The sequence below is a fragment of the Sorex araneus genome, chromosome 5, assembly GCF_027595985.1.
Source record: "Sorex araneus isolate mSorAra2 chromosome 5, mSorAra2.pri, whole genome shotgun sequence".
Classification (NCBI taxonomy): Eukaryota; Metazoa; Chordata; class Mammalia; order Eulipotyphla; family Soricidae; genus Sorex; species Sorex araneus.
In genome coordinates, this window is record NC_073306.1 from 183,336,008 (window position 1) to 183,445,964 (window position 109,957).

Here is a 109,957-nt window from a genome sequence, read left to right on the forward strand (position 1 = left end):
GGAAGCTCTGAACACTTCCAGGTGTGACTCAATCACCACAAAAAGAATAGAGAGAGAGAGAGAGAGAGAGAGAGAAGAGAGAGATTTTTCTCCTAACAAAAAGAGAAATTAAGAAGAGTTCCATTATCACCACTCCTACGCTCCTGCCAATTCCTACTCCCAGTTCTTATGGCTAAACAGTAGTGACCTGAGGACAAAAGCCAGGATCTGAGGATCAGAAGAAGGACAGTACTTGGAAGGCTCATCTGCCCTTGGGATGGACTGTTTGAAGAATTCTATTATGAGATGAGCAAAGTCTCTCTTACTTACAATTCTGTGCCATGTTCCTTGTATCTGACTGCAACCCAAACGAACTACTCTCTCATCATCTACCCCACTAAGCTCCATAAGAATCAGAAATTGACTTCATTTCTTCATGCTGCTGAATTCCCAGTTCTAAACAGAGCATGAAAAAATATTTGCTGCCTGTCTCCAAATCTTCACTGACTATGGACTACAACCCCAAAGACTAAAGTAACATCCAGTGGTTTTTTATTTATTTATTTAAATTTATTTTATTGAATCACCATGTGGAAAGTTACAAAGTTCTCAGACATATGTCTCAGTTATACAATGCTCAAACACCCGTCCTTTCACCAGTGCCCATTCCAACACCAAAAAAAAAAAAAAAAAACCCAGTATACCAAGTTCATACCTGTTTAAACGTTCTATAATATGGCAGACGCCATGCCGCTCCTTCCCAGAGGGAAGGAAAACCAAGGAAGAAGGATATTTCCCCCCTTAGCCAGCGTGGGCAAAAGCTTAGTTCACAGTCTGGAGACATGGTTGCAAGCACTTGCTGGGACCAGAAGTAATATAGCTGGCTCTGGATCCTGGTCGTTCAGCAGCAAAGTGGCTGTGCAAAGGCATGGCCACCTGGGTCGAATCTCCAACATCCAGTGTTTTTCATGGTCTGAACCCTGTCTGTCTTCACAGGAGCCACAGGAGACACCGAATCATTTCCTTTCCTGAACCAGCCTTTGGCTCACCGTGATGCGCTCCTTTCATCCACTAGGACACTTTTCTTTAATTCTTTAATTTGTTTTCAAGCTCTAGATTCTTTCATCACTTTCTCTGACATTCCCAGATACATCTTTCCCTTCTCCTTTGTGCCATTTACCATTTTTGAACATCTACGATTATTTGGTATACTCCCCTCCTTTAGATCATAAACTCCTTAAGAATAGGAAATTCACCTTCTCTGGGCACAAATATAATTATTTGGACTGGTAGATTTTTGTGTGTGTAGAGAAATAAACAACATCAAAGTTATCCTTTTAAGAAGTAAAGGACCTCTACAAAGAAAACTATAAAACACTACTCCATGAAATAAAAGAGGACATGAGGAAATGGAAACATATCCCCTGCTCATGGATAGGGAGAATCAACATTGTCAAAATGGCAATACTCCCCAAAGTATTATACAGATTCAACCCGATCCCTATAAAAATACCCATGAAATTCTTCAAAGAAATAGATCAAGCAATCCTGAAATTTATATGGAACAACAAACACCCATGGATAGCTAAAACAATTCTTGGGAAAAAGATGATGGGAGGCATCACCCTCCCCAACCTTAAACTTTACTACAAAGAAGTAACAATTAAAACAGCATGGTATTGGAACAAAGGCAGACCTGAATATCCCTACAAAACAACCTCAAATGTATGATCATCTAAACTTTGATAAGGGAGCAAGAAATGTGAAGTGGAACAAGGAAAGTCTCTTTAACATATGGTGCTGGCATAACTGGACAACCACATGCAAAAGAATGGGTTTAGACCTCGACCTAACACCATGCACAAAAGTCAGATCAAAATGGATTAAAGATCTCAACATCAGACCACAATCCATTAGGCACATCAAAGGCAAGGTTTGCAAAACCCTCCATGATATTGAAGCTACAGGTATCTTCAAAGATGACACGCAACTGACCAACCAAGTGGAAACAGAGATAAATAAATGGGACTATATTAAACTAAGAAGCTTCTGCACCGCAAAAGACACAGTGACCAAAATACAAAGGCAATCTACAGAATGGGAAAGGATATTCACCCAATACCCATCTGATAAGGGGTTGATATCAAGGGTATATAAAGCACTGGCTGAACTCTACAAGAAGAAAACATCCAACCCCAGCAGAAAATCGGGTGATGAAATGAACAGAAACTTTTCTAAGGAAGAGATACGAATGGACAAAAGGCACATGAAAAAATGCTCTGCATCACTAATAATCAGGGAGATGCAGATCAAAACAACTATGAGATACCACCTCACACCACAGAGAATGGTACACATCCAAAAGAACAAAAGCAACCGCTGTTGGAGAGGATGTGGGGAGAAAGGGACCCTTTTACACTGCTGGTGGGAATGCTGACTGGCCCAGCCCTTTTGGAGAACAATATGTACACTTCTCAAAAAATTAGAAATTGAGCTTCCATTTGATCCAGCAATACCACTTCTGGGAATATATTCTTGAGAAACAAAAAGGTATAGTCAAAATGACATCTGCACTTATATGTTCATCGCAGCACTGTTTACAATAGCCAGAATCTGGAAAAGACCCGAGTGCCCGAGAACAGATGACTGGTTAAAGAAACTTTGGTACATTTATACAATGGAATACTATGCAGCTTTTAGAAAAGACGAAGTCATGAACTTTGCATATAAGTGGATCAACATGGAAAGTATTATGCTAAATGAAATGAGTCAGATAGAGAGGGACAAGCATAGAAAGATTGCACTCATCTGTGGAATATAAAATAACAGAGTAGGAGACTAACACCCAAGAATAGTAGTATATAATAAAAGGAGGTTGGTTCCATGGCTTGAAAGCTGGCCTCACATGCTGGGGGAAAGGCAGCCTGGATAGAGAAGGGAACACCAAGTAAAATGTGGTTGGGGACCCTGCGTGAGAAGAGAGATGCGTGCTGAAACTAGAGACTGAACACCATGGCCACTCAATACCCCTGTCGCAAACCACAACACCCAAAAGGAGAGAGAACAAAATGGAAAACCCTGCCACAGAGGCAGGGGTGGGGTGGGGGATGGTATTGGAAGGTGGGAGGGATACTGGGTTCATTGGTGGTGGAGAATGGACACTGGTGGAGGGATGGGTTCTGGAACATTGTATGAGGGAAACACAAGCATGAAGATGGGTAAATTTGTAACTCTACCCTCACAGTGACTCACTTATTAAAAAATTTTAAAAAATTATTTTTAAACAAAAAAAAAAGTTGTCCCTTTAAAAAAAAAAGTTGTCCCTTTTAGGGAAAAAAGGAAAAGAAATTGAACCCAAGATTCAGTGCTGCTTGTCAGGAAGCAAAGATCTGAGAGACTTGCAGGAGGGGCAAGAAGACTTGTTGGAAGTGTCAAGAGTGTTTGCACTGATGCTTTTTCTCTTGCGGATGATAGTGAAGTTCTTAATGGAAGATGATTTCAATCAATAGCGCCAGACAGCTGATTTATATAATGGAATCAAGCAGAAGTCGTGGTCTCCATCTGCAGAGCGGAGTGGGAGGGCAAGGCTACTAGAGGAGAATAACCAGGGGACTCCACAAGTCGATTTGCTGGTGTTCAGAAACCGGTTCCCCAGCAGAGAGCCTCGGGAGGGCTTCGGCGAACAGCCTTCTGGAGCCTGGATGCTGAAAAGTGACAGTGAGGCTGGTCCTGCTGCTGCGCTCCGGCTGCGCCCGCCTCTGCCACATCAGTGAGGGGTCTGGCCGCCGCTGAGCGCTCTTGGCGGCCTGGCTCTGGCTACGACTGAGAAGTTAAGCAGGTGAGGGCTGGGAGGTGGGCAGGACTCAACCCGGAGCTGCAAAGCCCAAGCCAAAAATTTAGAGAGCAAACTGCACGAGGGGGCTTGAGTCGAGAGAGCAAGCCAAGTGGAACTGGAGGCAATGTCATCATTGGTGAAGGAGGACTTGGAGAAGAAACTGTTTAAGCCTCTCTCGCAGAATCTGTACGAGTTCATTGAAATAGAGTTCTCGGTCCAGGACAGGTACTACCTCTGTGTGTCAGGTAATCTTTCTGTTACCCTTTCCAAATGTAAACGACCTCAAGCTGCTTGGCTGAGAGAGGGATTTGGGGAATATTTATTTTTCTACCTAATAATGCACCACATTTTCTTGTGTTTGAGCATAAATACGACAAGTTTAAGAATTTGAATTCTACATCATTTTCTGTTAGATGCCAGAACGGAAGGCAGAAAAAAAAAGAACTTAAGAGTATTTCAGCTAATTGTTCAGAAGGGGAAATGGGTGTGTACTTTTCCTGATTTGATTATTTTGTCTCCCATCTTTTATTTAATTCACTTGCATGACATGCAGTTTCATAGCTGTAGAGTATATTTTAAATTTTTCAGCAAAGGCCACTAAATATTTATTTTAGTATCTTGGAGAATTGAATTATACAGGTCCATTTTAACCAGCCTGGTCATCTGGGTTACTGTCTTTTCATGCTACCAAGGATGGATTTGAGGGGAAGGGAAGGAGAGGGGGGTTGTTTCTTTATTTGTTCTTACTTTTGCAGAATTCCTGGTAGTTTATTTTTAAGAGAGCAATGATCTTTTTAAAGTTCTTTCTCTTGTGCAATGTGTGCTCATAAAGACAATGCTTCAATGGTAAAAATTAGTTCATGAAGAAGGGAGTGCAAAAATAAGACAGTATTTTCTAACTAAAATAATTTTTTCTCATGTATTACAAATTTTTTAAATTTTCTGAGGTAGGAATAGCCTTTCATGCTTAATTTTAATTTGCCTAACCTGTAATTGTTCAGTTGGGTTTATTCAGAAAAGTGCATGCCATTATTGAATTCCTTTCCCAAACAGTGTCCTTAATACTTTTCAGGAATTGAGGAAGAACTTGGAGCCTTTAAGTGTTCATTGTTAATTTTCCTTTCAAAAGCAGACCACTCAGCACTTCAGAAAACAACTTGTTACAATCCTATCTGATAATTGTCTTAGAAGGCCTTTCTGAAGGTGCCAAAAGGGAGTACATCAAGGGAAGTTGAACATCATTAAAGTACTAAAAATTTCTTTAAATTATATCGTTTCTGATAAGCATAGTAATACTCAATTACACAAGTACTAACAATTATCGACCCTTCACTAGCACAGTTTTCTCTATAAATACAAAGAGCAACTGGCATATTAGAAAGGGAAAGTGTTCAGTTGGTTCAGGAAAAAGAAAGAAATGAAATTACGGCAAAAAGTTAAGTAAATCAATTTTAGAAAATGTATCATACCCCAACTGCCAAATTAGTATGTCATAAATTATTTTAGCTTACTATCTTAGGGAAGATGCTTATTCCAAAATTAATATTTAATTTTATACTTATTGTTGATCCTACTCTATAAAGTTGATTACTCATCCCAGTCTTAGTATCCAAGTATTTTAAGTAAAAATATACAATTAAATCAAAATCATATATATATATGTATGTAGTGTATGTGTATGTGTGTGTGTGTGTGTGTGTGTGTGTATGTGTGTAATTTACCAAATGTAAACTGAGGCCTCCCTCCAATAATAGAGGTAAACCAAAATTGCACTATCTTGCTTGGAAAAATGTCTCCCAAGGGACAAAAATTAAATAGATTTTTTTTCTGGTATCTTCAATTTCTAGAAAGACACTTTGGGCAAAGACACCTGCTATCTTATTACATAGCATGAATCTTTTAAATCAGGATTTATAGTCAACATGTGGGAAGGTAAACTCTTTAGGGTCCAATGTTCTCATCTGGAAAATGACTAAATCAAGGAGATGATCACATTTAGTGATAAAATTCAATGATTCTGTAAAGTAATAAGCAAAAACAAAGCCTTTCCCAGGAGCAGGAAGAGAAGACAATATTGTGCTATACCACGTTAATGTTGACCAAAAAATGATATTCATTCTTCTCACAACTAACTTTTTCTGTCCTGTGTATCACATCCATTAGTTGGAGAGCACCTCTCCCAAGTGCAACACCATTATCCTGATAAATATTTCAAATCTATACACAACAACAATTTAAAATAAACTTGAAGATCTATGTGATAGTTTAAATCTTTGGCTGTACTATACTCAGGAATTCCCAGTGGGATGAATCAAACAGGTTTCAACAATCCTGGAGGCAGATGATCCCATGTTTAAAATGTGAGATATATAATTATGATTTCCCCTTGGTATCCTTAACAAACAGAACTCACAGGTTCAGGGTGATCAAGTTCTACCTTGCAGTTTTCAAACTAAGAAGGATATTTTTAGGTTAGATGCATTTTCTATTTATCTGCTCAAAGTTTTTTTTTTTTTTTGCTGAAGTCTCCTACCAGACGATTGTGACTTATGATCATCTTGATGCTCTACCTGAGAGATTTTTTGTTTTGCTTTTTGGGTCATACCTGACGATGCACAGGGGTTACTCCTGGCTCTGCACCCAGGAATCACCTCTGGCAGTGCTCATGGGACCATATGGGATGCTGGGAATTGAACCCATATGGATCGGTGGTCACGTGCAAGGCAAGCACCCTGCTATTGCTCCAGCCCCGAGAGATTATTTTTTTAAAGAAAAATTTCAGACATTATAAACCCAATGATAAACTTTCTGGAGTTTGCAAGGATTCACGCTGGAGTTTCTTGACACCACAGTCTCCTCTAACCTCAGGGTTTTTGTGACAAATTCCTGAAATTAGCTTTCTCTAGTTAAGACATCAGATCACTGGCATCTTCTAGAAAGAGCTATCTTCTGGGCCAGAGTGATAGTACCGTGGGAAAGGTGCTTACCTTCCATGGCTGATCCAGATTCAACACCGGTACCACATACGTTCCCCAGCCCCACCAGGAGTGATCCCTGAGCAAAGCTAGGAATAATCCCTGAGAACTGCCAGGCATGGTCCCAAAACAACAATAAAGCATCTCCTGTCCTTTTTAGAACAGTGATCTGAGGGTGCTACTGGGGTAAGATACCTTGGGGAAAGAGTGGAAGGATTCTGACAAATGTGGTGGACATGGTGTAGCAAGTATCCAACAATAATATTGGTGCTGTTTTGTTTTAATTAAAAATGAGTTTTTAATTAAAAAGGGCAGTGGTTGAGGGTCTGACTAAGTTGGTGGTGAGGGTGTAGAACTTTGTACACCAAAACCAAGGAATGTTGATATTATTGCAGCCATGTTGCCTAAACTGCAGTAAAATATTTAAATGGGGGAGAGGGAAGAAGCATTTTCTGAAAAAGAAAGAAGAAGCTCTATTATGTGATGATTCTAGAAAGGGATGTCATTTGTGCAAGTAAATTAACATTCTGGAAGGATTGAAAGAGAAGAGAAGCGCTAGCCAAAATTGAAGGGAAGTAGCAAGGCATGAGGAAGCATAGCTGGGATCTTGAAATCTGACGGACCTGGTGCAGCTGCTCTGCCCAACTGCCGGCTGTGAGATTTGAGGCAAGATAGCAAAGTCTTGATCCCCATTTTGACATCTCTGAAGTGGTGGTAATAGCACCCACCTCTGCACTCGGAGTTTTCCTATTCATTTCTATCTTGAAAATGACTATCATAGGGATTAAAGTCCATATGCAATGAGAGACAGGATTTTATAGATATAGATGTATTTGAATTGACCTCTCATTGGTCAGGGGTTTACTTCTCTCTTTGTGAAAATTTCCTTTCTTTCATCACCAACGTTTCAGTATTATCTCTACACACACACACATACACACGAACACTCCTTTGCTCACTTCTTTATGCTCTGCTCCCCTTTCCTTCTGTAGCCACCATAGTTTTCCTGAGCCTAGGAGTTAGTTTTGTAGTTTCTTGCCAATTTGCTCTAATAACTCATTCCACATATGATTCAAATCATTGAATAATTCACTTTTAAATTTATAGAAAAATGTGTTTACTGAGAAAACACCTCTTAAAATGTTTATGTGAAAATATACTATACTACAAATAGACATTTATATTAAAACATATATAGCATTAATGTAAGTGTATATTAATAAATAATTAGTAGATTTAGGAAGATAATATGCATAAATTCTCCTGTCTACATTTGATGCCAGAACAAACTTCAGTGTAAATCATATAACCTAACAATATTGTCACATAATTTACAAGAAGAATATTAATAATGAGTGTTAAATGATCTCCCATCCAAGTACTAATCGATTAGTCCCGACCTGTTTAGCTTCTGAGATCAGACGAGATCAGGTGCATTCAGGGTGGTATAGCTGTAGAACAAATGCTGTAGACTGGGTGGTCTACAATCAACAATTATGTATTCTTCATGCTTGGAGAAGCTGGGACGTGAAAGATGATGGCACCAGCCGACCTGGTGTCCGGTAAGGAGCCGTTTCATCATGGACCGTTTTCTCTCTATAGCCTGACGTGGTGCAGGGGAGTGGGGACTGGGGACAAAGGTTCTGTGGGAAATTAATAAGACCCAAATGCCACTCATGAACGCTTGTCTCTCATGACCTATGCACATCCTAGAGGCTCATCTCCAAATAGTGTCACTTTGAGACTTAAGATTTCAATATAGGAATTTGGGGAGCATAAATATTCAACCTATACTACCCAATGGATCCCTTAAATAGATTTTATTTTAAAATATACCCAGAAAAATAATATTTGAAAATTATTTTTTAATTTTAATAAAAATGTTAATGAAATAAATTTATTTTTAAATGTTCACTGAAATTCGTAATAGCAATCTTAATCACCCCAAGACATCATTAATACATTGTTATACAATGAAACATTTCTACCAAACTCTTTCATATTTGGTAATTCTTGATGGACTGAAGCGATAGCAGATAGAGTGTTTGCAGGTTCGATTCCTCCATCCCTCTCAGAGGGCCCAGCAAGCTACCAAGAGTACCCCACTCGCACAGCAGAGCCTGGCAAGCTACCGGTGGCATATTCGATATGCCAAAAACAGTAACAACAAGTCTCACAATGAAGATGTTACTGGTGCCTGCTTGAGCAAATTGATGAACAACGGGTCAACAGTGCTACAATGACGGTGGTAGTTCTTAATAAGTTTTTCCTATTATTTCATTTCGAAGATGAAAACAATTAAACAAAACAGAGGCCATAAAATAGCATTTATTTGTTTAAACCATGTCACAGCAGCTTTCTTGGGAGCTGCATTTTCCCTCCTCTTCTGTTCTGCCAGATTATATTTTCCAATTGGCCAATTATTTTTCCACTTAGTCTCATCCATGAGTAATACTGATTCTCTTTTAGCTTTTTTCTTGACGGGGAGGTGGGGTTCCTTCAGTTCTAAGTCTGGATGATGTGATACCGCTCAGGCCTTGCAGTGCCAAGAACTCTCAGGCTCCACCCAGGAATGCTAAGGGCCTTCGGAGCTCACATCAGTGATGCTTGGGGTACCATGTGATGCCAGAGATCAAGCCCAAGTAGGGGTACAGCTGCTCTAACCCCTGTTTGATCTCCCTGGCCTGATACTGGCTCTTTCACTATGGTAATGAGATTGCTATCCATTAAAATATTTATTTTGGGGAGCTGGAGTGATAGCACAGCGGGTAGGGAGTTTGCCTTGTACGTGGCCAACCCGGGTTCGATTCTCAGCATCCCATATGGGCCCCCAAGCACTGCCAGGGGTAATTTCTGAGTGCATGAGCCAGGAGTAACCCCTGTGCAACACCAGTTGTGACCCAAAAAGTAATATGTGTGTATATATATATATATGTATATATATATATATACATATATATATATATACACACACACGTATTTATTTATTTATTTATTTATTTATTTATTTATTTATTTTGGAATTAAAAGTGAAAATAAATGGTTGACATAAAGTTAAGACCATAGTTCTGAAAATGTGAACTCAGATAGCCAAACTGGAGCAGGTTTATTCTGAAATTCCCTGGGTCTGTGGATACTACTAAATGGTTTATCTAATGATGCCTCTGAAATGTTTGAAACCAACACTGACATTACAAACACATTTTGGTTTTAAGACAATGTGAGAAGTTTCTGCCTTGCCACTGCATTAATGTGGATATGGCCATTTAATTTGATCTGGCAGCTGAGCCTGAATGTGGAAATTCAGGGTTGGGTCCACTCCAGCCTGAGAAGACTTCTTTGGCTCTTGGCTGAAGGCAATTCTTGGAGCCTCTCTGGCTCCAGAGGAGGCTGTTTTGCCAAATGACAGAGACTGCACTGTCTCTGTGATGCATCTGTGGTTCCAAAGGCCACTCTTTAAAGCACACTCTTATTTTCTCTATTTAGCATTAGTGCGACAGAGACTATTAACATAACTGATAGAGCCTAACTTTCATATTGCTACTGCTATAGTTGAGGTAACATGTCATAACAGAGTGAATGTTTATGCTTTGGTGGACAAAGTTACTGAACTTCCACACACCCCCCCTTTTTTTTTTTTTGCTTTTTGCATCACACTAGGCGATGCACAGAGGTTGCTCCTGACTCTGCACTCAGGAATTACTCCTGGCGGTGCTAGGGGAACCATATGGGATGCTGGGAATCGAACTCGGGTCGGCCGAGTGCAAGGCAAATGCCCTACCCGCTGTGCTATTGCTCCAGCCTTCCACACCCCTTCTTAAATGTCTAAGATCCTACCATTTTTAACCTGATTCTCTCCTCCTTTTCTTCTTCTTCCCCCTTTTCTTCATAGAACTAACCAAGGAAACTTAAAAATTTCAAGTTCAGCCTGTGTACTTAAAGTCCTTCAATAACAACTCCCTCCTTCCTTTTCCCCCTCCCTGTCCATAACTTTCAAGATCACCTTTGAACTCTTTAACTTTTTTACGGAACCCAAATTTGGATGTTCACCCTACAAGGCCGATGACTTGAAAAGCAAGGGTGGATGGTGTGGGTGGGAAGACAGGGGTGAGGAAGAGCTTATTCAGGGACTAGCAAAATAAGAGGATGGTTGACCTCTTTTCCTCAAAACACCAAACAAATAAAATCAATGTATTCCCACACAGGGGCGAGGGATTTATATAAGGCTAGTTGGAACAGGAAGTTAGAAGCAATTAATGGTTTAGGGTCAGAAGAGAAGGGAGTTTTGTTCTGAGGTTATCTGGGTTACTGTCAGTGATTTATGGATCCTTGGAGGAAGATGATCTCTTCCTGTCGAGAGGTCAAAGAAGCATCCTTTTCCAGGGTCTGTATGATAACTGATCTTCAAGAGTCTTTCCAGAGGGCTTGTTGTCAACTCTTCTCCAAGGAAAAGAGGAGTCCTTGTGCATGATAAGTTCTAAGAGTGTTCGCAGAGGGCCTGTTGTTTTCTCTTCCTGCAACCTCTCTTCCTTCTGTTATTGAACCTGGTGCAACATTAAACACACAAACCATGAGCAAATCTCTTAGGACTGAGGGACAGGGCAAAGACCAAGAGGGAAGGAGAGGTTATAAGAAGTATACATGTGGGACTGGAGTCATAGCACAGCAGGTAGGGCGTTTGCCTTGAGTGCGGCCAACCCGGGTTCAATTTCCAGCATCCCACATGGTCCCCTGAGCACCGCCAGGAGTAATTCCTGAGTGTAGAGCCAGGAATAACCTCTGAGCATAGCCAGGTGTGACCCAAAAAAATGCAAAAAATAAAAAGAAAAAAAGAAGTATGCACATGTGAGGAGCATGATGGAGTCCCTAATGTTTGCTCACTTAGGATTTTTTTGCCTAGGATTTTTTTATTTTTCAATTTTTTTATTGAATCACCATGAGATAGAGCATTACAAAATTGTTCATGATTGTGTTTCAGTCATACAGTGTTCCAACACCCATGCCTCCACCAGTGTAATTTCCCATCACCAGTGTCCCCAGTTTCCCTCCCACCCCTTCAAGCCACTCCCCACCCCAGCCGGCCCTATAACAGGCACCTCTCTTCTCTCACTCTTTCTCTTTCTCTCTCTCATTTTAGACAGCCTAGACTTTTATGCTCTTCAGAAACTCCAGCCCCTAGTGCATGCTACCACTTATTTACCTCATAATAATGCCAACAAATCCAAATGCAAAGACACAAAAGTGTTGAGTAGTTCGTGCTTTTGTACACATATGTTCTCTAACTCTGATGACACAATTCATCATTGCACTAACTCCCACTGCCCTTTATAAATCAGGTGACCTTCAGGAATTGTTTTTGACAGATAATCGTATTCCTATTTGTCCTATCATTTACAGCACTGAGTTTTTTGCTAAAGCTCCTGCCTTCCAGTAACGTCAGTGAAGGTGTTTTGGTGCCGAATGAGAATAAATTTTTCAATTTCTATTATAGCGCTTTGTCCAAATGAGTCCCTTGAATATTTATCAAATTAATGAAACTGAATGTGTAGATCTATAATCATATTAGTTTATTATAACCTATAGATGAGGTAGTGGAATTTTCTTCAATACAGTAGTCAGTTTTTTCTCTCCATCTCCCCAACCTGATCCAATTTCACCCAATCAGTAGCAAATGAGACAGCTGGCCAAACGAAGTACAGAACCCTGGCTCTTAGGTGGAGCTTTTGTTGGACTCCTGTATCCCAAAGTGGGTGATACCTCCCCACACTGGGAGTCACTGGAGCTATGGAGAAATTTGGGGAGCACAAACAGGTAGTCTTGGGTGCAAATAGTAGCCTTGGGGTGCTTTCTGCTTGTTTACTTAAAACATAAGTTTTCTGGTAGGGTGCAGAGTAAATTTTTCATAGAAAGTGGGTGATAAACCACTTTGGGAGTTTCTGGCCTAGATGTACACAACTACTTCCTAGAAGGAAAAGTTATTCTGAGTTCTTGTCCTTACTAAGTCTGGCTGAACCAACTATGTCTCCAACTCAACACAGACTAATGACTTCTGCAGGGCAGCTCCCAGTGGATGCTCAGGCCATATGGGGGCCACTCGCAGCAATTCTAGACAACTGGACCAGAATTCAATGCTTAGGCTCAAGAATAAGGTGCTGGGACCACCAGGAACACACTCATGGGTGCTCAGGAGCCAGTAGGCTACACTTTGCTTGGAGTGGGGTATGTGGCATGCGTCCTAATCCCTGTGCTATCCCTCCAGCTCTCTGTAGTCCATTCCTCTTCCCAAAGCTGCTGCCTAAACCAGTGGGAATGGGTTTGTTTAGAATCAAAGAAGGAAACATGAGTAGACCCACCATTTTTTGCACATAATTTTAGGAGACCCATAGTTTGAGCCAGTTTGTGGGCTCTGGGGTAAGATCTTCTGCTTTAGATTCCTTCTAGAATGTCTCTCGTCGCCACCTCTGTCCCCAAAGTATTCAGTCCCTCTTCTTCCAGACTTTTAAAATGTATGGTCTAAATGATAGCCTTTATCCTCTTTTTATTTTGTTCCCTTTCTTTTCTTTTCTTTTCTTTTTTCTTTTATTTTCTTTTTTTTTTCTTTTTTCCCTCTTCTTTTTTGAAGTCCTACTAATCCAGCCAACAGTCCACTGTGTATACTCCCTCTGTACCCCAGGCATGAAAAAGTCCTCTTCTGGTTGTCTTCTGCCCTCCCTAGTTTAAAGAAAATGCTGTCAGGGAGGAAAATCGATGATCTTTTTTAAAGTGTTTCAGTGCCAGGACTGAACTGGCTTTACCCAATGAAATGAGCTCATGGAATTGTGTCCAGATCTTTGATATTCTCTTGAATTTCAGACCCGATGGTTGCGCCCTTTCAGACGCTGACTTCTCAGATGTGTTAGCCTGCTCAGACTCTTCTCCAGGAGACAGGGCTCGTCTTCAGCATCAGCTCTGAGCTTAGCGAGTTACCTTGATTTCAGTGTCTCCTGCACCTTCATGAGACAAGAATTCCATTCCCTGGGCCCTGCTCTGGAGCCCTCATTGTTCAAGTCACCCATTTCCCCTCCTTCCCACCAGAGCTGTATTCAGACTGGCCTGCAGCACTTTCTGCCGTGTTTCAAATCCAAAGTTTTTGTGTTAGAGCACTGTCTGCATGAAACCCTGTCATTAACAATAATATAAATTATGATGCCTAAAATCAAAAACTTGGGGAGGAATAAATAAAAGCAATTTTCAAAATTTAGTTTATGGGATGTACTTGCATAGTACATGGGTACATCCCGTAGTACAAGTAATAAAGTACTTGCATAGCATGTGGCTGTGACCACAATACTGGTTTAATCCCCCCCAGAACTGCATATGGACACCTCAGCCCCACCAAGTGGAGCCCCTGGGCATAGAGCCAGGAGTAGCCCCTGAGAACCTCTGGGCGTGGTCCCAAAAATGACAACATTTTTGTCAATCCTATCTTTCATCATTTGAAAATTTGACTACTCTCTTTTCTGATACTCTTTTTGCCCTTCTCATACATCTCCTTTGCACCCTTTCCATCTCTACCTCTTTACTTTCTTTGGTCTTTGTCCTATAAATTTAGTCTTAGGTATCTATCCACATCAAACAGTTCCAAATATTTATTCTTAAATTATTAATTTTCATTTTTCCATTTTTCTCTCCAGAGGTAAACTGTGGACAATTAGTATGCCTGTCAAAAGCCAACTCATCATCCCATCCAAACACCTCACCTTCTCTATTTTCTTTCCTATTTTGGCTTCTCCTGGTGAAATTGTCTGCCTGGGTTGCCAATAGCTCATTTGAAATGTTATTTAGATTTGCCTCTTCTCTTTCCACTGACCACACCCAACCCTAGATGACAAAACATCGTCTTAAAACAAAAATACTTTCTTACCTATTATAAATCGAGCACTTTCCTAAGCCGCTTCCAGACTTCATCTGCTTTAATGTTTATACCTCATGCATATGTATGACTCTACTACCCACATCACAGCATGCAGAAACTGAGGATTAGGCTCTCTGGACATGAAGTTATTCACTCTGACCACACTGTAAGAGGTGGTGCTAGAATTTAAACCCAGAATGTCTCATACAGAGTCCATGAGGTCGCCCCTCCTCTTCCAGAGGTCTTCAGTTCCTCTTTCCTTTCTTCTTCAAGGTGCAATGACATTTCCAGAAAGAGTCTCTTTCAGCAAGGCACTCCTGCTGGAGGAAGAGGGGGGTATATTAAGCACACATTACTGCTAAGCACACATTTCTGCATGGGCCTTCACAGAGCACCTGACACTGTGCTCTCTTTGTGTTCACCTGCCCAAACTCTTATTTAGAGGACAGAGCTCAGTTCCAGCATCAACTCTGAGTTCAGCTGATTGCCTTGAGTTCAGTACCTCCTGCACTTCCAGAGGGTAGCGATCCCCTTTACCAGCTAAGTCTAGATCTCTCACTGATAGAGCACCCTCAGCCTTCCCCCCAGAGAGTTGTACTCCGACACCACACATCCACAGTGGTCTCTGTCACTTTTCAAACCCACAATTCTTCAAAATCATTTGCACAACCCGTACACCTGGTTCATCCTATTGCTCACTGTGTCCTCACACCAGCCAACTCTCTGTCCACTTTCTTTAATTACACCTAATGAAGTGAAGCCTCTCGATTGTCTTTCAGTTTCCTCCTTCAAGCTTCAAAATGTCTGCTGCAACACCCTGGTTTCCTTACCAGGTTTAATTTTAAGCCCTATCTCAAATTTTGTTTCTTCCGTAATTCCTCCCTGAATGATCCTAATCCTCTCTCTTCCCAGAACTCCTCTAGAAACAATATGTTTTGTTACATATCACTTACCTTGTACTATGATTGCATTGCATGATGTTGCTTTACAGACTAAGAAGGGAATTCCTTGGGACTGGAGTGATAGCACAGCAGATAGGACGTTTGCCTTGCACACGGCTGACCCGGGTTCAATTCCCAGCATCCCCTATGGTCCCCTGAGCACCACCAGGAGTAATTCCTGGCTGCAAAGCCAGGAGTAATCGCTATGCATTGCCAGGTGTGACCCAAAAATCAAAAAAAAAAAAGAAGAAGAAGAAGGAAATTCCTAGGCAGTATTTTCCAGAACAAAGGGAAAATTTTCAGATGATAAAATTCAGTCTCGGGACCCTCTGCGGCGCTTAAAGACTTTGACTCCAAAGATGTAACACATTCGGGCATCCAGCGCAGCACCCGAGAGCAATGCATTGGGACACCAAACTGGGCTACAACTCGGTGCTGCGGGGGGTGGATTTTTTTTCCCCCCCCCACCCTGTCTTCCTGCATGGAAAGCGGCGGGCTGGCGGCACCATGTGGCAGGCGCCATCTTCTGATTCCAGACCCACAGGTATTCGGATTTTACTTTGGGGGCTCCCAGGAACTCATGGGAAGGGGGCGTAACCGGCACGCCCTCGGCCCAGATAAACCCGGAGCCGCTGAGCGCGAATCGGACCCTCTGCGCCTAAAGACTTTGAATTCAGAGACTTCTTACAGCAATGCACTGGGACTGTGAGCTGGGCTATGTAATTTCTGGCAGAATTCTCCCTGGACTTTATACAGAAATCCAAAACCGCGCGTCCGCGCGACTTAACATTTATAATTGTTCAGCAATGTGAATTGGTTCCATTTGAACAGGTCTGACTCGGGGGGGAAACTCCAAATAATAACAGTAAGTTTTTGTTGAAAATATTGAAGGTTTTTAATGTAGCAGCCACCTCTGGACTGTGAACTAAGCAAAAGCCCCACGCTGGCCGACGTGGCGTGGCGTACACCATACTATGAGGCGCAGGAAGGGGGATGAGGGGGAAAAAGAAAAAAAAAAGGGAAAAGGAAAAAGAGAAAAAAAAAGAGAGAGAGAGAGAGAGTTATGTCAACTATAGTGAGTTTTGTGTTGAATTATGGAATGTAATCAAGGTAAAGAAAAAATGAAGTGAAATTCATTAGTTATACAGTAGGGGGTAGGGGGTGGGGGCGGGGGGTATACTGGGGTTTCTGGTGGTGGAATATGGGCACTGGTGAAGGGATGGGTGTTTGAATATTGTATAACTGACATATAAACCTGAGAACTTTGTAACTTTCCACATGGTGATTTAATAAAAATTTAAAAAAAAAAAAAAGAAAAAAAAATTCAGTCTCACTCTCAGGAGACAGAGCCAGTTTGCAGTTCTCTAAGTGAATAAAGTTAAGATACTGAATAAAGTTAAGATACTCAATTCTGAGACTGGGAATATAACTCAAGTGATAGAGCATATGCTTTACATCATCATCATCATCAACATCATCAGCATTATCATCATCATCATCCTGTTGATCGTCGGATTTCTCAAGCGGTCTCAGTGATGTCTCCACTCATCCTAGACCTGAGATTTTAGAAGCCTCTCTTTACTCATCCTTCCCAAAGGTGCTGCATTGGAGGCTCTTTCAGGGTCAGGGGAATGAGACCCATCATTGTTACTGTTTTTGGCATATGAATAAACCATGGGGAGTTTGCCAGGCTCTCCCGTGTGTGTATAAATAAATAAATATATATATATTTACATGTAATATCCTTTCTCCTGAAACTCTTTCTATGCTAAAAGGAACAATATTAACATATTAATTTGCAAATATCAGTATCTGTACTAAAAACATTATATAAAAATATTCTATAGTAAAATTTAAAAGGCAATTCACATAGTAGGATGTATTTAAGTATGTGTTTATACAAGCTGCATACATCCTACTTTGTGAATTTTAAATTTTTTAATGCTTTACATATCCTTTACATACACAAGGTCCTAAGTTTGACCCTGGCACCACATGATTCCCTCAACACTACTAGGTATAGCCCCTATATATATTAAGAAAAAAACTCAGGGCTGGAGTTATAGCACAGAGGGTAGGGTACCCACCTTGCACATGGTCAACCAGGGTTCAGTCCCCAACACTTCATATAGTCCAGAGTACCACCAGGAGTGATCCCAGAGTGCAGAGTGAGGAGTAAGCCCTGAGTGCATCCAGATGTGATCCCCAACAGAAAAAAAAAACCACAAAATTTCCTCAGCTATGTAACTTCTGTATAATGTATAAAAATCTTTATAATATTTATTTTATATGACTCATAAATGATAGCCTTTCTTCTTCAACTAATGTTTCTAGAGATTTAAAAAAAAGCTTGTTGCTTACCTATATCTTTTGTGGGATATAAAATAGTTCTATCAGGCAAATAATGGTTACTCAATAAATACTTCATCATTAACTTATTGATAACTTTCAGTTCAGAATTAGATGTAATATCAGATGTTCATTTCTCCATTATTTTCATATAAGACCAAAGACAAGTGATTTTAAGCTTAAGAAATCATCTTCCTTATTTGTTCATATAAATTAAGCAATTAATTTCTTTTTTTTCTTTTTTTTTTTTTGTTTTTGCTTTTTGGGTCACACCCTGAGATGCTCAGGGCTGACTCCTGGCTCTGCACTCAGAAATCACTCCTGGCAGTGCTTGGGGGACCATATAGGATGCTGGGAATTGAACCCGGGTTGGCCGCGTGCAAGGCAAACGCCCTACCCACTGTGCTATCGTTCCAGCCCAGCAATTAATTTCTTTTTCATGCTAAAAATACAATGCTAAAACTTTTCAAAGTACAATACTAAAATTTTTTTGTTTCAGTGACACATCTGAATGCTAGTTGTTGAAGATACATTAGATCAAGAATCTAAAGCAACAACAACAAAAAAGAACTAAAGAAAACCAAACAAACCAATAGTAACTGTGATGAAAATACTTCTAGATTAAAAATCTTAAAGCAATTTAAAAGAAAGTGATTATAGTGGTATTTATCTACTCTCAACTATGTATTGCTGTGTGAATAGAATTGCTTGCTTTCCTGGCTGCACTTTCTTTTATTGTCATAAATTAAAATTCCCAAATTCTCCTAATAAACACCCAGGCACTGGTTTACTCTAACACTAAACCTTGTTTCCTGCCTAGGGTTAAGCCCTATTCTCCACTTCAAAGTTGATAGTTCAAAGTACATAATTGTACTTGGCAGATGTTACTGTAACAGAATAGTCACAACTGTAGCAAAAAAAATAAAACCATTTAAGCAAGTTTTGGGATATACTCACAAAGTTCAACTACATCAGGATTCATAAATGGGATTCAAATTACATGGTTCAAGGTCAGTATATGAAAAAATATATAAGCACTGAAAAGTACGATAATAAATAATATATTCTCTTTAAGAGTTTAAACTATTTTTTGTTCTACAGTGACCAAAAAAGAAGAAGTAAAAATAATTATGGTGAAACACTACAGGACAGGTTTAGATGAAAAATATGAAGTAACCAAAAGATGGTCTTTGAAAGATCTGCAGAAAATTGATGGAAAAGAAGCAGATACTGTAAGTTATGCCTTATAAGAGGGATATGAAATCTTTATGTGTAATAACTTACTTTTTGTATTCTTGGCACTACTAAGTGCTAAAATGTTATATTGTTCTTCAGTGATTTTTTTCCTGATCTATTGTAACAATATAATGGGGGTTTTGTTCTGTTTGTTTGCATGTTTTGGTGGGTTTGTGGGGAAAGGTGCTGCTGAGTTGCTCCCAGCAGTGCTCAGGGACTATTATTCCCACCTCTCTTCAGGAATGGCCACTGGCAATTCTCAGGGAAACATAAGCTGTGCTGGGGATACAAGCCAGGGCCAGTGGGCTGCAAATCGTGTCAACCCCTCCACCAACTCTCCAGTCACTTTGGCTCTATTTCTTATCAGTTTAAATTTTAAGTATACCTGTTTTTAAAAGAATACTTTATAAAAGCTTTCCAAGGTGCTTGTTTATTTCTTTAGAGTTTGGGGTCACACCCAGCAGTGCTTAGGAGCTACTCCTGAATCTGTACTCTCAGCAGTGCTTGGAGGACTGTACACCTTCAAGAATCGAACCTCATGCAAAGCAAGCCCCTCAACTCCTATACTATCTCTCCAGTCTTTCCAGGGGCTTCTAAACAAATTAAACACAATCTTTCAGCCAATCCCGATGCTTGAACTATATGATGTTCCTGGCATCATTTCTTGACACTCAGTTATCTCCATAAATTTTGGAATCCCAGGGTCCAAAAGATAGTATAGCAAGTAAGGTCTTGCCTTGCACAGCCAACCGAGGTTGGATCCCTGGCACTCTAGATGGTCCCCTGAGTAACACCAGGAATAACTTCTGAGTGCAAAGCCAGGATTAAGCCCTGAGCATCTCTGGGTATAGCCCAAATGTCAAAATATTGTTTAGAAGTTTGGGGATTCCTTCCCTTGTGTTCTTCAAATTTAATGTCAGCAGCACTTGGTTCTCCAAAAAGATAAATAACTCTTGGAAATTCTACAACTTTAGAGTGGAAAGGGGGGTAAGGACGGTATACTCCAATCTCCCCACACCTAACCAATTTGAAAAATAGTGTTCCCAGTCTCTTTGAGCTCCTCTACCAAAGAAGAACTCAATACCATACATGGGAGTCCATTCCATTTCTGAATTGCCATAGTTAATTTTTAAATTTCTGAATTGTGTTGAAGGATCCATAATATCTGAAGAGTAGTTCTCTTAGATATTTCTTTCCTGTGGATAGAATTAAAAGATCTTAGTCGTTCCAGTACTTTTCACTTCTCTTTTCTGTAACTGAGTCCTCAGGAGTCAGCATATATCATATTTTTCTCAATAGCAATGACACCGTTTTAAATAAAGCCATTTCAAGCCAGAAAGTTGTCAACTTTAAAATGGAATGGAATTGAAATTGAAGTCAATTTATAAAGCAGAAATCAAAATGACTGGGGATTTGAAGATTGACATGATGCAATGGGAGAGACACTCCTGTAGCAAGAATGGTATTGGATTGATTGAGATCTTCGTTCTCGTTCTGGCTCTGCCCATAATTCCATGTGTTCCCCTGAGCTCACTCTCTGGAAACTATCATCCTGGCTATATACAAAAGACTGCTAAATTCTCTGTTAGCAGAGAGCTCTCTTAGCTCTAGGGTTCTACTGAAGAAAGAAAAAGGGATGGAGAATATGGGAGAGGAAAAAAATGGGAAAGGGAAGAAAGGAGGAAATTAAGGAAAGTAAGAAAGTAGGGAAAGAGAAACTGGTCTTCTATTGAATTTGTATTCTATTGTAGTTGTATTCTATTATTTTTTTAAGAATTTTATCAGTAGGAAAAATGAAAGAAAAATAATCCTTTATGAGTATCTCAAAAGTACTAAGGTTAATTTCTGTATAATAAAAAAAGTATCTCAGTGAATAAATGACATGAGGGATATGATTAGTATCTGATGATATAATTAGTGTAATTTCCTTTTATTGAAATTCTTTGTAGAAGAGTCTTGGAATCATGAAAATATTTTCATGTGTAAACTTATATCTAAAATTTCATAACTTTTACACATTTTATTTATAAAACTTTGTTTTATAATTTTAGTGGTATGAAGCAATGTGGCATTAGCATTAATATGGGTGTTAATGGGACAGATTTGGGGAAAATAACTATTATCTATTAAGTACAAGCTAGGTGATTTATATGACTAATTCCATCTAAAATGGTATAGGAATGTTATTTAAAATGAGGAAAATGAGAGTCAGCTCAGGTAAGTATTTTGCCCCTGGCTAATCAGGGCATCAAAATGATTCTCTAACTTCAAAATTGTTAGAAGGGAATAAAAACCTACAAAACATGGAAGAAAACAAAAACTAAAGAGTAAACTAAACAAACTAGGAAAAAGTGAAAAATAAAGAACATGTTCGTTTTCTTGTCCCCTGAAAAAAAATGTTCTATTTCAAAATATAAATATATAAATATGAAAATGCACAAAGTTTTAACACATGTTTATATATGACATGATAGTGAATTTATACCTCATTTAATCCCTGATTTGGTCCCTCTTTACCTTCTTGTCAGTTAGAGCAATATTTTCTTCCTTTTCTCTTTTCTAAAGGACTGCTTCAGATCAGCTCAATGAGCATTTGTTGAGAACTTAGTAGTTGCCAGAGATAAGCATTAGGAACACAAAGATAAATAATGCAAAACCTCTATTCTTGAGGAAAGTTACAAGTTAGACAGATAACAAATATGAAAGCATTTACCATTACATAAAGGCAAAGAATCATTACTATTATTAGCAATAGTAGCAATTTATATTATTTAATCTTTAATGTATACTTTTGGGAAACATTTCCAATAGAAGTATAATGAGTCAACTAGTCCTATAAGAAATTCTATTTAGTAATTCAACACTTTCAAATGATCTATTAACATCAAAGTTAAATCCTTGTGGGGGACCAGAGTGATAGTACAGTGAATATGGTGTTTGTGTTGCATGTGGCTGGCCCATGTTCAGGACCTAACACACCATACGGTTCCCCCAGCACTGCCGGGAGTGACTTCTGAGCGCAAAGCCAAAAGTAGATCCTGAGCACCACTGGGTGTGGTACCAAAACAAACAAAATGGAGAAATGATTCCTTGCTATTAACTTCAGAATAATAAAAAATTGATAATCTATAGTTATCTTGTAATTCTCCCTTCTAACTGTTAAATAGCACATGAGACAAGTGTCTAATAGAGAAAGGCAGAAGCTTATTCTGCTGTTTAGAATCCATGAGTGGGTTTAGTTTTTTTCTCCATCCTTACCTATTCTCCCAAATTCATTGCCATAGAAAGCCAAGATAACTGCACATTATAAGGTATAGGGTTTTTTTTTCTGTATCATTGGAAAAATACAAACACTGTAATATATCCTATTTTTCTCCATTTAAAAGTACTTTGTAGCAGTAAACATGGAAAGCTCTTGTTGCAAAAACTTGTAGATTTTGAAAATGTGTCTGATATATTTATAATACAACCAATAAGCATATATAAGGGAATACAGGTAAATCTAGGATATCTAGCTATTTTCCTGTTTACAAGGAAATCATATCTCTCTTTCTCTCCTAGGACAATCCATTTTTTGATCTGCACTTCAAAAAAGTGTACCGTATGGAAGCGTATAGCTGTGCTTCTAAATATGCCTTTGCTCGAACTGTAAATAAGCTGAATCATGTGTATCTTAAGAAGGACTTACAGATTGTGAATTTCGATTCTACTTACATTAATGATGATTCCATTTGGTCCTCTAACAACAAGGATTGCTTGGTTCTTATGAGAATATGCTTTTATGCTTTCAATCTTGTATGCTTGTCTTTGTGTCCTCTACCACTCTGAAGAATTATGTTCCTTCACCAGTGTTTAGTGAAAAAAATTTCCCTAAGTAAAGGCTAAGACATGACTCTGTTTTCTCCCTGCATTGTATGACTATTATTTTTATGAAAATAAAGTAATGTGTTCTTTATGGATTACAAAGAAATGTGTTTTAAAGCAATCATTCAACACTTAAGATTTTCACCTATGTATTCCTTTGTAAAGAGGGAAGAAGTTGGAAGCGTGGCCTAAATTTGTGTTCTAGGAAATAACACCATGAAGCATCTATAAGAGGCTAGAATGGACAGACATCATCCCATGTTCTTGTTAGGAAGATTTAAAGATGTCAATACTTTTCAGAGCAGCCTACAGATTCTAGGCAACGTCTCTCAAAATTTCAATGGCATTTTTTTGGGGCAGAAGTGGAAAAGTCTTATCTTTAATCACATAAAATTATAAGGTATGCCAATTAGTGCATCTTTAAAAGAATGTACAACTTTAGAAAACTCATTTCTCCCAATTTCAAATTTTAATACAAAGCTACAGTAATCAAAAACAGTGTGGTGCTAGCTTACGGATAGAATATAAATAGATGGAATTAAGATTTAAAAATAAACTCATGCGGGGGCTGGAGCAATAGCACAGTGGGTAGGGCGTTTGCCTTGCACGCGGCCGACCCGGGTTCGATTCCCAGAATCCCATATGGTCCCCTGAGCACCGCCAGGGGTAATTCCTGAGTGCAGAGCCAGGAGTAACCCCTGTGCATCGCCAGGTGTGACCCAAAAAGCAAAAAAATAAAAATAAAAAAAATAAACTCATGCACCTATATACAATTGATTTTTGACAAGGGTGCCAAGTTTATTTAAAGAGGAAATTGTGGAGCCAAAGCAATAGTACAGTAGGTAGAGCATTCTTGCCTTGCATACAGCCAACCTAGGTTCAATCACTGGCATCCCATTTGGTCCCCTAATCATCTCCAGGAATGATTCTTGAGTGCAGAACCAGGAATAAACCCTGAGCACAGCTGGGTGTGTCTTCCAAACAAAAACCAAAAACTAATAACAATAGTAATAATAATTTTAAGAAATAATACGAAAGAGAAATTGTAATATTTTAAACAAATGGTGTTGAGACAACTGGTTATTCACATGCAAATGATTGATGCTAGATCTCTATTTTATACCATACTCAAAAATCAATTTATTTTTTTCACATGATTTCTTAAATAAAACTTTATAAGCAAGGAGAATAGTATACACACAATACTGAATGAAAATAACCTACAACCAGGAATCCTTTAACCTGCTAGATTATCATTCAGAACTGAGGAAGTAATTTTTCTTTTTCTTTTATTGAATCATCATGTGGAAAGTTACAAAGGTTTCAGGTTTAAGTCTCAGTTATACAATGCTTGAACACCCATCCCTTCACCAGTGCACATATTCCACCACCAAGAATCACAGTATAGCTCCACCCTGCCCCCCCACATCCCCAGCCCCACACCCCGCCTGTGTAACTGATAAATTTCACTTTACTTTCCCTTTACTTTGATTACATTCAATATTTCAACACAAAACTCACTATTATTGTTTGGAGTTTCTCCCCCTTAAAGTCGACAAAAATCAATTTAATGGATCAAATACCTAAGGTCTGAAATCATAAAAATTGTAGAAGAAAACATGAAAAGAAAACCTTAAGGATCTTATATTTGATCATAGATTCTAATGACATCAGAAGCATGAGAACTAAAAGAAAAAATAAATTTGGTATCAACAAAATTACATTTGTACTAAAGGATATTATCAAGAAAGTAAAAGAACCCTACAGGACAGAAGAAAATATTTGAAACTCATATGCTTGATGAGGATTTAATCACTGTACCACTGTATCACTGTCATCCCGGTGTTCATCAATTTGCTCGAGAGGGCGCCAGTGACGTCTTCATCTGACTTAGCCCTGAGATTTTAGCAGCCTCTCTTTATTCATCCTTCCCAACAGTGCCACATTGGAAGCTCTTTCAGGATCAGGGGAATGAGACCCAACATTGTTACTGTTTTTTGCATATTGAATACGCCATGGAGAGCTTGTCAGGCTCTGCTATGCAGGCAGGATACTCTTGGTAGCTTGCCGGATTCTCCGAGAGGGAGAACCAGACAAGATAAGAGGTCATCTGGGAGCTTTGTTTTATAGTCTCTGGATCTTGGCTGTTAATGGAATTACACGGCAAGGGGGCAGTTTCTGGGTGTGGCTGCCAAGCTACTGGAAAAAGGGGCATCTGGATGGAGGAGGCCCAGTCCCGTTCTGAGCAGGCTTGGAGATCTCAGCCCCGGGTCCCAAACACCTGGGTTCCTCTGCAGGTTCCTTCATGTGTGAGGCTCGTCCAAGCATGTGGAGAGTTTGTCTTGAGCATGGATGAGGATTTAATATCCAGAATAAATAAAGATATAGCACAGCAAGTAGGGAATTTGCCTTGCATGTGGCCAACCCGGGTTCAATTCCTCCGTCCCTCTTGGAAAGTTCAGCAAGCTACTGAGAGTATCCTGCCCACACGACAGAGCCTGGCAAGCTACCCATGGTGTGTTCGATATGCCAAAAACAGTAACAACAAGCCTCACAATGGAGACGTTACTGGTGCCCACTTGAGCAAATCAATAAACAACTGGATCACAGTGCTACAGTGCTACCACTCATTAACACAAAGACAATTCAGTTTGAAAATACACATAACACAAGGGGGCAGAATTTCCTGACCCCACGCCAGGATGTCTTCACCGGGACACCTCGGAGGGGGGCAGGTTGAGTTTCCGTCTCAGCCCTGGCCCAAGACCTCCAGAACCCAACCACCACCATGCTCAAGGCCACTCTCCACACACTCAGACAAGTCTCACCTAAGTGGGATCCGGCAGAAAAAACCCAGGTATGCGGGCCCCGTGACTGAGACCTCCAAGCCTCTCAGATTGGGACTGGGTCTCCCCACCCGCCCTGGCCCCCCAGTTTTCCAGTAGCTTGACAGTCACAGCCACAAACTGCCTCTGGAGCCATGTAATCTCATCAACACTCAAGATCCAGAGACTTAAACCAAAGTTCCCAGAGGAGATCACTGCAGAATTTCCTGGAGCAAGCAGGCACAAAGCATAAGACCTCTTATACTCTAGCCCACTTACGTATCAAAAGTAGCACACATTTGTTTGGTTTTAACATACTTGCCTGTATTCTCTTATATGTAGGCTTAAATGGCTCCAGAATGAAATACAACAACATACAACAACCTTCACACACTTCCCCCTTATTGTGGTGGGAAGGTGCTCAGTGGTTGGATTGGTGTTTGAAGATTGTCTGCAATGAACTATTGTGAACTACTTTATGAAAATAAAATATTTAAAAAATGCAAACAAGAAAATACACAAGGGATTTGAAAAGACATCTTTCCAAGAAGGTATATAATAAACACAAGATAGTCAGCATTAGTCAAATACAAATCAAAATGACAATGAAATGTCACCTTGTACCTACTGAGATGACTATTAAAAAGATTAAATAAAGTGTTGATTGAGTTATGGAGAAATGGAACTGTCGTTTATTGTTGGTAGTAGATAAGTGGCACTGTGAGGAACATAAAATGGGGAAATACTACTCAATGGTCATGCAATAATTGGATGAACAAAGTTCAGTAAAACTAAACTTTGGTGGTGGCAGTTGTACAACATTGTGAATGTCATTAATGCTGCTTAATTGTATATTTTTAAATGATTTGTGGGAGATTTAATCTTATATGCTTTACCATAATTAAAGAGCAATAATGTAGTCAGTGCTATCTAAATAATCGAAGTATATAGTTTTAGTGGGTAAGTTTTACGTATGTGAACTCTATCTCAATAAAGCCCTAGGGGGAAGAAAACCCAAAAGAACTATCTTGATTAAGTCTACTAGAAGAAATGGATCAATTCCTTAATAAACTTTTAAAAGATATCTAAAAGAAAACTTTTCTAGCTATCACTCAAATCATAAGCAGTAAAGAGAAAATAATTTAATTTCATAAATATAAAAATTCTTTTGTGGAGCTAGAGTGATAGTGGGCTGGAGCAATAGCACAGTGGTAAGGGCGTTTGCCTTGCACGAAGCCAACCCCAGTTCAATTCTTACGCCCCTCTTGGAGAGCATGGCAAGCTACCAAGAGTGTCTCGCCCGCACGGCAGAACCTGGCAAGCTACCTGTGGCATATTGGATATACCAAAAACAGTAACAACAAGTCTCACGATGGAGATGTTACTGGTGCCTGCTCAAGCAAATTGATGAGCAAGGAGATGACAGTGACAGTGACAGTGAAAGAGTGATAGTACAGCAGGTAGGGCGTTTGCCTTGCTCGCGACTGATCAAGGTTCAATTCCCAGCATCCCATATGGTACCCCGAGCAACGCCAGGAGTAATTCCTGAGTTCAAAGCCAGGAGTAAGCCCTTTGCATCACCGGATGTGACCCCAAAAAAGCAAAAAAAAATCTTTTTGTGACAAAAACATAAATATGAGAATTATAAATGCCAAGTTGGAAAAAATATTGCAATTCATATAACAATATACTAATATCCTTCATATATACATTGCTTCTAAAATTAAGAGGCTAAAAAAAGACCAATAACCCAACCTTGGTAAAAGTTGTGATTCAGAGTTCATTGGAGAAAAAATCATAAATGACACAAAAATATAGGAAAATGCACAACCTTGCCTATAATAAGCAAAATTCAAATAAAATTTCCAGTACAATCCCAGATCTTACCTGTAAGATTGGCAAAGATCTAAAAAAATTTTGCAATATTTGAGGGGCTTGAGCAATAGCACAGCAGGGAGGGTGTTTGCCTTGCATGCAGCAGACCCGGGTTCAATTCTCAGCATCCCATATGGCCCCCCAAGCACTGCGAGGAGTAATTCCTGAGTGCATGAGCCAGGAGTAACCCCTGTGCATCATCAGGTGTGACCCAAAAATAAAATAAATAAATACATAAATAAATAAAATAAAATTTTGGCAATATTTGATTGTATCAATTAAAGAGAGGCTGCTAAAATCTCACTAGGACGAATGGAATGATAGTGATAGTGATTTAATTGTATATAGGAAAGCAGTTTTTCTCATTATGCTAGAACTGAAAAATGATACAATTCCATAGGAAAGGCATTTGACAACATCTTCAAAACTATACATTGACTTTTTAACTTGCCCATGGAATCATGGTAGAAATAATAGAAGTAGAAATTATCATTTTGCAATCCCTAATGAAATAGTGAATTTAGACAATGATTATTGTCTAGGAAGGCTAAAATGGTCAGTGAGTGGCTATCAGACCTTATAAAAGAGGGCCCAAATTATACTACCCGAACCCAATGAGTTAGGACCAGTAGAAGTTGACGGGCCTGCCTTAAGTAAATATGATGTAGCACTGTAGCACTGTTGCCCCATTGTTCATCGATTTGCTCGAGCGGGCACCAGTAACATCTCCATTTTGACTTGTTGTTACTGTTTTTAGCATATCGAATACCCCACGGATAGCTTGCCAGGCTCTGCCGTGCAGGCAGGATACTCTTGGTAGCTTGCTGGGCTGAGAGGAACAGATGAATTGAACCCGGGTCAGCTTCATGCAAGGCAAAAGCACTACCCGCTGTACTATCACTCAAGTCCAAATATGATGTAAGAAAAATGAAATAAAAACTACAACACCCACCGTGAAGGTGTTTACAAAAAAAAGGCACAAGAATTTAACCAAATAGGCTTAAAAATATGGGGTACAGGTGTAAATCCGATAATACCCAAAATACAAACATTGTGCCAAGTTTACCAGCTATAGAAAATTCTAAAGCCCAGTGATTCAGTTTCTCTAACAAGGAAAGGGGTGGCAGCAATATTGCTATTATTATTTATTAAAACAAAAGTCTTAGAGAATATGTCATACAAATATATTTCATGAACTTTGCTTTGATCTTGATTAGAACATGCCAAGTATAAAGAGATAATTTTGAAACAAGTAGGAAATTTTAATTCTGAGGGTAGGGCCAGAGCAATAGTACAGCAAGTGGAGTACTTGCCTTGCAAGCAGCTGACCTGAGTTCGGTCCCTGGCATCCCTTATGGTCCCCCTAGAACCACCAGGAGTAGTAACTCCTGAGCATCGCTGGCTGTGATACCCTCCAAGACAAACAAACAGAAAACAGAAAAAACAAAAACTGAAGTCTGAGAATATTAAAGAATGACTTGATTTTCAGTGTGGTAGTGATGAGGTTAGTATATTTTTTAAGAAGTCATTATAAATTTGATAAGAATTTGATGCTGGGGGGGGCTGGAGCGATAGCACATCGGGTAGGGTGTTTGCGTTGCATGCGGCTGACCCGGGTTTGATTCCCAGAATCCCTTATGGTCCCCCAAGCACCGGCAGGAGTAATTCCTGAGTGCAAAGCCAGGAGTAACCCCTGAGCATCGCCGGGTGTGACCCAAAAAAGCAAAAAAAAAAAAATAGAAAGAAAGAAAGAAACTGTCACTGTCACTGTCATCATGTTGCTCATTATTTTGAAAAACACCTTTCAAAAAATCATCGATTTGCTCGAGCGGGCACCAGTAATGTCTCTCATTGTGAGACTTGCTGTTACTGTTTTTGGCATATCGAATACACCACGGGTAGCTTGCCAGGCTCTGCTGTGGGGGCGCGATACTCTCAGTAGCTTGCCAGGCTCTCCAAGAGGGGCGGAGGAATCGAAAAAAACACCAAGGAATTTGATGCCGGGATATTTACTGATAATATGGCATGAAGTGGGGGCATTTATGTTTTAAAATACTTCAGGAGGGGAAGATTTGAGGCAATTAAAAATAAATGAGTTTGATCATTATCAAAACTGACTGGATGATAATTCCACCAAATTCTACTAAACAAGTCTCTCTTTGTTTGGGTATAGTTTACATTTTTCAATATAAAACATATAGAAATATGTCTATGATTCAAAAATGAAGGTTGAAAATCATTTTGAAATACTATTCTCTTAAAATAGGAGCCAGACTTCTTTAAGAAAGGCTGGGGCAGTAAAAAACATCTGAATGAGCCCAGAACATCCTGTGCTGAAGGGTAAGTGCTAGGGGAGGGGAAAGATCAGGACAAAAAAGAACAGGAGACAACCTGAAATAATGTCCCAGTGGCTGGGCATAGCAATATGAGGAACAAAATAAACAACTGGAATATAGCCCAAAGACTAAAGTTAATATCTCTGAGTCCATATTAATAGAAACTAATAAGTAAGTAAAAGGAGCCAACTTTTTGACAGAAGACCAAATCATCCTACAGTAAAAATAAAAGACATAAGATAAACTATTAAATACTGGGAAAATGAGGAAAATAGGCACCATTTTATTTTATTTTTATTATTTTATTTAATTAATGAATCACCGTGATGATACAGATACAGATTTACATATTTTTGTGATTGTGTTTCCATTATACACTGCTTGAGTACCCATCCCTCCACCAGTGCCCGTTCTCCACTGATGACCCCAGCATCCTTCCTGCCCCCTATCCCATCCCCCACACCCCTCCTCTTTGGCAGGACATTCCCTTTTGTTCTCTCTCTCCTTTTGTGTGTTGTGGTTAGCAATGGAGGTATTGGGTGGCCATCAAGTTCAATCTATAGTCTGCTTTCAGAACGGCTCTCCCATCCCGAGCGGGTCTTCCCACAAAACTTTATTTGGTGTTCCCTTCTTTATCTGAACTGCCTTTTCCGCCAGCATGTGAGGCCAGTCTCCAAGCCATGGAGCAAACCTGGTACTTACTTCTCCTATTCTTGGGTGTTAGTCTCCCATTCTGTTGTTTCATATTCCGCAGATGAGTGGAATTCTATGTCTGTCTCTCTCTTTCTGACTCATTTCACTTAGCATGATACTTTTCATGTTGATCCACTTATAAGCAAAGTTCATGACTTCATCTTTTCTAACAGCTGCATAGTATTCCATTGTGTAGATATACCAAATTTTCTCTAACCAGTCATCTTTTCTTGGGCACTTGGGATTTTTCCAGATTCTGTCTATTGTAAGCAGTGCTGTGATGAACATACAAATGCAGGTGTCATTTTGACTATACCTTTTTGCCTCTCAGGGATATTTTCCCAGAAGTGGTATTGCTGGGTCAAATGGGAGCTCAATTTCTAGTTTTTTGAGGAGCGACCATATTGTTTTCCAAAAGGGTTGAGCCAGTCGGCATTCCTACCAGCAGTGTAAGAGGGTCCCTTTCTCCCCACATCCATGCCAACAGCGGTTGCTTTTGTTCATTTGGATGTGTGCCAGTCTCTGTGGTGTTAGATGGTATCTCATAGTTTTTTTGATTTGCATCTCCCTGATGATTAGTGAAGAGCATTTTTTCATGTGCCTTTTGGCCATTCATATTTCCTCCTTGAGAAAATTTCTGTTCATTTCTTTGCCCCATTTTCTGATGGAGCTGGATGTTTTCTTCTTGTAGAGTTCAAGCAGTACCTTGTATACCCTTGATGTCAACCCCTTGTCAGATGGGTATTGGGTGAATATCCTTTCCCATTCTGTAGATTGCCTTTGTTTTTCTTTTTTTTTTCTTTTTGGGTCACACCCGGTGATGCACAGGGGTCACTCCTGGCTCTGCACTCAAGAATTACCCCTGGCACTGCTCAGGGGACCATATGGGATGCTGGGAATCGAACCCGGGTCAGCTTCGTGCAAGGCAAGCGCCTTACCCGCTGTGCTATCACTCCAGTCCCTGTAGATTGCCTTTGTATTCTGGTCACTTTGTCTTTTGCAGTGCAGAAGCTTCTTAGTTTAATATAGTTTCATTTTTTTAATCTCTGTTTCTACTTGATTGCTCAGTTGCGTCTCATCTTTGAAAATACCTTTAGCTTCGATATCATGGAGGGTTTTTCTGGCCTTGTCTTCAGTGCACCTTATGGATTGTGGTCTGATGTTGAGGTCTTTAATCTATTTTGATCTGCTTTTTGTGCATGGTGTTAGGTTGAGGTCTAAGCCCATTCTTTTGCATGTGGTTGACCAGTTATGCCAGCACCATTTGTTAAAGATGCTTTCCTTGCTCCACTTCAGATTTTTTGCTCCCTTATAAAAGATTAGATGTTCATACATTTGGAGTGGTGTGTAAGGATATTCCACCCTGTTCCACTGGTCTGTGGATCTGCCTTTGTTCCAGTACCATGCTGCTTTGTTACCATTTTGTAGTAAAGTTTAAGATTGGGGAGGGTGATGCCTCCCATCATCTTTTCCCCAAGAATTGCTTTAGCTACTCATGGGCGTTTGTTGTTCCATATGAATTTCAGATTGCTTGATCAATTTTTTTGAAGAATTTTATGGGTATACTTATAGGTATCGCATTGAATCTGTACAGTGCTTTAGGGAGTATTGCCATTTTGACAATGTTAATTCTTCCTATCCATGAGCAGGGAATATGTTTCCATTTCCTCGTGTTTTCTTTTATTTCAGGAGTAGGGTTTTGTAGTTTTCTTTGTAGAGATCCTTAACCTCTTTAGTTAGGCTGATTCCGAGGTACTTGATTTTCTGGGGCACAATTGTGAATGGCACTGTTTTTTTTTTAATGTTACTTTCCTCTGTCTCGCTATTTGCATATAGGAAGGCCATGGATTTTGGGGTATTGATTTTAATAATCTGCAACTTTACTGTACAAGTCTATTGTTTCTAGGAGTTTCTTAGTAGAGGTTTTAGGATTCCCTAGGTATAGAATCATGTCATCTGCGAATAGTGAGAGCTTGATTTCTTCCTTTCCTATCTGGATCCCCTTAATGTCTTTTTCTTGCCAAATTGCTATTGCAAGTACTTCCAGTACTATGTTGAACAGAAATGGTGAGAGTGGGCATCCTTGTCTTGTCCCTGATCTTAGATGAAAGGCCCTTAGTTTTTCTCCATTGATGATAATGCTTGCCATGGGTTTGTGGTAGATGGCTTTGACTATCTTGAGGAAAGTTCCTTCTAAGCCCATTTTGGTGAGGGTTTTCATCATAAATGGATGTTGGATTTTGTCAAATGCTTTCTCTGCATCTATTGAAATGATCATATGGTTTTTATTTTTACTTTTGTTGATATGATGGATTATGTTTATTGATTTCCGAATGTTAAACCATCCTTGCATCCCCGGGATAAATCTGACTTGGTCGTGATGTATGATCTTTTTGATGAGTTGTTGGATTCTATTTGCTAATATTTTGTTAAGGATCTTTGCATCCATATTTATCAAGGATATTGGCCTGTAGTTTTCCTTGTTAGTGGTGTCTTTATTTGCTTTTGTATTAGGGAGATACGTGCTTCATAGAAACTGTTTGGGAGAGTTCCTGTTTCTTCAATTTCCTGGAAAAGCTTGAGGAGAATTGGCAACAGGTCCTCTTTAAATATTTGGAAGAATTCGCTAGTGAAACCATCTGGGCCTGGGCTTTTGTTTTGGGGAAGACTTTTGATTAGTTTCAATTTCCTTGATATTAATGAGTCTGTTCACGTATGCCAAGTCTTCTTGGTTCAGTCTTGGGAGATTGTAGGAATCAAGGAATTTATCCATTTCTTTTAGGTTCTCTTGTTTTGTAGCATATAGACTTTCAAAGTAGTCTCTGATGATGTTTTAAATTTTGTTGGTTTCTGTTTTAATGTCCCCCTTTTCATTTCTGATTCAGTTTATTAGGGTTCTCTCTCTTTCTCTGTGAGTCTTACTAGTGGTTTATCAATCTTATTTATTTTCTCAAAGAACTAGCTCTTTATTTCATTGATCTTTCAGATTGTTTTTTGGGTTTCCATGTTTTTAATTTCTGCTCTAAGTTTTATTATTTTTTTCCTTCAGTCTGGTTTGGGTTCCTTTTGCTGGTCCTTTTCTAAGATCTTGAGCTGTGAAGTCAAGCTATCTATGTAGTAGGCCACCATTTTAGAAAGACAGTTACAAACAAAAGACAGTTTGCTGCAAGAAGGTCAACAAATGAATAGTAAAGTTAGTGAGTGATTTATATAGAGACAAAGCAAGGGAACAGACAACATCCAAAGGAAATGAATCCTTAGATTCTAACCACAAAATTGAAGTTACCAATATGGAGGGCTTAAAGGGATCAATTTTTGTGGTGGAAAATATTGGCTTATTGGTGCTGGTGTGGTGTGGTTATATTGTACCCTTAAAACAATAGTAACATTTACATGTTGCCTCAATAGAAAACAAATTTTAAAAAGTTAATTAAATTCATGGCTAAGAATTGAAGTAGAAATGTGATATTTGAATAGTCAAAGTGTTTTAAAATATTTGTTGATTAAAAAGAAAAAAGTGGTAATCCTCCAGTGACATAATCTAATAGATATTCCACTCACTAATTTCAAAATTCATTTTTTTATCTTCTTGCAGCAATTGTTACTTTTTAAAATGGTGGTCCATTTCCCTTATTTTTCTAAAACTCAACTATCCCATCATCTTTAGTGATAAGACACGGCAGCACTACCATGTGCCCCTGTCAGAAGGTACATAAGCTCTGTAGTGTTCCTACCCCAGATCCATAGTCTGAGTGTAACACAAGAAAATATCGGACAAATCCACGCTGAGAGATACTCTATACAGTGCCACCATCCCAAAGTCTTGGGTTATTAAAAAGAATAACTGAGTGTATCCCATTGCTAGGCTTGCCAAACCAAAACCACAAAGGACATTTCACCTATAAAAGTTGATTGCTTCACAATGCTGACGGGAAACTGATCAAGATCCAGGTGATAGCATTGGTTCCAGGGCATAGATGTGAGAAGGTTCTGATCCAGGTGTTTCTCTTTGGCTTGAGTCTGGCTGCGTTCCCCCTGACGTACTCACACTGTCTTCTGTCTATGGGCACCTATGTCTAACTTTCCTTTCTTTAGGAGGACCTCACTAATAAGCAAGTCCACCCTAATGATGTCTTCTTACCTAAATTTACACAATAAGACCCTCTGCCCAGATAAGGTTATATTCAGAGCAACTAAGGGTTAGGTATAAAGATATGATTGGGTGCAGAATGGGGGCACATTGATTCAGCCCCTACCTCTGAGGAAAAGATTTGAGGAAATGTAAGGAGATATGACAACTAAATGTCCTGTGGGATTCTGGATTTCACCCTGGAACAGAAAAAAAGTATATTGATGGGGAATTTGCATGTGAGCTTAATTTAGTTACAATTATACTAAAGGTAAATTTCTAAGTTTTAATGATTGTCTAGGTGCTGAGACAGTGACCAATTCTGTGCAGACATTAACCATTTTCTCTCAAGAGCAACCTAACAGCACCTTGCCCTCTCACACTCTACCTATTGTGTATGAAGCTGCAGAAACCTGCTACTTATAAATGTATTGTAGTAAACGAGGGGGATGCCTTTACCCCAGAGTTTAGAGAGGAGGACAGAGAAGTGAAGAAATCAAGAGGGGAAGGAAGAAGCTAAAGGAAGTGACAGGTGAACAGGGATGTGGGCTTCAGTTATTCGGCCGATGTAGGAGAATGAATGGTACAGCTATATAACCAAAACACAGACTCAAAACATTGAAATGTGAGATCTCAGCTGCAAGCACTGGCACTTTGTAATGTGCCTGTCAAAGGGAGGGGCTGGGGGAGTGGAGATGAATGTGAGAGCACTGTGCAGGGATTGACAATGGTGGTGGGATGGGTGTTGAAATATTATATGCCTAAAACTCAACTATCAATAACTTTGCAGACCATGATTTATTAAATAATTATTTTTAACTTTTTTGGGGGGTCACACCTGGCGATGCACAGGGGTTACTCCTGTCTCTGCACTCAGGAATTACTCCTGGCGGTGCTCAGAGGACCATATGGGATGCTGGGATTTGAACCCGGGTCGGCCATGTGCAAGGCAAACGCCCTACCCGCTGTGCTATCACTCCAGCCCCTTATTTTTAATTTTTAAAAAAATCTTAAAAGAAATCAACTCCTCATGCATGTGTTCAACTGAAAAAAAATATCCTTGACCAATAATAGAAAGGAGCTGGTGAAAATTGCTTTGCTTTTTCTTCATCTTCACTCTAGAGCAGAGAACTGAAACCTTTCATGAGGATTCTCAGAATCAATGAACCAGTTGCCCATGGTAAGGGCAAAAACATTTAACCTAATATCACATTATCGTAGTAACTTTTCCTCCAAATGTTTACTATCCCTGAACCGCTTATCCTATACCCTAAACTCATATATATTCTTAAACTATCAGCAAAGTCTTTAGCATGAACTCAGTTCAGGGGATATCAGGCATCAAAAGTGGTTCTAAAAATCATATCATCAGTATGGATGGGATTTAGTAGACTCATCCTAGAACACCGATCACAAGACAATAAGGCCCCCTGCTGGTTGGAAGTGACTCCTGGTGAATTGTAAATAGTGGTAACTCCTGCATCACAATTACCAAACACACAATTCTAGCAGATTAGCAGATTAGCAGATCCCCCATTTTCCAGTTGCTTGGCGCCACACCCACAGACTGTCTGTGACACTGTGTAATTCCCATCAACTGCCACGATCCAGAGACTACAAAACAAAGCTCCCAGAAGCAACCTCTTATAGCCTAGTTCTCCCTCTCAGAGAACCTGACAAGATACCAAGAGCATCCTGGCCGCCTGGCAGAGCCTGGCAAGCTCTCTGTGGTGTATTCGACATGCCAAATATAGTAACAATGATGGATCTCATTCCCCTTACCCTGAAAGAGCATCCAATGTGACACCACTGGGAAGAATGAGTAAAGAGAGGCTGTTAAAATCTCAGGGCTAGGACGAATGAAGACGTTATTGGCGCCTGCTTGAGCAATCAATGATCAACGAGATGACAGTGATACAGTGATACAGAGATAAAGATGCAGACACAAATTACATGGTGAATTATATGGTGACTATAGTACTTTAGGGAACAATGATCAGTAAGAGTGACTTCTGCTAACTGCTTTGGAGTTTGAAGAAAAGAATAGGTGCCCAAATTTCCGTGCCTGGCACCACGTGGCTTCCCAAGAATCATCGGGTATAGCCCTGGAGGTCCCCAAGCACACACTCTCGGGGCTTATTCCTGGGTCTATGCGGAGCGATGGTCGGAGGACCTTCGTGAGGTACAGGGAATTAAACCAGGGGTCTGTGGCCGACTGCAAGGTAAGTGCCTTACCCGCTCTAGAATTGAACAGGTTCACACATTCCAAAAATCAGTTAATTGAATAGCTTCTTATACGTGTTTCTAAAAATATAGGAACAAATACCTTTTTTTTTTGCATTAACAAATTCAGCTGGTATTTTAATTATAAATTAAATGACAATTTCCAATACAGAAAGGAACCATTTAATGACTCAAAAATACCTCACTTGCTAGTTTTCAAACTGAGTTCAAAATAGCTTTTCTACAGAAGGTAAAGATTAAGATACATCAAATTCCCACGTCCGCGAACCAGAGGCCCCGCCCCTGTCCGCGCTTGACACGCCCCCAGGGAGGAGCCCTCCTCGCCTCGCCACGCCCACTACACAGGTCCCGCCCACTCTCCGTGCCTATTGGCCGCAGGTTTTTTCGCACGGGCTTCTCCTTCCTTCTCAGCGCTTCTCTTCCGGCGTGAGATGTGTCACGTGCCCGGATATGGGAAGTGGTGGAGAAACGGCTGCTTTGGGTGCACCGTTCAATTGAGAGGCGCGTCCTAGTAGCGGTGACCGCCCCAGCCCCAACGTGTCTCCGTCTTAGAGGACCCGCCTGGGCGCAGCCGGGCTCGGTCCGGCCTTGCGGTAAGCCTGGGGCGGCGGCTGCCCAGCGTCCTGGCGGCGGCGGACAGACGAGCGAACGGGCGGGCCCCAGGGTCGGAGGCCACTCCTCGGCCTGGTGCCAGCCCTGCGCCCGGGGTTGGGCTCCTCGCTCTCCAGCGTCAGGGCCCCTTTCCCTTCCTGCCCAGTCTGGCTGAGACGCTGGGGGCGTCGCACGCCCTCCCTGTCCTGGGGCCTGGGCCGGCGATGCTGTCGCGTCCTTTTCCGGTTCCGCCTCCGTCTCCCCTGACTTGATTTCGTTCCTGCACGTCGGCTCCGAGCGTTTCTTTGGTGTGGCGAGAAGGGCGTGGCAGTCGCTTGCCCTTTTTCTCTCCTCAAGGCCCCGTTGTCTTCGAAATCTCTTCCAGTGCACCCCCGGGCCCCGCCCCCCGCCGCCCGTCTGGGCGCACCGCTAGCTCAGCGCGGTGACAGTGTTCCACGTGCTCGAGTGGCTCGGCAGCGGAAAGGGCCCAACCCACTTGCTTTGACAAGTCCTTTGTCCAGCCCGTGGGTGCGTGACCCCGATGAAATCAAGGAGCAACACGGAGTAGGCAGGGACTGGCCGGCACTCAGACGTGCCCTCTTAAACCTGGAGGGTAGTTTTCAAAGACCTCTAGTCTTGTATTCAGTGCCTTAGAGAGGCACTTCATCGGCACTGGAGACTTGATTGCTCAGTTCGGAAGGCGTGGTCTTCAGTCTCTAGGAACGCTGTCCCTTGCCCCACAGTGCCCCAGACCTGAGTGCCCGGCACCAAGTAGGGATCAGTATTTTAGGGTCACTCAGTGCCTCTCATTATGCCTGACTGCTTTATGAGGTGTTTCCAGTCCTCTTTTTGTTTTACCACTTACCAGGCATAACACACCCCGTCGTTGCTTTTGGCTGCTGTGCATTAACTGTTGGCCACGATAACTCAGGAGGCCTTTTGATTCATTTAACTATTCAGTTCGGGTTATCTCCAGAGGTTATTTGTTGAGTACCGATTACGAGAGAATATACAAGCGTTGCTCCCACCCCTCTCCTTCCCTTCCCTTCCTCTTACTCTTTCTCTCCCCGCCTTCCTCCCACCTTTCTCAAAGAGTTAAGATCCTGAAGTTTATGATCTCATGAACCAATTAGACAGCAAGTGCTCTGATTGTTTAGTGGATGCTGTAAGTGCTATAGCAGTTGAAAGGGGAGATCAATTTGGATTAAGACCTTTATTGAATCAATTCCCTATAAACCATGAAGTGTAATTAGGGCTTGGAGAGGAGGGAGATAATACTCCCTGCATGGGAAAGCATCTAAGAAAAGACTTGAAAGCCTGGAAAGATGGGGGAGGAGTTGGAGTGGGAAGCTTGTATTTGGGAACATTAGACAACTGTGTTGAAACGGGAATGTGTTAAATAATATGATAAAAGCTACGTTTTAATATTAGTTGTGTATTGTTTGGAGATTGTGATAACTTGCAGAGAGCTAAGCAGATACTGTAGTATTACATTAAGTAGATGTAGTTGTTAGGAACCTGGGTTAGTGTCTTGTCAGTGGGAACAGAACAGAATTAATTGTGTGTGGATTCAAGAAATCCACTGAAGAGGCAGCAGATATCCTGTTCACCGTGGAGGGGGAATTGGCTATAAATGTTTTTAAACACGGACAATTGCTTGCAGATTAGAGAGATGGGAAGGAGGGGAAACCATAGGGAAGCTATAGTTTTCATATCACTTGGTGTTATCAAAAGTTGTTTATTAATTCTTCTGTCTTCAGGTCTTCTGAATGCAGAAATGAATAATACATTGTCTTTACCTACAAAGACTACTTTAATGGAAGTGAGACTATAGCTAACTGAAAAACTATTATTTTTTCAATGCTATGTTACAGAGTATAGGGGAAATGATAAGTAGAAAAAGAACCAGGCACTCATTCATGTAATGTATACTGAGCTACATCTTTAGCTCCCAAAATCACTTTTGTGTGTGTGTGTGTGTGATTACTTCACTGAAGAGGTGATTTTTCTTTTTTTTAAAAAAAAAGAGAGAGAGAGAGAGAGAGAGAGAGAGAGAAACAGCAGGATCTTTTTAAAAAAATATATATTTTTTATAGAATCCCTGTGAGATACAGTTACCAAGTTTTCATATTTGATCCACCACCAAAAAATCCGCATGCCACCCCTCGCACTCCCCCTCTGCCTGTGTGGCAGACAATTTCCACTTTACTCTTTCCTTACTTTGATTACATTCAATTTTCAGCAGGAATCTCACTATCATTATTTGGAGGTTTTCCTCCAACAGTCAGACATGTTGGATGCATCATTAGATTGTATGTTTTCATTTTTCAGGAAAGGTTGCCTTGCTGCGTAAGCGTAAGTGGCTGTGCGGTTTGGAGATGTCCCAGTCCCGCATCCCGGAGCCGTGTTAGTAGAAGCTCAGTGTCGCCAGGGCTCCATCTGGAGAAGGCAAAGGACCTTAAGGAAATAGTTGGAATTTCCCATAGATAAGGGAATTCCAGGAAATCACATAAGCAAAATCCCAGTGATTGAAAAGTGAACTGGCTAGTATCCAGTGTGAGCTACGCATTAGCAGGAGTAGACTTTTAACACAGTGTCTAGGCCCTCGAATTCTTTTAAAAGGATTATAACATGGACATCCTATAATAGCCATATGGGATTTAGGATGAAAGAAGAGTATAATTGGAGAAAAACTTCTCAGGAAGACTTGTACTTCATTGACTGTTCTCTGTAGGGTAGACGATGGAGAGTCATTTGCAGAAGGGAGTGCTGGCAGTAGAGTGGGGGCTGATGGAGAGAATAAGGATTTGTAGCAACATTTATGAGTAATAAGAAAATAAACCACCAAAGAAAGTGTTAGAGAGAACCCATCAACAAAAACACTTTAACTGCATTTAGGCCTTTATAATAAAACAGTGAACATGGATTTGTGACCCCTCGCCATGAGAAGTCTCATGATCCATCAAGTCTGACAAAACAAGTTACCCAGACTTAGAGTAAAGCTCCTGCAGGGAGAGGAGAGCTACTTGAACAAGCAGTCATTTTTCATAACGCCTTGTCCGCAACCCTTGAAACCACAATCACTCCCTAACCAGATTTGTCTTCTCTGGGTGTTTCATATAAATTGAATCATAGGATAATAGTGGTTCTTTATAACTGGCTCCTTTCACTAGCATGTTTTCAGAACTCACTAGTGGTCAAATATGTACAATCATGTCTCATCTCCAGGATATCTGTTTGAAGAAATACATTGTTAGGCAATTTAGTCATTGTACAGACATTATAGACTATATGTATACAGACCTAGGTGCCTACTACATATCTAGGTGTGTGATATAGCCTGTTATGATGACCATTGTATCTGCTGTCTGATGTTGACCAAACTCACTCATCAACTCAGAACTATGCCAGTGCTTTGTTCCTTTTTTTTAAGGCAATATAACATTCCACTGCATGAATATACTTTATTAATTTATTTTTTTAAATTTTATTGAATCACCGTGAGATAGTTATAAACTTTCATGTTTGAGCTACAATCACACGATGGTCAAACACCCATCCCTCCACCGGTGCACATTCCCCACCACCAGTATCCCCAGTATCACCAGGGCTCCATCCGCCCCCCACCCCCCCACTGCTTCCATGGCAGACAATATTCCCCATACTCTCTACTTTTGGGCATTATGGTTTGCAATACAAATACTGAGAAGTTACCATGTTTGGTCCAGAATATACTTTATTTTGTTATATCAGTTCATCAGTGGATTGACATTTGAGTTGCTTCTATTTGGGGGGATGGGGGACTATTGTGAATATGCTATACAAATATTTATGTACACTTTTTTTGAGTAGATCTATTTTCATATGAGTGTTCACCTAGAAGTAGAATTTAGTCTATATGATGACTCCATGCTTAACTTCTTGAAGAACTGCCAAACTTTCCAAAGTAATTGCATCATCTTATAACCATCAGTGATATGTGTTCCTTTTTCATGTTGTTACCAACACTTGTCTTTTATTATCACGATCCTAGTGGATATAAAATGCTTTTATCTTCCGTTTTTGCAAATGCTAATGATGTTCATCTTTAATATAGTGTGTCATATGAAAATGACACTATAAAAAGTGTGTCTCATATATATATGTATGTATATATGTATCTTTGTAGAAATATCTGTTAATTTGGTCATAGCTAAAAGACCAAAAAAGTGATCTATTGAAAATCCCTTTTCTCAAGTTTTTATTTGTTTGATTTTTGGACCATACCCAGCGATGCTCAGGGGTTATTCCTGGCTCTATATTCAGGAATCTCTCCTGGCAGTACTTGGAGAACCATATGGGATAATGAAGATTGAACCCAGGTGGGCCATGTGCAACCTCTTTGGTACGATCTCTTTGGCCCCTCTTTTCTCAAGTTTTAATGGGATACTTTTTTTATAGAGTTATGAAAGTTGATAGGAAATTATATTTAAAGATTGAGTATGTATTTTAATTTTTTCTTAATATTTTTAGTATGGTACTTAGTGAGCACTTCAAAGATTTTAGAAGTTGTTATGATGGGCTTTCTAATTTTTCTTTCAAAGATATAGGGTTTTCTTTTTATTATGTATTATATTAGTGTATCATATCATTCTTTCTATGTATATTAGCTTTAAATAAGATTTTTAAATCACAGTTGGATCTAAGAGTTATTTTGAAAATTCACTTAATTCTTCTCTGAATTTTCTTCAGCTGAATAAAGATGACAGCAATCAAGCATGCACTACAGAGAGATATTTTTACACCAAATGATGAGCGCTTGCTGAGTATTGTCAATGTTTGCAAAGCAGGAAAAAAGAAAAAGAACTGCTTTTTGTGTGCAACAGGTGGGTATGAAGTAAGAAAAATGGTCTGTTTTGCATCTTCTGTTGTTTTACTTCCATGGATACATTTCTTCCTTGTTTTAAATATTCTCATTATTTGTGTAATTGGAAAAGCTAATGGGCCGACAAATCCACTTTTTCAGTTGTTTTCAATTAAATATTAAATAGATATTTAAAAACTTTATAATACATGATGCTGAATGTATAATGATTTACATGTATATATGATGTAACCTCCTCCACCCCTCTCGGAGAGCCCATTAAGCTACCGAGAGTATCTCACCCGCACAGCAGAGCCTGGCAAGCTACCCGTGGCGTATTCAATATGCCAAAAACAGTAACAAGAAGTCTCAAAATGGAGACATTGCTGGTGCCTGCTCGAGCAAATCGATGAGCAATGGGATGACAGTGACACAGTGACAGTGATATGATGTTACCATTTTCTGAACCCTTGGGACTCATCACCCAGAATAAGAAAAGACATTCCCTTTGTGCTTGTTCCTGATCCCACTTCTTCCCTAATTAAGAAGTAGTTTAGCTGAATATTAGCTTACTATAGAAGATAACCCCTCCCAAACCCCCCTTATTTGTAGTTTTACTTTCTAGGTTTCCAATTACTTGCAGATGTGAGGAGGACACATTCACTTAAGTTTTATCATAGTATTATGTTATAATTGTTCTATTTCTTTGTGTGTTGTTGTTAATCTTTACTGTGCCTGACTTCTAAATTAGACTTTATTCTTATTCAACGTCCTTTTGTTATTGCAGTGTTATTTTGTTATAGGATTGATGAAAACAATCCAGAATGACTTTGAATGAAAAGACATTACTTAAATGCCTGCTTCTTTTCAGCACTTTAAAATTATGGTTTCTAAGAACTTGTTGATTCTTACTGGAAACGACATTATATATAGGGGTGTGGTATTATTTGTGGTTTTTTAGATCTCCATTGGAGGTCTTGGATCTCACCATTAAATAAGGGGGGAACTACTTTATTTCCTTGCTTTTTTTCAAATCAGTTTACCATATCTGTTTTTTATCTCGCTAATATATTTAACTTTGCATATCTTTGAATTTTGCATAAGCTGAATTCTATATATATGCAGTCATTAGTGACTTCAGCCTCTCAACATTATATTCACAGTCATGACTTTGATCTCTGTTCTTTCATGTAGTTCTAGTTCTTTCCACTTCACTGATATATAGTGATCTACTACATGTTAATAATCTCCTTTGTGAGAGTTCGTTTATTCATCCTACCAGTGATAAACATGAGGGTTATATTTTTCAGGTTTTTGCTGTTCAGATAGCACTTCTGACTCTGTCCTATTGTCCTGATGGGCACAGGCGAGCCTTTTCTTCAGTTCATGCGTAAATGTGGGATTGCTGGGGCATAGGTATTTGAATGTTAAACTCCACTAGACGCCCAGGTTTTCTCTTGATCATCTTTCTCTCTCTCCTTCCTCTCTCCCGGGCTCCCCCTCTCTCTGCCCTTACATTTCTGTAAGTAAATTTCTTTTAATTAAACTATTTTACTGTGGCTGGAGAAATAGCACAGCGGGTAAGGCGTTTGCCTTGCATGCAGCTGACCGGGGTTCAATTCCCAGCATCTCATATGGTCCCCTGAACACCGCCAGGGGGTAATTTCTGAGTGCAGAACCAGGAGTAACCCCTGAGCATCTCTGGGTATGACCCAAAAAAGCAAAAAAAAAATTTTTTTTACTTCACTGAAAAAAAGAAAAAGTAGTTATTTTGATCATCTATGTGTTTTGGGTTCTCAAACATCTCATATAAAACTTGGTTTTAACCCTTGGCTTTGACAGACTTCAATTGTTTTTAATCTTGTGGGTGTGAAATAATATTTCATTTACAGTGTGGATTTACATTGCTTTTCCATGATTAATAATTGAAATTAAGCATCTTTTCATGAACTGATTAATTACTTTAAAACACTTTAAAATAAGAAACAGTTCCCTGTCTCATTTGACTAAGCATTTTGCATATTTTTCTATTGTGTTTGTTGACTTTTTACTGATCATACAAGCCCTTTATGTAATTTGTATACTGTTTCTGCATTGGTTACATGCATTGCAGTTTATGGCTTGTGAAGTCTTTGAAATTTATAATTTTACTGAAATAAAATGTATCAATGTGATTCTTTGTGCCTCCATTTGTATATCATTTAAAATATTCTTCTGAAATGATAAAAAGAATTTTCTATTGTTTAAAAGTTTTATAATTTTGACTTTCACATTTAGGCATTTACTAAAATGTGGTAGTGAGTCTTTGTGTAAGTCTGGTTTTCTTATATCTAATTTTCATTTTGTCTTGCCTTGACTATTCTTTCACCTAAATTTTTAATCACCTTGCCAAGTTCAAGATTTGAGGGGATTTTTTATTAGCATTTTAAAAAAACTGTAGTTCAGTTTGTTTGGGGACCACACCCAGCAGTGGTCAGGGCACTTAGGGTCACTTCTGATGGGCTCAGAAGACCATATGGGATGCCAGGACTCGATCCCCAGTCAAAAGTGTACAATACAAGCTCCCTCCTCACTGTACTGTCTCTTCTGCCCGTTCGAGCTTTGTATAGCTGCCTTCATAGTACTCCTTTAAAAGTAGTTGGAGGGGCTGGAGCAATAGCACAGCGGGTAGGGCGTTTGCCTTGCACGCGGCCAACCCGGATTCTAATCCCAGCATCCCATATGGTCCCCTGAGCACCACCAGGGGTAATTCCTGAGTGCAGAGCCAGGAGTAACCCCTGTGCATCGCCGGGTGTGACCCAAAAAAAAAAACAATAAAATAAAATAAAATAAAAGTAGTTGGAAACTCTGATGAGGTTCTGAGTTTGATCCACAGGACTGCAAAAACAGCAAAAATCTGGTGTAGAACCTCACTTCCCAAGGAATCTGCTTCCAGCCCTACAGTTTGATGTAGATACTCCCATTAGTATCCATTGTGTTCCTCAGTCATAGCATGTGAGAACAACTGCTGTTCGTTTCAGCATCACGTATAGGCACATGACAACTCTTATGCAGTGAGTGGATGAATGAATGAAGAATCGGTAAATAATATTGCAACTGAATGGCTGTTTTCACTCAACAGTGACTACCGAACGTCCCGTGCAGGTGAAGGTGGTCAAGGTCAAGAAATCTGATAAGGGGGATTTCTACAAAAGGCAGATTGCTTGGACCCTTCGAGACCTTGCTGTGGTTGATGCTAAAGATGCTATCAAGGTAAAGGTCGCTTTTTAAAAATGTTTAATTATAATAACTGCACTCTAGACTGTGGGCAGTGTTGGTAAGGGTGGTAGGAAAACTGGGGCCCGGGGGAGATCAGTTGATGAGCTCAGCAGTGCAGGCCTGTTGGTACCTGGAGCCCATTAGGGCTTCACACAGGAGTGCTCTGGGGCCATGCAGTAATGGTTCTATAGAACCCAGCACCTTACACATATTAGGCATGTATTCTTACCTCTCCTACTTTATATTTTTCTTAGCTTTTTACCTGTTTTCAGAAAATGATTTTTATTTTTTGATGTAGCATTATGTCTCCTAAGAGTTTTACTGCCAGGTTCAGTCTCCAACTTGCTGTTCTATGACTCTGGTCTACCACCTAAGCAAGAGTTATCAGAAGTGTATTATTCAACCTTGATTTTCCCACATCACACTCTCAGGCTACTAAACATAAGTACTGTGTGTTTATTGTATTGCTTTCGCTGTTGTATTTGTGTATGCACATGCACCATAAACTAGAGCAGAATAATCTTTTTTTTTTTTTTTGGCTTTTGGGATCATACCCAGCAGTGCTCAGGAGTTGCTCCTAGCTCTGCACTTAGGAATTACTCCTAGTGGTGCTCAGGGGACCATATGGAATGCCAGGGATTGGGCCCCAGTTGGCCATGTGCAAGGCAAACACCCTACCTCCTGTTTCATTGCTCTAACCCTAGAGCAGAATAATCTTGATTGTGCATTTCTGTATTAGACCAGGCATACTTAGTATAAAGTCCATGAACTTAGCTTTATTTTATTTATTTATTTATTTATTTTGGTTTTTAGGCCACATCCAGCAGTGCTTGGGGGCCCTCACAGCATTGCGTAGGAAACTGGCAGGGCTGGAGCTTGAATCTGGCACTACCATGCAAATTCCAGTGCTTTGGGCTATCTCTTTGACCCTAAAACTGTAAATCTAGTACAGAACTCGCCAGGGAGAGGGGTTTCCAGTGATTCTCAGCCGAGCAGATAGTGTGAGGTCCAGGGATGTGGTGCTGCTTAGACCTTGTGGTGCTGAGGGTTAATAGGTCACCCAGCAGTGCCAAAGCCCTCTAGGGCTGACCCCGGTCATATTCAGAGGACCTGGCATTGCTGAGGACTGACCTGGAGTCAGCCAGATGCGATGCAAGGCACCCATGTTGGTGCTTGGGTTATCTCTCCAGTACAAATTTAAAGTGAGGTGTTGTGGAGTTTTTTTTAAATGTTCTCATTGTTATGGTCATACCTACCTTAAAATTACATTTTAATAATACTGTCAAAGTGAGTCTTTGTTAGTTCTCATAAATTAATGTATAATCACCAGGTGAGTCCGCCAAAAGCTGGTCTTTTGAGACCATGGTTTGATGTTTGTGGTTCTAGTACAGGAAGTAGATACTTCATTTCGTTTCAAGAATGTAACTCTTACTCCTTTCACTTAAACCACACTCAAGCTCTAAGAAATGTTGAATATTTGATAATCTTTCTAAAAGTCTTCCTTTATTCCTGAAATCTCTAGACTTTTAATAGCAATACCATTTTTCAAAAAATACTAAGAACTTACCTGATTAAATTAGATGCTTCCTCAGCCTCATCCTGTCCAACCCCAAACATACCCAGCATTCTGGGGAAACTTTCATCACATCGATTTGTACTATCTAGGGTGCATTTTTAGATATCTTTTGATTTAGTTCTGTAAGTCATTGTTCTTGTTTAAAAGATACAAAGAAATAAACACGACTTTTGCAGGAAATTTTGTAAAGTAGTTTTTCAGGCAAAATAAAATCATGGTTTTACCCTCACCCTGGTATAGATACTCTGAGGAGTATCTCAGATACTCCTGTCATTGGAGTGATGGAGAAAATGACAGTCAGTTGATTCAAACAGAGAGAGAGAGAGAGAGAGAGAGAGAGAGAGAGAGAGAGAGAGAGAGAGAGAGAGAGAGAGAGAGTATGTGATTTGTCCACATCCAGTGATGCTCGGGGAAACATGAGTTGGTGGGGGTTGAACCCAGGCTTTTTGCATGTAGGGCATAAATTCAGCTTGTTGAATAATCTCTCCAGCCCCCAAACATTTTGGAAAAAAAAATATATGTACACACACACATATATATATAAGACAAAAATCTTAGGTAAACTGGACCTTTGTTTTTATTTCTCATTTATTGGGAATACCCAATTTTGTTAGATATGAAATATGAAAGCAGTAGTTAGTATGTGTTTTGAGCACATGCATATGTGCAAGAAAGTTTAAATGGAACTTTTAAAACACATTAATAAGTTATTGAACAATTTCTGTTACCATAGAGAGATCAAGAAGAGAGACTTTCTGGTAGGTTTCTGTTTAAGATAAAATACTTTGTGGGCTTTTTAGAAATACATCTCTATTAAAAATCCTTTTCCATTCAGTGGTTTTGCCCTTCTAACCCTATTGACTCACATGGTACACTAGCATTGCTAATTGCTTACTTGAATGTTTTCTTACAGCCAATACCTCATTGCTGACTCGCTTAATGGATTTCCTTTTTTCCATTTTATGTAGGCACCTTGATGTGTGTACTCTATATATGGATATTAAGATAAAATTTTTATACATAGTCTAACATTAGCCATTTGCTATCACACATTGATTGGTGTGAGTGTTGCCACGAGAGCATTCAGCTGCTCTGATGGTGTTATGGGAAGGATCCCAGGGAAGAGATCATTTCCCATCAGGTTTCACGTTAGATGCCAGTGCTCTTAGATTTTTTTAATAAGTAATGGGGCAATTACATTTTCATTGTAAATGCAGGTTTTTCATCTTTTGACACTTCAATTTTGCTTATTAAGTGATTCATGAAATTAATTAGCCACTCCATGCTGCTCTGATACTGTTGCATAGTGTACCACACTGTTGTGTCCCCATCCCAAAATGATCCCAGTGTTTCGCAGTCGTCTATGAAGTTTGTTACAATTGATATAACTTAATGTTTGAAATAACTTCCCTTTCTTCTGAGGTCTTCAGTTTACATTTTGTTTCCCCTCACACGAAGTAACACTTTAATTGAATATATTATTAATATGGTAATACCATTATTATTATTATTAATGTGCCACATTAAAAGCATTCCCATTTATCTTTTGATTCAACAGATGTTAAGAAAAGTACACATTCATATATTTTCATCTCTTATACAGTAACCAATTAGTTCTTCTCAAGGGAATTACTGATAATAATTATTAATAATAATAATAATACCTGGCCTGGAATTGTTGCTAAAATGAGACTTGAGCAACGTGGAAAAAGTTGCGCCATTTTTCACATAATTTGGCCTTCTTTGAAAATAATTTTTTTTCATTTTTTATGAATGAATCACCGTGAGGTACTGTTACAGACTTAAAAACTTTCATGCTTGCGTTTCAGTTATATAACGATCGAGTACCCACCCCTCCACCAGTGCCCATTTTCCACCACCAGTGGTCCCAGCATCCCTCCCACCACCCCCACCTTGTCCCTCCCCACCCCACCCCACCCCGCCTCTGTGGTAGAGCATTCCCTTTTGCTCTCTCTCCTTTTGGGTGTTTTGGTTTGCAATAGAGGTATCGAGTGGCCATCATGTTCAGTCTATAGCCTACTTTTAGCCCACATCTCCCATCCCGAGCGGGCTCTCCTAGCACCCTTTACTTGGTGGTCCCTTCTCTATCTGAACTGCCTTTTCCCCCAGCCTGTGAGGCCAGCCTCTAAGCTGTGGAGTAATCCTCCTGTACTGATCTCTACTATTCTTGGGTGTTAGTCTCCCATTCTTGAAAACACTTTTAAGACCTGTATGTTTTCACTTTTGTGAATCATTCTGTGTTTTCAGAATTGAAATTTGGAACAGTCCCTGTATTTCACCTCACTTGTCCTTAGAAACCAGACCTCAGTGTAGGTTGTACTTTTCTCATGTCTTAATTAGAATATATTTTCTTGATCAAGGAGTTAAGTCACAATTATGAGTAAAGTAGTAAAGAAAGAGTGTAATCTTAGCCCTTTTAAAAAAGCAATTTAAAAAGAAAAATTAGGGACTGGAGAGATTATACAGGATTAAGACTTGACTCCATATGGCCAACTCTGGTTTGACACCTGGCACTGTATATGATCCCCAGAGCATTGACAGGGCTCACTCCTGAACACAGCGCCAGCCCTAAGCCAAATCATATGTGGTCAAAATCCCTGCCCTCTCAATAAAGGAAAATTGGACCTACATCCAAACTGAAGACCATTGGCATCTTACAGACTAGGAAACTGAGACATGGAGCCATTACGTGGAGAGCATTTGTTTCCATTCATCAACTTATGAAGCATAGAAAGAAAAGTATTTTTAATCCAGTTTATCTTTTTTTTTCACTTTTTAAAAAAATTTAATCCCCCTGAGATACTTACAAAGCTTTCATGATTGAGTTTCAGTCATACAGTGATAGAACACCCATCCCTCCACCAGAGTCCATTTCCACCACCAATGTCCCAGTATCCCTCCAGCCACCTCCACCTCCACCCCATGCTACCCCCTGCCTCTGTGGCAGACAATTTCCTTTTAACTTTCTCTCCACTTTGAGGCATTATGGTTTACTGTATAGATACTGAGAAGCCATCATGTTTGGTCTTTTATCTACTTTCAACACTCATCTCCCTGAGAGGCAAAGTTTTTGTTTGTTAAATTGTTTGGTTTGGGATCACACCCAACCGTACTCCTGTCTCTGTTCAGGGATCACTCCTGGGGACATATGAGGCCCTGTGGAGTGAACTGGTTAAAGCAAGTGTCTTAACCCCTGTACTATCATTCCAGTGCCCTAGAGACAAAATTTTGACTATAAATTGAATTATCTGAACCTATTTTGTGCAAGTTACTTAGCAGATCTTTAATAGTGATTTTATTTTTCAACAGTAGATTTAGTTTCTTTTGACTTTACCAAATGTACATTTACAGTAATGAAAAAGGGATATATTTTTTTAACTAACAGCTTTTATGTTTTTATTTCAGGAAAATCCTGAATTTGATTTACATTTTGAAAAAATATATAAATGGGTTGCCAGCAGCACTGCTGAAAAGAATGCATTTATTTCATGCATTTGGAAATTGAATCAGCGTTATCTCCGAAAGAAAATTGACTTTGTCAATGTTAGCTCACAACTTTTGGAAGGTAAAGCTAAATAAGAATGTGTATGTGAAATCAAGTGTTTCTGTAAGTGAATATATAGTTTAGCATTAATCAGAGAATTACAACATTGAATTACCTTTTCATTTGTTTGTGGACCACACTTGGCAATACTCAGTGCTTGCTCCTGGCTCTGTGCTCAGCAATTATTCATGTTGGTGCTCACAGGACCCTGTACAGAACCAGGGATTGAGCCCTGGCAAGCGATGTGCAAGCAGCACCTTGCCTGCTGTACTATCTCTGTGACCCTGAAACCATTTTTACAAACAAAACTGAAATAAATGTTGACTTCCTATTAGAGAAATTGAGAGACGAGGTAAATGAAAATCATGATGAACTTAACCCTCAGAGATGCGGTTAAAATTTTGGTGAATATATTTCTAGTCTTTTTTTATGCATAGTTAATTACTTTAAATAAAGACATTTGTATCATTTCCTAAAATACTTTTCAGATAATCTATCATGAACATCTTTCTTACATCGACATTATTTTTAATGGGTCTGTGGTATTCCATTGTATGGATATATTATCACATATTTAACTGATCCTTGAAAAAAATTTTTCATTCTTTCTACTGTTTAAGCAACTATGAGATGACTATCCTTTGGCTGTATTTGTGCCAAGTGATTGTAGGTGGGATGATTTAAGAACACACATTTGGAGTCAAACTACCTGGCTTCATATTCTGACTTTTTCATATGTAAGTTATATGACCTCAGATTCCACAGTTTCCTTATCTAGAATTAGCGATAATGGTATCTACCTTAGAAAAATTATAAGGATTAAATTACTTAATATAAGAATGTGATGAGATTACTGTTAGGTATATAGTACCTCAAAATGTTACATATCAAGAGTGCCTTTAAAATATTAGTTATTATAAAATATATTTCTAATTATAAAATATTATTATATAGTACCCCAAAGCACTTACTATTATTCTGTTGTCAGGATAATATTCTTAGACTTTTAATAAGTAAATTCAGTTATTTGGGTCTCTAATATCTTTAATAATGTTACTGTGAATTATTTTGTTACAAGATTTTAAAAGTCTATTGTTGAAATGTTGGGTGAGACTTTGTTTTAAAATTTCACAAAGACATAAAAATTACAAGAAACTGGTTTTTTATACCTTTTGGATAAAATTAGCTATGTATCTTATCTCAAAGAAAACAGTTGAATTAACATTACATAGGTCAACAGAGTTTCTCATTATTGAGCAAAACACTTTAATTTACCCTTTTTATGTAATGGACATTATAGATTTGACCTAAATTTGTGTAACAATACTCTGTTGGGTGCAAACATCTGAAATTGCTGATACTCAGAGATTTCGACCTAAAAATAGAATTTCAGATACTTCAAACTATTTGCTTAGCCGTGAGGCTCTGTCCTTTCTGTTTTGTTCTACTCATTCATTTTCTGTTTGGCTGTGGGTCTTTCATTTCCCATACTCTTTCCAAACTTCTTTTCATTGTTGAGCTCATTAGCAGCCTCAGGCTTCCTGCTCGGGACTGCCGGAGGCCAGTCTCACGTGTCAGCCTTGTTCTGCTCCTGCCAAGGAAACTCCCCAGTTTGGAGCCCCAGTATCTGGCAGTTGAGTGTATTGAAAGAATGGCCTTCATATTTTTATGGTATATTTCCATTCCTTGAATGTAGTTTGATCTGTTTTGAGTAGCTTTAATTTTTTTTTTTTTCCCAATCTCAGGGTTGAACTTTCTAATAAGTTAACAAATGATTCAAAGTCTTGCTGCTTTATTAGCAAATACTGTTGTATTCAGGATCACTCCTGGCAGGGATCCGGGGACCATGTGCTGTGCTGGGAATTGAACCTAAGCAAAGCAATGCAGTACCAGCCCTCGCCATAGCCTTTTAATAGAAAACTAGTTTTTCCCGGGAGCTGTTGATTATTTATGCTAATAAATGGAACTCAGCAAGATAAGGCTTTTTTTAAAGAATGCTTTATTAGCAATTAAAGTGTAAAGTTTTCTCCTTCCTATTTTCTTCATTACTGAAACAAAAAAAAAATTTTAATGACGATATAAAGTTTGAAAAGCCAGCTTGAACTGATATTTGCTGTTTTCTTTGACTTTTATTAGTTTGGAGGGCATTGCTCAGGAGGCCTGGGCCCCTCCCAGCAATTCTAGCTGCTTGGGCCCTGAAGTGCCTGGGGCTACTCTGGACCCCTGGCAGAGCTTGGGGGTCTGTCCAGGGCTGTATCTAAGCAAATTCAGGGTTAATGTGCATGCAGTGCATGCACCCTAACCCCTGAACTCTCTCTCTGGCCTTGTGTGTTCTTTTAAAGTGCCTCATTCTTGTCCTTTGTAACAATGTTCGTGACTAATCCATTGTCAGGAGGGAGTGTCTGACTAAAGATTTGGAACCTTGAGTGAAAATAACTGGACTAAATGCATGAGTCACAGCTTACCCAAAAATAGCTCACAGGAGTCTTCTGTCTCCCAGTGTTTGCCTCCAAGGGTTAGTCGATACTGTTTCTTAAAAGACTAAGGAAAAGAGAAAAGATGCGTGTATTTTTAGTCTCTGTCAGAAAAATGAGTAAGAAAGTGAACTCTGAAAACTTAGCTTCTGTGGATCTTTCTATCTGTAGTTGATTTTGACATTGTCTTTTAAACCTTAATTTAGTGTGCCATTCAAATGAAATATGGGTAGTATTTTAAGTTTAAGCCTGTGTACTTTTCTACCCAGCTAATATTCTTTGCTTACTTTCCTCTGCTTTTTTCATACCTATTTACTCTCCAGAACTGCCTAAAGTTACAGAAGGTGCGTAACACCTTTTCTTCTTATTCTATTCCATATATTTTTATTACTTGCCATTGTTATGTTGGTTGCATATTTTATGAAATTGTGTACAGGAACAAGCTTATTGTTTCAAAATCCACATAAGTAATACATTTAATGCTAGTATTCACTGTTGACTCCCAAAGGCCTGTTTTGTGGAGATAAAATTCTTTTGAAATATTTACGATCATATCTGTTTATTTAAAAAATATTTTCTTGTGTAAGAAGCAATACAGAATGATTTGGGGAATCCTTACCCCCTAGTGCTAATAATGCCACTAATGACAGTTCACCAATTCCACAATGAATTAAAATGAGCTCATTCAGAGGACACAAAACTAGAAGAATTTGTATACTGGAACGTGTCACAGTCTGTACCAAACACTTTAGATCCCTCCTTTTGTATTCCCCTGGGATGGTATCCAAATCTAATTATCATTCTAAGGCTCACCATCTAAATCTAATTATCATTCCTAATTGTAAGTCCTTTGTTACTTTGAATTAACTGGGTTGTTTTGTTTGGGAAAAGTAGCTCTAGTAGTTCAATGCTGAGTGTAGGTACTTATTTTCATACAAGACTGTGAATATGTTTTTGGTTTTGGGTTTTGGGCCAAACCTAGTAGTGCTCAGGGATCACTCCTAAAGCTGCTGAAAGACTATATGTGGTGCCAGGGATCGAACCCTGGTCGACCTCGTAAAAGGCAAACGCCCATCCCACTCACTGGACTCTCCCGCCAGCATCACAAAACGATGAATGCATCAAGCACCCAAAACTTCTGATGCAGCTTGTGTGTCCTTTAAAGTTTATGAAAAAAGACAGTATTAGGAGTTGATAGGGGTTGAAAATGTTTTTTATTTTAATTCTCTTATTAAACATTTCAACCTTTGTTATTAAAATACTCTCACTAAATATATTTCGTGAAAACACTGAATTGCAATGTTGTCAAAAAGGACCTTTTAGTCTTTTGTTTCTGAGCATAGTATTATTTAAATGTTTATTTCAAACAGCCATGGTGCTGCTTCTTACTATAGAGCCATTGTGAAAGCATTTATAGCTCTAACATTTAGAAATTTTATAAGAGCATGTGAACTTTTTAAAACAAACTTCCATTGCTGTTTTTATTGCTCAAAATAAATTATATCATTGGTACCTTTTTCATTTTAATCAAGTAATTTTTTAAAAAATGTAGCACAGATGAAAAGAATTAAAATAATAGAAAAAATTTACCTAGAAAAAAGGAAAGCAAATTGTTTTCATGTTCTTGTATCCATAATCAGTATTTTGTTAGAACAACCACCACTTCAAGTTAGGAAAAGGGGGTGGGGTTTATTTCCATGGGTTTCATTTTGGCTTTTGCATTTTAGTTTATGCTTGGGAAATTGTTACTAAAGCCTATTTTATCACAAGTCAGTGAATTAGACTGCATGCTTTTTCTTTAATAAAATGATATTAACATATGCAATTCTTTCTTCAAATAAGAATTCTTTTTCATATAATTTGAATCCTTCTTTCCTATTTTTCCAGCCACTAAATGTGACCTGTGCTTATCACTGACTTTACCTAAAATGTATCATGTTACAGTCCTTCTTGCTTTTTCTCATTTCTTTTATTTTTAATTTTTACCTCCTTTAAGAGTCTGTTCCAAGCGGAGAAAATCAGAGTGTGGCTGGAGGCGATGAAGAAGCTGTGGATGAATACCAAGAGTTAAATGCAAGAGAGGAGCAGGATATTGAAATTATGATGGAAGGGTGCGAATGTGCAATCTCTAATGCTGAGGCCTTTGCAGAAAGGTTGTCCAGAGAGCTGCAAGTGCTTGATGGGGTAAGACTTTCTCTGACCTCCGAGTGAGTGACCCGGAGTGGATTGAGAAGGCTGCCTGATATTCCCGTTCTGCTGTAGCATTTTGCCTGGAGTGGGTTTACTGCTTCCTTTCTCCGAGAGCGCATTACCATCTCCCATCAGTCTGCCACTCTGTGCGAAGGACCCAACCGTTTGTTAGTGGCACTAAGGTTCTAGATTTAGGAAAGTTCTTGATATGAAGTGATAGAAGAAAAAAGTGGCCATCTGGGATCAACTTGGGAATTGATTTCTCCCCCAGCCTCTGAATACAAAAGGAAAGCATTTTTGTGGTTGGAAAAAAAACAATAAAGGAAATAAATTGAGCTGAGGTAAGGTAATCAATCATTTTCCCAAAGAAAATGGAACCGTTAAAGAATCGGCTTCGGAAAATAGGAACATTAAGGAATGAGGACCTACTTGCTTAAGAGTTTGATGCATCTGGCATAATATCTTGGAATCAGGGAATACGGAGAGAGCTCAGGGTACTGGGGAATATGTAAGGCTAAAGTTTGGCCACTGGTACCTCATAGTCCCTGAGCATCACTGGATGTAGGCCCAGAGACCCCCACAAGTACTGCTGGGTGTGACCAGGGTGGCCCCCTAATCACTAAGATAACCCTAGTGGCCTCAAGATTCATGGGCCGGAACAGTACTGCACCAGCAGCCAAATCATTGAGCTATCTGGTTGACCACTGCCAAAATTGACCCCTGACCCCCCCTTGAGTACCTTCTTGAAGGTCCTCCTTACCCTACTCCCCACCAACCACATGTTTTGAAATCAGTCATTTTTATCTGTGTACACAGTTTCTGAGTATGTAATTTAAGCTCCAGCTACAGGAAGTTAAGAGCTAAAAGTAGTACGTAGGGAGAGCAGTCTATACTAAAACTGTTTTGAGGTTTGATTTGTTTTTATTTTGACAAGATAAGCATACGTAATTCTCTGAGGATAGGAATATTTTAAAAGATTCCCCCAGATTTTTCATGTTTTATACATGAAAGTTACAGAGGTTGTGAGGTTAAACCCCAGCCCAGAGATAGCATGGATAGTCCACATTTACAAATGTGTGAGACTCACTGAAAGCAAAGTTTTGGAGAGACTTCAAGGTACTCAGTAGAGTCTGTCCAGGTGCCAGTTCCTGCTTTGCCACTTATGAGATACATTTGGTGGATCTGAGCCCTGCTGCTGACTCTTAAAGTGGGTGGCATTAGAATTTAATTATAAATATAAAATAAAGCAACTTATGAAATCGCAGTATCAATGATGCATTACTTTTCAAAAAATTCCTTGTTGCGGCCAGAGAGAGAGTACAAATTAGGTGCTTGCCATGCACGCGTCTGATGCAGGTGTGATCCCTGGCAGCCATGCTGTCTCCAAGAGTGATCCCTCAGTGCAGAGCCAGAAGTAAGCCCTGAGTGCCACTGGATGCAGCCCTAAAACCAAAGAATAAAAACAAAAAACATTCCTTGTTGAGAGCAGGACAGTCCTTGTTGAATCCAAGGGTTAAGGTAGTTGTAGGGTAACATAGCTTCAGGTAATTTAGGTTTATTGGGTTACTCCCGTCACAGTGCTCCCATTCCTCTGTGTTTATTTGTAGCTTCTTTCTTAGTGTTCTGTTGACTTGTAAATAATGTTTTTCTCTTCTCCTTGAGTCTTTTGCAAAGTTTATTCAGAGCAAGTCCTTTTTGTATGGACACAGGAAGACTTAACAAATGTTATGCTTTTGTAACCTGGGAGTCATTTGACTCTACATGATATTTTCCTCCAGGGCATCTGTTCTCTTGACCTAAGCCTCAGCTGCCCTTACTTCCTAGCAACCCCAAAGCAGGGTCCCAACAGGGGACGAGAAGGACCCAGGGCAAGCGGTGAGTTGTGTGCTACCCTGGCATCGAGATGGGTCTGGCCAAAGTGCCTAATGCTTAACTATAAGTTAAGAGCTTGATCATGAACAAATGCTGTCATGATCCAAACAGTGATAACTAGATTTGGACCCTGCTAGGGTGAGAAATAATTAATCTGGCCTGAGTGCTGTGGTCTGAGCCTATGGCAAGATGTTGCCAGGAGAGCTGCCTTGCAAGCCTCAATGTATCTCTTGCTATGTCCATGCAAAAATAACTAGTATTAAGATGTTAATGAGTGTTTGGAATGGGGAGAGGAGAAAAAACCCTTAAGAGGTATTTTGCCTACTGGCAGTCAGGAAGGGCTTTTAAAACGCCCCTAGGTTATGTTCCCTTAAAACCTGACAGCCCTCAGGAAGGGCTTTATTATGTTGATTTTGCTACCTGGCTGGGTGTAACCTAGGGGCAAGGGTGAGAGAGGAAAAAGGGAGTTAGAGAGATGGAAAGGCTTGGCAGTTGATCCAGAGAGAGGATGGAGCTGGGAGTGCGGAAGATGAGAAAGATGGAAGATTGAATAAACGGTAACTAATCAGCAACCAGCTTGGTCCTCGTTCTTCCTTCGCCTGTCCTTGACCACCAGCCTTCCCGATCCAGTCCACACACTGCGGTTCCAGGGCACTGAACTCGGGCGGTGAGACACAGCCGCCCTGAGAGCCCGAGAGTGCACGCGCCCCTTCGGCGCGAGCTTTAGTTTTTTACAGGTAGTGGCCTCGAAGGCAGTCTTGATTTGATCCCCAATCCGACATATGGTCTCTGTATCACTGCCAAGAGTGATCTCTCAGCGCAGCGCCAGGAAGATGCTCTGAGCACTGCCAGATAAGGCCCTCAAACCCAAAACAAAATTGCAGGTTTTGTCCTCACACCATGATACCTTTCTTTTTTTTTTTTGGCTCTGGGGCCATACACTACGGTGCTCAGGGCTTACTCCTGGTCCTGTACTCAGGGATCTCTACTGGCAGGATTCGGGACCATATGGGTTGCTGGGGTTAGCGCTGTGTAAGGCAGACCCCCTACCCACGGTACCATCACTCCTGCCCAACCTTCTTAATGTTATTAATGTTGTTTAGTGGTTTTTTTATTCTCTTTCCTAATGAATATTGCATGTATGTTCCAAGTCACTGTATTGCATTGCACTTTAATTTTAGATTTGGTAGTTTCTGTATTTCAGAGAATTCAGAATCAATAGAATTGTTTCGAAAACAGTAATAAAGAATAGTGTAAATAAGGTTTATTACTGCTTTGTCTGGAAAAATTATAGTCACAAATGAAAGAGAAAGCATGTGATGATAGAAGGAGCTGTCTTGTAGCCACATGCTTTCCCACATTCTGTCAAAATTGTATTATAAATTAATTCCTTGTATTGATTAAGGGCTGACATGCTACTACTCCCCTCTTGATTAAAGTAAAACAATAAGTGGTTATACTTTTATTTAGGGTTTTATATGAATGGTAAGTACAGAAACATGACACTTTGTAGGATTAGAAGAAATGTTAAAATATCACTTTATCTAATACTTATTGACTTATAAAAATAGAATATATCATTACTGATAGTACATTGTGGGGCAGAACCCTACTTGACCAATCTGTGGAAATACACTGAAATATAGTTTCTACCTAACCTTAATAACAAAATCCAGTGTAACTTCTTGAAATAGTGTGTAAAAAAGGAATCGTAAACATAGGGTGACAAGGTAATAGGATGTGCCGAGTTTTATGTCAATCTTTGTCAGTCTGCTGGCAGAGAGGGCACAATTTTCTCTTACGTTTCTTTTACACACTTAAATAATACAAAGTGTTACTTTCTAGGCCAACATTCAGTCCATCATGGCCTCCGAGAAGCAAGTGAACATCCTAATGAAGTTGCTGGACGAGGCTCTCAAGGAGGTGGATCAGATTGAATCAAAACTAAGCAGTTACGAGGAAATGCTGCAGAGTGTGAAAGAGCAAATGGATCAGATCTCTGAAAGCAACCACCTCATTCATCTTAGTAACACTAATAACGTAAAACTCCTTTCTGAGATAGAGTTCCTTGTGGTAAGTGTGCTTATAAATTACCACCACACTCGGCAATAAACTAGCCTCGGCATATAAGCCCACTTGTAAGCAATTGCCTCATTCTTTCTACCTAAATAATTTGAAAGAGCAGCTGGTGATTGGACTAAGTAGCATTTCATTTGTGGATTTCTCAAAATGACATGTTCAAATGGTGGCTTATGTATTTTCCAGAACCACATGGACTTGGCCAAAGGTCACATAAAGGCACTTCACGAAGGAGACCTTGCTTCTTCCCGAGGCATTGAGGCCTGCACCAATGCAGCCGACGCCCTCCTGCAGTGCATGAATGTAGCTCTTCGACCAGGTGTGTTCCTTGGCAATGATCAAATCTGATCAAAGTTTTGAAACAGAGTTTGTAACTCGATGGAAGGCTTTTGGCAAGAAACACAAAACAACAAGTGGCACAGGACTAAGCTATTAGCTGTCCAGACAAGTTTCACTTATTTTCAAGCATAATTTCTCTTGGCAGCAAGAACTTCATTTCGGTTCCTCCCAGTTGTCCTGCAAGGACTCTAGTTAGCTCTTACTTTCCCTAAGTGCTGCCCACGGATCCTGAGACCTAGTGTGTGTTTTGGTGAGAGCAGAGAGCATACGGTTTTATTAGACCAGCGGTTCCAAAACCTGGTTTTAACCTCAGAATCACCAGCAGGACTTTTTTATTCATTTAGCTACAAATCGCCAGATTCTGTAGGTCTAGATGGAAGCACCAGAATCCACGTTCCTCCCAGCTCTCTTAAGGATGTTGAGGCAGGGTCACACTTTTGAGAGTCCCTGTGAACTTACTATTTTCTTCCTTGCCAGAAAGCTAGTAAGATTATTCTGTGCTACACATACTCCCATATAACCTCCACCACAGACAGATGCCGTTCGGTGTTCTGTAATGAGCCTCCCTAGATCTTTTTTTTTTATATAAGTTAGTTCACAATATTTGATTATATTCAATATTTAAACACCAATCCCACCACCATTACACCTTCCCACCACCAAATTTGGAGTGTTTTCATCCCAAGCCCCAATAACTGTCCCAAAACACAACCAAATAATATATTTTGTATTGTTTGTTATGAAGAACTGCTGAATATGCTTACAAAAAAGTGTTTATATAGGAAACAGTGTGAAGATTGTTCTATTTTGTCAGGAGCCTTTAAGACATTCTATAGAATATCACTAACATGTTGTTAAAGTTTGGGTGATTTGAACTTTGGTAAATATATCTGAAAATATGTATAAATGGATATATATATATATATATATATATCTTCCCCTCTATGATTTGTTGCCTTCTATCTGAACTCCATCAAATATGGTGTGGTAATTATGGCGAATGGGTAGGGAGTGTCTTATGATGTGTTGCGCGGCCACACAAGCAGCCTTGTGGTCCAGGAATATGTTCACTGTTATGTGAGGCTCAGCCAGAGTGTGTGGGGAGCGGCCTTGAGCATGGCGGCAGTTGGGTTGTAGAGGTTTTTGGCTGCTGGAGCTGGGGCTGGGAGGGCTCTCACCTGCCCCCCTCTGGGGCGCCCCGAGTAAAGCAGCCTGGCACGGGACCCGGTGGCATTGCTATGGGGGCCTCATGTTATGCTCTCCCCAGATCTTCTGGCCCATGCAGTCAATCAGGAACTGTCCTCCTTGCAGGCCACGACATGCTGCTGGCGGTCAGGCAGCAGCAGCAGCGCTTCAGTGACCTACGAGAGCATTTCGCGCGGAGACTGGCCAGCCACCTGAATAACGTTTTTGTTCAGCAGGTAATCTTACTTCACTATCAGAATGCCAGCTTCCTGTCACCTCTTTGTGGACCACCTTAAATGTACATTACCGCAAGAAACTTGGGTATGCCTAGTGTGGACCACAGTGCATTTTTTGACGCACTTGTTTTGATCTTACAGTTTTTCAGGGTGTGTGTATTTTGTCACATATATATATATAGACAGTCCAGTTCTCTTTGAGCTAAATTCCCTGATTCTAAAAAGCAGATAAATGACGGCATGTTTACTGTGTGTTCCACTTAGGCAGCCTTACTTGTTAAAAGAAAGTCATATTTAGTACATGTTGACAGTTTGGCCTGTTTTCTTTTTTCAGTAACTGGGGGTGATAGCCAGAACTTGATTCAGAGTTTTAAATGTTTCATTGGCTCTGTGTACTCATATACCTGAGAATATACCTGCATACGGTATTGTGTTAATGAGAAAAATTATTAGCCCAGTGGTAAATTTTAGTTGATTTAAACTTGTATAAATTCTTGTCTATGTTATATATATATACATTTGTTTATATTTATATATACTTTTATATATATTTGTTTTGTTTTGGGGTTACACCCAGTGATGCTCAGGGGTTACTCCTGGCTGTGCACTCAGGAATTACTCCTGGCAGTGCTCAGAGACCATATGGGGTGCTGGGAATTGAACCCGGGTCAGGTGTATGCAAGGCAAATGCCCTACCCGCAATACTATCTCTCCAGCCCAATAGCCTATTTTTTACATATAATAGTGTTATAATTAAGGTTATGACGATATTATTAATAAGAATATTACAAAGAGATTTGGGGAGTTGGGGTTATGGGGAGGGTTTAGACCACACCTCCCACTGCTTGGAGGGTATTCCCAGATCTGTGGGGGGGCCTTTCCTGGCTCTGTGCTCCAGGCCAGCTCTGTACTCATGGGAGGTTTGGAGGACCTTGTGCAGGAGCTCAAATAGGGTCAGCCACTTGCAAGGAAAACTTCTTGACTCCTGTGCAATCTCTCCATCCCTATACAGGGATTTTAATGGAAGCCATTTTAACCGCTAGAGAATAATTACTTTTTTCACATTCTTTGTCTTTTACTAGAGTTACTAAGAAGGAAACGGGGGTGGGGGGGAACTTGTTGGGCAAGAAATATTGTATGAAACATTGGATTCTTGTTTTGTTTTTACTTTGCAGGATTCTAAATCATTGTTTTTACTGTATTTTATTTCCAATTAGTTTACTCAGGCCCTCATTCAGCTCTATAACAGGTCCTACTTTCTTTCGGTGCCTGTGAGTACATTCAATTTGGCTCAAGCGTCTCGGATTTTTTCCCCCAATAGTTTGCTAAACTTAACAGCAACTTGGTATTGATTGTAACTTGCTGATTTAAGCTACCTGTTAACCATATTGAAGTTTTTTAATGTTCCATAGCAAGAAGTTTATTTTGGCAAAAAAAAAAAAAAAAAGGCACTTAATCTCTTGTTGCTTGCCTTTCTTCCTAGCATTCACTCACTTACTCTTACTCTTACTCTTACTTACTTAGACATCACTTGCCAGGTGACTAAGACGCATACCAGCCATTTCCTTGGGATAAATAGACTCTGAGTAGCTCCCAGTCTAGGGAAATAAGAAAAACAAATACAACCTGGAAATACGGATATTATGATAGTGATATGAAAATGTCAAGGAGGAACCCCAACTAAACATATGAGGAGACTGTGGAGGTACTCAGTATTTCTCTTGGCCTAAAAGTATCAGGAGAGGAGCTGGAGCAATAGTACAGCGGGCAGGGCATTTGCCCTGCACTCGGCTGACCCGAGTTTAATCCCCAGCATCCCATATGGTCCCCCAAGCACCACCAGAAGTGATTCCTGAGTGCAGAGCCAGGAGTAACCCTAAAATATCTCTGGGTGTGACCCAAAAAGTGGGAAAAAAAAAAGTATCAGGAGAAAAGCAAACCTAGAATTTCACAGGAAATAATAATAAAAAAAAAACTATCCTGAATCTTTATTTATTTGCAATTGTATTTATTTTTATCTTTTTGGGTCACACTTGGTGATGCTCAGGGATCACTTCCAACTCTGCATTCTGGAATTAATCCTGGTAGTACTTGCGAGACTGTATGGGATGCTGCGTGCAAGGCAACACCCTACCTGCTTGGCTATTGCTCTGATCCCAATTCACAGTTTTTCTTATATTATTCTTCTAATTATATATATATGTGTGTGTGTGTAAATACGTATACATGTATATGGGTGCACACAATTTCTTAGCCTTGGGAAGAAAAGAAAAACCAGCATTGATACTGACACAAACATTGACAGTGACATTTGTAGGCGGCATAAAAAAAAAAATCAGTCAGCAGATGGTAATCCCTTCTGTACCCTGCCTTGTTTGTTATAACATGCGGTTAGGATTTTGCTTCTTTGCCTTATAAACTAATGACTGTGTGTAAAATGACTGCCTCCCAGCTCTGAAAATCTAATAAGTATTCTCACCTGTGAGTGATGCATGTTAAAAACCAGAATGTGTCAACCACTTTAGGATGTTCTGTAAAACGTGGATGGGGATGTCCCAAGTACAGAAAAAGATACTGCTTATGTCTTCAATTCAGTGCACCAGATCACTTGGCCAGAGATTTGGAAGATGTGGGTCTTTCTTGTCCTGGTTATGAGACAGACTATCTGGGAGAATTTGATGACTGTATGATGGTATATTGTCTGTCACCAAATATTCATTATCTACGTATTATGTACTCACTGTTGTCCATGGGTAAGAATAAAGAAATAGAAAAATAGAAATGTTCCCACTCTGAAGATATTTGTAAGGATTTAAGACAAACTAAAGCACTGCAGCACAAGTTCCCAGACTTACTGGAGCAACAGTCCCCTTCTTTTTTTTAATTTTATTTTTTTATTGAATCACAGTGAGATACACCGTTAAAAAGCTCTCATGATCCGGTTTCAGTCATACAATGCTCCAACACCTATCCCTCTACCAGTGTACATTTTCCACCAGAAAATGGTAGAAAATGTACACAGGTACACCAGTTGCTCAGATTTAAGAAAACAACATAAACCTGTCTTAATATAGAAGGAAAAGATTTTCATATCTTGAAAGTTTACTCAGCATTTGATGTGAATGTATCCTTTCTGAAAGCGCTACTGCCGCAGTGACTGACAGTGTGACACTGACGCCAAACTTCTCGCATAGAAGTCCCAGTCTGGGGGCTAGAACCGGAGTTGGTGGGTAAGGCATCTGCCTTGCGAGTGGCCAACCCGGGTTCAATCCCCTGAACCCACCAGCAATAATCCTTGAGCACAGAGCCAGGAGTCAATCCTATGTGCCTCAGGGTGTGATCCCAAAACAAACAACACTAACACAACAAAAATCCCAGTCTGTTACCTTCTAGCTGGGTGACCTGGGATGTGTTTGGACTTTGTGCCACTTTGATAACTTTATCTAAATAATGAACTCATTGAAAAACCTATCTTATTAATAGGGTTGTTGTGAATATAGTTTTATCATGTGTTAATACTTGAAGCAATGAGTGCCTAACTATAGTTAAAGTGTTCAGTATTAGCTAATTTTATTACAGATTCTAATGTATACATTAATGCATATTCATTTACTGTTTTTAAGAAACATACTTAGATTAATTTGATAAAACCTAATATCTTAATTATAAGTGATGTTAATAACAGTTTTGTTATTTTTTTAAAATGAGAACAAGTACCTTGAAAATTATTGTGAATAGGTTTTATGTAGAATATCTGGCAAAGTAGTGGGAATTCATAGTTACTGTTACTAATTTAAGAAGGAACAAAGTGTCTTTATGGTAAATATATATATGTAAAGAATAAAATCCTTTGATAAAGTCTAAATGGGACAATTATTGACTGAATTAAGCAATAGAAGTATTTTATTTGCTTATTTTATATAGTTGTTTTGAAATCATTTTCTCGATAATCTTTGGTTAGCACATTTACTCCAGCTTGATAGTGATGATATTCTTCATATTAGAAATGAATTTTTCAGGTAATGTTTTAAAATGCTATTTACAAAACAAAGCTTTATGTGAAGATGCTATTTAAATTATAAATTTAAATCAACAGGAACTAATAATTCTTTCATTTTCAGGAAAGATTTTTTAATGCAAGAGTTTTCTTGACACTAAAATAACTAATTGCATAATCACCTACATAAATAGTTGTAAGACACAATTATCTTGAGTCTTGAATTATAGAGAAAAATTGTAAAGATTGTTTTTGATAGTGAAAAGATATTTAAAATTTTCATTAGTGAAGACGGTATTTTAAAAGCACTTAGAATCTCTAACAAGTTTGTCAAAATTCTTTCCCTTTTAACAGTAAACAGATACACAACTTAGAGATATTAGTAGACCTGAAACTATATTAGATACTGTAGTGTGCAAGTATCTAATTTAATGTGAGCCTGATCATCTTTCTGATGTTAGTCAACAAACATTTACATAATGTCTCTGTGACTCTTTATGACTATAATTAGAGATGCAGTGTGTAAGTTAGTGGTAATACCTGTTATTCTGTCCATGCTTAATAGTCTTTACTTAGTTTTCTTTAAAAAAAAAAAATGCCAGTGCCATGGCATTCCAGTTATACAGATTAGTTCCATGGGGGTGTGGGGAATTGGGCCACACCCAGCTGTGCCAGGGATCACTCCCGGTGGGCTCAGGGGACCATGTGGGATGCCAGGTTGACCATGCGGAAGGCAGTCTCTCTCCTTCCTGCTGTGCTATCGCTACGGCTCCTGGTTCCTTTTGTTTAACTGTAACTCTTAGTTCACTCTGCTGGAAGGTGCCATCAGTGTGTGTTTAGTGAGCCATCAGGAAAAAAATATTGCCCTGGGGTCATGTTTCCGTAACCAAATTTCCTTAACAAATCTTACTGCAGAATTATTTGCCTCCTTAGACCAGTAATTTTTTATTTCTGGGTACTCCTTATTTAAAAGAAAACATATGTATAGCCACTAAGTTCTTGTTTTATGTATATAATAAAACATAAGGTAGAAGAAGTAAATGCTCTTTAAGTTATAAGAATTTGACTTCAGGATATTTGTAAAATCACATTTATCTATACATATATGTATATGCATATATATATGTATTTTTTCACTTTAGGTAACTACCAGGAAAATAAGTGGACAATGCTTCAAGTATAATATCCAGTGGGTGTAATTTTAATACAGTTTTCACAAAATACTAACAAATAACTTAAAATGATCTAGGCAAATCAGATAGAATTAGATTTACTTTATAAACACGTCTTTTTTCTTTGGTACTTTTTCTGGGTTGTTTTTGCTTTGGGGCCATACCCAGCAGTGCTCGGGGGTAACTCCTGGCTCTGAACTCAGGAATCATTCCTGGGAATCATTCCTGGCGGGCTCTGAGGGCCGTATGGGATGCTGGGGATCAAACCCGGGTCTGCAGTGTGCATGCAAGAGCCTTACCAGCTGTACTATCTCTCCAGCTCCTTGGGTACATATTTTCAAAGGGAGCCTGCCCCTTTTAATTTCAACTTCCCATGTCTTAGATACTGGTTTACAGTCCCAGACAAATATTTATTAATAACGTGAGAGCTGGATTGTTTAAAAGAGAGTTGGGAAGATGTTTATCATTTTAGATAACAGTAATAGTTGGCTGTTACAATTTTTGAGTTGGATTAAACATTTGATAAGCATACTTTTAGGAAAAACTGAAAATAAAATTGATGGTTAAGATTCAAGTTCTAGTTTCCCTCCACTGTGACCTGAGAACTTTAAGTCAGATTTAACCCTCTGAGGTTTATCAGTTTCTTATTCTAGAAAATGAAGTAATTGGATCAGATGATGTACCAAGGCTGTTCTCCAAAACAAAAGTTACAATGCATCATCTAACTGAGACTCTGTAACTTACTGTATAAAAGTCTTTCACATGGAGGGGGGGGCAGTGGGCCTTCCAGAGTGGTTGAGACAGCCAGTGGTGTTCAGGGCTTACTAATTTCTCTGTTCAAGGATCATGTCTGATGATGCTCAAGGGACCATATATGGTGTTAGGGATCACATCTGGGTAACCATCTTACCTCCTGTTATATCTCTTTGGCCTATCTGTAAAAGCCTTTTTAAAGGTTTGAAAATAAAAACACTTGAGTTACTTAATAAATTAGCGAAATTTTCAGTTAAATTATTAACTTGAGCTTCACCTATAGTTTTTCCTATTTCTAAAATTCTATAGCCCATATTTATCTGTTGCTTTAAATAGTATAGAACTCTAATGGAGGACGGGGGAGGTAGTGCAGTGGGTAGGGTGCTTGCCTGGCACATGCCTGACCTGGCCTTATCCCCAGCACCATATATGGTCCCCCAAACTTTGCCAGCCAGGAGTAAGTTCTGAGCACTGCTAGGTGTGGCCTCAAAACAAACAGAAAAGACCCTCTAATGGACAGATTAGGATAGGTAATTGGTCTAAATGGCTTCTCTGGTGAGTTTCATAATACAGGTTATATCATAGAGTTTATTTGCTTCATAAGTTGTAAGATGATATGATTTGTGGGACACAATCCTGATTAAAATATTCACACTCCACTCCTTTAGAAGATAAGCTGATTAGTTGATTTTTCAGAGTGCCATTCTTCTGTGTTTATGATTATTTGATGGTAGTGTTCCATTGATAGACACAGGATGATGCAGAAAAGTAAGTACTTGGTTTTTACCTTTCTTTGGTGTTGTTTTGCTTAGGCATTCTTACTCATTGCTTAGCATTTTCAGTTACAACCACATCTCTTTATACTGCCTAAGATATTTATTTATTTACTCTAGGGTCATGATCAGAGTTCAACTCTTGCACAACACTCAGTTGAACTGACTTTACCCAATCATCATCCGTTTCATAGAGACTTGCTCCGATATGCCAAGCTGATGGAGTGGCTAAAGAGTACAGATTATGGAAAATATGAGGGACTAACGAAGGTATGAGTTTGACCTCAATATCTCACACAAGTGTAGTCTTCTAGAGTCGGTAGTTATGTATCTATTCCTTTATTTATATAAATATAAAAATATTTATAGTTTATATAATATAAAATATTTAAATGTAATATTTAGATGCTGCTGTAGACCTCTAGCAAAGCAGAAGTTAATTACATTTCTCTGTAATCAGGTAGAATTATTTTGTTTACTTGGATAAAGAAGAGCTAAATTTTGAACATCTGTTGCTAGGCTATCCTGTAGCCTGAAGCATCATTTTGTTTTGTTTAGTTTAGTTTACATCATCCCCTGAGCTGCCTTGTAGACAATATAGAATCTAGGGAGTGTGATTATGTGTGAATGAGGTGTTTGCCCTTGAAGTGTTTAGAATCTTTAAGTTAGTATGCTGCATTCTTTATTAAGCAAGCTTTCCACTATTCCTGGTACACAGAGCCTAACAAACAGTCTTTAAGTATGTCTGGAAAGAACAATTATGCATAAGTAAGTCGATAAAAAGTTAAGCACTGATTTGGAAATTTAGTATTTGGCAGATTGAGTTGGGAAATCCATGTCCTGAAGTCATGGGTAAACGTCATGAAGGATCCTAAAGTTGGATTGAGTTTTAAATAATAATTAGGATTAGATAAACCAGAATTAGAAGTTCAAGGCTGATGGCCAGCATGTACAGTCAAAGGTGGAAAAACAGCCTTTTTGTAGAACAATGAGAAAGCAGACATTTTATTCAGTAGGAATGAGAAATCATCATGGAAAAGATGAGTCCCATGACCTCTCAATGTTCCTCACTGGAGGGGAAAGGCTGGGTGGAGAAAATTCATTAAGAACTAAGCGTCCTGATTCAAATTAAATAAAATTGTAAGCCAAGAAGATGGTGGTTGGGACTAGAGTAAGAATGTAAACTAAAAGAGAGATTCAAAGGAGAGAAGAAATGGGGTGATGCCAAATTTGCTAGGCCTGGAAATGAGAATTTTGGTCTATTCCAGGGGCTCAGTATCAGCTGTGGGGAGGCGCAGAGTGATTTCTTCTCACGTATATCTCAGCTAGTGACTTGTGTGCCCTGCTCTGTACCAACTTCTTCAGGGACTCTAATCCTGTAGGAAAGAGGGGAAATTAACTGCCTTCTCCAGTGAGAAACTCAGAAGGGTATCAGGTGAACAGTGGGAGGTTTTGAGGGGGAAGCTTTCCAGATACACTGTGGTTATCCGAAGGCAAGAGCATGTCTGGTTTTCCTGAGCTGACTCTCCGCCAGCCAGAGGGGCCTCGGGTAACCAGGTACTGAGGACAGGGACATGGCTAGAAGGGACTCTGCAATTTTTCAAGGTTGGGCTTTTATGGAAGCGACCTGGGAAGGGAATAACATAATCCGACTTAGGTTTAATTGGCCTGTGCGGCAGAAAGCCATGTGTCTAGCACTCTTCTGGCCTTTTATGCCATGACCTATAGTATTAAAAATGACCATGTCACTTAGGGAGCTCAAGAATTGCTGCTTATCTGAAAGGTACAAGTCGTTAGATAAATGTACATCTGTGTGTGTGTGTGTGTGTGTGTGTGTGTGTGTGTGTGTGTGACTTAAAAGAGCACTGGAAAGCCTGGAATACCCTCTGAAAAACATTTCCAGCATTTTATTTGTAATTTTATTAATTTCGAGTTAAAAATTAAGAAAGTTCAAGAGATGTATTAAGGTATTTCAGTAATTACTAGTCCTTTAGTTGCATGGACACTAAAAGATCTTCAAAGATGTTATCGAACTGGAGGAAGTAAATGTGTTTTATCTCTAAGGAGTAGCTTGTTAGCATCGAGACATTACTCCATTCAGAGAGCTATGACCGAAAATTTCTGAGAATTTTATAGAGCAAAATCATTTTATATTTTGCTAGCAAAAATTTTTTTCTACCTTTTGCCTCATTTCTTTCAGAAATTGCCGCTCCTTTTTATTTTAGGTGTGTATTTTAAAATGATTACCCTCTCCCAGGGAATTAATATTTATACATGAATCTACTTTGTCTTTAATCTGTACTGAAAGCTTTGTTTTTTTTCCTTATTGGGTCACATCTGGTGATGCTCAGGGCTTCCTCGTGGCTCTGCACTCAGAAATTTCTCCTGGTGGTACTCGGGAGACCATATGGGATGCCAGGAATAGAATCCAGGTCGACTGCATGCAAGGCAAACATCCTACCTGCTGTACTATCACTCCAGACCTGGAAGCATTTTTTTCAGTTTCCATTCGGTATCTTAGGTTTTAGCTTCCTAAAAAGGATTAGGTAGAAATTTATATCAAGTGTGATAATAAAAAAGCAGATTGCTCATTCTAATTAGTATATCAGTAACAACATTCTGGCAATGAAACTCTCATATGCCAAACTTCATTTATTTCCTTTTTCCAAATGACTTTATAGAGTGTGTTCAAAATAATATTTTCTACTTCTACTTCTCGGCTCTTAAGCTGAGAGCATAAGAGTGGGGACCGCGGAGCAGGCCCAATTGTAGGTCATTTGCCTTGTGCATGTGAGATCCAGAATTCAGTTTCTAGTGCCACTAAAAAGGGGACTCAAGAAAGGACAAGAGGACATGAACCTTGGCAAAACAGTATTTTTAAATTTTAACTATAAAATGTTTTCTAGTTATTTGATCTTCTCTAGCTAGTTTTTTTAGGTAATTTTGTGCCGCACTTAGTCTACTAAGTGTTAAATACAACTCAGCTGTTGCATTATATTTAGTTTGTTTTTTTTTTTCACTCAACAGAATTCTAATTTGGAGATATCTTTAAAATATTAATATTGCTGGAATTCTTTGCCTTTTGAAATTTTAGGAGGATTAATATTTTGAATAATTAAATATTATTATATCTCCTTAATCGTTTTGTGCCAACATGTAGCTTTGTCCCCTAGTGAATATTCAAATAAGTAATCAATAAGCTTTTTGCCTAATTGTGTCTCAGTGAATATTATTGCCCTGTCTTTAAGTATAATGCAGTATTTATGAATGTAATTTAAAGTGAAGAAACAAAACTATAGCCAACCTAGCAATGATTTATGGGGCATTCTCTGTTCACAGTGTATTTTTGATTGACAATATTAATGAGCTTCTTTTAAAAAAATGAAATTGACTTATTTCCCAGGATTGTTACTTGACCTTATGGTTTGAACTTTTAATAGTTCAAACCAAAAAAAAAATTGTGTTTTTACCTCATAATCTAATTTGGTTACAGAAGTAACAGAGACAAAGAATTTTCTTTAACAGGAAGAAGGAAGAAAGGAGTGAAAGAAGGAAACAGACCAACCAGTGTTCCTTTAGTAAGAAATAATGATTCAAATTAATAACTAGTTGCAGGGCCGGAGTGATGGTACAGCAGATATGGCACTTGCCTTGCATGCAGCTGGCCTGAGTTTGATCCCCGCATCCCAGATGCTCCCCTGAACAACCACCAGTTGTGGCAGAACCAAAAACAAAATAGCTGTTTGCACTTGAAGATACACGGACCACACTTTTTGACAGGAACAACAACAAAATTATTCCCAACTCTTTAGAAATAAGAATCACTGGCCTGAGGCTGGAGCGATAGTACAGCAGGTAGGGCATTTGCCTTGCATGAGGCCGACCTGGGTTCAATCCCCGGCATCGCATATGGTCCCCTGAGCACCGCCAGGAGTAACTCCTGAGTGTAGAGCCAGGAGTAACTCCCTGAGCATCACTGGGTGTGACCTCCCCAAAAAAAAGAATCACTGGCCATTGCCCCCTGTTCTATATGTGGCTGAACCTCAACAAGAACTTGATGTTTTTATTTTGGGTTTTGAGGCTACACTCTGCAGTGTTTGGGGGACCAGACAATCAGCAGCATGCAAGGCAAGTAAATGCCTTAAACCCTCTTCATGTCTCCAGCCCAAAGCTCAGATTTTTGTTAGACTTAATTAGAGCCCATGAAAAATAGGAATACCCTACTTATGCGGTGAGCTCAGCTGTACAGTTATCTTCTCCCCCAGAATGACTATGCCTGTCTGTAGCTCAGGCTTATACATGTAGAGGAGTTAATAATTACAGAGATGGTCTCCATCATTCTTTTTAGTTTTTGTTTGTTTGGGGCCACACCTCCCATGAAAAATGTAAAAGAATAGCCCTGTATAATGTTCTGCTATGGCTTTATTTTAATTTAGTTCAAGTCTGTGTATAGCATTTAATTTGGTACTTGGAAAAATACATGGTCTCATTTGTAAAATCTTTCCTTTGGATATTAAGTTTTGGGGTAGACACAAACATAGATGATTAAGTGAGTTTATATGCTAAGTTATAGATGTTTTTATTTGAGCTAAGGTAAATATTTTTAAGGAGCAAAATTGTTTAATTTCGAAAACTATAAGATGTACTAATTAAAATCTTACTGAAAATAATATATTTTGGAAAATACCTAAAGCTTGGCAGTATCTAGGGAAGCTAAATGTACTTCTTTATTACTCTGGATGCTGACCTTGTCTATTGTTTAAAAAATAAAAAATTAAGGCAACATGACAGTATGACAGAAGAATTACCAAGACTCCCCTATCCTTTGTCCTTAAAACTCTATGCTTCGAAATTTGCGAAGGAAATTGTTCATTACAGATGGAAAACTCACAACATTGTCTGTCATAGCAAGATGCTAATGTCATTCAAATGACCTCAGTTAGGGAGTTGGCTTACCTCACTGTGGGACATCAACGAAGTACAACAATACCATGCAGTCACTAGAGTATGTGATTAGAGAAAGGTGGTTGCTGAACTCGGATTTCAGCAATACTTAAACTGTGATTTTTTTACCATATGTAAAAAATTAAAATATGTTCAATTTTGGTTTTGTAAACTTAATGATACGATACTTGTTCCTTTGTGAGAGGGATTGGCACCACAGCTGCAGTGCTCAGGGCCTGCTCCTTTCTTTGTGCTCAGAGATCACTCCTGAAAGGGTTCAGGGAATCACATCTGGTACCCAGCATCAAACCAGGGTCAGTTCATGCAAGGCAAGCAACTTTAGCCTCGCACCATCTCTCTGGCCCCTGTTCCATTTTTGTAAAGGTAGGAAATAGCCTACTTTTATCTTCTGAAATCAATATATCAGTAAGTTAGACCACAAACTTTAAATCAGGCACAAAGGATTTGGGGGGACTGACACAAAGAATTTGTTTTATTAATAAGTACACTGCTTTTATTTTAAGAACTACATGGATTATTTATCACGGCTGTATGAAAGAGAAATTAAAGATTTCTTTGAAGTTGCAAAAATCAAGATGACTGGCACAACTAAAGAAAGCAAGAAGTTTGGTAAGCTCAGCCGTCTCAGTTCATTGCCTCTTAGTAAAAATGCCTTAAAGTATTACAGATAATTCTAAAACTTTCAGCCAGGTGGAAGAAGACCTCCCCAAAAATTAACACGAGTAAGTTTTAAGTCTAATGCATTGGTTTGATTTATAGACACCTTGTGGAGCCAATACTAGTTATATCTATAAATATGGTTTTTAATTAATTAAATATCAACCTATGCTAATCCTACAGAAGTTAACATTCATGCCTTAATTAAAAGTACATACTCATAGGAAAAGCTGGAAAATGAAGTGCAGTCCAGTAGAGAAAATGTTAGACCAAGAGACACATGTTTAGGGTTCAGTTTCTTCCTGAAAGACTTTCTTATCTGTTAGAGGCAAGTCACCGGTACCCGGGGCAGTCCTCTCCACAGGGAGTGAAAGGGATTCCTGGCTTCTTACTTTTCACTGGCTCTTTTGATTCAAAACGGAAGTTTGCTGCTGTTTTCTTCCCTGCCACTCAAGTAGCTAAATTTCTGTTATTATAAAAAGTAACTTAACTTTCTCCTGTGATATAATTACTTATTTCTCAAGGAGGTAAGTTGGAAAAGTATTGGTTTTGTTGTTCTGAACATGTACGGTGAACAAAAGCCTGATTGGAGGGAATAACCAGTGAAAGTATCAAGTGGCAAAGGAGGTGGTTTGCCGAGGCCACCGTCTGCTCATGCATGTACCTACCATCTCTGGAGTTCCTTTTGGATGGAGTCCTGTGCCTTTTCCAGTCAAAACCTGGCCTTAAGCGGCTACGACATGTACAACTCAGTGTGTCTGCATAGCTCCCCTTTAGAATAATGAGCTTAGCATTTGCTTGTTGAAAAGAGCCTATGCCCTAAGAGCTTTGGTAATCAGGAAACAGGATTTGAGCTCAGTAGCACTTTTTAAAATTCCTCTTTATGACAAAAGTCTCTCTCCTGAGTAATTGTGTTGTGATTCACTTATTTTTTAAAAGGTAACACTAAAATATTGTTTATATTAGCCCAGACTTTTGAAATGGTTTGAATCTGTGTATACAAATATATATTATATATTTTTATATATACTATATGTATATATATCTCAAATTTAGGTAAAGTGCTAAGAATCTTGGGACAATAGGCTTTGGGAAACAGAAATGCTAACTCATCCTAAAGGTTAATTGTTCTTAAACCAGCAGTGTGTTTATATCCTTGTTAATGTTTCACTGTGGGTATGTTATTCCTTTTTTTTATTTCAAGTAAACAACATATTATTAATTCAGTTACATGTTTAATGTTTTCATTAAGTATATTTGTCACTACTTGTTAGTGTGCCATTTGAGAGAACCCTTCTACAATCTATGAAAACTGGAGGTAAAAGAAAAGTTTCTCTAAAATAATTTCTTCCTCAGGCAGTCATTAATCCTGCTATCATTTACCAAGCTTAATGTTCACAGTGAGATAAAATATAATTAAAGTAGTATTTAAATCAAGTGCAGTGGTAGCTTAGAAAAAGCATCATTAAATTTACCTGAAACCTAAGCTTTTTTTTTTTTTTCACTTATTTCTTAAGAAATTCCATACTGGGGGAGTTGGTGTACACCTGGCAATGCTCAGGGCTTGCTCCTGGCAGTTCTGCACTCAGGAGTCACTCCCGGCCTCCCAACAGCGGTCAGGGAACTTTTGAGGGATGCAGGGATCTAACCCAGGTTGGCCAAATGCCATTGCAAAAACCTCACCTGCTATACTGTCTCTCTGGCCCCATTATTTCTTAATACGTTTTAAAAATTGTCTTACTGAAATATTTTTAAGAACCTAGAGAGATAGTAGGGGTTAAGGCTCTTATCTTGCATACTTTGGACCCCAGTTAAATCCTCAGCACTGCATATATCCCCAAGCATCGCCAGAAGTGACCCCTGAGCACAGAGCCAGGAGCAAGCCCTGAGGACTACTGGGTATGGCCCCAGAACCCAACATGATACCTGCCCCCAATATTTTTAATAAACATCATATAATATAAAAGGTTCTATAGTTTCAGACTGTTGAAACTACAACTTTATTCTAATAAACAATAAAGGGAGGGAATAATTTATAATGGTTGATAATAGCAAAAATGAAAAGTTTTAATTTTATAGAGTAGATAAATGAGAAACTGAAATCAGATAATAAAACAGTTTCGTCTTTGAAAATGTAGCGTATTAGATTTTTAAAATATAAATTGCAAATAAGTTAAGTTTTAAATAAAATAAATTTTTTATCAGTGATTCAAATTAGGTATTCATTTTTTAAAGTAGTTTAAATTAAAATAGAAATTGAAATTTTAAAAAACTAACTTCGGTTAATCAAAATCATAAATTTGTTTTCTCTTGTTCTGAAAATTCTGGGGTTATGATAAGAATAGGAAGTCAGATTGAATATGCTTTGTAAAAAATTATGTAGTCAATATAGTCATAAAGATTCACAGGAATACGTTTTAAACCCATTCTTAACTCATCTTTTAATATCTGCTTAGTTGAAATCACTCAAAATAATGTTAAAATGCTAGCAAAGTATTTTTTCTTTATGATAAACTATTATTATATAGATCATCCCCTTTTTTTATTCAGGTCCTCAGAGGTATGCCTCTCTCCCCTGTTGAATTTTGGTGATTTTCTATTTTATGTTCTATAAATAGTAGACATAGGAAGTTTAGTAATTACTTTTAAAATTCCTAGTTTTTGCTGGGGTTGTAGCTTAGTGATACAGTACATGCTTTGCACGTATAAGATTTGATTCCTAGCACTGCAAAAAAAAAATCTAGTTTTTTCTCCTATAGCTTAGGTAACATGTAGATATATGTATTATATTAGTCCATTAGCATATAAATTTGCATAACTGTTATCACCTTCTTAATACTCCAGAATCATTACAATAATATGCAAAATTGCACTTTCATTATTCTGCCATGGAACTAAGAAATCTTAATTGACTTCATGGGGAAACTTGAAAACTGAATTCAGAACTTGCTGAAAGATTCACGCAAGAAATAATGTGTTACTTCAATATTATAAGCATTGTGCGTAGTTGAAGGCAGCATTGAACAAGGATACTATCTATCCTCATGAAGCTTAAATGCTAATGAAGATTATTTGAAGATAGTTAACAGTTTACCTGAGTCTCATTTGTGTCTATTAGGGATAATACCACCATTTATGATCCAAAAATAACAGACACTACCAGTAATTTTATTCATTCTTGCCTAGTAAGAAAGAAAGAAAAGATGCAGAAGTGTTCAGTCAGGCTTTGCACGGGAAGTGGTCTGAGAAAGAACTAGTGAGCCCTGCAGGTTGCCAGAACAGCTCAGAATGGGCTCTGGGCGCTCCAGCCCCATCCCTGCTTGTTCCTTTATGGTCAGCTTTCTTGTTTCTCCTCCCCGTGCCCCGCAGGAGCAGGTAAGGGAGCACTTCACTGGTGTGAGATTTTAATGCTGGTATTCGGGCTTTTGCCTTGGAGTTTGGCAGGGGTCGTGACAGTTCACACATTACTCTTTTCTGTTTTCAAGATTTTTTTTTTCTAGGTTGTAGTTAGAGCCCTTAATTTTGTGTTTCATTCTGTGGGTTTTTTTTTTTTTTTGGTTTTTGGGTCACACCCGGCGATGCACAGGGGTTACTCCTGGCTCTTTCACTCAGGAATTACCCCTGGCGGTGCTCAGGGGACCATATGGGATGCTGGGATTAGAACCCGGGTCGGCCACGTGCAAGGCAAACGCCCTACCCGCTGTGCTATCACTCCAGCCCCCTGGGTTTTTGGGTTTTTGGTTTTTTTTTTTGCCTTTTGGGTCACACCTGGTGAAGCACAAGGGTCACTCCTGGCTCTGTACTCAGGAATTACCCCTGGCAGTGGTCAGGGGACCATATGGGACGCTGGGAATCGAACCAGGTTGGCCGTGTGCAAAGCAAACGCCCTACCTGCTGTGCTATCGTTCCAGCCCCTGTGGTTCCTTTCTTTGCACTTCACATTAACTTCTAATCTTAGTTCAGGGCGTTTCACAAACTTATCTCTGCAGTTGCTTTAAAATGTTAGGTAGGGGCTGGAGTGATAGCACAGCGGGTAGGGCGTGTGCCTTGCACGCTGCCGACCGGGTTGGATTCCCAGCATCCCATATGGTCCCCTGAGCATCACTGGGGGTAATTCCTGAGTGCATGAGCCAGGAATGACCCCTGTGCATCACCAGGCGTGACCCAAAAAGAAAAAAAAAAAAAACGTAGGAGGGCTGGAGTGGTAGTACAGTGGGTAGGGCATTTGCCTTGCATGCAACCAACCCAGATTCGATTCCCAACATCCCATATGGTCCCCTAAGTACTGTCAGGAGTAACCCCTGTGCATCGCCAGGTGTGACCCAAAAGCCAAAACAAAAATAATAAGTTTGGTAAGAGATAGGTTTTACTATAAGACAAATGACAGGTGACCCTAAAAGAGCCCCTGTTCTTCTACGGGACCCTGTTCCTGCAGCATTGCTCTTGCACTTACCCAGCTCTCAAACTTAGCATTAGGACACAAACGTTGCCTTTTAGATTGCTCGTAAAGCCAGTTACTCAGTTTCTACCCGATATCTTGAAATGTTTTAAGTGCCACTCATGTAATTTTCTTGCAGGTTTAGTATAAAGTCGTTTAGTACAGGAGGTGCTTTTCAGGAGCCTCCCAGGAAGCATGAGAATGTTGATGGATCTAATGTCTAAATCTATCACTTCAATCTAACTAAGTTCCATTGCACCATTGCACTAAATTAACTCTTTAAATTACATTTTTCAGTAACTAAAACTTATAGTCCTAGTGTTTCAAAAAGACCAGCTTCATAAACTTAAAAAAAAAAAGTAGCATATATAAAATTGTGTATGGGGTATACAAATAGCGATATTCTCAACTGAATATTTGAGTTTAAAAACAGTATATTAAAAGACAAAGTTTTTCCTCATAATTTCTCAAACAGTAGCTGACCAACTAAACATGTGTTTGCATCTCTTGTTACTTGATGCTCATGATTCTTTGCATGTGTCTTTTAAACTAGAGCTTTAACTTCCTCTTGTGCATGGTTTGTGCAAAATGCAGTTTATTAACTTGTCTTTGTCTTTGATGCTTGCAACCTAATCCATCACAGCTACACTGCCTCGAAAAGAGAGCGCTGTCAAACAGGAAGCAGAGAGTGAGTATGCTTAGTGTATTAGGTTTTCTCAATGCATGTTTGTTTAATGTCTAGAAATTGGTTGTTTGTCTTGAAAAAAGTTATGCACCACAAATACTGATTGCTCTGAGTTGAGTTGCCAGGTATTGATTGCTAAAAGAAAACAAACATGATGGTAATGGTACAGCCGCCTCCAAGAAACGGGGAGCTTACTGTTTTAGTTTTAGTATATGGCAGGTACTAAAAAAAATTATCAAAAATTTATGAAAAATAAGTTAACCTTTGTACTTGTATTTTCAGGTTCTGTTTGGAAAAATGAATATCTATAGATTTGGTCAGATTTCGCCTCAAGAAGCCAAAGCTTGTCTTTGTTCTTAGTGGGTTCTTTTGTCCTTTCTGACCATCAGTAAATAATACGCAACATAATTACTCCAAATCCTTTTAAATGGCTTAATGTGTATTTTAAACTGAATTAAAATGTCACATATCTTTTTTTGTTAAAATGGAATTCTTTCAGAAGAGGCTATTTTGATAGTGTAATAACACCTGAATTTTGTGGCGGTGAATCTTAATGTACAGATAGAGAGCTATGAGACTGCACTCCCAAATTTGGTGGTATTGTAAATCAGTGGTAAATTATTTTTTTTAAATGAAATCCTTTAAATCTTTATGTATAGAGGATATTCTTTAGCCATATTGTTTATATTTTTCCTCATGGCTTTGATGGGTACCTAGAATTATTATACCCAAAACACTAGAGTCCTAGTTACTATGGTTAATTATATAGGTAATATATTTTAGCTGTATTTTAAGTGTAACAAGTTTTCAGGATTTTTCTTTTTTCTTTCTTTTTTTGTTTTGTTTAGTTTCTAAACAGCTGTAGTTAATCACTTCAACTCTGCTTGAAAAAGCAGTTTCTGGGGCCAGGAATATATTAAGTTTGGATCATATGTAATTTGATTTTTTTTGGTAGGGCAAGAATATAAGTGTTGGTACTTTCAGATGGTTCAGTCTGATATATTGATTTAATATAGAAGGCCTGGGGAAATACCTAAGACCTGAGTGGATAATTTGTATGCAGGAGGCCCATTCAATCCTCAGCAGTATCCGTGAGCACCTCAGGGAGTGACTTTTGAGCACAGAACTGGAAGCATCCCCTGAGCACCACTGGGTGTGCTTAAAAAAAATAATAGGTGCGAGAGATAGAGTTAGCAGGTAGGGCACTTGTGTTGCATGTAGCTCACCCAGCTTCAATCCCCTGCACCATATACAGTTCCCTGGACACCACCAGGAGTGATCCTTGAGTGCAGGGCCAGGAATAAGCTCTGATCACTGGTGGGTATGTCCTCAGAACAAAAACAACATAATTATAATAAGTTGGAAATAAGTCATTTGGATATGGCAGTTTTCTCTAGAAATATAGCAGAGTCATGTTAGCAAGTTTGTACAGGGTCAGCAACCTTCCTTATTTGTGTCCTTCAAATAGTAGAGAGACAATCTATTTTGGTGTGGAGGCAACTTTATGTTAAGTTGGACAGAGCAGAGACTATGATTTTTAAGGCCCCTTTCAGTCCTGTGGTCTGGTTCTACTTCTCTTTCCAGCATACTTAGGAATAGTCGAAGGTATTGACAAATAATGGAAGGTAAAGGACCCTGTACCACGTCCCCCATAGTAGCCATATGTACTGACTAGTGTGAGCCCTGAAGACCAAGACAGTGGCAGAGAGCCCTGAGTTAGGAGATGGATCTTTCATTTATGAAGGTCACAGCTTTCAACGGTGTGTTATTTCTTAGGTCTTCATGGAAGTTCTGGGAAATTAACTGGATCTACTTCTAGTCTTAATAAACTCAGTGTTCAGAGTTCAGGGAATCGAAGATCTCAGTCGTCTTCCTTGTTGGACATGGGAAATATGTCGGCCTCTGATCTTGATGTTGCTGATAGAACCAAATTTGATAAGGTAAAAGTAACAAGTGTGTCTTAAATGCATTCATTTTTCTAACAGCAGAGTGTCAGTCATTTCAGTGTGTTCAGAGGTTGAGCCCTGCTGGTTCTCTTAAATTTAAAGCATAAACCAAACTTAATTTTCCAATTTTAAATCTAAAAATAACTCTATTGTTTCTTTATAAATCATTAAGTGTGTGCATATCACTTAATGTAAATTATTTGAGCAGCTACTAAGCAAAGAGGAAAAGTCAGCTTTTATGAAATCACTGTTCACTGCAATACATTAAATAGGTTTAAAAGGTTTGTCCACTGTTGATCTCTCTCCAAGTTTTAAATAAATAATTATTTTGAGTTTTATTTGGGGCAAGTTCTGGCACTATTGCACTTGGATAATAATGTATTGGAGGCTTGGAGGTTATCATTTGGGTTTTATTCAGATCATAAATAAATCATCTATCACTGCAAAAAGTGAATCAAGGGGCTGGAAAAATAGTACAGTGGGTAAGGTGCTTGTCTTGCATGTGGCAAACCCGGGTTCGATCCTCGGCACTATTTATGACCCCCTAAGCCCTACCACGAGTGATACCTGAGCACAGAACCAGGAGTAAGCCCTGAGCACTGCCAGATATGGCCCCCAAACAAGCAAACAAACACACGAAAAAAGAATTAAATTCAGAGTGAGAATTTCAGCACCAATTTTACTAAAGTATCATTCTGGTTTTCTTCAGATCTTTGAACAGGTACTGAGTGAACTGGAGCCCCTGTGTCTGGCAGAACAAGATTTCATAAGTAAATTTTTTAAGCTACAGCAGCATCAGAACTTGCCTGGGACTATGGTATGCCTCGCATTTACTTGTTGGCTAGTGTTTGATTCTGTACCTAACCTTTTTGTTTCAATATTAGGACAGGAAAAGGAAGAATTTCAGATACAATTTTTGTCCTGCCAAAAGATTAAAAAAACAGATTGAATTTTGACACCTGATTAATATTCCTAATGGTCTTAGTCCTAACTTCTCTAAGATAGAGCAGGGGGAAGTGAAACATCTGACTTCCTTTTCAAGAAACAACATTGTTTCAAAAGTAATTTTATCATTGTTAACAGGGGAAAATATGATTTTTTTTTAAAGGAAAAGATATTTGAGTTTCTACCATGACCTAGCAAAAAAGGAAGAGCAGGAGGTGAGACTTCAAATCTGAATCTTAGGGCTTTCTTGCTAACTGACCTTGAAGTAACCAATTATTTAATCTCCACTTTTTTCTCATCTGTAAAGTGTCTATAATTATGCCTATTCTACATGCCTTTTAGGTGACAAATGAAAGAAGATATAATTAGACATTTGTAGGGCTCGAGTAATAGTATAGCAAGTAAGATGCTTCCCTTGCATGTGGCTGATCTGGACCAGATTCGATCCCCAATGCCATGTTTGGTCCCTCAAGCACTACCAAGGAGTGATCTTGAGTAAGCCCCCCAAGCAAAACAAACAACAACAACAACAAACTAAATAAAATTGGATATCTGCTAGAATATTTTGGTGAACTTAAAACGAGTGTTCTTTCTCAAAAAATGCAAATTGAGGCTCTGGGAGAAGCACATAGAGCTGAGTACTCTGCCTGCAGAAGCCTGGGGTTCCGGCCCTGGCCCTGCCAGAGACAGTGGGCACCTCTGTCTATGGCATCAAAACAAACCAAGAGAGCATTTAGAGTGCTTTTTAGATTAAAGTCATCTCCCGGGGCCAGGGCCTGGGTGGCCTCTCTCTTGGCAGGCAAAGGCCATATGGTTCCCAAACATGACCACGAGTGAGCTCCGAGCATTACTCCATGTGGTCAAAAAAGTACGCCTTAGAGAGCCAACGTAGACAGATCGGACATCAAACAAATGCAAAGTTATTTCTGTTGAGGGCTGCTTATAGTCTGTGGCCGTGGTGAATGCACTTGCCTCTCAGCTTCTGTCAGAATTGTTGAAAGCATTCTTCCAAATGCCCATTTTAATTCGAATAGTTGGTAAGATTTCCTTAAGTTTCTAAACCCCCCCTGAAAGTTGTGTCCTGATGTTTCCCTTCATTCCGGTGGACTCTGAGTCCCCTGCACATCCCACCCCTTGTATGCGCACCCCAAAACACAACTTCTCAACCCACAGTGATTTTTCCAGAGCATTAAACATCCTACTAAGTTTATACTTTTGTCAGTAAAAGTCATTTTTCCTGCCCTAGGAGTTTTAGGACTGAACAGGCATTTGCTGTGTAACCTAGTCAAGAGGATAGTTTCTTAGTATGTACCTGAATTAATTTTGCAGAGTGAAGTGGAGGAACTGGACGGCAGCACCTTCTCACGGCAACATAATTCTGGTGCACCGCTGCCTGTGTCATCTGAGTATGTGTCGGCCGCAGTCTGTCTTCTACTTCTGAGAAAGGGTCTGCAAGAGTGCTACCTCTGGGAGGGGTCTGGGGAATTGTCAGCAGTTTGATGGCTCCCAGAACTCTGGGGGAGATGGGAGATGGTTCCCTTCCCAAACACCCTCACTGCATTAAACCCAGGCCTGCTCATGGCTCGACAGGTCCTTTTTGCTCCACTCATCACAGAAAGCACCTTCCATTGTGATGTTTTCTGGTTGGAAATAACAGTGAATCGCAGTGTGTTTTCCAGAAATCATAAAGCACATTTTAGGGCTTAGCTTCACAAGTGGCAAAGTTAACTGCAAAAAAAGAAAGAAACCCCTCATATATTAAAGACAGCTATATAATAATTAGTTCATCACATTGGGACATTCTCTGTCGAAAAAGCACATTTTAGTCTTCAGTATATACCCAGAAGATTCAAGCTAAACGCCTGTAATAATTTCAGATGTTTTGTATGTTTTCTGATACAGGAAAGACATGATCCGTCAGATGATGATTAAAATATTTCGCTGCATTGAGCCAGAACTGAATAATCTAATTGCACTAGGCGACAAAATCGATAGCTTTAACTCCCTTTACATGCTGGTCAAAATGAGTCATCACGTATGGACTGCACAAAACGTGGATCCTGCCTCTTTCCTAAGTACTACATTGGGAAATGTTTTGGTCACTGTCAAAAGAAACTTTGATAAATGCATTGTAAGTTCTTTTTTGTTGTTGTTTTTTCAGTAACTTAGGATTTCGGTTGTTGCCAAAAACAGTGAATGAAATCAGGTGATTTGTAGCGTCCGTTGTGGGACCTACTATTCAGCGTCACTTGGAAGCAAGGTGTTAGCTGCTGTGGTTGAGTTTGTCAATTCCATCTGGAGTAAGTGACATAGCAGCTGCTAAAGAGATCACTAAGTAGCTGAAATTTCAGTTTACTGATGATCATAGCTGTAATGAAATAATTATAACTTGGCTTATATTTTCTATTAATGTGTTCTAATAAGGGCTGGAGCAATAGCACAGCAGGTAGGGTGTTTGCTTTGCACACGACTGACCCGGGTTCGACTCCTTCGTCCTTCTCAGAGAGCCCAGCAAGCTACCGAGAGCATCTTGCCCGCACGGCAGAGCCTGACAAGCTTCCCATGGTTTATTCAATATGCCAAAAACAGTAACAACAAGTCTCACAATGGTGACATTACTGGTGCCCGCTTGAGCAAATTGATGAGCAATGGGGTGACAGTGATACAGTGATTAAACATTGATAAGCTTGTAGATGTTAATTGGACTAGGCCAAGTAGGTCCCAAAAATGTTCTTCATTATTATGGCCAGTATGTGAATGGTTCTGTATCATTTAAATATTTCTACTATGTAATCTCTTAGTTGTGTCTTATTCTATAAAAGTGGGGGATTAAAATAAAGACAGTCATTTTTCATATACATTAAAAAATAGTGAGATTTTTGCAAAGTATAAAAATAATCTGTATCTATTGTAGAAACTTAAGCATCACCTCACGAGGCTTATTAATCCTCTTATCCTTTCCAAATGATCTTAACGTGGTATTTGAAAAGCTTTAAAATTTGACCATTTAAAATTTATCTTCTTTTGCACATCTGTAGAGGTAATTCGAAACCTGCAAAGTCTGATGACAAGTTGGTAGCTCAGAGGACCAGGGAGAGCTACCAGAGGCAGAGTTCTGGGTTTCCACTGTACACAGCACTCTGTGGGTCTAATTTAGAGGAAGTAGCAGGTGCAAGGAAGGCTAGTGAATGCAAAGCTGCAGTAGAAGTGCCCGTTCTCCCTCTCTGTGCTCATTGAGAAGTGCAAGTATCTGTGGCTTCCAAACTTCACCACGTGGCCACCAGCCAGAAGAAGCCTAGTGATCTTATGTGTTCTGGCATCTTGCTACCTTGCTTTCATAATGATAGATATGTTTGTTGTTCTTACTTTACATGAAACTTGTGATTCATAAGATTTGATTGTATGTTGCTTTAAATAATTTGTTTTTTCCCCTTTGGGCTGATTTTTGTATAATTTATAACATACAGAAATGGTTTGTCTTAGTTATCCCTTGTTTTCATCTTCATGTAGTTAGTATCTAAAATGTTCTAGACATTAAATTATCTGCTTTGGTGATACATATTTTTGCTAATAATCATATGTTGCTTTCTCCCTTGTTCTCTGCCTAACGTAGAGTAACCAAATAAGGCAAATGGAAGAAGTAAAAATCTCTAAGAAGAGTAAAGTTGGAATCCTTCCATTTGTTGCTGAATTTGAAGAGTTTGCAGGACTCGCAGAATCTATCTTTAAAAATGCAGAGCGTCGTGGCGATCTCGATAAAGCATATACGAAACTAATCAGAGGCGTGTTTGTTAATGGTAAGCTTTTGTTATGTCCCAAGGATTTTGCAGGGGTAAGTTGCTTCATTCTAATAACTCAGAAAGTGGGATCAAGTCTTATATAGTCATCATTTCTCATACTCGGTAGTTTATTTAAATGTTATATGGTTTATTAAAGCGTTATGAAATTTAAAATTTAAAAAACAGTAGTACATAAAATTGTTCATTTTCATCAGGAGCCACTTACATTTTAGGGTTCATGTGGATTTGCCATCAGGAAAAATTATAGTTCTTTAAATTTGTATATTTCTCGGGTCTGGAGCGATAGCACAGCAGCTAGGGCATTTGCCTTGCACATGGCCGACCCGGGTTCGATTCCCAGCATCCCATATGGTCCCCTGAGCACCGCCAGGAGTAATTCCTGAGTGCAAAGCCAGGAGTAACCCCTGTACATCGCCAGGTGTGACCCAAAAAGCAAAAAAAAAAAAAAAAATTTATATGTTTCTCTCATCTCCCCTCCCCCTTTTGTGGTTATGGTTGTGGGGCTGCACTCCCTTGGCTGCGGTACCCGCACACATGCTTGCTGGGGATCACACGCCTCACTGAGGTGCACACGCATGAGTTGCTTTGCCATCACATACCAGAGTGGTGTGCAAACAACACAGTGGATGGCACTTGGTCATCCCTTGGGGATCCACAGCAGAGCCGTGAGATGGTACTTGGGCATGTGCACTGGTGCTGGGATCCAACACGTGGTCTCATGCTGGCAAGGCAGGAGCTTCACCTTCTCCCTGGACCCCTAAAGTAAAAGTAAGAAAATGACGTTCTAGATTACATTTGCATTTCTGCAGGCTTCTGCAGTGACATCTGTGTAACCTTTAGCAAATCAATCCACTTTTTTGGCCCTCTGTTTTGCTTCCATCAAAGTAGATTAATGCTAACACACTACTCTATTCATTAGATTTTTGTGTCAAGTCCAACAATTAAGTTACAGAAACATTGTGGACGAATCATTTAATTTGAAATTAACTGACTTGTATATATTTAGAAATGTTAACAGCTGAAGAAATTGGCAGGAAGTGGGATCGTCTTATTTACATATAATGTTTTTAGTGGAAGCAAGATTAAAGATAGATAAATTACTTGATTAGATTGATATTTCTTTAGTATGCTTGACATTTATTTTGTATTCAAACTAGCTTCGCTTTTTCTGATTGTAAGATCATATATGCTCATCCCACACACCCAAGTCAGAAAGCAAATTTTAAACAAGAGGAAAACAGAGGTAATATGTAATCTCTCATGTTCAGAGTTACTGTTTGATCGTTATCTTCCAAACATTTCAGTATGTCATTTACACATATGAGTCTTAGAGCTGGAGAGATGGTAGTACTGGGGTTAAGGCTCTTGCCTTGCATACAGTCAGCTCTAGTTCAGTTCCCAGCACTGAATACGATCCCCTACGCATCACTAGGAGTGACCCCTGAGCACTGCCATTATGACCCAAATCAGCCCTCCTCAAACACACCACACACACACACACACACACAAACACACCACACACACACACACACACACACACACACGAGCGTGCGCACATATTATATGTTGTTAGGAACTTGCCAGATCTATTATCTAGTGACTGTTCTATTCAATCGGTAACAGTAGCTGTGGGGACCAGAGCAGTAGGACAGTGGGTAGGGCAGTTGCTTTGCACGCAGCTGACACAGGTTCAATCCTGGCATCCCATATGGTCCCCAGGCACTGCAAGGAGTAATTCCTGAGTACAGAGCCAGGAGTAACCCCTGATCATCAGGTGTAGCCCCCAAACCAATAAATAAATATAGCTTTGATCAACTTTTTATGATTGCACAGTATTTTGTATATTTTTTTACTTACCAAATCCCTTAGTAATAGGATTTTAGCTTGTTTTCCATTTCTTTGTATATCTGTCAGTATATATTTTTGTATACTTATTCAATGATTTCTTTAGGGTCATTATTAGAAATGGAATTAGCGAAGCAAAAGGTTTGTATATGCCTCAAGGCTTTTACCGACGTGCCATGCACAGTGAGTAGAGCAGTGTCCATGGACGATTTGAGCAGCTGGACAAAGGTCCCATCATCCCTGCACCATTGCTGAATATTACTAGGTGCTGTTAACCCTTTCATTTGTATCAGATACTGAACTATAAATTAATTTATCTTATGGTATTTTTTGCAGCATAAGAGCTTTCAGATTTGGTCATTTAATCTCTTTCCCTTTTATAAGTTCTGAATTTTGGTTCCTTCCTAGGAATGTCACAGTCACAAAAATTTCTTTAAATTGGCTTTATTTTCCTTACAATTTATGATTATATCCATTTGTTTTCATCCATTTCACATTTAGAATTCGTTTGATTAAGAAGACAAATTTTGTGTTTTTAAAAGTCTGGTTGTCCTAACAGATTCTGAATTATATCATTTCCCCACCAATTTGAAAGCCAGTTTTTTTGCAGATTGTTTCCATATATACACAACTATTTTAGGATGATTTTTAATAAGGTTTAGGTGGCTGTGGAGATTCTGTATTTCCAGAAATGTACTTTTCAAACAAATAAAGAAAACCAGTCACAACATATTTGTATTGCTGGATATGATTATACTCATTATCAGGATGAAATTGTGTTTTTTGTTTTATCTTAGTGGAGAAAGTAGCAAATGAAAGCCAGAAGACTCCCAGAGATGTTGTTATGATGGAAAACTTTCACCATATTTTTGCAACACTTTCTCGTTTGAAAATTTCCTGTCTGGAAAATGAAAAGAAAGAAGCCAAACAAAAGTACACAGATCACCTTCAGTCTTATGTCATTTACTCGTTAGGGCAGCCTCTCGAAAAACTCAATGTGAGTATATTTTCACTTGGTACATTTTCTCTACTTTTGCGCTTGCGTGCCTCTGTGTATCCGAGGATACTGTCAGAGTTACCCATCTCACGTGGATGTGGAATAAGGAGCAGACCAGGAACAGAAGCTGCCGGTGTGCAGACACTGCTAGGTACTTTGTGTACTTGATATTTCTCTCATTTCTTTTGATCATGGTTGGCACTTCCCTGTCTCGTGGCAGTGACCTGGAGTCACACACGGGGCTCAGCACTCACACTGAGTTGCGGTGCTTGCCGGTGGCCACACACTGCATTGTGGAGCTCACTGGACCTTGTGCTCACCCAGGGCCACACTCCCCTAGGTGGAGTGCTCCCCAGGGGCCACTGTGGTGCTCAGGCTCATGCTCGCCCAGGGGGGCAGCTGGCCATGGTGCTGGCATATCTCTTTAGTTGTGGTGCTTGCCCTGATTTGTCCCCCTTTGGTTGCGGCGCTCATGCACACCTGGCAATGGTGTCGCTGGAAGGCTCTGACCGAACCTGGGGTTCCTGACAACTGCCGAGACCTCTGCTGGCTCACCCAGCAGGCACCAGGGATCACACTCGCAGCCTTCCGCAGGCAGCATGGCCACTGTCCGCACTGCCCCAGCCCCAGGCCCCCGTGCTGCTCCTTCTGATAGGCAGTAGCTTGTGGGGCCAGGGAGTGGGATAGAGACAATGAGGATACATCATAAACGTGCTGAAGTAATAGTCGCAAATCTGGGGGCAGGGTGGAGATTGGTTAGAGTGCTGTAGCGTGCTCATTCATACCAGACCTTCCCATTAGACCATACTCTTCACTTCTCACCTCATACGTGACCGACCTTTATCCCTAGTTCAGATGACAATTTCAAAATGTCTTCAACATAGAGGAAAAACAAAACTTGTTTAGTTTCTTTCTTTTTGTTTCCCTTCCTTTGTAGACTTGAGTTATTCCTCCAGAACAAGTCTGAGCATTAAAATTAAGATGTTTCAGTTTTAAGGGTCAGAGACATCAGACATAGGTTGAGTTACTTCCCTTGCATGTGGCTGACCCAGCACCAATCCCTGGCAATGTGTACACTACATGCGGTCCCCCAAGTACCATCAGGAGTGACCCCTGAGCCCTGAGCACTGCTGGTGTGGCCCAAAAACTAAAAAGAAAATATATATATATGATTTCAGAGAACTTGACAGCATAGTGGAAGCTCAGATAGTCCCTTTTCATTAATTTTATCCACAATATGATTAGCTACCTTTTATAAGTTTTAAATTCAAAATTATACTCAAAAATTGCATATTAGATACAACAGTATGATCCCACAACACTGCCAGGAGTGATCTCTGATCACAGCCAGGAGTCTGCCATGTGTGGCCCAAGAAATCAAACAAGAATTGTGGGGGTTGGAGCATAGTAAGCAGGAAAGCCACTAGCTTTGCATGCGGCCAATCCAGGCTTGATCCCAGTACCTCATTTGGTTCCCTGAGCAGTGCCGGGAATGATCCCTGAGTCAGGAGTCAGGTCCTGAGCACCGCTGGGTGTGGTACCCCTCACCCCAATGAAATTACCTATTGTCAGGAATTTAAAAAAATACTTAACACTGAATTATGTGCTCTGTTCAATCCTTTTAACATTTAGAACAGACATGTGTTCTTTGAGTGTGATTTATCTCAGAGCTAAAGCCTGCATGATACTTAACTACAATAAAAAGCAAAGTCTTTGACATAATATTTAAAGGTGAAACATTGGTAGTTCCTTTAATATTTGACATTATTACAGAAGCTTTAGCCAGTGCAGTAGTTGGAACATAACTGAAAGATGGAGAAAGGATTGAAGAATCGAGTTACGTGTATAATATCTTTAAAGTGTTGGTTTCCAGTGAAGTGACAAGATTCATATGTAGCTATAGATGTTTCATTTTCTGTGTCAGCAATAACCAAAATTAAGCTTCTCTAGAGACATAATTTTGTGGAGAGCTCAGAGAGTAAGGGCACACTCTTGGCAGGACTCAGCCAAGAACCATAAATTTTAAAGCATAAGGAATAGGCTTGTCAGTAATTATTGTAAAAAACCAATACCTTAATGATGAGAATCATAATAACTAAGAAAAATTCTAAGAGGAGTAATGAGAGGGGATTTATCAGCATCAAATCATACATAAAGTCCTTATAGGCTTCCCAGTCAAGAAAACTTTATTAAGAAACAAATATAATTAAAGATACCTTGAGAAGAATATTTAAGCAGTGTAACAAACACAGTTAATTTATATAAAAGGTGTTTTTTTAAGTCAAAAGGGAAAGCACTAAGATCCCAGCATATTAATGGGCAAGGGACCCAAGTGCATTGCTAATCATCTGAAAGCAGGTGACCTTCAGCCAGACTTAGGAACTGAAACAACCAGTAAGCATCTTCACACCTCAGATTGGCACCAGTTGTTTTAATTGCAGTAATGTTGGTGATGGTCAGTGGCAGTCTGTCGTGTTGCTGACAGAATTTAAACTGAACTTTCCTGGGAAGCTATCTGTATACAAGAAGTCTCTTCTTAAACTCCTCAACTGAGGGCTTACAGTTGCAGAATTGATACTGGAATGTAATCAGTAATGTGGGTATATACTTACATATGAAAGAGATGAATGATAAATTACAATAGATTTTTTTGAAAACAGTAGAATTTGCCAGCTGTATGCTAGAGGTGTGAATAAATTATGATTCATTGGAAGAAATATTATACAGCCATTAAAATTTGCACTTTAGGAAAAGTATAGTAAATGAAAAATATGACATCTAATTATAATTTTATCTACTTAACACCTCAGTCAACTGAAAGTAATGTAAAATTAATAGTAGTAATCTCTGAATGGTCAATAGGCAATTGTTACTTTGTACTCTTTCCCATTGTCTGGTTTTTGCACAGTAAATATATATTCTTTTATAATCAGACTTTTTAAAGTTTAAGTGATGAAAACAGTTCTTTGCCATTATTTCTTTTCATTTTCTTGAAGCATTTCTTTGAAGGCGTTGAAGCTCGTGTCGCACAGGGTATAAGAGAGGAAGAAGTAAGCTATCAGCTTGCATTTAATAAACAAGAACTTCGTAAAGTTATTAAAGAATATCCTGGGAAGGAAGTGAAGAAAGGTTTAGATAACCTCTACAAGAAGGTTGATAAACATTTATGTGAAGAAGAGAACTTACTCCAGGTACGTTCAGTTCTGTACACTATTTCGGCTTGAGTGTCCTTACATTTATTCCTTTTTCCAAAAATGTGCCTCTAAGAAAACTACAGATTTTGAAATTAATGCAATGCAAGAGGAAAGTTCCATAAAGTGCAGAGAAAAATAATGAAGTATGAGGAAGAAAAAAGTAATTTATATGTTTGTATAGTTTTGTGATTTTTTTAAATAGTTTTGAGTCTTTATGTTGACTTTTATTTGGGGGTGGGTGTTTTTAAGAAATGCATAACAGGCTGGAGCGATAGCACAGCGGGTAGGGCATTTGCCTTGCACGCAGCCGACCCGGGTTCCCAGCATCCCATATGGTCCCCTGAGCACTGCCAGGAGTAATTCCTGAGTGCAGAGCCAGGAGTAACCCCTGTGCATCACCAGGTGTGACCGAAAAAGCCAAATAATAATAATAATTTAAATTCTAAAAAAATTATTTAAAAAATGCATAACATTATCAGTTTATAGGGGTATTTCAGTTTGCATTACTGTTTTGTTGTTTTCAGGCACTGTTGTATTTCTTTCATTTGGGATGGGGTTTTTTGTTGCTTTTGTTTGTTTTTAGGTTTAAGCAAGGAGATGAAATGCATATAACACTGTAGAGAGATTCTGAGCATAAAGGTTGGAGTTAGATATAGGTTCTTAAACTTGTCCTATACTAATTTGCATGACTTATAGTGAGTGACTGCCTGAGATTTTTATTAGCAAAGTATAAGTAATATCTTCATATATTACTCCATATAAAATAATGGACACTACTGTTATTGACAATGCCATTTCATAGATGTGACAGTTGAAACTTAGGTGGAACATTATGATCTCATTGCTAATAGATGGTAGCAGCAGATGCAAACTCTAGATACAGCCATTATTTTTTATAAATCAAACTAGAAGTTCTAAGATGAGACTATTTCCGGTTTTACCATAGAGGGCTTCATAAAGGATATTACATTTGTGTTAACTGTTGAAAAGCAAATAGTAGTTTAACAGATAAAGTAGGAGGAGGCTGGAGATGCGGGTTCTCTGGAGAGCTAATGCCTTGCCTGTGCACGGTCCTTGGCTCCCTAGTTTGCTCTCTGCCCCCAACCTCACATGATCATGCATACAGTGGTTTCCATTGCTTTCTGAGTTCATTGTAAAGTAGCAGGAATTGCTTTCCAGGTGGAGTGAAAGATCATAAGTTGAAAGTTGGAAAGTAAAAGATGTACTATTGTTTAGTAAATATTTTTTAAAAAAATTTTATTGAGTCACCATGAGATACACAGTTATAAAGTTGTAATGGGGTTTCATTCTTACAGTATTCCAACACCTGTCCCTTCACCAGTATATGTAGGGAGCCATTTTACAAGCCCGGCTCTTATCCTCTAGTCAAGCGGAGGCTTACTTGGGATTCCTGTAACAAGGTCAACACTGCTGACCTTACTGACCTTATCAGTTCGCCATTCCTCTCTCACTAGCCAACGCCCATGCCTGATCTGCCCAATGTCCATGCCTGATCTGCATTTTACTATTGTTCCTATGGGGATCCAAGCATGCATACCGCCCCCTCCCACCAAGAGGTATAAGTATTGTAACTGCTGTGAATAAACTCTCTCTCTCTCCTCCTCCTTCTGGCTCTGCGTCTCTTTGTTCGGTTGCGTCCCCTCCTTAGCCCCACAAAGGTCCTCCCTGCGGGACAGGATGATGCCCGAAGGGGGGACCCCACAAGTATACATTCCCTACCACCAAAGTTCCCAGTTTCCCTCCCCACCTCCTGGCCCCAGCCTGCGCTCTCTCTCCTCTCTCTCTCTCTCTCTCTCTCTCTCTCTCTCTCTCTCTCTCCCTCTCTCTCCTTCCTTACACACACACACACACACACACACACACACATACTTCTTCCTCTTCACTCACCCTTTTTAGCATTAGGGTTTGCATTACAGGTACTGAAAGGTTAGCATGTTTGTCCTTTACTGTCTTTCAGCACTCAATTAATTAAGTATGATAGTGTGTACTTTAAGCACTTTGTACGGTGCTATTAAAGAGTGCTCATAAATATAACCCATTAATTTTAGCTAGTTTGTCAATGGGTATATCAAATTCTGTCTTGATAATTGTCTATATTAGTTTTCAATGCTAGATTATAAATCCTTGGGTCACAGATAACTGGTCTGACTCATTTTGCCATTTTCCTTGGCATCAAGCAGTGTTTTACACTTTCTTGTGTAATGAAGTGCAAATAATTAACGTTTGCATTTCATTTAAATGTTCCATATGTGTTTCTGTGTACCTGCAGCTGTGTTGGATATTAGGAAGGTGTAAAACCAAAATGCAGTGAGTGCTTGCTGCCTCAGTCTCTGTTCTAAGCTCTTTACATCCATTCCTTTAATTGCTATAAGAAACTTAAGAGAATGGTTTAATATCATTATCCCAAGTTTACAGAAATGATATAATATGCCAGGGGTTATAAATCTTTTAAATAGAAAGAGCTAAGATTCTGATTCCAGAATGTTCTTTGACACTATGCTTCTTAAACTATGTCTTAACACTCTACATTCTTAATTATGTATTTTCCATTCATATTTCAATGACATTTTATTTTTACAATAGGTAGTGTGGCACTCCATGCAGGATGAATTTATACGGCAATACAAGCACTTTGAAGGGTTGATAGCTCGCTGTTATCCTGGATCTGGTGTTACAATGGAATTCACTATTCAGGACATTCTGGATTATTGCTCCAGCATTGCGCAATCCCATTAAGCCTTGTGAAAGAAGAAACAATGAATGAAGATAGCACTTTTGAGTATGCCAGACACTACTCCGAAATCTCAAGCAACTGTTTTGAGAATACAGACTTAAAATTTATGTCCTGTTAAATGTCAGATAAATGAGCAATTCCATGCTCCAAATATTCAAGAGCAAAAGCACCAACCTGTTTTGCAGGATTACTTTCCCAGTTGGTTATAAGTTAATTTAAAGCATATTTCTCATCATAAAATGCCTTTCGCATTTTTCTATGACAGAAGGAATTGAAACCTTATTGTCTAGCTAACCATTATTGAGAGTGACTGTTTTATGTGTAATGCATTGGGAGGTATTTTACATTCACTAATTCAGTATTGCTTAAGAATCATGTCACTTCTAAGATACTGTACAGAATGTTTTTCTTTTTAACTAATAAAGTGTACAGAGGCAAGGGGTCTTATGGTGATCAACTGTAAATTTTGATTTTGAATATGATGTGACTGTGTAACAATGAACCTGAGATAAAGAAAATTTCCAGAATGTTGAAATTGAGTATTATTATTAGATCTGTCTTCTGCTAGCTTTAGTATAACAAGTTTTTACAAAATCATTATGAAAAAAATCAATGCCCTTCCACTTACTATAAAACATTTAGATATGTAATAAGATGAGAAAATTTTATGTATCTATATAGTATGTATTTCAAGAAAATATACTAGTACAGAAGTTTGATATTTAGAACTAAATTAAGCATGTACTATGGATTGAAGTATGGCCTCCCCAGATTCATATATGGAAACTCTAGCTGCCCCTACATCACATGGGTTTAGAGGAGGGACTGTAAAGCAAGTGATGGAGTTACATGAGGTTGTGTGGAGCCTTGAATCAGAAGAACTGATGCCCTTACGAGAAGAGTTTGCAGCACTTTCTGCCTAGTGAGGATGGAGGGAAGAGGCAGCCATGGGTGAGGCTAGAACACACTTATCCCAACCATGCTGGCTGCTATCCTGATTTGGGAATTCCCGTCTCCAAAATGGGGAAAAAATAAATTTCTTTCGCTTCAGGGTATGTCAATAACGCAACATGAACTGACTCATACCATACCTTTGTAAGAATATCCTGGGCAAAATTATGAAACTATTGAAAGATATTAATGACTTCCTGAGTGAGTAGAAGACTACCCATATTTCCAAATAAGTGGAAAAGCATTTATTCCCATAGCTAGAGGTTGAATGCAGACTTGCAGTTTTCAGCCCAGCATGTAAGAAGACTGGAAGTCACCTCTCCTTCCTAATAAGAAACAAAAGGCTGAGCAAACTACAGCTCCGGAAGAGGGGCTGACTGAGCAGACCATTGTCACAATCAGAGAGACCCAGAGAATTGGCAGTCACAGCTCACAGGAGCCAGCACTGAGAGAGAGCTGACCTGTGACTGGCAAAGCGGAGGGGACTGAGACTGTCCGAACTACAGGAGGACCGAGCCGTTGAGGTTAAAATTTGTTTTTCATTAATCTGTAAACCGGCTTCTAAGTGAACATTCACTCCCATGTGCTTTGGGAGGAAAAGGGGGAAAGGACCAATTTGTAGGATGCCCAATTTTTTTTTAAAAGGGGGAGTCATTTGGAACTGTATCCACTGTGCACAGAGCTTACTCCTGGCTCTGCACTCAAGAGGAGTCACTACCAGTAGGGTTTGGGGGACCGTATACGGTTGACTGCTTGCAAGGCAAGCATCCTGCCTGCTGCAGTATCACTCAGACCCCAAGATGCCAGAACTCTTGTTCTTTCGAGAGAAACTATTTAATCAAAGCTGATTGGCATGGAAGAAACACCTAACTCCACTGGCTTTCACCTTCCCTTGACAGCACTGGGATATTTGACTTCAGCTTTAGTGATCTTTTCCACCTTTACGGAGAGAGGAGTGAAAATCCCAGCTGACATGTACAGACCAGAGATCATTAAAAGGCTGAGACCTAACCAGAGGGTTCTTGAATGTTTCTGGAGCTTCCATCTTAACATCACATCACTGAAGACCTATTCACTATTTCTTTAAGCCAATATGTTGTGTCCAACTATCAAAAAAAATTACAAGACAGTTTTGGAGAACTTACACAACTTTGCACCATTGTATGTTCCCATCAGCAATGTGTAAAGGTTTCGATTTTTCCATATCTTTGCCAGAACTTATCTATGCATGCTAGCCATCCTAGTGAATATAAAATGTCAATATGATTCACTCACGTGGGTGCTTTACCTGTAGATAATAAGGTTGAGTATCTTCTAATTTGCCAGTCATTTTTAATTCTCCCTTATGAAATGTCTGCTTAAATTCTTTGCTCATTTTTGGTTGGATTACTTCTCTTTTTACTGTTGAGCTCTTTACCTTTAGTGCTTTGAAGTCCCTTACCAGATGAATAATTTGTAAAAATTCTCTATCATCAAATCGTCTTTTTCACTTTGTTGACGATACTGTTTATAGCACACACAATTTTCAGTCTGATGCAGTTCAGTTCTTCCATTGTATCACATGCTTTTGGTGTCACAGCTGAAAAATCCTTATCAGTATTTTTATATTTCAGGAAAATCGGGGTGAGGGGGGAAACAAGGTGGAAGGGAAGCTTGTTAGATTAAGGCGTGAGTGAATGAAAAGCTCTAGTGAGATGTTCTCACAGTCCAACTGGTCAGAGGTACTTCAGGGCAAGAGAGGAGGCAGAGAGAAAGCTGTGGAATCTCATGTAAGTTTCTACAGAGAATAGGGCAGATGTGAGAGGGCGTGTCCTGAGGAAAGAAGTATCTGAATCCCCTGGAGTCCATTGTACTGAGGGAACAGGAGGAGCCTGAGGCTTGGACTCTGCAGAGCATCGTGTCCAGCCCTGACTGGTCAAAGCGTGGCGGTGCGTCAGTAACACAAAGAGTCTGATGGGGGTAGAATCAAGTACAAGGACATAAAGAAAAGGTTTGTAGTAAAGAAGTGCTAGTTTTTCCAGAAACTTCACTATTTAAAAAAGATGGCTCTGATGAGGACCCAAGATTATTAAAAATTAGCTGGGGATAATACCACTTCTGAGAATATATCCTGGAGACACAAAAAATATATAGTCAAAATGACGTGTGCACTTATATGTTCATCGCAGCACTGTTTACAATAGCCAGAATCTGGAAAAAACCCGAGTGCTCGAGAACAGATGACTGGTTAAAGAAACTTTGGTACATCTATACAATGGAATACTATGCAGCTGTTAGAAAAGATGAAGTCATGAACTTTGCATATAAGTGGATTGACATGGAAAGTATCATGCTAAGTGAAATGAGCCAGAAAGAGAGGGACAGACATAGAAAGATTTCGCTCATCTGTGGAATATAAAGTAACAGAGTAGGAGACTAACACCCAAGAATAGTAGTATATAATACCAGGAAGTTGGCTCCATAGCTTGGAAGCTGGCCTCTCACGCTGGGGAAAGTCATCCCAGATAGAGAAGGGAACACCAAGTAAAATGTGATTGGAGATCCCGTGCGGGAAGGGAGATGCGTGCTGAAAGTAGACTAGAGACTGAACATGATGACCACTCAATACCCCTATTGCAAACCACAGCACCCAAAAGGAGAGAACAAATTGGAATGCCCTGCCACAGAGGCAGGGTGGGGTGGGGGGATGGGATTGGGGGTGGGAGGGATACTGGGTTCATTGGTGGTGAAGAATGGGCACTGATGGAGGGATGGGCTCTCAAACATTGCATGAGAGAAAAACAAGCACAAAAATGTGTGAATCTGTAACTGTACCCTCACTGTGACTCACTAATTAAAAAATAAATAAATTTTAAAAAATTAGCTGGGGAGGGGGCAATAGTAAAGTGAGTAGAGGCACTTGCCTTGCGTGTGACTTGCCTGGGTTCGATCCCTGGTGCCCCCGATGGCTCCCTGAGGACAGAGCCAGGAGTAACCCCTGAACACCGCAAACTTTTTGGCCCAAAAAGCTAAAGAAAATGATTTTTTTTTTAAATGTAGAGTCCTGCTATTTATTCAGCCACTGATTAACCTGACTGAAGTGGGCATGAACTCCACATTACTTTTTTTTTCTTAATTTTTTAAATTGACTATCCATGAGATAGACCATTACAAAGCCGTTCATAATTGGGTTTCAATCATACAATGATCTAGCACCCATCCCTCCACCAATGGACATTTCCCACCACCAATGTCCTCCGTTTCCCCACCACCATCACCCAACCCCCCCACCCCCTACCCACAGCTTCCCTCTATGGGAGGCACTTTCCTTCTTTCTCTCTCTCTCTCTCTCTCTCTCTCTCTCTCTCTCTCTCTCTCTCTCTCTCTCTCTCTCTCTCTCTCTCTCTCTCTCTCTTCTCTCTCTTCTTTTTCTTTTGTGCATTATGCATTATGGTGTTCAATATAGGTACTAAGAGGTCTTCATGTTTGTTCAGGGCATTCAGTATTTTTATCGAACAGTAAAGCTAGAGTATCTTTTTTAGCTGGGTGGCAGCTTTGGGGTGTGGATGTGACTACTGAGGCTTCTGGAAGTACAGGGAGGTGTAGGGACGTGGAGTAGCCCATCCCCAGCCCTGAGAAAGCCTGGAGATTTTAGTCACAAAACCCTCATACCAAAATTTCCAGCAGATTATATCTTAGTGAGGTCCGTCCTGAGATGATGAAGTCAGGCTGGGGGTATGGTGGCAATTTTGGATTGTGGAAGCAAGTGGCTGCCAGGAGCTCTGCGTGGGCGGGCACCAGACTGACCTGCTCACCTCCAGTTTACCCCGGTCTGCTCAGCTTTGCACAGGTTCAAGATTAACTGCAGCTTTTGATCTCTTTCGAGATTTATTTATGGGTCTCTGAAGCAAGGCTGATAGAAGAGCTTACATGATGGTGCTGGAGTTGGTTCATGTGGGTGACTGCCAGTGCTTACAGGAATATAGGGAAGTGTGGGGAAGTAGCCCAACCCAACTTTGAGGAAGCCTGGAGATTTCAGTCACAAAACCCACATACTGAGGCGGTGGAGTCAGGCCACTATGGCAGCGATTTGGGGTTGTGGAAGCAAGCGGCTGCCAGGGGCTCTGTTTGGGTGGGCACCAGGATAACCTTCCCCCACCAATTTACCCCGGTCTCTAGCCATGCGCAGGTCCAAGATTTCATCATCCCTGTCATCCCGTTGCTCATCGATTTGTTCGAGCGGGCACTAGTAACGTCTCTCATTGTGAGACGTATTTGTTACTGTTTTTGGCATATCCAATACGCCACGGGTAGCTTGCCAAGCTCTGCCGTGCGGGCGCAATACTCTCGGTAGCTTGCTGGGCTCTCCAAGAGGGGCAGAGAAATTGAACACGGGTCGGCCGCATGAAAGGCAAAAGCCCTTCCACTGTGCTATCGCTCCAGCTCGGTCCAAGATTAACTACGGTTTTTGATCTCTTTCAAGATTTGTTGGTCTCTAAAATAAGGCTGATAAGTGACGTGGTTTGTGGGCATGGCTCCCACATATCTAACTTTTGTCTTTTTAATTTCTTGGGAAACTTATTCTTAAGCTGTTGGGGTCCAGCCAAAGGCACAGTGGCATTTGGGGGCATCAGGAAGCCTGAAGGCACCGTCAGGCAGCTGATGCACTTGCCCTGCAGGTACAGATTGACCTGCTGGCAGCACCATACCTCCAAGAAAATCTTGAGTCTGTATATCCATGAGAATTAGATGCATAAAATCATTTTTAAATCTAAGATATTTCAAAAACAAAGAAATTTAATTTATGGAATTATGTGATAGCAAAATTAATGGAAGGGTTTTATAGAGCAAAGTTAACAGAGGGTCGGAAGTTCATCTCTGAGCTTATTGCAGCATAATGGATTCCCCTACTATGGTTACCGTGAACTCCATCTCTGAGAGTGATAAGGAGAAGAGCAGGTACTGGTTTAGGGGACTATGGATGTGAATGCAGGAAATAGGGGTTCCTCTTTCACTAGTGTTCCATACAAATCTTGGTTAGAAATAGAAACAGCCCTTGTGTATAGATAGCCAGTAGTTAGATTTAACCTTGGTCACTACAAAATGAAGTGATCAGTATGTGTTAACTAGTTTAATTGTTGCAAAAGGTCCATTTATCAAGGTTAAACTGTTGTCCTAATTAGAATCATACACCAGTGAACGATGAAGCCATGATTCCATACCAAGCCTTTGGGGTGGGACAAAGCAAGAAAGGATTTCGTACTCAACCTCCTGCCAAGAATTGGGTTTTTGGGGCTGGAGTGATAGCACAGCAGGTAGGGCCCTTGCCTTGCCTATGGCTGACCTGAGTTAGTTCCTGGCACCACGTCCAGTCCCCTAAGCACTGCTAGGAATGATCCCTGAGCACAGAGTGTGCCACACCTAGTATGGCACAAAAACGAAAAACATAATTTGGTTTACTTTTTTTTTTTGGTTTTTGGGTCACACCCGGCAATGCACAGGGGTCACTCCTGGCTCATGCACTCAGGAATTACTTCTGGCAGTGCTCAGGGGACCATATGGGATGCTGGGAACTGAACCCGGGTTGGCCACGTGCAAGGCAAACTCCCTACCCGCTGTGCTATCACTCCAGCCCCCATAATTTGGTTTAGAACTCTCCAAAATGTCCTGGAATAGAATAGCAACTACCAGTCCTGGAAAATATACACAAACTGGGTATTGCTTCTTATTCAAAGGCCAATAGTCTATTCACTGGACCAGTGTGTCTTTTTTTTTTTTAATTTTATTTATTTTTAATTAGAGAATCACCGTGAGGGTACAGTTACAGATTTATACACTTTTGTGCTTATACTTCCCTCATACAAAGTTCGGGAACCCATCCCTTCACCAGTGCCCATTCTCCACCACCCGTAAACCCAGCATCCCTCCCACCCTGTCTTTTACCCTTTTATTTATTTTTTTTGTTTGCTTTGCACACTCTGACCTGGGTTCAGTTCCTTCATCCCTCTCAGAGAGCCCGGCAAGCTACCGAGAGTATCCCTCCCGCACGACAGAGTCTGGCAAGCTACCCGTGGTGTATTCGATATGCCAAAAACAGTAACAACAAGTCTCACAATGGAGACATTACTGGTGCCCGCTCGAGCAAATCTATGAACAACGGGATGACAGTGCTTTTATTTTTCATTATTCTTTTGGTTTGGGGGCCACATATAGCAGTGTTCCTGGCTTACTCCTGGCACTGTGCCCAAGGATCATTCCTGGCAGTGCTCAGAGGACCATATAGTGTGCTGGGGATGGAACCCAGGTTGGCCGTGTTCAAGGCAAATACTTTATCTTCTGTAGTATTTCTCTGGCCCCTCTTTCCCTTTTAACCAGACTGCCAAAGTTGTCTATTTTAATTGAAAACAAATCATGCTACTACCTTTTAAACCATTGACAACGTCAATGAATCAATCACCCATGTGTTCCATTTTACTCTAGCACATCAGACAGCAGAAAATATTGGCTATACATTATAACACATCAAAGATGAAACAAGCCATAAAAGCTTTGGATCTTACTTCCGTGGTATCAGACATTCACCTAATACACAAAAGCCTTCCTTGATGAAATGCCTTGTCATCAGCCAGTTGCCTCTGATTACTCAGTATAAGATCCTTGAAGCATAATGGAAAGACTTTTAAACTATAAAGATCAATCTTTTATCTCTTCAACTATAATCAGATATAATTCTAGTACTGTATGTTTATATGACAAAATTATTCTTAGCTATAGTTCATCAATCTTATGTTATTTGCTATTTTATTTTCAATCACACATTCGTTCGTCAAATATGTATCGATAGCAAGTGCGACTACAGAGACAAATTCATAGTGTAAAAGATTACACTGAGCAAGTAAAAAGATCCAGCCCAGCTCATGGAGACAACTCAGCAGCAAAAGTATCACTGTATCACTGTCATCCCATTGCTCATGGATTTGCTGGAGCGGGCACCAGTAGCATCTTCATTGTGAAACTTGTTGTTACTGTTTTTTGCATATCAAATACACCACAGGTAGCTCGCCAGGCTCTGCTGTGAGGGCAAGATACTCTAGTAGCTTGCCGGGCTCTCTGAGAGGGACAGAGAAATTGAACCCAAGTCAGTAGCAAAAGTACCTGCTTCGAATTCCATGCTCAGCATCTCCCACATGCACCAAGCATACTTGAGGCCCCTCTGCCATGTGGGACCCACTAGCCCAACAGGTTGCGATCTCAGGCATCACAGAGATTGTATACTGTTCTGTGTGAAAGGCCGTAAGTAAAGTGTGTGGCTCCTAGAGAGTAGCACAAATGAAGATGTCTGGGTGCCATGACTGGGAGTGTGACTTCCAGCGAGCACGTGTGGAAGGCAACCATCCCCATGCTGAACAAGCAAAAGTAGTGTGACACCCCCCACCACACACACACACCACCACCAGCTTTTACCACAGCTGAAAGTGCTTGACTTTCTACAACCACCACAAACAAGTTTGTGTGTAAACCTGCACCTCAGCACAACAGTGAAGGGGAGAAGGAAAAGGACCCAACCAAAATGCTTGTAATAGGACCAACAGAGTACAGGAATCGAGGCACTTGCCTTGAAACCCACCCCCATTTGGTCCCTGGCACTGCAGAGGGTCTCCCTGTGCACTGCCAGGAGGGATCCCTCAACAGAGCCAGAAGAGCCTCTAAACACTGGCCCTGAACCCCAAAACCAATCTAACAAACAAAAATGATTATAGTTGTTAATTTTAAGGAAGGACTGGATAGATAGCACAGCAGGTAGGGCGTTTGCCTTGCACGCAGCCGACTTGGGTTCAATTCTTCTATCCCTTATGGAGAGCCTAGCATGCTACCAAGAGGATCCCGCCTGCACGGCAGAACCTGGCAAGCTACCCATGGCGTATTCGATATGCAAAAAACAGGAACAACAAGTCTCACAATGGAACGTTACTGGTGCCCACTTGAGCAAATCGATGAACAATGGGACAACAGTGCTACAGTGCCAATTTTATGGAAATAAGTTAAATGGGAGAGCAGGCAGGGAAGAAAATATTAAAAATTGGTGTTAGTCACTTTGAACATATGAGTGTCTATACTGTTCTAATTCCTCTCCGAAGTGTAGAGAAGTTAGGCATTTTGAAAGCTGTTAGAATGGAAACGCCCATAAGGCTAATAGCTTAGAAATTATTAACTAGCTTTTTCTTTTTGGCTCTTCCTAGCACATGATTTTTCAAGTTGGCTTAAGACACCCACCAGTCTCAGAAGGAGATTAAGAGGAGCGAGTTCCAGAATATTCCTCCTGGTGACTGGCTGCTGCCCCTCATTGCCTGTTATTTACATTGTTTGTGTTTACTTTGAGATGCAAAAGGAAAGACATAATATTCAGCATTTCACCTTCAAGTTTGGGCTTCCCAACAGGCTCAGAAACAGCTTCTCTAGGGGTCGGAGATGAAGTCCAGTAGGTGGACTAGACTATCTTTTTTATTGCACGCGACTGACCCGTGTTCTATCCTCTGCATCCCATGTGGTTCCCTGAGCACCGCCAGGAGTAATTCCTGAGTGCAGAGCCAGGAATAACCCTGGAGCACCTCTGGACGTGGCACAAAAGCAAACAAAAGAACAAGAAATAGCTTCACTAAATTTACCTTCATCTCCCAGCTGTGGGAAGCTCACAACTTGTCTTGGCTCCGAGAGTTCTCTCTGCTGGAGGGAAGACAGTCAGCAGTCAGCAGAGAAGGAAGCAACTCCTTAGCTATCACAGAAGAACAGTTACTGGGTGCTAAGCGGATAGCGGGAGGCTGGCTGAGAGAGCGGGCAGGAAGGGGTCCTTCCAAGCTGCCATTTAAGTCTCTGACAGAGCCCCCCTCAGAGACTACCTCCCTCCCACCTCATGGGGCCAACCTGACTGGCAAGCTCAATCAGAATCTGGCTAAAAGCAGTCCTTGGAGATCACATGACGACTGTGACTAAAGGAGAGAGGGGACTCATGAAAGAGCAACCTCCACAAGGAGGTGCAGCCACCACACCTTCTCCAGATGGAGCCCTGGCAACACTGAGCAGCAACTAACATGGCTCCAGGATGCGGGACTGGGACACATCTGAACCGCACGGCCACGTTAGCGGCTGCGCGACCTTTTCTAAAAACTGAAAACATACAATCTTTTAATGGAAAACTAATTATCAAATGCTTCCTTAGTAGGGCTGTCTTTTTTGGGGGGAGACTCCCACAACAATAGTGAGTTTTGTGTTTAAATATGGAACGTAATCAAGGTAAAGAGAAAATGAAGTGAAATTCATCAGTTATACAGTTGGGGGTGGGGGGCGGAGCGGGGGGTATACTGGGGATTTTGGTGGTGGAATATGGGCATTGGTGAAGGGATGGTGTTTGAATATTGTATAACTGAGACATAAACCTGAGAACTTTGTAACTTTCCACATGGTGATAAAATAAAAAATTTTTATAAATAAATAAAAGAGAGAAATTAAAAAAAAAAAGAGCAACCTCCACAGAGTGATGGCTTATAAACCGCGTGGCGGCGAAGGCTGCAGCCAAGCAGACATTTCAGGAGTCATAAACCAGGAGTTTCTCCCAGGTCTCCCCGTTTCCGGGAGATTCACATTGGCTTTCTAGGAAAGAAGGACCAGGACGCTTTCCTTTCTCTTCCCAAGGAGAATTAGCATGCACCGGGCAGCAAAGGGCTCTCTCATTTGCTCAGAATGGGAAGATACCCCTCTGTCCCTGGCACATGGACATACTTTGATTCATTTGTAGGAGGGTTTTGTCTCCTGAAATACAGAAACCTGTTCAGCCAGGGGGCCATCTGGCTCAAGGCACCAGCTTGGAAGTTGGGGCATGAAAACCAATGGCTATTGTTATAATCATAACTTTGATCTTTGCTCCAGAGACCTCATTGACAAGTCAAGATCATGCAGATCAACATAGATGATCCAAACTTGATAGAAGAGGCAAGCACCTGACTTCCCTGGAGAGCAGGGACTCAGGGGTGAGACTGTGATATGAGGTGGTGTTGATGTGTGTGGATGGGGCTCTGCAGAAATGATAGTTGTGGCATAGGTGAATATATGCACACATATATACATCTTTGTATCACTGTCATCCCCTTGCTCGTCAATTTACTCGAGCGGGCACCAGTAATATCTCTATTACACTCAGCCCTGAGATTTTAGCAGCCTCTCTTACCTGTCTTTCCCAATGATTGGAGGCTCTTTCAGGGTCAGGAGAATGAGACTTGTTGTTACTGTTTTTGGCATATTGACTACGCCACAGGTAGCTTACCAGGCTCTGCCGTGCAAGCGGGATTCTCTTGGTAGCTACATACATACGTACACATATATATTAACCAAACAGCCAAAACCATTGCAAGCATGAGACCCAACTACAACTGTTGGGCTCTCCGCAGCCGGCCTGAGACCCTGGCCAAATCCCCTGCCCTTAGAAGCAGGAGAAGGCTCTCCTCACAGGGGCCTAAGGCCCTGTGCCAGCACTCCACCCAGAAAGGCGCCCTGGTTGAGTAGATAATGGGATGAAACCTGAAAGTCACCACTTGTCTGAGCTAACATACCCGACCTTGAGATGGGGAAACATAAATCATTAGCTAATATCTGTAAAGGGCCCAGCAAAGTGGACCTAACGAGTATGATCACCAGGTGTTCACAAATATCTAAGCCACCCTGAAATTGTGTATAAATATCTTGTGAGGGAGCTAATAAAATGAAAGCTGCTTGACCTCCAGCTCTCCCCGCTCTGCGTGGTTCTTTTTCGGGGGCGGGGGTCGGGTGGCGCCCTGAGCAGAGGGGCGGGGCAGAGGCTTCTCCCCCTCCCGCTCCCTCTCCCATAGGGAGTAAGTCCGGTGGCTTAAGGATCATACTCCAGTTTGTTGGGGTCGACTGGCCAGGACCCTGACTTACAACAGCCAAACTGAAAAACAGGTCTGATACGGAGGTGGGCTGGAGGGGGGAAAGGGGATTGGCGGAAATCTGGGACCATTGGTGGAGGTAAGTTGATTCAGGTGCTAGGATTGATGTTGGAACATTGTATTCCTGGATCTCTACTATGAATAGCTTTATACATCATCATGCCTTCATAAAAAATTAAAATAAATTTTAAAAAACCTCCCCCAAAAGATATAAGGCCTTGCACTTGTTATGAAAAATGCTGATGTACTTGTAGACCCACAAACTAAACTGACCCATCAAGATGCTCCAGCAGTGCGCTTTTAATAGGGGTCCTTTCCTGAGATTAATTTTCCAGCGTCTCTACCGAGAAGGAGCAGCTTCTCATAACATCTGTTCTTTGAACAGCCGGAGTGTCTTGTATCGCCTGGCTTCCCCAAGGCACCTCTGCCAGGCTCCAGACAGACTGGGGCGACGGTAACCTTATCCTTCCCTGCCAGAAATAAGCCGGTAGCCTGCCAAACCAGACACCCGTGGCCCTGGGAAAATGGAGTCCTGCTGCTTAAATACAAGGACCAGAATTAGCCAACAGTGATATCAACATTTAGGACCTGAATTAGCCAGCAGTGATATCAACATTTAGGACCTGAATTAGCCAGCAGTGATATCAACAATCAACATTTAGGACCTGAATTAGCCAGCAGTGATATCAACATTTTAGCCCCATCTCTGGGCCAGTCACTGATGAAATCAACTGTGTGCCACTGAGCTTTCGGTCACAGGCCTGTCAAAAGGTGACTGTTGCCTCAGTTCTTTTCAACTCAACTCAGTTCACACTTTTTGGGTTTTTGTTTATGTTTTTGTTTTGGGGTCACACCCGGCAATGCACAGGGGTCACTCCTGGCTCATGCACTCAGGAATTACTTCTGGTGGTGCTCAGGGGACCATATGGGATGCTGGGATTCAAACCCGGGTTGGCTGTGTGCAAGGCAAACACCCTACCCGCTGTGCTATTGCTCCAGCCCACACTTCATGCTTTTTGTATTAATTTTGATAGTTTGGGTTGCGGGAACAAAAAAAAAAAACTGGTCAGTTTTCTGCCTGGGCTGAAGAGATGGCACAAAGGGCTGGTGGAAAGCCCACGTTCTGTCCCCAGTCTCCTGACCACACACTGCTTTGTGTGGCCCAGAACACTCTCTTGTGTACTTGAAGAGATCCTAAAGGAGACATGTGGGGTCATGTGTGGCTGTAGGAGAGTGAGTACAGATACACAGAACAACTCACAGCTTTTAAGGGATGAGTCTCCCCTACCCCCAGGCCCACACTTGCCAGTTGCTGATTTCAGGCCTCCTGTACACCTCCCCAACCAACCATGAAGGTTGGGTTCTGGAGCCAGACAGTATAGCAAGTGTGTACTTGTCTTGCCTGCTACCAACCCAGGTTCAAGCCCTGGTGCCATATAGGGTTCCTTAGCCAACCAAGAAGGATCTCTGAGCACAAAGCCCAGAGTAAGCCTTGAGTAAGCATAGTCAGGTATGGAACAAAAACTAAGCAAAAAGGTAGGGCTCCATGCCTCAGGATAGATAACTTAGTTGAATGGTTCCCAGGCTGCAGGAGGCACTCTGCCTTACGCTTTCCTGTTCATCGTACAGGATACAGCGGGATTGCAGAGACACACGGGGAAAAGGAGGTCGGCGCGAGGCTCTTCCCTGCCCTTGCTGCATGTATCACGCTCCCACACCCTGCGGTGTGCAGCAGCCCAGGTGCCTCCTGAAAAGCCACTGCTAAGAGGGTCCCTCCAACCTCCATCTCTTTTCTTTTGTTATTGTTAAGATGACTTGGAGTAACACACTCACTCGATTATGGTGCTTGCTTACGCCTGGCTGTGATGTGTCTGAGATTGTACACACTTGTCTCGTGTGTGGTACCAGAGGAACCACCAAGACCATGCTTGACATATGTGGGTGGCACCAGGGATTCAACTCACTGCTTAGTTTTTGCAAGGCAGGTACTTTTTCTTTTTTCTTTTTAAAAAAATTTTTTTTGCAACAGTGCTATCCCAAGACCTGATTCGAGTTGGTTTCTTTTTCTTTTTCTTTTTTCTTTTTGGGTCACACCCGGCTATGCACACAGGCTACTCCTGGCTCTGCACTCAGGAATTACTCTTGGTGGTGCTCAGGGAACCCTATGGGATGCTGGAAATTGAACCTAGTTTGGTCGCATGCAAGACAAACACTCTACCTGCTGTACTAACGTTCCAGCCCCTGGTTCGAGTTTTTATGGTAGTCCCATTATGTAGGCATGGTTGATTAAATTATTAGCCCCTGGGGGTTCATTCAATCTCCTGCCCCATCTCTCCTCTAAGGAAGTAGGGAGTGGCAAGTTCTGAGCTTCAGCTTTTAATCAGAGCTTGATTATCCTGGGGACACCTGCTCCCCCGCAATTATCTAAGGTCTGTTGTCCCTTAGTAATTGTGGCGAACTACCTCACTTGAGAGCGCAGTAAACTTAGTTTCTGTTGTCAGGCATTTTCTGATTTTGGGGTCTCGTAGCTCTAAGATTGCTCAGAGCCCAGGTTGGGTGGCAGAAACTGTGTGTGCCAGGCACCCTTATCACAGGTCTTGGCGTCCAGAAGTGAGTCTCACTAGTGTTTCAGAGAATTTGGAACAAAGCTCATCCTTGACCACAGGGTTCCACTCACATTTTGGATTTTTTTTAGGGGGGGGCACACCCAGTAGTGCTCAGGGCTTACCTGACTTTGAACTCAGGGATCACTCCTGGCTGGTCTTGGGGATCATATGGGTGACAGGGATTGAAGCCTGGGTTGGCTGCATTTAAGGCAAGCACCCTACCTGTTGTACTAGCTCCTTGCTATTCTTTAGTGATCGTGGTAGTTAACTCTCTGATTTTATATTTCTGTGTTTGGGGCAAAGGGAAGTCACAAGTTTAGCTGGACAGGATGGCTACCGCACAGCCATTTCACTATGATATTGATTTATGGTTACCTTTTCCCAAAAAGTACTTTTTAAAATAATTAACCTTATTCCAAACTTTTAATTTGACATATTTGAAAATGGTATTCCAAAAACCATTGTTATATGCATTTATAACTGCCTGTTCTGTTGTTCAGCAAAAACTGTGTTGAATTGTACCCTTGCTAAACTCCAGAAACCTGTAGAATCCAACTCATTTCCTACTAGCAACCCCCCCTAAAAAAACCCCAAAAGCAATAAAGAGTGTAGAAAAACCCAGCACACACCATGAAAAATTAGCGCCATACCCTGACAGGTACCAAGATATTCACCACCCACAGGGCAATTATCAGAAAGACAGAGCTTAAGTCCATGTCCAGAGATGACAAGGTCCTCGGGTGAGTGGTAAACAGAAAGGAATCCAGCGCCTTTATTTCAGGGAAGAACTGGAATTCCAAGATTTGGTAATGAGTTTTCAGTGCATGAGCAGCATTCCAATAATCAGTTCATGACTATTTATAAAATATTTTCTGACCACGTTGGGGCAACCTGGAGAAACAGGTAAGCAAGCACTGTGTGTGTGTGTGTGTGTGTGTGTGTGTGTGTGTGTGTGTGTGTGATGCTTTTATAACTCATGGGATCCAAGAAAGTGGCATTCCGCTCAGCACGATGAGATGGGCAGAACATCACTGTCAATGTCATCCCCGTTGCTCATCGATTTGTTCGAGCGGGCACCAGTAACGTCTGTCATTGAGAGACTTATTGTTACTGTTTTTGGCAGAACGTAGGGTTCACACTACACCGTTACAAGTGGAC

General features: G+C 40.0%; 2 protein-coding genes across 8 annotated transcripts; both read left to right on the forward strand.

Annotated features, from left to right (window-relative positions):
• Window positions 1–3,691: 3,691 nt before the first annotated feature.
• On the forward strand, window positions 3,692–23,037 carry EXOC1L (exocyst complex component 1 like). The gene is made up of 3 exons (XM_004616455.2): window positions 3,692–4,059; window positions 19,075–19,205; window positions 22,771–23,037. Exons 1-3 carry the CDS (start codon window positions 3,939–3,941, stop codon window positions 23,035–23,037), a joined length of 519 nt encoding a protein of 172 aa, XP_004616512.1. The 5' UTR covers window positions 3,692–3,938.
• Window positions 23,038–37,572: 14,535 nt separating this feature from the next.
• On the forward strand, window positions 37,573–94,840 carry EXOC1 (exocyst complex component 1). Of its 7 annotated transcripts, XM_055138302.1 has the most exons (21): window positions 37,574–37,768; window positions 42,498–42,631; window positions 45,731–45,861; window positions 50,870–51,029; window positions 53,806–53,826; window positions 55,479–55,666; window positions 59,390–59,617; window positions 59,810–59,942; window positions 61,274–61,383; window positions 62,601–62,654; window positions 68,199–68,348; window positions 73,547–73,652; window positions 78,782–78,826; window positions 80,600–80,763; window positions 81,479–81,586; window positions 83,044–83,120; window positions 83,617–83,845; window positions 85,328–85,511; window positions 88,157–88,356; window positions 91,353–91,547; window positions 94,155–94,840. In XM_055138302.1, the coding sequence occupies exons 2-21, from the start codon at window positions 42,508–42,510 to the stop codon at window positions 94,305–94,307; spliced, it is 2,760 nt and encodes a 919-aa protein (XP_054994277.1). In that variant the 5' UTR covers window positions 37,574–37,768; window positions 42,498–42,507; the 3' UTR covers window positions 94,308–94,840. The 7 variants fall into 7 exon arrangements, with proteins under 7 accessions (XP_054994278.1, XP_054994277.1, XP_054994279.1 ...); XM_055138303.1 differs by lacking the exon at window positions 53,806–53,826 and having other exon boundaries at window positions 37,573–37,768; XM_055138304.1 differs by lacking the exon at window positions 78,782–78,826 and having other exon boundaries at window positions 37,575–37,768.
• Window positions 94,841–109,957: the final 15,117 nt, after the last annotated feature.

Coding starts and splice junctions, on each gene's coding strand:
- EXOC1 (XM_055138302.1), top strand. CDS start 42,508: ATGACAGCAATCAAGCATGCACTACAGAGAGATATTTTTACACCAAAT. Junction 42,632..45,730: donor CTGCTTTTTGTGTGCAACAG/GTGGGTATGAAG, acceptor TTCACTCAACAG/TGACTACCGAACGTCCCGTG. Junction 53,827..55,478: donor ACTGCCTAAAGTTACAGAAG/GTGCGTAACACC, acceptor ACCTCCTTTAAG/AGTCTGTTCCAAGCGGAGAA.
- EXOC1L (XM_004616455.2), top strand. CDS start 3,939: ATGTCATCATTGGTGAAGGAGGACTTGGAGAAGAAACTGTTTAAGCCT. Junction 4,060..19,074: donor GTACTACCTCTGTGTGTCAG/GTAATCTTTCTG, acceptor TTTGTTCTACAG/TGACCAAAAAAGAAGAAGTA. Junction 19,206..22,770: donor ATGGAAAAGAAGCAGATACT/GTAAGTTATGCC, acceptor TTTCTCTCCTAG/GACAATCCATTTTTTGATCT.